We start from the raw sequence: 144179 nt of genomic DNA on the forward strand, positions 1-144179 counted from the left end.
TTATTTATTTATTTGAGAGCGACAGACACAGAGAGAAAGACAGATAAAGGGAGAGAGAGAGAATGGGTGCGTCAGGGCCTCCAGCCACTGCAAACGAACTCCAGATGCGTGCACCCCCTTGTACATCTGGCTAACGTGGGACCTGGGGAACCGAGCCTCGAACCGGGGTCCTTAGGCTTCACAGGCAAGCGCTTAACCGCCAAGCCATCTCTCCAGCCCTACACTTAGTTTTTGACAATGTAATTTTGTATCTTCAGAGAGCATTCTCCTGTCCTTCCTTTGATTACTCATATTTGCTACCCAAATTAACAAAACCTTGCCTCCATACTATTTCCCAGTATGATCAGCACTAAACTAATGTGACTTTTTATAGGTGCAGGTAAAGGAGCTTACGACAGGGCATTCTCCTGGGAACCAACAACAGTTGTTATATATATATCAGTGTGGGCTAATCTTATGACTTCAAGGGTGCTCGCTTTTGGATAATGGAACTAGCAGGACATATGAATTTAAGTAATTTAAGAATAAGCAATTAAACAATAGCTAATCCAAGACATCTTTTTCCACAATGAACCGTACAGCCTTGAGAAGACTGATTAGGATCTCTGAAATCTCCACAGACTCACAAAAATTTCTGTAACCAATACAATAATGATACTTCCCATTTAAGGTAGTATGATGACCAGATATACTAAATGTATTCCTCTATTGAGAAGAAAATAAAGCCTTTAAAAGGAGGTGTGTGGGTATAAGAACTCACAATGAAAAACAATGAAGAGAAAAACACCCACAGTTTAGGGATGTCATAAGCATCCAGGAAGTAGAAATGTGGTCCTCTAGCCTGTGCCTTATGAGTTCTAGGATTAAAGGCATTCACCCTCATACCCTGCTGTAATTTTAGAAAAAATTTAATGGAAGAACAAGTAAAGTTATACATCTTAATGGAAGAACAAGTTATACATTGTTAATGAAAAAGACGTATTTGATATTTGAGTGTTATAATGACACATTTCATTATATCAAACAGATTGAAAAACAATGTATATATAGGTGTGGACAAATCACATAGCCAGCACTATTTGGGAAGAGCCTCCAGAACATCCCCAGTTTATGTAAGGAATGACATTTATTTCAGGCTTACAGCTGTGGTGGAAGTTCCGTAATAGAGGAATAAGCTGACCCCCTTTGTCAAGTCCACAAAGAAGAAAATTACCCCCAGCACAGCCAGCAAGCACATGCTGGGAAAGCCAGGCAAAGCTCAAGCACTCTGCACACATCCAGGGTGGAATTCAAGATCCACTCCCTGTAACACCTTAGGGCTGACCCTAGGATCAACTCACAGTGACACCTCCTCCAGCCTGGTGACTGGAAAATGAAACTTACAAGCATTACTATAACATCTGAATCTGTTGGGAGACACCCATTCAAACTACCACAATATGAAAATATATGAGTTGTGATTTGTAAATCAGTGAAAATTGTACATTCTACATAAACATTATTTAGATTATGACACTTATACAAGTGCTGTGGAATATAATTTGATCCTAGGCAAGATTTTCATATGTCCATGCCTCAGTTACTTTTTCTTTCTGTGTTATATTTTTTCTTTCCTTAAGTATTAGAGATAGAGTGACAAAAGTATACATAGAGAGAATGAGAGTGAGCGAGAGAGAGAATTGGGTCACCTTGTCCATGGCTGTGTAATGTTTTTCTTCATTTAAAGGTTTTGTGAGATTCAGAAAGGCCACATAGAAAAAAAGAGAGAGAATGGGCTCACCAGAGCCTCTAGCCATTACAAACACTATTCATGTGCCACCATGTACATCAGGCTTTACAAGGGTACTGGGTAGTTGAACATGGGTCCCTAGACTTCACAGGTAAGCACCTGAACATCTAGACTATTTTCCTAGCCTTGTGTGGGTATATGTATGTGCACATGAAGGCATGTGCATGCAGAGGCTAGAGGTAGATATCGGGTACACTCCCTATAATTCTCCACCTTTTTTAGTTGTTCTTGTTTTTTTGAGATATGTCTTCACTCCAGTCCAGGCTGATCTGGAATTCACTATGTAATATCTGGCTGACCTTGAATTCACAGTGATCTTCCTACTTGTGCTTACCAACTGTTGGGGTTAAAGTCATGTTCCATCGCAACTGTCTTCTAGTTTACATTTTGGAACGGGATCTCAGTAATGCATAAGCACATAATTAGAGTGTACTGGATGGACAGCAAACCTCATGAATCCTCAAGCCTCCATCTTCCTAGTTCTGGGATGACAGGAGTGAATCACCATATTCCTCTTTGATGTGGGTGCTGGGATTCAAACTCTGGTCCTCATGCTTCAATCACATATGATTTTCCTTCTGAGCCATTTCCCCAGCCCCTCCCAACTGTTTTATTTTCCTTGACTTAGTCTCTCTCTCTCTTTCTCTCTCTCTCTCTCTCTTTCTCTCACTCTCTCCTTATGTATGTATGTATGTATGTATGTATTGCATATTGTATATATAAGATATTTTTTTAACTATGTAGTTTTATCTGGCCACAAACTCCTGGTGATCCTCCTACCTCTGTCTCCTGAGTGCTGGGATTAAAGTGTGAATATTAAGTCTCAGTTAATGTATGAATATTATATCTCAGTAGATGTATGTCTTTAGCTTAAAACTGCATTATTGTTGCTGGAAAGATGGTTTAGTGGATAGGGAACTTGGTTGCAAAGGATAAGGACCCAGGTTCCATTTACCAAGAATTACATAAGACAGGATGTACACGGTGGTCAATGAGTCTGGATTTCGTTTGCAGTGGCTGGAGGCAATGCATATTCTCTGTATATCTATCTCTCTGTTGCTCTCTCAAATACATTTTAAAAAATAAGTAAACAGTTTTTTAAGTTGAGGCTTAACTTCCAGAGATGTGTTTACTGTACATGACCCTTTGAAGGTGATGTTCTGACCCAAATGAATGTTCTATATGCCAAAGTCTGTGATATCCCATACAACAGCAAACTAAAGCCTGTCTCTCCCTTATGAAGTCACTTATGTTACATACTCCATCATTGTACTGAGAAAAGTTACTGAAATAAGTAGGAGAATAGTGAAAAATGCATTCCTTATTCCGTCTTTTCCAATAAGATATCAAAATTTCTGGATTACCTCCTACATGAGGAGCACTGATTGGGGAGCTAGATGCTACATTCTATCTGAGCTTTCCTGCCTCAAATTCATTTATTTTTTTAACAAAGTGTATTTGTTTATTCATCATTTATTTAAGAGATGAGAATGAGGCAGGTAGATAGATAGATGATGATAGATAGAGAGATAGATGACACATAGATAGAAAATGGGTGCACCAAGGCCTCCATCTACTGCAAACGAACTTCAGATTCATGTCTAACCATGTGCATCTGGCTTACATGTGTCCCGGGGAACTGAACCTTTGACCTTTGACTTTTTTTTAAAAATTCTTTTTACTTTGTTTTATTTATTTATTTGAGAGCGACAGACACAGAGAGAAAGACAGATAGAGGGAGAGAGAGAGAGAATGGGCCAGCCAGGGCTTCCAGCCTCTGCAAATGAACTCCAGACGCATGCGCCCCCTTGTGCATCTGGCTAACGTGGGACCTGGGGAACCGAGCCTCGAACCTGGGTCCTCAGGCTTCACAGGCAAGCGCTTAACCGCTACTCCATCTCTCCAGCCCCCCTTTTATTTAATTCTTTTTTTTTTTTATTCTTTGACCTTTGTCTTTAAAGGTAGGTGCCTTAACTGCTGAGCCACCTCCCTGATTCTCTACTTCCTTGTTTGTTTTTGAGGCACAATCTCACTGAAGCCCAGTATGCTCCAGAACACTCCCTGAAATCCACGTGGTCATTTTTCTTCCTCAGTCTCCAGAGTTCAAGTCATGGTCCCCATATCTGGTTTGACTATTTTAATAGGCAATATATGTATATGTATGTAATGTATATAAAAATGTTTTCTTCCTTTATTTGAAATAGAGAAAGATGGACAGAGAGAGAGAGAGAGAGAGAGCGAAGAAGGGAGAGAATGGGCATGCCAAGGCCTATAACCACTGCAAAGGAACTTCAGATGCATACACCACCTTGTGCATTCGGCTTATGTGGGTTCTGGAGAATTGAAGCTGGATCCTTGGGTTTTGTAGGCAATACCTTAACTATTTAAACCATGTTTCTCACCCTCCACTTTTTTTTGCAAGCCCAAGAGATTGGTCTTTCTTGTAAATAATTGACATGTGAGGACCTCCAAATACTGTCATGAAACTCCAAATGCATGTACCACTTTGTGGGCATGTGTCACCTTGCATGCTTGCTTCACATTGTGCTTCCTGCTTACCTGGGACCTGGAGAGCCAAACATGGGTTCATAGACTTCACAGCCATGCACCATAACCACTAAGCAATCTCTCCAGACCTGATTGTTTTCAGATAGGGTTTCTCTGTAGGCCAGAATGCCCAAGGACTACCTCTATAGATCAGGCTGGCATTAGCCTCATGCTGTGTTCCCTCAGTCTCAATAATGCTTTGTGTAAATGGAATGTTCCCCATGCCTGGTTCCACTTCTTTTCTCTTTTTAATTGACACTTTCTGTGTGTATGTTTAAGTATTTTTTATATATTTTTAATTAATTCATTTGAAACAGAGAATGGAAGAGAGAGAGAAAGAGAGAGAGAGACAGAGTGAGAGGGAAAGAATGTGCAGGCCAGGGCCTTCAGCTGCTGCAAAGAAACTCTAGATGCATTTGTCAGTATGTGTGTGTATCTGGTTGACATAGGTCCTGAGGAATTGAGTTTTGTTCCTTAGGCTGTGCAAGCAAGCACATTAATTATAAAAATATCTCTCCATCACTATGTAATGTATTTTGATCATAATTTCCTCACATTCTCATTTATTTTCCTTTCTCATTGCCCCCTCCTTCTTTGAACCTCTTCCTCTTTCCAACTATCCCCTCTTCACCTATCCTATCATTGTTTTTTCATTTTAATTTTCTGGAGTGTGTATGAGAGACCCCTGAACTTAAATAACATTGCTTGCATGACAAAGGGTAGGCTATTGTTTTCCAGAGTATATCCAACTTACCAATGGCTCTACTCATCCTCTATATTAAATGTCAATCATGCCTCAGAGAGTGATGGGGACTCTATGCACTTCTCCATCACCCTGGTGACTTGTTGATATGCCCAAGGTTTGGAAAAGATTGTGTAGAATATTTCAGTCACTGAAGTCATGACTTGCTGTTGCAAGGTGATGAGTACAGACAGCATTACACATCAGTCCTCCCACATTCCAAGTCTTATGGTCTTTTTGCTTCTTCAAGGCTCACAGACTATCTGAAATTTTAGGACCCATTATCTCTCTCATCCCATGTCTGTAAGGGTTTTAACAAATTATTCTGAGATCTTTCAAAGCACTATATCACATCAGTATTTTGTGGAATGGGTGATCTTTTCAGGATGGAAACTAAATAAATAATCTTATGTTTAATCCAGAATATAATAATATTTGCTACTAAATACATACAGAGTAATTGTCAAACTTCCAGCTAGTTTCTAAGAAAAGAAAGTTCTATTTTCCCATTTAACCAAAAGTAAAACCAAGCACCAGAAAAGAAAATTGTAGCTGGTTGTGCTGCCTCATACCTATAATCCTAGCACTAGGGAGGCTGAGGCAGGAGGATAAACTTGAGTTTGAGACCAGCCTGGAAGAGAGAATATGTTATAATTCATCTTGGGCTATAGTGAGACCCCGACCAAAAAAAAAAAAAAAAAAGAAAGAAAGAAAATTGTTAAGTAATATGGTGAACGAATTCAGTTAATATCCTAATTATTATGTAGAATCAGTGAGCCAAATTTCATAAGATTCCTCATTATTGTGCGTGGAGGAAAACAAGGATCTATTTTCATCTTTCTATACACAGATATCCAGTTTTCTCAGGACCACTTTTGAAATAGACCATTTTTTCTCCCATGAATATTTTTGTTATTTTTGTCAAAAATTACATGGCTATAGCTGCCTGCTTTTTACCTTACCTCTCTACCCCTGCCCAAGTAACTTACTTATGGTAATCTAACCCACAGGAGTAGGCTTAGGAGCATAGACGTGGCAGGAGAGAGCCTCTATCAGCCAACACCTGTTTTCGACTTTGGAAATAACCAACATTTACCTTCCTCTAGTGTATACATTTTGATGTTGGACATCAGTTTTCACTAATCTTTTTATTTATATTACATCAGAAATATAGATAGGTGTAGACTCAGAAGAAGGAATAATGGTCTTATAACTCCATTCTGTCAGTTGTTTAGCTTATTTCCAATAGTATGCTAAGACTTGAACAAATTTTCCATTAAAGATGGAGTATGTTGAAATGTGAATGTTTACACATACTTTGGTCTCTGAAATCTTATACATTTTATTCCTCAAGTGCAGTGTTCTTGTGTGTTACAGTGCTTGTTCTATATTCCACACATAGGCCAGAAGTTCTGCACTTTGAAATGCTTAATTATGGAGAGACACTATACCAAGCCTATCCTAGGTGTCACTTTTTGTTTGAATTTTGCTGTGACAGTGAAGAATTAAAAACTTAATATCTTCCCCACTCTGTAGCATTTGCCTCATTTTCCTAAAATTTTGATGGAATGAATTTTCAAAGGTAAAAATGCATTCAAAATTTTCCAAGAACCAAAACAAATAAGCTAATTACACAAGATGAATTTTAACTTTCAAAGAGGAGAAAGCATAGGCAATGAGAAATTACCATACTCATCAACTGAGACCAAGGAAACATTTCTGCTCTATATATTCTGTCAGCTGTTTCTTTGCATTGTCCAAAATTTTAATATCAAAGAGGATATCTTGGATCACACTCCCTTCAGACCAGGAAAGAATCTTTCTAACTTAAATCTTTGAGGACTCAATCCCATAGAATATCTTTTCTTTGTTATTGAGAAATATTCATGTTAAAGAGAAGAGAATATTAAGAAAATCCACCTTTACTTTAGCTTGTTTTGAAGTGTGCCAACTTCTCTGATAACGTAGAGTGCTAACATAAATAGGTGTGAAAGCTAGTGATATATTTTGACTTTTCACGCTCTAAAAGATTATTCCTGTTTTAAAGCTTTTCCCCCAAAGGCAGGCTATAGGAAGCCTTTAAGGAAACTAGAATGCATATGGTATCTAATTTCCTTTAACTGTAGTGGAAAATTCCCAGAACTGTATGTTTCCAGGGCTCTAAACACCTTTACAAGGTTGTCCATATTTTGAAAGTTGATGCTGCTACTAGAAACACAAGTGTAAAAGGAGTGCCCTTGGTTATTGAAAATTAAACTAAAAAAAAGTATAACATGTGCAATGATTTGCATTCATCCTTAAATTGTAGTGCTTGCTGTGAATTGGTAATTTTATTTTTATTTTTTAAGAGGTAATGGGGGTGTTTCAGATCTACTCCATATGTATACATGACTCCATACCTTATATTTTATTAAGTCACCATGGAATCCATTTAAAAAGTGCTCATTCCTGGAAAGAAGAACACAGATGAAAAGATTCTGTTAGCAAACACTGATATTGGTTACCAATCATGCTATCATACCACTTACTAGACTTGACTGTGAGAGGTAGATTGTTGAGGATCAAGTTTATGGATCTTGATTAAATTCATGAAATATAAAAGTCAAGCAGGGCAATGATGAAATTAAGTGTACATTCCAACAGGGTGTTTACCAAATTCCTTGGTAACAAATGCAATGATTAACAGTAGCAGTGGCTGATTTTTTCATTTCTTATCCAAAAGCCTTTCAGGAAGCTATCATTAACAAAGAACAAATGAATTTATTGTTAAATTCTTCATCACTGTTCTTAAAGATATGTGTGTATAGATGTAAGTATGTATGTATGTACTCATGGAGAAACTTTTTCTTTCAGTATTTGTATGATTAGCTTCTTATTGTACTGATTTAGCTCCCCTGTGCATCAGAAAAGTGAAGAAGATTCTGTGTTTAAAAAAAAGGAAAATGAAATTTGCAGCTAAATGGATGGATCTGGAGAGGGTTATACTAAGGGAAGTAACCCAGGTGCAGAAATCCAATTGTTACATGTTTTCTCTCTTTTGTGGATCTAGCTACAAATGTATAGACATGTGTTTGCTACAAGAAAATATCAGTAGCAGAGGCCCATAAACTATAAAATAGGTTATAAGAGAGGGAGTAGTGGGAAGTTTAGGAGATGGATATATATATATATAAAAGAACAGAATACAGGGAAGTGAAATGCATAAGCTATGTCAGGGAAAGAGATTGTGCAACAGACATGTGGGGGTGTAGGGTTAAACAAAAATCAAGATATTCTGAATAAGGCATATGCAAATCTACTTTCTTGAATAACGCACATCCATAAGCCATAGATAGTTGCTAGAAAATTTTAAGAGAAGAAAAGGGAGACCTTCCAGTGAGTTGTTGGCCAGGGACATCCTTGCTGCCTCCAAAAACAGTATAGGCTATAGCCAAGTCCCTTGGTTTCTCATGAGAAAGAGACAGTAAGTCACTATTGATGAAGACTTCACAGTGTGAGCAGAAAAGCCACTGAAAAATCAAGCTTGTTCTGAGCATCAAACCTTCTGCCTGTAGCACAGCCAGCTGCAATATGGCAAAAAAGCTGCATTGTGCAGCCTTATGGGAGACAGAAGTCATCAGTGGTGAAAGCACTGGACAGTGAAAGACTCAAGTTTGGCAGGCCAAATGAATGAATGAGTAGCATGTCTACTCTGGTGAAACATAATGATTTCTAACTGGACTGTTGGCCTGCTCTAATGGAGAGAATACATACCAGGTAATGAAAACCTAATCAAAAAGCTATGGCAGGGTAGGTCATGGGACTTTGGGTTCTTATGCCTGCTCTTATCTGTATTACTGTGAATATTACTGTCAGCAAATTGTCCTGAATGTATTAAACTTAACTTTCATAATCATATATTAATGATAATCTCACTTCTAGTTAGAGAATCTTCTCTTTTCAACTAGTGGTCACCATTGAGATGATCCAAAAGGCAACATAGTGCTGAGAAAAAGGGAAGGAGGAGTATCCAGCACAGAAATGTCTCACACTCTCTAGGGCTTAGCATGCATTGTGGAAGAGGTGGGGGAAAGAACATAAGAGACAAAGGAAGTGTGGCACTCCTTACATACAATGGTCAGAACAGAAATTCAATATCCAACCTCAATGTCCAAGACCTCACAGGGCCTAGAAATACCTATACAAGGCCCTCATAATAGGAGAAAATTACATTTAATTAAAAGAGAGACTAATGGAGAGAGGGAGGGATAAGAAGGAGAGCAGAGTTAAGAATGGCAAATTGGGGAAGGAAAAGGGAGGGAAATACCACAGTTCTTTGTCTGTAAGTATATTCGTTGTATATTTACATATGTATTTATTTACATACATCTACATATTTACATATATATATATACACACACACACACACACACACACACACACACATATATATATATGTATGTATATGTATGTATGTATCTGTGTGTGTGTGTGTGTGTGTGTGTGTAAATAAAAAAAAGAGAGGTGAAAAATACATTCTTTTCATTGAAGCTGAGCTGGTTGTGGTAGTACATGCATTTAATCCCAGCACTTAGAAGGCAGAGTTGGGAGGATTGCTTTGTGAGGCAAGCCTTGAGTTCAAGGACAGACTGAAGAGATGACTTAGTGAATTGCAGGTCAGATTCAACCAAAGGGAGACCATATGATGTAACCTTCCCCAAAAAATAATAATAAAAATAAACCATAATTGAATGTTAGCTTGCATTTGCTGATTGTCATGTCAAAGTGTATGTGGGTACCTAAGCATGTGTATATCAAAAGCTAATCCAAGAAATTCCTCTTTTATAAAATTCTTTAAAAAAGGTAAAATAAAATAAAATTCTTTCTAAAAATATTTATTTGTTTGAAAGACAGTAAAATGGACACACCAGGATATTTTTTGCAGTATAATAGTTTGTCATATTCCATATTGCTGCTGACAAGAGACAGCCGAAGGCAGGAAAAGTGTGATAATGGCTGATTGTTTCAGAGGAATACATTCCATCATACTGGGCCAGAAAATACATGCTGGTTATACTGCATTCAAGTGAGGAAACAGAGATAAATGGTGATTCTCAGTGCTCTCTCTCTCTCTCTTTCTCTTTCTGTCTCTCATTCACTCTCCCTCTTTCTCATTCCTTACATCATAGGACACCAGACTTGGGGATGGGGCCACCTATATTTAGGTTGGGTGTTTTTGCCTCAATTAACAGAACTTTGAAACCTCTTCACACATAGCTCAGAGATCTGTCTGCTACATGATTCTAGATTCAATGTTGATGACAATAAAATGATCTATCATGCAAATCCTGAAACTATGATGCCTAGGAGTTTGAAGTATTTTTCAAGAGATAATTAAGAAGTCATTTTTTTTCCCCTCAGAAACACTGAAATATCATTAACTTTTTCCATATGATAGCCAGAATACTGTTAGTGCAGAAATTAGTGCCAAGAAAAGTTCCCTGCAGCATGTTAACAATGGAGACAGAGGTTCGAAATTATATTATTTGTCCATCATACAATGTCTTTGCAATCAAAGCATATGAATGCCAAGAAAAGGGCTATTGTTCAAGACATAAATATTATTAATTTGCTAAAATACCGTCCAAGGACATTTTACGGTTTTCTTTATGATGAAATAAAATGAGGGGTATTTATACAATTCTAGTATTACACATAAAAAGATTAATGCTTTTTCCAAGTAAAAGAGAATAAACACCAGTGATTGCATCATGTCATGCATAGCAGCTACCATTTTTTGGAAAAAGAAATGAAATGCTGTTCATAGTAACTTACTATTCAGCATTTAACCCAATTTTTTTTTTTTCTGAAAAAAATCTTAACATGTTGTTTTATGGAAATCAACTGATATTATTTCTTCCAAACATAACATTCAGACTTTAAGCACACAATATTTATAGAAATTTTATATCTGCCACCATGGGCTAAATCCTCACTCAAAAGTTAACTTGCTTTTTAATAAAATCAATGGTGATTTAAGTGTGAGAACTCTTTTTATCATGCATAATTAAATGTATGACTCTTTAACCATGTATGTAATACACTGTAATGTTATTTTCAGGAATCATGCAATTCTAGGCACAAGAGATTTTGGAATGAGTAGGTCAGACCCATGTTTCCCTGCTCCTCCAAATTTCCTGTTTAGTGTCCCTTGAATTGGAAGGTGTTAAGGAAGGCATGAGAGTGTGCAATTCATAGGCCAGATCCATGTTTTCCTGCTCCTCCCAGCACCTGCATCTGGGTTCCCTGCACCATATTGTTCAGGATACAACCTGGAGTGAGTAGATAAAACTCCATCTTCTTTGCTCCTCTTTGCTTGCTGGTCCAGATACCTTGAGAGAGAGTGTGTAGAGGCAGGCAGGGCAAGGTGTGAGTAGGCCAGATCCTTGTTTGCTGGCTCCTCCTAATTCCCTGCCTTTCATGGTGTGTCTTTTGTCCATGTGGGCTCTTTAATCAGGGTTTTTGCTCTGGTATCCTGACTGGCCACTGGATTCCAACATCCCTGTTCACCTGAATCAGAGGGTAAGTGGGTCAAACACAGGTGCACCACAATTTATAAAACAAAATCTACTTGACAATAAAACAAAAATAAACACCAAAATGATCATAATCAAGGATATCAATACCCTGCTATCATCAATAGACAGATCATCCAAGAAGAAAACAAGAGGGAAAAATTAGAACTCAACAAAATCATAGATCAACGATACCTAAAGGATATATAGAGAACTTTCCACACCAAGACTAAAGTCTACACATTCTCAGCAGGCGACAGAACCCTCTCTAAAATTGAGCATATAGTAGGCCATAAAACATGCCTACATAAAGTCAGGAAAATTGAAGTAACATCCTGTATTATGTCACTAAATCACAAAGTTTTGAACAATAAATGGGTCATGGTGGAAATGAAACATATGTAAAATTCCTCGGGTTGAATGATAATGTAAACACTACCAAACTACCAAAATCTATGGGGCACAATTAAGGAAGTCCTGTGGGGAAAAGTTATACTGCTAAATGCTTTCATTACAAAGAAACAAAGATTCAAAATTAAAAATGAAATTGGCCAGTTAAAGGCAAAGGAAAAACAAGGAGAATCCAACTAAAGAGCTTCACAAAGATTTAAATAATGAAGATTAGAGCAGAAATTCATGAATCAGAAACTAAGATAACATGTTTTTGTTTTTTTTTAAATGGATGAAATGAAGAACTGGTTCTGTAAAAATAAATAACTAAAAATAAACAATATTGGCCACCCCTAGGCCAATTTGATAAACAAACAAGCAAAAAGTCTGGAATTAACAAAATAAGAAATGAAAAAGGAGAGGTCACAACAAATAACAATGAAATTGGAAGAATAATCAGGGAACAATTCCAAAAACTGTACTGTACAAAATTGAATAACCTGGAACAAACTGAATTCCTAGTTACATACCACCTTTCAAAACTAAATCCAATGTAGATTCACTTACTAAACAATCCTATAACAGCCATGGTTATTGAAAAGGTAATCCAGACGCTGACTTGCGCAGGCCTCCGGTGCAGCTGACCATGGTGGAGCTGGGTGAAGCTGAGGAGGCGAAGTTGCAGCGCCTGTTGGCCACTGAGCAGCAGAAGGTACAATTCATGGCTCAGGTGCATGGCTTCATGGAACTGTGTTGGGATAAGTGTGCGGAAAAGTCAGGAAATGGTCTAGATTCTCACACTGAAAACTGTCTCTCTAGTTGTGTGGACTGCTTCATTGACACTACTCTAGCCATCACCAGTCGGTTTGCCCAAATTGTACAGAAAGGACAGTAGGTCCCTTCAGAGAGTGACAGAAGGACTTACTAAGCAGGAAAAAAATTGTTAACCCATTTTAAAGTTAACATCAGGTGGTTGCCAAGAGTGTTCTAAAAAGCAATAGATCAAATGGTGAAAAAGTGAAATTCATTTATTTGGAATTCAGTGATTCCAGTTTGTATCATACCAGTTATTCAATAAATGTAGAGTCTCCATAAAAAAAAAAAAAGTAATCCAAAACCTACTCATAAAATGAATAAGGAATATGTGGCATATATACATAAAAGAAATGTATTAAGCTGTAGGTAAATATGATACAATGAAATTTGTAGAAAAAATGGTCAACTGTGGAACAGAACGTAATAAGTTAACTCACACAATCACAGAAAGACGATCATTGCATGCTCTCACAAGTCTGTTTTTCCTAACATGGATCACCTTGTGACTTGGACCATAGGGAGGCTTGAAGAAAGTGAAGGGGGGGGGGGGGGGGAGGAACACAACTATCAGGAAGGAGAGGCAAGTAATTGAGGGCTCACTGCGACTTTTTTGCAGTGCAAACTAGTAGATTGCCAGTGGGCAGGTGTGGAGGGGCCAAAGCAGGAATTTGCTGATTCCCATGCTCTTGGGTAATCTACCAGTACCACAAATCCCCAAGTAGCTGTCTTAGCCAGAGTCCCAGCCTCTGTTAGAAATAATTGCAGGTAAGGAGACCCAGGCCAGTAGTTTCATCTGCAGTCAAGCACAGGCAATGGCCAGGACAAACAACCACCTTCTGTACACATATGTCATCAGAACACCGTCACCCTTCCCACTTGGGTCCCTCACTGGTGCCTTCTTACCACTCCATTCTACACCCCTCTCCCTGATTTTGACCCACTCACCTGCCCTACCCTCCTGTGAATTCCTTTGGACACGCCCTGTTTGGACCCGGCCCACATGATTCTAACCCGCCATCCTCTGCTTTGCTCCTGCCCCCAGAACTACAGACAAGGTCTACTATACCCGCTCTGTCTCCATGGGACTTCCCATCTGCTCCACTGTGTACTCCCCCTACATAACTTCCCACCTGCTCCTCTCTTTTCCATCCACACCCTGCACAACTTCAGACCTACTCTGCTGCACCCCACCGCCCCATTGCAGCTTCTGTCTGGCTCCATACTGCACTGCCCCAACATACCCCATGTGACTTCCAACCCACTCCAGTCTTTTCTGCCCGGACCCTGCCAGACTTGAGACTTGCACTGCTTCATCCCTTTCTGCCCCCATGGGACATTCAGCCCACACCAACCTGCTGCACCCTCGCCCTGACCCCACATGATCTCCCACCCACTCTGACCATCATTGAAGTGAAAGTCTAAAAAGAACCTGAAGAAAAACAGCACATCACATTAAAAGGTAACCCCATCAGAATCACTTCAAACTTCTGAGTGGAAAATCTTAAAGACAGAACGTCCTGGAATGGAATGCTGAAAAATCTAAGAACCTATGGCTTCCCACCCCAAGTATTCTACCCAGCAAAAGTATTCCTCCTAATAGGTGGTTTAACAAAAATTTTCCATAACAAAACTCAGCTTTGTAACTATATGAACACAAGACCAAACCTACAGTAGAAAGAGAATTTCAGGAATTCTCCACACAGAAGAATCAAATATCAACCTCAAGTGCCTACAAATAGCAGATCAAAATAACCTAAGAGAATGCACATAAACTTCTAAGTGCATGAAGACTTGAACCAAATAAACTGAAACAAGATGGGAGGCATCAAATCAAACTTCACAGCCCTTACCCTAAATGTGAATGGCCTTAATTGATGCACCAAAAGACGCAAGATAACAGGGTGGATCAGAAAATTTGACCCCTCAATCTGTTTTCTTCACGAAACCCACTCAGCACCTCCTCGGGGTGAAAGGGTGGAAAGTGATATTCCAACCAAATGGGAATGAGAAACAAGCAGGCATAACCATAGTAATATCACATAAAATAGACCTCAAACCAAAAATAATAAAAAAGAAGGCCAGTACCTACTGATCAAGGGAATTATCCAGCAGGAGGATGTCACAATCATCATCTTTATGCAACAAACACAGGTGCATCACAATTTATACAACAAAGCTTGCTTGACAATGAAAGAGAAAAAATCAACACCACCATCATAGATGGGGTCTTCAATACAACATTATCACAATAGATAGATCATGGAAACAGAAAGTCTACAGGGAAATGAGAAAGCTCAACAAATCGTACAACATTCAGATCTAATGGACATCTATAGAACATTCCAACCCAAAGTCACAGACAGCACATTCTTCTCAGCAGCCCATGGAACATTCTCTGAAATAGATAATACACTGGGTCATAAGTACTACCTCAACGTAATAAGGAAGAATGACATAATCCCCTGCATGCTATCAGATCACAATTCTATATTGCTACAAAATAACAACAATACACCAAAAATTCCATCAGATGTTATGAGACACAGTGAAGGCAGTTGTCAGAGGAAAATTCATAGGATGAAATGCCATCATAACAAAGACAGAGAGATCGCAAATCAGTAACAAAAACAATCCACCTAAAGGCACTAGAAAGCAAGAGAATCTCATCCATAAAACTCCAGATGGAAAGAAACAGCTAAAATCAGAGCAGAAAGTAATGAATTGGAAAGAAACAGCAAATTAAGAAAATTGATGAAACAAAGAAATTGTTGTTTGAGAAAATAAACCAGATTGACAAACCATTGGCCAATTTGATCAGGCAAAAAAAGGGGGGGAGTACTTCAAATTAAAAAAAAAAAAAGTAGAAATAGAAATGGAGAAATCCCAACAGACATAGGTAAAATTGGGAGAAATTTCAGGTCTTACTCAAAAGGCTCTATTCAACAAAACTGGAAAATGTAGAGTCAGTGGAGAGATCCCTAGACATATACAAAGTACATAACCTAAATTCAGAGCACATTAATCTCCTAAACAAACCTATCACACTCATAGAAATTGAAAAGGTCATTAAAAAACTTTCCAAAAAGTAGAGTCCAGGACCAGATGGAACTCTATCATACCTTCACGGAAGAACTATAACTAATCTTTCTCAATCTGTGCTACAAAATTTGAGAGCTCAGAAAGTTCCCCAATTCCTTCTGTGAAGCTGCTATCACCATAACACCAAAAACCAGCCAGAAATGCCAAAAACTTTAAATCTACAGCCCTATTTCACTGATGGTCATAGACACAAAGATCCTGAACAAAATCCTTGCAAAACCAATCAACAAAAGATCAAAGCCATTATCCACCTTTACCAAGTGGGCTTCATCCAAACAAGACAGGGGTGTTTCAACATATGTAAATATGTCAGTGTAGTACACCACTAAACAAGACTAAAAACAAAAGAAAACAAAAACCTACCTAGTCATTTAGATAGATGCAGAAAATGCCTTTGACAAAATACAACATCACTTCATGATGAAAACATTGAAAAAACTGGCATGATTCCTTATACCTTAACACAATAAAGGCTATATGCAAAGCTTCTAAAGCCACAACAATGCTTAATGGAGAGAGACTGCAGGAATTCCCACTGAGATATGGAACAAGACAGGTGTGCCCACTCACACCTGTACAATTCAATATAGTACTGGATTCTTTAATTAATTATAATAATTTAATTAATTATCCCATTTTCAATAGCAACAAAAATAAGTAAATAAACAAAGTACACTGGAATGACATTAATCAAAGAAGTGAAAGATCTATACAGTGGAAACATGAAAACACTCAATGAAGAAATTGAAGAGAGAATGTAATAAAGGAGCAAGCTTATGTAACTTCAGTTTGCTTCAAAGAAGGATGTATCCATACATCCTAACAGAATCATGAAGGCATGTGTCATTATACATTAGTCCTGTAGGCCTTTTTTAAGGGAGCTAAAGTAGTTTTTTCTAAAATAGTCACTGAATAATTATAAGAAAGATGGAATTAGTTAAATGTATCTGTTGCAGTCTGGGTCGCATTGCTGGTAGAAATCACCCAACCAAGAGCAGCTTCTGGGAAAAAGAGGTTTATTTGGCTTACAGGCTTGAGGGGAAGCTCCACGATGGCAGGGGGGAAACGATGGCATGAGGAGAGGGTGGACATCACCCCCTGGCCAACATCAGGTGGATCACAGCAACAGGAGGGTGTGCCAAACACTGGCATGGGGAAACTGGCTATAAAGCCCATAAGCCCGCCCCCAACAATACACTCCCTCCAGGAGGCATTAATTCCTAAATATCCATCAGCTGGGAACCTAGCATTCAGAACACCTAAGTTTATGGGGGACACCTGAATCAAACCACCACATTCCGCCCCTGGCCCCCATAAACTGATATCCATACATGATGTAAAATACAATGCATTCAGTCTGACTTTAAAAGTCCCATAGTTTTTATCAATCCCAATGATGTTCATACATCCCCATAGTTCAAGATCTTTTAACTGAGCCATAATACCAAAAAATAACCTCAAAAAACCCATAATGGCACAGAACAAATATTCACACTGCAGTAGATGGCATTGGGCATAGCAAAGAAACATTCAACCAATACAAGATTTAAAACAACCAGGGAAAACATCAAACTCTGTAGCTTCAAGTGCAGCAACTCTAGCCAGTGACAAATCTTCAAGTCTGATAATTCTAACCAGCAACCAGTCTCTGCCATTCCAATTCTGCCCCTCCAGCTAGGCTAGTCACAGTCCTGGAAAACTTCATAGGGCCGGCAGCTCCTCGGCAGCCATCTCATTGTCCCGGCATCTCCACTGGGTCTCCACTGCAATCCACGGTTCATCCTCATGGCCCCATGGGGTCTCTATGCAGGCAACCAGCAAACCCGCTTCACACTGCCCATGGCCATTTCCAAAACACAAGTCAGTGTTGCAAACTCAGTGACCCTCTTTCCAGCATTTCTTATACTCCACGATACCAGGTAGGGTGCCAATTTGTTAATCCAGGGGGGAATAAAGCAGACTTTGAAGAACAGGACACCTAGAGCACTCAGGCCCCATCAAAAGAATCTACATTCTTCTTGTTGCCCCAGCGTAGGTCAGCTAGCCCAGTCTCATAGGTTGTAATCTCTCAGTTGCAGCTGAACGGGCAACAGTTCACCCAAAGATTTTTCTTTCTGTGCCATATCCCTCTGCTCACACCAGTTCATTTCTACGCAAAGCAACCCTGCACAACTTCTCAGGACATGGGCACAAGAGCAAGCTTCTCACACAAACTGCTAGCCCAGTCCAGGCAAAGCTCTTTCTCACCCTCATAAGCCAAACCTCACAGTCCATAGTTCTTACTGCCTTCAGGTCTTTCAGCTCTGACCAGGATAGACCATCAAGCTGTACTTACAGCACTGCAAGGCATCTCTTAGGCCAAGGTTTCAATTCCTTCCATATTCCTCTTGAAAATCAGCTCCAAAAGGCCAAAGCTACACAGTCAGGTGTCTAGCAGCAATCCCACTCCTCGTTACCACTTTACTGTTGCAGTCTGGGTTGCATTGCTGGTAGAAATCACCCAACCAAGAGCAGCTTCTGGGAAAAAGAGGTTTATTTGGCTTACAGGCTTTAGGGGAAGCTCCATGATGGCAGGGGAAAATGATGGCATGAGCAGAGGGTGGGCCTCACCCCCTGGCCAACATAAGGTGGATCACAGCAACAGGAGGGTGTGCCAAACACTGGCATGGGGAAACTGGCTATAAAGCCCATAAGCCCGCCCCCAACAATACACTCCCTCCAAGAGGCATTAATTCCCAAATATCCATCAGCTGGGAACCTAGCATTCAGAACACCTAAGTTTATGGGGGACACCTGAATCAAACCACCACAGTATCTTCATCTCAACATAAGTCCAGGTATAATCATATTAAATGTACTATATAGGAGATACAAAAAATGGCATAACATGTTTAGTTCTGGAACTTAGTGGCTAGAGGTTGGAGAACCAGGAGTTCAAGTTCAATTTCAAGTTCATCTTTGGCTACATCCATGCTGATTTCAAGGCCAGCCTGGACTACATGAACCATGTACCAATGAAACTGTTTTACATAAAATGTCAGAAAAAAAATTCATGAATATGATAGTAATTAAGCTCAAAGAAACCAGAGAGAAATGAAGGGAATCAAACATCAAACACAACTGTAGTGGAAGACATCAATACCCCAATGTCATCACTTGGTGGGTCATCCTGGGAAAAAATACAGAGCCATCTGAATTAAATGATGCCATGTAAAAAAAAAGGAACCTAACATAAATCTACAGAGAATTTCATGCAAATACTGCAAAAAAATACATTTTCTCAGCAGCACATGGAACATTTTCCAAAATAGAACATATATTAGGATACATAGCAACTCTCCACAATTACAGGAAAATTGAAATAATCCCTAGTACTCTATCTGAACACAATGGGATTAATTCCAAATAAGCAACAGTGAAAGCTACAGAGCATACAGAAATTCATGGATTCTAAACAACAGTATTGAGTGATCAATGGTTCATTGACAAATCAAAAAGTAAATCAATAAACTCATAGAATAAAATTAGGATGATAATAACAACATACCAAAACCTTTGGGGAAAAATGAAGCCAGCCCTAAGAGGGAAATTTATAAATCTTAGTGCCTATATTAAGAAATTTGAGAGTTCACAAGTAACAATTTAATGCTTCACCTTCAGGCCTTGGAAAATGAAGAAGAAGGCAAACCAAAATTAGGTAGATGGGGAGAAATAATAAACATTAGGGCTGGGACTGAGGATCCCCTCAGCTGCTTTCCGTGCTGCCATGCTGCTGTGTCCGCCTCCCCCGTCCCTGTGAGCGGTGGGCAGCACCAACCCTGGTTGCTTGCAGTGTGCAGAGGAGCCCGGAAGCCGGGACATGAAGATACATGGTAGAGATACTCAATGTGAGTCAAGAAGAGTCTCAGCAAGAGTATGAAAATTTCTACTCTAGTAAAACCTTGTGAATGCACTATGTGTGGAAAAGGCTTCCAGTGTCATTCATCCTTTAATAGACACAGCCTACGTCACACTGAATACAAACCATCTGAACATCAGGAGTATAGTAAAAAGCAGCATACATATAAACAGTGTGGTAACGCCTTTACAAGTCCCAATAAACTCCAATCACATGAAATTACTCATACAAAAGAAAACCCTTATGAATTGAAACAATATGGTAAAACCCTTGGTTCTTCCAGTTCCCTTCAGTTGCACCAAAAAACTCATAATGCAGAAAAACCCTATGAATGTACACAGTGTGGTAAAGCTTTCAAATGTCACTGTTACCTTCAAGTACATGAAAGAGGTCATGCTGGAGAAGAGCCGTATGAATGTAAACAATGTGGTAATGCCTTCAGAAGTTGCAATTACCTTCGCATCCATGAAGGAACTCATGAAAAACTCTACCAGTGTAAACAGACTGGTAAAAGTCTCAGTTGTTCCAGTTCCCTTCCGTTACATAAAATAATACATACTGGAGAAAAACCTTATACATGTAAACAGTGTGGTAAAGCCTTCAGGGGTTTCAGTCATTTTTGTGTACATGAAACGTCTCATAGTGAAGTAAAATTATATGATTGTAAACAATGTGACTCAGTTCCTCAAGTTCTCTTCCACTGCATGAAAGAACTCATACTGGAGAAAAGTCTTATACATGTAAACAATGTGGCAAAGCCTTCAGAAGTCTCAGCCATTTTAGAAGACATGAAATAACTCATACTATCAAAAAACCTCATCAATGTAAACAATGTGGTAAAGCCTTCAGATATCCCAGTAAACTTAGAATACATGAAACAATCCATACTGGTGAGAAACCTTATGAATGTAAACAATGTGGTAAAGTCTTCAATTATCTTAGTAAACTTCAAGGACATGAAAGAGCACATAGTGATGTTGATGATTGTAAACATTGTGGTAAAACTCTCAGTTCTTCCATTTGCCTGCAACTACATGAAAGAACTCATACTGGAGGAAAAAACCTCATGAATGTAAACAATGCGGTAAAGCCTTTGGACATGTCAGTACTCTTCTAGGACATGAAAAAACTCATGCTGAAAGAAAACTCTATGAATGTAAACAATGTGACAAAGCCTTCAGAAGTCACAGTAATCATAGAGTACATGAAAAAACTCACACTGAAGGAAAACCCTATGTGTGTAAGCAGTGTGGTAAAGCCTTCGGGGCTTTCAGTTATTTTAGAGCACATGAAAGAACTAATGCAGAAGGAAAACCCTATGAATGTAAACAATGTGGTAAGCCTTTTATCTACTGCTGTTTGCTTCAAATGCATGAAAGGTCTCACACTGGAGAGAAACCCTATAAATGTAAGATTTCTAGGAAAGCCTTTACTTGTATTTCCTTCCTTTGAAGACATGAAAGTACTCATACTGGTGGAAACCTTATGAATGTAAACAGCGTGGTAAAACCTTTAGGATTCTCTGTTACCTGAAAACACATGAAAAAGAATTCATACTCAGGAAAAAAACCTATGAATGTAAACAATGTGATAAAACCTTCAGAAGTCTCAGTTATTTTCTACATGAAAAAACGCATTGTGATTTCTATAAGTGTAAACAGTGTGGTAAGATTCTTAGCTGTTCCAGTTTCCTGCAACTACATGAAAGAACTCACACTGGAGTAAAACCCTATGAATGTAAACAGTGTGGTAAGTCCTTTACTTATCTATGTATTCTTCAGAGGCATGAAAGGTCTCATACTGGAGAAAAACTCCATAAATGTAATACATGTAGTAAAGATTTTCTTTATTCCAATTCACTTCAAATCCATGAAAGAATTCATACTGGTGAAATGCCTTATGAATGTAAACACTGTGATAAAGTCTTCAGACTTAACAGTTCCCTTCGAATGCATGAAAAATATCATGTTCAAGGGAGAATCCTATGAATGTAAACAATGTATAGGAATATTTAAACTTTGTTTTCTTTCAAATGTATGGGCATACTCCTCTGAGGAAAATCTAATAAGGCAAATATGAGGTATTTTTTTAATCATGAGAAATTCAAAAATGGAGGAGATGTGTTAAGACTCATTTGATTTCATGACACAACTCATTCTGTCAGGAAACCCTGTGAAGGAGTGGGATGCGGGGATACCCTCATGTCTAACACATCCATTTAAAGACACATGGTAATGCAAACATATATGAATGAGCACTTGAAACCCTAGCAGTTTGGAGTTTAACAACTATACTACATTTTTGTGAGAAATTCCAATGTAAGGAAATCCTTTAATTTAAATATGTTGAAATCCTCATACAAATTAATTAAATAATGTTCACAATATCATATCATGAATGAAATGTTGCACAAGATTTATGTGTTTACTGGTTATAAGTTACATGTTTACTGCTTCTTGGTATATTTCAAAGGCCTTGGCGGGGCCTGATGGTATCAGTCTATAATTCCAATTATTTGGGGGGTTGAAGCACAAGGATCTTGAGCTCAGTGAATGCCTTGGCAGCTTAGTGAAATAAAAGTACAAGAGGCTTAAGTATAACTCATTGCTAATCACTGGCCTGCCATTCATCCCCAGGTTCAACCCACAGTATTACCATTAAAGGAAAAAATGAAAAGATTTCTAGACTATTAGTTTCAATGTCTTTTGCAGAGAAACATTGAGGTGAAAATTCTACATGGAGAGCCATGTCTCTTAACTGTGGATATACTTGGTTATATATTCATTTTTATTAATTTCATTACTATGTGTAGATTGAAATGTTTGGTAACAGTAAAAGTAGATATTTGATGATTATAAACTTTAACTGTTGATCAGCCCTGAAAAACCTTGTTTTTTTTTCTATCCTGCATTATCAAATATTCACTTGTTTAAATTCTTTCTGTTAAAATAAGCATATACATTAACATGCAAATTTTCTTTATCTTTAATAAATGGTGAAAGTATATGTTTACCAAAAAAAAAAAAAACACACACACACACACACACACACATTAGGGCTGAAATTAATGAAATATAATCCAAAAAGTTCAAAGAAACAAAAATTTCATTCTTTGAAAGGATAAACAAGATTGGTAAACCACACTTTGACTACAATAAAGACAGAAGAGACAAAACTCAATGAAATTAGACATGAAAGAGGCACCTTTCCAAAAGAATCAAAAGAACTTCAGACAATTATAAGGACAGTCTTTAGAATATATACATATGTGTATATTTGAAAATCTGAAAGAAATGGTAGATTTCCTTGATGCATATGAGTGACCAAAATCAAATCAAGATGAGATAATCCATTTAAATACACTTAGAAAAAGAACAGAACTCCAAGCCGTTATATAATACTCACAACTTTAAAAAAAGGCCCAAAATGGATCCACACATGAATTTTATAAGACATTAATGGAAAACTAACAATACTGCTTGTGAAATATTTCCATAATATAGAAAAGGTTGGATTTTTGCTGAACTCCTTCTAGGAGTCCAGCATCAACATATTACCAAAAGAGACAAAGATATAACAAAAATAAACAAATAAATAAGTAAATCATAAACAAATAAAATCACTGACCCTAAAAATTCTAACAACAAACTGTTAGGGCTGGTAAACACTTTTATCAAAGTAACAGCATACAAATTAAATACACTAAAATCAATAGCTTTCCCATATTACGTCAAGAACTATGTTGACGATGAAATCAGGGAAACTCTAATATTCAAAATTGCCTTAAAAGTAAATAACTAAGTTACTTTGGAATAAAGTTAACCAAGGAGGGAAAGGATATCTACAATGAGAACTTTAAAACACAAGACACTGGAAAGGGTATGATGAAGACTAACATTAATCATCTTCTACAGCTTTTCTCTCTCTCTTCTCTCTCTCTCTCTCTCTGTCTCTCTCTCTGTTTTTGTCTCTCTCTCTCTCTCTTTCTCCCTCTCTCTCTCTCTATTCTCTCTATCTCTTTTATATTAGTTACTTTTTTCTTCCTTTTCTTAGTGGGCACTGACATGTAACTCCCAGTACCAGCATGGGGCTATCATCCACAATGAGCTTTTGATCAGAGAGACCTACAGGTTTTCTAAAAGAAAGACAGATTCTTTTTTTTTTTTTAATATATTTATTTATTTGAGAGTGACAGACAGAGAGAAAGAGGCAGATAGAGAGAGAGAGAGAGAGAGAGAGAGAATGGGCGCGCCAGGGCCTCCAGCCTCTGCAAAGGAACTCCAGACTTGTGCGCCCCCTTGTGCATCTGGCTAACATGGGTCCTGGTGAATCGTGGGGTCCTTAGGCTTCACAGGCAAGGATTTAACCGCCAAGCCATCTCTCCAGCCCAGAAAGACAGATTCTTGTCAGAGTACTTGATGACCCACCAAAGGTTAGTGGTAAGACCCTACTGCTAAAGACACCATATGCAGTTGACACATAAAATGGAATGGCATGGCTGAAAGCTGGAAGAAAATCAGTCCCCAGTCAGCATTGTCTAGTGCCATAGGTTCTATGTGGGTGACTAGGGGAAAATGACCAATATCTGTCCAAGCAACTCATGGTCTAACCTACTTAGCAGCAAATAACCTGTTGTGATGCCCACACAAGTGCAATAGTGGCTCACAGCCATGGTGGGGAACCAACTGCTCTTGATTCGGCTAACTGATCCCCTCAGTGGTATGGGAACCATAGCTGGAGCTGGGAAACAAGTCAGAACCACACCCAAACATAAGCCCACTCTCCAATATCAAGCTACCACAAATCGTGGGCTACAAGAGGGCCTACACTGATTAAATTCTCTATTTAAAAAGTAAGAGTTATTACATTTGTCTGGTAATAACTTACTCTCCATTGGAGAACCTGCTTCTCTTTTTCAGATAGATGTAGGTCCGAAGGAGAGAGCCGCCCCATCATACCTCAAAAGGGCCCTGGCTAAAACTAAGGAAAATGGGCGAAACAAGGAAGGGTGCTGTTTTCCTGATGAACTGGATACCACCACAAGGGGAAGGAGATCAACACAAAGAAAAATCAACTCCTACCAAATCAGAGAACCAGAGCCCCAGAGGCCCCAACACCTCATCACTGAAGCAGACCAAAAATTAACCCAACAGGGAAATTTTGCAGAAGCGGGGTCAGAACGAATGTCAGAGCCACATGTTGGGTCATGATATTCAGACATTTATCCTACCCATAACTGTGGGATAACTCTAGAATGCATGACCCATATACCTCAACAAGAAGGGGAAAAGGGGAGGGGTATGTAATGGATGAGCCTAATAGTGGCACCAAATTGACAGTATTCACTGAGTACAAAGGTTTTTAATAAAAAAGCAAATAATAAACCAAATATATAGGCAAAAATAACAACAATATGTGTATCTCAAGTAGGGATTTTAGACATAAATAAGTTTTCAAATATCTTAGAATGAGGGGTATACAGTAAAGTAATATTGCTTTTAATCACTTTTATAACTGAATTCTTAACATTTTTTTTGGATAACACCAAAATTGTATTGATTATAATAATGAACTTAAACAACAATATAAGAAGCAAAGATATAAATGATAATATGAAAGGAACACCTCATGTATTTTGCAGAAATGTACTAATCCCAATTCTCTGTGCTTTTCTAATTACTTATAATACAGATATTATAAGTAATCTCAGTGAACTACTATATATTCTTCAGTTTATACATATAAACTTCCATTATGTTTGGCATCAATATACTTAATTTTACAAATTTAAGCTTTAAATTTGGTATTTCCTATTTGTTATTATCACCAATAAAAACAAACTGTTAAAAAAATTGCCTTACAAATAAATAAATAAATTACATTGCAATAAGCTTAACCGAGGAAGCAAAGGATATCTACAATGAGAACTTTAAAAACACTCAGGAGAGAAATTGCAGAAGACATAGTAAAATGAAAATATATCCCACAATCTTCAAGTGGAAGAATCAATATTGGGGAAATGTCAATGTTACCAAAAGAAAAATATACATTTATTGCAATCCCCATTAAATTCCAATGGCATTCTTCACAGGAATAGAAAAAACATACCCAAAATTCATTTGGAAGCACATAAAATCTCAAATACCCAAACAATTTTAAGCAACGAAAATGCCACATTATAAAACCATAGTCACATGGAACTTAATATCAGACCTCAAGCTCTGAATCTGGTAGAGGAAAAGGTAGGGGAAACCCTTCAACACATTTGCATATTGACTTTTTGAATAAGCCCCATTTGGACCAAAAATAAAGCAACTAATCAACTAATGGAATCTCAAGACATTACAAAGCTGTTGTACAACATAGGATACCTTGAATATAGCAAAGAGAAAACCAACAGAATGGGAGAAAATCTTTTCCAGTATGTATCTGACAGTGGATTAATATCCAGAATGTACAATGATTTAAAAAAACAGAACAATAAGGAATCAAACAACCTAATTAAAAATGGGCTGTGGAACTACATAGAGATTTCTTGTCAGTAGAAATACATATGACCTATAAACACCTAGAGAAGTATGCTACATCCTTAGCCTTCAGGAAAATGCATATTTAAACTACCTTAGGAATCCATCTGTCTCCCATCAAAATGGTTACCATCAAGAAAACAAATGACCACAAATGTTAGTAAGGATGTGGTAAAGGGGGAATTATTTTATAATGTTGGTAGAAATTTAATCTGGTACAGACATTGTGAAAATAAGTTTGGAGGTTCTTGAGACAGCTAAAAATAGATTTTCTATATGCTCCAGTTATAGCAATCCTAGACATATATGCCTGTGATTCATTACTTAGGGATACTTGCACAACCATGCTTATTGTTGCTCTATTAAAAATAGCTAGGAAATGGAACCAGCATAGATGTCCATACACAGATGAATGGATAATAAAGCTGTGGTACATCTACAAAATGGAGTTCTATTCAGTGGTAAAGGAAAATGAAATTTTCAGGGATATGAATGGATCTGGAAAGGATTATACTACATGAAGTAATGCAATGCAGATAACCAAATGTTGCAAGTTCTATGTCATATGTGGACAAATGTATGACCTAGAAAGAAAAACAAAACAAAATAAAAAAATAAATAAAAATAAAAATAAAAAAAAAAACAGTAGTAGAGGCTGAAAATCTAGAAAAAGGCTATAAGGGAGGGAGGACATACAAGCAAAATTCAATATATTCTGAATACACATGTAAAAGTCTACTTTTTGAATACTGTCACAGTCAGAAACCATAGTTTGTTTCTAGAAATTTTTCAGTGCCATTCATGGGATGCCTTCCAGTGAGTTGTTGGCCAGGGAGGTCCCTGTTGCCTCCCAAACATTATTGGCTTTTGCAAAGGCCCTTGGCTTTTTTTGATAAGTAGATGGTAAGACCCTGTTACTGAAGAATTCACATGCTTTAGAGGCAGAGTCATGGTAAACAAGGTAGTGCTGAGCAGAAAATATTCTCCCTTTAGGCCAGCTAACTGAGTGCTAGAAAAGACTGTAGTATATGCAGCCTGTTGGGAAAATGATGTCATCAGTAGTGAAAACAGTGGACACTGGAAGCATCAAGATTGGCTCGATAAGCCAAATGAATGAATGAGTGCAGTAGTGTCATGTATGCTCTGGTGGAAACCAACTGCTCTCTAATTGTACTGAAGGCCCACTATATGGGAGAAAATACATGGCTGGTATTTGCCGTCCCTCCCATATAGGTTGAAGCCTGGTGCTGTCTGGATAAATTCATATATGACTCTAACCAAATAGCCTAAAAGCATATACTTATGTTCATATTCACTGATAAATTCTAGTCTTACTTCTGGTTAGAGAATCTTCTCTTTTCAGATGGTGAGCACCACCAGGATGATCCAAAAGGAAATATACCCCTGAGAAAAAAGGATGGAGCAATGTCCAGCACTGAAACATCTCACATCCTCCAAGGCTCAAGGTCAGTTTGGGAAAAGCTGGCAGAATGAATGTAAGAGCCAAAGGAAAGGTAGCACTCTTTAGATGCAACTGTCCAGACAGAATTTGGCTTCCATATCTAAGACTCTGCACTGTATAGCGATACCTACACAAGACGCTCAGGGTAGGAGAAAAAGGTGATGACATTATGTTAAGAGACTAATGGAGAAAAGCAGGTGATATGACAGAGAGCAGAGTTATGATGGGAAAAGTGGAGGAGGGTAGAAATACTAAAATTTGTTGTCTGTAAGTGTAGAAGTTGACAACAAAATATATATTAAAAATAAGCAGAGGGCTGGAGAGATGGCTTAGCAGGTAAGCCCTTTCCTGTGAAGCCTAAGGACACTGGTTCAAGGCTCAGTTCCCCAGGACCCACATTATCCAGATGCACAAGGGGCTGCATGAGTCTGGACTTCATTTGCATGGCTGGAAGCCCTGGCATGCCCTCTCTCACTCTCTCTTGCTCTCCCTTTTCTCCCTCCTTCTCTCTCTCTCTGTCACTCTCAAATAAATAAATAAAAATAAACTGAAAATTATTTAAATAACTAGAGACTTCATAATTTCTCATGAACATTTTATATTTTCTAGGCTTATTTCTATTATTTTTGAAACAATGTGTCATAGATTCTAGACGGATAATCTTGAGATTCTCCTCCTTTTTTTAATGTATTGATTACTGGAAATAAAAGCATGCACAATTACACTTTCATATGAAATGGTATGGATCACACCCATGGCATTGTGAATGCTAGGCCAGCAACCTACCAAGTTAGCTACATTTCAGTCTGTTCTTTTTATTTTGCAATATAGGGCCTTACTCTATACCCAGGTTGTTCTTGAAAACACACCTGCCCTATTGCCTCAGGATTCCAGTGAGATCCAGGGATTCTTGTTTCTAATTCCTGTGTTCAGTCATCATGCTGGGATCACACATATGCTCTAAAATATCTGGCTTTATTTGGTGTGGTGGAATCACATCTTAATTACTAGGCTTTACATCAAAAGCATTTGTATTTTGGGCCAATGTCCTCAGTTTCACTAGCAACTATGTTTTCCAGTGGGAATGTGGAGAGATAAATGCAAAATTATTATCCTATCTTGAAACTATTCTGGCAGCAAGATGTCCACATAAGAATGCAGCACTTTGCTAAGTAAATGCCATCATCATCTCAAAGTCTTTGCATGAATCAATGCATTGATCATAAAAGGTTTGTTTTTGTTTTTGTTTTGGTGATGCACCAACACAACACACTACAAAAATCACATTGCCATAATTGCTTAAAATCATTTAGTCCTTGTTTTTCAGAGTAAAGAAATGCAGTACTTGTTTCAACCTATCTTTCCAGTCTACTCTAGCCAGATCCTTTATGAAAACACCCCATCCAGCTACAGTTGTAATTTAACTACTAAATGCTAGTTCATTAGAGTTTAAGGCCATAATTTAGGATATATACTGAAAAAGTACATATCCCAAGGTTTAATTTGGCATCATAATCTGAAAGAAAATTGGATCCAAAATGTTTTATGCCCAGTTCAGTCTACTTCCCATATTATGACACTGTAAAATAGAATCCAAACACTTACTTGGAAACAATGTTCAGTTACTGTCCATATCCACCTATGAATACAAAATTTCCACATTAACATGCAATGCCAAATGAAATTTACTCCATTCTCAATGCATACTCAACATAGATTACTGTTTTTTATGCTATACAGTGTAACACCATTAAAAAAAATTAGTGAAAGAATGCCACTTAAAGTAAAAGGAAAATTGTTCTTTACCTATAAAGCTTTTGAGACAGTAACATAGAAGCATCGTCGGGCCATGAATTCTTCTTTTTTTTTTTTTTAATTTTTTTTATTTTCTCTTTTTTTTGTTAATTTAATTTATTAGTTTTCTTTTCAGTAAATACAGGCAGTTTGGTACCATTATTTAGGCTCATCTGTGATCTACCCCTTCCCATTAGACCCTCCTTGTTAATGAAAATGGGTTGTGCATTGTGGCGTTAGGCCCCAGTTATTGGTACGATAAATGTCTCTGCAAATCATGACCCAACATGTGACTCTGACATTCTTTCCGCCCCCTCTTCCACAAAATTTCCCTGAGCCATGTTGGGTTCATTTTTGGTCTGCTTCAGTGCTGAGGAGTTGGGGGCCTCTGAGGCTCTGGCTCTATGATTTGGTAGGAGTTGATTTTTCTCTGTGTTGATCTCCTTCCCCTTTGTGCTGGTATCCAGTTCACAGGAAAACATCACCCTTGCTTATTTCACCAGTTGTCCTTACTTTCAGTTGGGCCCCTTTTGAGGTATGTTGGGGAAGCTCTCTTCTTAGGATCTGCATCTATCTGGAAAAGAGAAGCAGATTCTCCAACGGAGAGTAAGTTAGCACCCGGAAAATTGAGATAAGACTTACTTTTTTGATAGACAGTATGGTAGGTTTAGGCCCTCTTATACCCCGTGATTGATGGTAGCTTGATATTGTAGAGTGGGCTTGTGTTTGGGTATGGTTCTGACTTGTATCCCAGCTCCAGCTATGGGTCTAGTACCACTGAATGGATCAGTTAGCCAAATCAAGAGCAATTGGTTCCTCACCATGGCTGTGTACCACTATTGCACTTGTGTGGGCATCACATCCGGTTATTTGCTGCTAATTAGGTTAAACAACGTGTTGCTTGGATAGATATTGGTCATTTCCCCCAGTCGCCTATGTAGCGCCTTCTGGCACTAGGCATGCTGTCTGGGGACTGACTCTCTCCAGGCTTCCAGCCATGTCATTCCATTTTACGCATCAGCTGTGTATGGAGTCTTCAGCAATAGGGTCTTATCACTGGCCTTTGGTGGTCATCAAGTACTCTGACAGAAGTCTGTCATTGTTTTGGGAAACCTTGTACGTTTCTCTGATCAAAAGCCCATGTGGATGGTAGGCCCAAGCTGGAAGTGGGGGTTACAGGAGAGAGATAGAGAGCACAGGGGGAGAGGGAGGGAGGGAAGATGTAGAAGATTTAGGTTAGACTTGATCCCACCCTCTCCAGTGTCTAGTGGTTCAGGTGTTTCCTGTAAGGGTCTAGTGAAGGTTCAGCCATTTGGTCTGTCTTTTAGGAAGTAGAATTTTATGGTACCATTGCCGTTTGTGTCTGCATTACTGTTTTCCACCCTTTGATTCCCTCCCCGCCCTCCCATCAATCTTATTGTCTAGTCCATGAGGTGCTTGCTGGGTATGTATGGCATGTTGGGCAGATTCAGGTTAGGTGTTGCAGATGAGTGAGACTATGTGTTGATTTTTTTTCTGTGGTTGGGTAAGTTCACTGAGAATGATCTGTTCCAGGTTCAACCATTTTTCCTCAAATTTCTTTATGTCATTTTTTCTTACTGCTGTATAGAATTCCATTGTGTAGATATACCACATCTTTGTTATCCATTCTTCTAATGATGGACATCTGGGTTGATTCCAGCTTTTAGCTATTATGAATTGAGCTGCTACAAACATAGTTGAGCAAATCTCTCTGGCTTTTGGTTTGAAGGTTTTAGGGTAGATGCCCAGTAATGGTATAACAGGGTCTGTTGGTATTTCTATAGCCAGCTTTTTCAGGATTCTCCATATTGCTTTCCAAAGTGGTTGTACCATCCTGCATTCCCACCAACAGGGAATGAGTGTCCCTACTTCTCCACATCCTCGCCAGCATTTAATTTCATTTGATCTTTTGATGTTGGCTATCCTTATTGGGGTAAGGTGGAATCTCATAGTTGTTTTAGTTTGCATTTCTCTGATGATTAGGGATGATGAGCATTTTCTTAGGTGTGTGTTTTCCATTTGTATCTCTTCCTCTGTGAATTGCCTGTTTAACTCTGTGCCCCATTTTGTGAGTGGGGTATTTGTCTTCTTATTGTTTAGACTTTTGAGTTCTTTGTAAATTCTAGAGATAAGGCCTCTATCAGTTGGATAACCTGCAAATATTTTCTCCCATTCTGTGGGTTTTCTATTGGCTTTGCTTATTATATGCTTGTCTGTAAAGAAACTCTTCAGCTTCATATGATCCAAATGGTTGAGTGACTGTTTAAGTACTTGAGCCACTGGGGTTTTATTCAGGAAGTATTTTTCCATTCCTATATCATGGAAAGTACTTCCTAAATTTTCTTCCAGTAGTTTTAGAGTTTCTGGTCTTATTTTGAGGTCTTTGATCCATTTGGATTTGAGTGTTGTGCATAGTGATATGTGTGGATCAAGTTTTAGTTTCCTGCATGTGGTTATCCAGTTTGTCCAGCACCATTAGTTGAAAATGCTACCTTTTTTCCAGTCTATATTGTTTGGGCCTTTGTCAAATATCAAGTAGCTATAGTTTCTTGGCCCAAAATCCGGGTCCTCAAGTCTATCTATTCCATTGGTCTATACTCCTATTTTTATGCCAATTCCATGCTGTTTTTATTACTATGGCTTTGTAATATAGCTTTATATTGGGTATGGTGATGCCACCAGAGGCATTTCTTTTGCTGAGGATATGTTTGGATATGCGAGGCCTTCTGGCTTTCCATATGAATTTTGAGATCATTTTTTCTATCTCTGTGAAGAACACTGTAGGGATTTTAATTGGAATGGCGTTAAATCTATATATTGCCTTTGGTAGGATTGTCATCTTCACAATGTTAATTCTGCCTATCCAGGAGCATGGGAGGTCTTTCCATCTTTTCAAGTCCTCCTCAATTTCTTTTTTGAGAGTTTTTATATTTTCGTTGTATAGATCTTTTATTTCCTTGGTTAACGTTATTCCAAGGTATTTTTTTGTTGTTGTTGGTATTGAAAATGGGACTATGTCCTTTATTTCTTTTTCTGTGTCTTTGTCATTTGCATACAGAAATGCTACCGATTTTTGTGCATTGCTTTTGTATCCTGCTACTTTGCTATAGGAGTTAATCACCTTCAGGAGTTTTGGGATGGAGTCTCTCGGGTCTCTTACATATACAATCATGTCATCAGCGAATAGAGCTAACTTAATTTCTTCCTTTCCAAATTGTATCCCTTTTGTTTCCTTCTCCTGCCTATTGCTTGGGCTAGGACTTCCAGAACGATATTGAAAAGCAGAGGTGAGAGAGGACATCCCTGTCTTGTTCCTGATCTTAATGGGAATTCCTCCAGTCTCTCTCCATTAAGTATTATTTGGGCCTTTGGAGCTTTGTATATTGCCTTTATTATGTTAAGATGTGAACCTGTCATGCCTATTCTCTCCATTGTTTTGATCATGAAGTGATGTTGTATCTTGTCAAAGGCCTTTTCTGCATCTATCGAAATGATCATGTGATTTTTATGTTTAAGCTTGTTTATATAGTGTATTACATTGACAGATTTTCGTATGTTGAACCACCCTTGTTTTCCTGGGATAAATCCCACTTGGTCAAGGTGGATAATGCTTTTGATGTGTTGTTGGATTCGGTTTGTGAGTATTTTGTTGAGGATCTTTGCGTCTATGTTCATTAGGGAAATAGGCCAATAGTTTTCTTTTCTTGTGGTATCTCTGCCTGGTTTTGGGATTAGGGTGATACTAGCTTCATAGAAGGAGTTGGGTAGCTTTCCCTGTTCTTCATTTGTGTGGCACAGTTTTAGGAAGATTTGTTTGAGTTCTTCCATGAAGATTTGATAAAATTCAGCTGGGAATCCATCTGGCCCTGGACTCTCGTTTTTTTTTTTTTTGGGGGGGGGGGGGGTTTTTTTTACTTTTTCAATCTCCATGAGTGTGATGGGTTCATTGAGGTGATTGATCTGCTCTGAGTTTAGCTTTGGTAGATGATCTGCATCCAGGAATTTATCCAGTTCCTCCACATTTTCCAGTTTTGTGGAGTAGAGGTTTTTGAAATAAGTCCTGATGATTCTGCTGATTTCACTGATGTCTGTTGTGATCTCTCCTTTTTTATTTTGAATTTTGTTAATTTGGAGTCTCTCCTTCTTTTGCTTGATCAAATTGGCCAGAGGTTTGTCAATCTTGTTTATTTTTTCAAAGAACCAGCTCTTTGTTTCGTCAATTGCCTTAATTGTTTCCTTGGTTTCCAATTCATTAATTTCTGCTCTGATTTTAATTATTTCTTTCCTTCTGGAGCTCTTTCAGGAGGATTTTTCTTGTTTTTCCAATGCCTTTAGGTGGATGGTTAGGCTATTGATTTGGGATCTTTCTGTCTTTTTTATGAAGGCATTGAGTGCTATGAATTTTCCCCTGAGGAGTGCCTTCATTGTGTCCCATAAGTTTTGGTATGATGTGCTCTCATTGTCATTCAATTCCAGGAATTTTGCAATTTCATTTTTTATTTCATCCACTATCCATTTATTGTTTAAGAGTGTGCTATTCAGTTTCCAGTTGCCGTTGGGGTTCTTGTTGGTTTTTTTGTTGTTGTTATTTTCTAGGAATGTAGCATTATGATCTGATATCATGCAGGGAATTATGTCAATTTTCCTAAATATGTGGAGGCTATCTTTGTGACCCAGTATATGGTCTACTTTAGCGAATGTTCCATGGGCTGCTGAGAAGAATGTGTAGTCTGTGGATTTGGGATGGAAAGTTCTGTAGATGTCTGTTAGGTCTAAGTGTTCTATGGTTTTGTTGAGCTCTCTTACTTCCCTGTTGAGGTCTGTTTGGATGATCTGTCTATTACTGATAATGGTGTGTTGAAGTCCCCAGATATGATGGTGTTGGTGGTTATTTCTGTTTTATTGTCAAGTAGGTTTTGTTTTATGAACTGTGGTGTCCCTATGTTTGGTGCATACAGATTTATAATTGTAATATCCTCTTGATGGATTGTTCCCTTTATAAGTAGGAAGTAGCCTTCTTTGTCTTTTTTGATTGTTTTTGGTTTGAAGTCAACTTTATCTGATATTAATATAGCTACACCTACTTGTTTCTTATTCCCATTTGCCTGGAATATTGTTTTCCACTCTTTCACCCTGAGGAGGTTTCTGTCTTTAGTGTTGAGGTGGGTTTCTTGAAGGCAGCAGATTGAGGGGTCTAATTTTTTGATCCACCCTGCTAGCCTGTGTCTCTTGATGGGTGAATTAAGGCCATTGATGTTTAGGGTGATGACTGTGAGATTTGATTTGATCCCTGTCATGTTGTGGTGTTAGAGGTGTGTTGGCATTTCCATGGAATTTATTTATTTATTTTTTTCTATCTACTCTGGGTTTGGTTGCTGTGATTTGCTTCTTGTAGGCATTTGTGTTTGCTTATTTGTTTCTTCTCTGTGGAGAATTTCCTGGAGTACTTTCTGTATGTTTGGTTTTGTGTTCATATAATTGTAAAGCTGAGTTTTGTCATGGAAAGTTTTCCTTTCACCATCTATTATAAGGGAGACTTTTGCCGGGTAGAGTAGCTTGGTTTGGAAGCCATAGTTTCTTAAAGTTTGGAGAGTTTCTTTCCAGGCCTTTCTAGCTTTCAAGGTTTCCATTGAGAAGTCTGAAGTAATTCTGATCGGGTTTCCTTTGAAAATGGTGTGCTGCTTTTAGGATTTTTTCCTTGGTGTCAATGTTTAGAGTCTTAATGATAATATGTTTTGGGGAGTTTCTCCTTTGGTCTAGTCGGTTAGGAGTTCTGTTTGCTTCTTGAATCTTGATTGGCCTATCTTTTAAGAGACGGGGGAAGTTTTCTTCAATTATTGTGTTAAATAGGTTCTCCATGCCTTTGGTCTGAAATTCTTCTCCTTATGGTATTCCAATGATTTTGATATTAGGACGTTTAAGTGTATCCCACAGTTCTCTCATGTTCTGTTCACAGGAACTTTTGAACTTACTGTAATTTTTGGACTCTTGAACTGTTTCTTCCATCCTGTCTTCCAAATCAGAATTTCTATCTTCCACTTCGCTGACTCTATTCTTGAGAGCCTCTAGTGAGTTTTGGACTTGTTCAATTAAGTTTGCATTTTCTAATCGGGCCATGAATTCTTGATCCTTCTACCTCAGCTTCCCAACTGATAAAATTTCAGGTATATGCTAACATGCCTGGCTTTGTTCTTCCCCCCCCCCCCACAGGTCTGTAGTATGTGTATGAGGTTTATGTACACATGATATGCCCTGTGCTCATGTGTGCAGATTATGGAGAATTTTTGTTGTCTTCTATTCAGCTGCATGTCTTCTCTAGATGGAGTCTCATAGAAACTGAAGCTGCCATTTTTAGTCTAGCTGGCTGACAACTGAGGCTGACCAATTCTTCAGTCTACACTCCACAAAGGGACTGGTATCATACCTGTAGGTGGACATACCCACCTGTTTATGTGGATGCTGGGGTACAGAACTCAAGGAAAATCAGACCCTTAGGTCTTATGTAAGAACATTCTTACCCAATGAGCCATTCCCCCAGGCCTCTGTACAAGCCTTTTGGAATCTCATTTAGTGAATTCATTGTTTTGGAAAATAAAAATACATTAAAAAGGAGATGTTTAAAGATAATCCTCTATTCACTCAAAATTTAGCTCAAGTAATAATAAAAACTGAAAGGGAACGTGGATGTTGAAGTAACATTAGAAAGTAAGTTTTAGGGGCTCAAGAGCTGACTGATATAGGTACTTCCTGGATAGACATGAAATCCAAGACAAGAGGTTGAAACTGCCCATTACAGTCCCTAGCATCCATAGAGACCACCTAGTTGTGGTCATGTGCACTTGCAGCCACAGTAATACCAGGGGAGCAGAGACCATGAAATGGCCTTGCTTCCTGAAATATAGCATGTTTGATTGGAGCAAGGTACCAACATTCTGCTGTGGCCAACACAGTGAAACAGTGTAGAAGCATTTTGCGTCTGTGTTACTTACTATTTTTCCATGGCAGAGTCTTTGGAACTTGCTTGCCTGAAGGCAGATTACTTTTATGTTCCATACCTGTGTTGCTTGCAGGACTACATAAAGAAGCAAGCAAAGAAGAATAATACCACTAGGTCAGCATATCCATATTTTTCTTGAAGGCCCACAATACTTCTCAGAATGTGACTTTAATCTCAGTTTAAGACCACCTATTTTAATCTAAAATGCAAATACATTTCCAGCAACTTGAATTGTATTTTCACTTCCCTGGGATGTCCCCTATTTGCATACTCATTAGGATGGGACCAAAAATTTTCATTTGCTACAAATTGTAGTTAACAATAATGACATCCACTGCCATGCTGAATGACAAAATCATTAACTCAACATATATGAAAATATCACACCATTACATTAAAAATGCCAAGCCAGCCGGGCATGGTGGCGCATGCCTTTAATCCCAGCACTCGGGAGGCAGAGGTAGGAGGATCACCGTGAGTTCAAGGCCACCCTGAGATGACAGAGTTAATTCCAGGTCAGCCTGGACCAGAGTGAGACCCTAACTCAAAAAACAAAAAAAAAAAAAAAAAAAAAAAAAAAAAAAAAGCCAAGCCTCAGGGCTGGAGAGAAACTTTAGTGATTAGGGTTCTCAGAAGTGTAAGGACTCATATTTGAATCCGCAGTGCCCTCTATCACCAGATGAACATGATCATACATTGATTCAGAATTCATTTTCAGTGGATGGAGGGCCAGCCATGCCCATGTATATTTACTTTCTCTTGCCCTCACTGTATTTGTATGTTCCCATTATATTAGCATCTGGTGGTATAAGCTTCATATACTGAGGCAAATTTACATTTGTAATTGGTTGAATTCATCTTTCAGTTTTTCTATATTTATCCTTATATAATAGCATGCCCATAAATTATCAACAAAGCTAGGCATGGTGGCAGATGCCTTTAATCATAGAACTCTGAAGGCAGCAGAAGAATAATCAGCAAGAGTTTAAGGTCACCCTGAGATTCCATAGTTAATTCCAGGTCAGCCTGTGCTAGAACAAGAACTTACCTCAAAATACATGAAAAAATAAATAATGATAAGCAAAATAAAATAATCAACTGACTTCAGTTACCCTGAAACAAAAATTTAGCATTTCATGTTCAGGAACATAAAATACAAAGAACACATGGTAGCACACGACATAAATCCCAGCACTGGGAAGGCAGGGTTGTGTGGATTACCATGGTTTAGGTCATAGTGTACTACATCAGAGTACAAGGACAGAGTGAGACTGTGCTTCACAAAATAAAAAGAAATAAAGTTGATAAAAATCTAGGGTCTATCCAGGCATTGTGGTACATGTCTTCAATCCCAGCACTCAGTAGTTAGAGAGAGGAGGATTTCTCTGAGTTCAAGAACAATGAGGAACTATTCTTTTCAGGTCATCCTGTACAGAGTGAGACTGTAAGCAGAAAAACAAAAGAAAACAAGCAAACACACAGGAAAATGAAAAAAAAAAAAAAGAAAGAAAATTTTATTCTATTGTTCTCAAGTCCATAAATAGTCTTAGTTTTTTTGGAACTATTCTTTTCTGTTTAAAGTTGGGAAATGAGAAACCTGAGGTTTCAATGGCTTATAAAAACTAAGTATGAAGAGGGGAGTTCCAGGTCATCTTGGGGTGAAATAAGAACTTACTAAAGAAAAATGAAATGTGAAACAAACCAAACATAAATAATGAAAATGCAACCATAAAAATCACAAATTGCATCTGTGGATATTTGGTATGGTAGGACTTGAGGCTCCCAAAACTTCATCACTGAAGCAGATGTAAAATTCATCCAACATGACTAAGGGAAATTTGAGTATGAGGGCTCTGAAGGAATGTTAGAGCCACACGTTGGGTCACATGCACAGAGACATTGCCTCCTACCCATAACTGATGGCTGACCTCAAAATACATGACCCATAGTCCCCAATGTGGAGAGTCCCTGCAGAAGGGAAGGAGAGGGAGCAGGCTATAAATATTGTAAATATAACTATATACACACTGTGTATATAACTAATTCAAAGATAATTCTCAATGATAATTTTTAAAATATTCTCTGGCTATCATTGAAAGGTAATAATCCCAGCAGAATCAGCAGTCATGTTGGAGAAGCTTCAGGTACTGTTTGACTGGATAGTATTTTTTACCTTTACTTTTATTATCTTTACTGATAACCTTTACTATATGATAAATTTAAATTAAGCCACATTCCCTTTTCTTTTCAAGACATGATAATTAGGATAATTTAAGTTCTCTAGCTACTCTTACTACAACGTCCAACCAGCAAGACAACATTGGAATGGCCACTGGTGTGCCACTATGTCCACTTTGGCGCTCTGCCCTTGCAAACACTCCTCAACCCAACTACTCCAGAGCAAGTTGAGGATAATTATGCCTTCCTATTATGAGGAATTGATGACATGAACAAACTTGATATGCAAATCTCTGTATCAGTTATGTTCTATAACAGATAAGAAATATTAGTACATAGATTTTTTTGACTTTCTGTTTTAATTTACTCCTATGAGTATTTCTGGTTACTCTAGGTGACTCATAAGTGATCCCATTCCTTTTATCAAATAGGTAAGTTTCCTTTCTTATTTTGGACTATAGAGGGGAAAAAGTTCTTTTATCACTACCAAAAACACTAAAAGAGAAGAAATAATCTGCATAAATAATGAGCATAAAATAAAGTAAAACAAAACAAAAGACAGAACCTCCGGAGTCTAAAGCAACATCAGACAGACAGAACTGATGTGTGGTGGGGGAAGGGGAAAGAGGCACTAACGTATAGCATATTATTGATCTAGATAAGCTTACCAGGCTGAACCCCACAACTTAAACTTTTTGAGGAGCAGTAAATTAAATGGTTAAACACATCTCTGTGAAGAGAGGTAGCAACTTAGTAAAATGCTCCTGCCACCTTTCATAGGCAAGGATAAAATTAAGATAAACAATTCATATTTGATAGGAAGTATATAAACCAGGAACCTGAAATGGGGGGCAGAACTCAGTGTGGAAATGAAAAAGATAGGTTTGCTAGAATAGTGTTAAGCATGGAATTAACTGCTAGCCAGGATCCTGGTGCAAATAATCAAGGAAGTGACTTGAAGACCAGAATGCATAGGAAGTCCTAGATATTTGGCAAGCTTATGATTCTAGCCAAACTCTTATTTTGCTAAATATTTTATTTATTATTTTATTTATTTGAGAGAGAGTGAGAGGGGCAGATAAAAGGATAGAATGGGTGTGCCAAAGCCTTTAGCCATTGCAAGAAAACTCCAGATTATGTGCCCCCATGTGCATCTGACCTACTGTGTCCAGGAAAATTGACCCAAGATCATTAGGCTTCTCAGGCAAATGCCTTCACTGGTATTCCATTTCACCAGCCCACCAAACTCTTCTTAACCAGTAATCTTTTCTATTTTCATAGTATTAGAATACACAGGGAGCATTTACTGATCACATTCTTTTAAGTTTACATTCACTTAATACCTCCCATTACTAATAAATGTTATACATGTCAGCACCAGGTACACTGGACAAAACTCATGGATCACATACTTTATATGTAACTGTCCATATATGGGGCATATGTCAGAGAAGTAGCAGAAAGCTTTATTGCTTGGTTATTGTTAATTTAGTTACTCTAATCTCCTTTTTACATTAAAAACTTACCACTTGATGGATGTCTGGCCAAGATGGGGACTGCCTAGCTGTGCTGCAAATCAGGGGAAAAAGAAAGGCAAGACATTAAGGTTACAGTGGGGCATTTAGGGGAGAGAAATCGCCAACAGATTGTCAGTGAGGGAGCATAGAGTGGGGAAAACAGGGAATCGCTGATCCCCTTGTAGGTGGGTAGCCCACCCCATCCCCCAAATAGCTGCCGGTTCCCCAGCTGCCATCCCTGCACGCTGATTGATCCCTGTGTGCTTTGGGCACTGTGTGTTCAGTGAATTCTGGCAACAACAGGGAATCCCTGACTCCCTTAGGAGCGGGTATCCCACACTTCCCCATATCCACATCACAGATTGATCCCTGCATGTGGAAGTTTAGACTGTTCTGCCCACTCTCTCACATATTACTCCTGCTTCTGCAAGCTCAGCAAGCCCAGCCCACAGTAACTACCACCAGCTCAGGTGCCACCCCTTACCTGTCTGCCATTCCATCCATCTGCCATTGTCCTGTGGTGGGAGAGCACAAACTGCTTCCAGGTCCAGTGTCCCCAGCCAGAGTATGGGCTGCTTCAGTGCTTGGTACCTCAGTGTCCTAGCCTCAATGCAGGCAGCTTTGGCACATTATGGCTTGAGAATTCAGGCAACTTTGGCACCCCATCCAGGCAGTAGATAGGTGACTTTGGCAAGTGACAACCAAAGCCCAGGCTGCCTGGCAACTGACCCATGCTGCCTCAGATTCTCATTGCACTTGAGTCCAGGATGATCCACCCAACTATGTGCCCATACACTGTCATGGGCAGACCACAGCACAAAAGAAATAACAAGAAAAATCAAATGCAAGAAAATCCAGTTAGATCACCCAGCCATACAATGACTATCTAACCAAAACATAGAAGAGTCATTAGGATCAGAACATCAAATTGAAGCTATGAGCAATGCAATCCTGACCAACCTACTGTAGAACTAGCAGGAAAGCAACAAAAGAACAATAATTGTGTGGATGCTTCCGTCACTACACTAGAACTAATAGATAAGAAACTGGAAGGAGTTCAAAGAGAGTTAAGAGCTTTGATGGAGAATGAAACAAAAGAAGACCTTAAAAATCAGCTGGCCATACTAAATGAACACATAAAGGAAGGCAAGGATGAATTGCAAGAATAATCAAGAAAATCAGAAAATGATGTGAAAAGGGAGCTTGACAGAGGGATGGAAATTATACATAAACAAGTAGTAGAAAATGTAAACTTAATTGACCAAGTCCAAAAACCTCTAGAAGTTTTCAAGAATAGTGAATAGTGAAGGATAGAAACTCTGATCTGGAAGGCAAGATGGAAGAAACAGTTCGAGAGTTCAAAAATTTCAGTAAATTCACAAGTTCTTGTGAACAGAACATGAGGGAATTGTGGGATACACTTAAACATACTAATATCAGGATCATTGGAATACCAGAAGGAGTAGAAATTCAGACCAAAGGCATGGAGACCTTATTTAATAAACCAATTGAAGAAAATTTCCCAAGTCTCTTAAAATAAAGGCCCATCAAGATTCAAGAAGCCAAAAGAACTCCCAACAGACTGGACGAAAGGAGAAACTCTCCAAGACATATTGTCATTAAGATTCTAAACATTGACACCAAACAGAAAATCCTAAAAGCAGCTAGAGAAAAACAGCACACCATTTTCAATTGTAACCCCATCAGAATTACTTCAGACTTTTCAAAGGAAACCCTGAAAGCTAGAACAGCCTGGAAAGAAACACTGCAAAGTCTAAGAACCTATGGATTCCAACCCAAACTTCTCTACTCAGCAAAAGCATCAGTCATAATAGATGGTGAAAGAAAAACTTTCCATGACAAAACTCAGCTTTATAATAATATGAGCAGAAAACCAAACTACAGAGAGTATTTCAGGAAATTCTCCATAGAGAAGAAACAAATAATCAAACTCAAATGCCTACAGGAAGAAGATCTCAATAGCCAAACTCAGAGTAGGCACAGAAAATTTCAAAGTCCATGAAAATATCAACACACAGCTACCATCACAATATGGCAGGGATCAAATCAAATTTCACAGACATTACCCTATGTATTAATGGCCTTAATTCACCCATAAGTGAAACAAGCTAATCTGCTTCTCTTTTCCAGATAGATGCAGATCCTAAGAAGAGAGCTGCCCCAACATACCTCAAAAGGGGCCCAACTGAAACTAAGGACAACTGGTGAAATAAGCAAGGGTGATGTTTTCCTGTGAACTGGATACCAGCACAAAGGGGAAGGAGATCAACACAGAGAAAAATCAACTCCTACCAAATCGGAGAGCCAAAGCCTCAGAGGTCCCCAACACCTCAGCACTGAAGCAGACCAAAAATGAACCCAACATGGCTCAGGGAAATCTTGCGGAAGAGGGGGCGGAAAGAATGTCAGAGTTACATGTTGGGTCATGATTTGCAGAGACATTTATCATACCAATAACTGGAGGCTAACTCCACAATGCATGACCCATTTTCATTAACAAGGAGGGTCTAATGGGAGGGGGTAGATCACAGATGAGCCTAAATAATGGTACCAAACTGCCTGTATTCACTGAAATGAAAACTAATAAATTAAATTTAAAAAAAAAATTAGATGGCTGAATCTGTTGCCTTCAAGAAACCCATCTCACCACTAAAGACAGACACATCCTCAGGGTGAAAGGGTGGAAAACAATATTCCAAGAAAATGGGAATAAGAAACAAGCTGGCATAGCTATATTAATATTGGATAAAATAGGCTTCAAACCAAAAATTATCAAAAAAGACAAAGAAGGCCGCTTCCTACTTATGAAGAGAACAATCCATCAAGAGGATATTATAAACATAAATCTGTATGCACCAAACACAGGGGCACCACAGTTTATAAAACAAAACCTACTTGACAATAAAATAGAAATAACCACCAACACCATCAAAGCTGGGGACTTTGATACACCATTATCAGCAATAGACAGATCATCCAAACAGAAACTCAACAGGGAAGTAAGAGAGCTCAATAAAACCATAGATCACTTAGGCCTAATGTACCTCTACAGAACTTTCCTCCCAAATCCACAGACTACACATTCTTCTCAGCAGTCCATGGAACATTCTCTAAAATATACTGAGTCACAAAGACTGCCTCCACATATTTAGGAAGATTGACATAATTCCTTGTATGATTTCAGATCACAATGTTATATTGCTAGAAATCAACACCAAAAGACCCACCAAGAATCCCAACAGCACCTGGAAACAGAACAGCACACTTTTGAACAGTAAATGGATAGTGGATGAAATTAAAAAAAAAAAAATGAAATTGCAAAATTTCTGGAATTGAATGACAATGAGAACACTTCATACCAAAACTTATGAAACACCATGAAGGCAGTCCTCAGGGGAAAATTCATAGCACTCAATGCCTTCGTGAAAAAGAAATATCCCAAATTAATAACCTAAATATCCACCTAAATGCACTTGAAAGACAATAAAAACCAACCCTAAGAGCTCCAGAAGGAAAGAAATAATTAAAATCAGAGAAGAAATTAATGAATTGGAAACCAAGGAAACAATTAAGAAAATTGACAAAACAAAGAGCTGGTTCTTTGAAAAAAATAAACAAGATTGACAAACCCCTGGCCAATTTGATCAGGGAAAAAAAGAAAAAGCTTCAAATTAACAAAACTCGAAATGAAAAAAGACAGATCACAACAGACATAAGTGAACTTGGGATAATCATCAGGACTTATTTCAAAAAACTTTACTCCACAGAACTGGATAATGTGGAGGACATGGATAAATTCCTGGATGCATACGATCTATCAATGCTAAACTCAGAGCAGGCTAATCACCTCAGTGAACCCATAACACTCATGGAGATTGAAAAAGTAATGAAAAACCTCTGCACAAAGAAGAGTCTAGGACCAGATGCCTTCTCTGCTGAATTCTATCTAACCTTCATTGAAGAACTCAAACCAATCTTCCTCAAACTGTGCCATACAATGGGAAAACAGGAAAAGTTACCCAGCTCCTTTCATGAAGTTAGTATCACCCTAGTTCCAAAACCAGGCAGAGATGCCAAAAGGAAAGAAAACTACCTGCCTATTTCCCTGATGAACTTAGATGCAAAGATCCTGAACAAAAACCTTGAAAACCGAATCCAACAACATCAAAAGCATTATCCACCTTGACCAAGTGGGATTCATCCCAGGAACACAGGGGTGATACGGAAATTGGTCTATGTAATACACCACATAAAGAAGGTTAAACATAAATACCACATGATCATTTCAATAGATGCAGAGAAGGCCTTTGACAAGATACAATATCAGTTCATGATCAAAACATTGGAAGGAATTGGCATACTTGGTGCATATCTTAACATAATAAAGGCAATATAAAAAGCTCTGAAGGCCCAATAGTTCTTAATGGAGACAGACTGCAGGAATTTCCATTAAGGTCAGGAACAAGACAGGTTTGTCCACTCTCACCTCTATTCAATATAGTACTGGAAGTCCTAGTTCAAACAATAAGAGAGGAGAAGGAAATAGAAGGGATACAATTTGGTAAGGAAGAAGTTACGTTAGCTCTATTCGCTGACGAATGATTGTATATGTAAGAGATCCAAGAGACTCCATCCCAAAACTCCTGAAGATGACTAACTCCTATAGCAAAGTTGCAGGATAAAAAGTCAATGCACAAAACTCAGTATCCTTTCTATATGCAAATGACAAAGATACAGAGAAAGAAATAAGGAACATAGTTCCATTTTCAATATCAACAACAACAAAAAATACCTGGGAATAACGTTAATCAAGAAAGTGAATGATCTCTACAACGAAAACATAAAAACACTCAGAAAACAAATTGAGGAGGACTTGAGAAAATGGAAAGACCCCTCATGCTCCTGGATAGGCAGAATTACCATTGTGAAGACGACAAACCTACCAAAGGCAATATACAGATTTAATGCAATTCCAATTATAATCTCGATGGTGTTCTTCACAGAGAAGGAAGAAGTGATTTAAAATTTCATATGGAAAGGCAGAAGGCCTCATATATCCAACCATATCTTCAGTGAAAGAAATACCTCTGGAGGCATCACCACACCTGATATAAAGCTATATTACAAAGGCATAGTTATAAAAACAGCATGGAACTGACATAAAAACAGGAGTATAGACCAATGGAATAGACTTGAGGACCCAGACCTTGGGCCAAGCAAGTATAGCTACTTGATATTCAACAAAGGCCTGAACAATATATGCTGTAAAAAAGATAGCATCTGGACAAACTGGATAACCACATGCAGGAAACTGAAACTGGATCCACACATTTCACCATCCACTACACTCAAATCCAAATGGATCAGAGACCTCAACATAAGACCAGAAACTTGAATACTACTGGAAGAATTTAGGATGTACTTTCCATGATATAGAAATGGAAAAAGACTTCCTGAACAAAACCCTAATAGCTCACAAACTTAAACAGTCACTCAACCAATGGGATCACATGAAGCTGAAGAGTTTCTTTACAGGCAAGCATACAATAAGCAAAGCCAATAGATGACCCACAGAATGGGGAAAATATTTGCGGGTTATTCAATTGATAGATTCCTAATCTCTAGAATCTACAAAGAACTCAGAAATCTAAACATTGAGAAGTCAAACACCCGACTCACAAAATGGGGCAAAAAGCTGAGCAGGCAGTTCACAGAGGACGAAATACAAATGGCAAAACACAGTTAAGAAGATGTTCATCATCCTTAATCATCCGAGAAATGCAAATTAAGACAACTATGAGATTCCACCATAATTCAAGAAGAATAGCATATGTCAAAAAATCAAATGTAAATAAATACTGGTTCATCCACTCTTGGTGGGAATGTAGGATGGTACAACCACTTTGGAAAGCAATATTGAGACTCCTGAAAAAGCTGACTATAGAGATTCAAACAGAGCCAGATTTTCCCTTACAGGGCATCTGCCTTAAACTCTTAAAGCCACATGCCAGAGAGATTTGCTCAATCGTGTTTGTAGCAGCTCAATTCATAATAGCTAAGAGCTGAAGTCAAACCAGATGTGCATTTCTAGAAGCATGAATAACGAAAGGTGGGATATCTACACAATGTAATTCTATACAGCAGTAAGAAAAAAATGACACAAGGAAATTTGAGGAAAAATGGTTGAAACTGGAACAGACCATTCTCAATGAACTTACCCAATCTCAGAAAAAAAATTGCCACATAATCTCACTCAACTACAGCACCTAAACTGAATCTACCCAAGATACCTTACATATCCAGCAGGTATCTCATGGACTAGACACTAGAATGGATGGGGAGGGGGGGAAAGGCATGAGAGGGGTGGGAAACACAAATCGAGACCCAAATGGCAATGATACCATAAAATTCTATGTCCTTAAAGGCAGACCAAATGGCTGAACTTTCACCAGTCCCTTATAGGGAACACCTGAACCACAAGATGCTGGAGAGGGTATGATCAAGGTTAACTCTAATCTTCTACATCTTCCTTCCCTCCTCCTCCCTTTCTCTTCTGTCTAACTGTTGTATATTATTTATCTTTTTCCTCATTTACTGAGTGGGTACTGACCTGTAACTCCCAGTACCAGCATGGGGCTATCATCCACATTGAGCTTTTGATCAGAGAGACTTACAAGTTCCCCTAAAGACAGACAGATTTCTGTCAGAGTACTTGATGACCCACCAAAGTTTAGTGGTAAGACCCTACTGCTGAAGACACCAATGCAGTTGACAAGTAAAATGGAATGTCATGACTGCAAGCTAGAAAAGAGTCAGTTCCCAGACAGTCAGCATGTCTACTGCCAGAAGGTGTAACATGAGCGACTGGGGGAAAATATACAATATCTGTCCAAGCAATTCATGGTCTAAACTACTTAGCAGCATATAACCTGTTGTGATGCTCACACAAGTACGATAGTGGAACACAGCCATGGTGGGGAACCAACTACTCTTGATTTGGCTAACTGATCCCCTCAGTGGTATGGGACACATAGCTGGAGCTGGGAAACAAGTCAGAACCATATCCAAACATTAGACCATTCTCCAATATCAAGCTACCATCAATAATGGAGTACAAGAGAGCCTACATGTATTAAACTGTCTATAAAAAAGTAAGGGTTGTTTCATTTGTCCTGGTGCTAACTTAATCTCCATTGGAGAATCTGCTTCTCTTTTTCAGATAGAGGCAGATCCTAAGGAGAGAGCCACCCCATCATTCCTCAAAAGGGCTCTGGCTGAACTAAGGAAAACTGGTGAAACAAGCAAGGGTGCTATTTTCCTGATGAACCAGATACCCACACAAGGGCAAAGGAGAGCAACACAGAGAAAAATCAACTCCTACCAAATCAACAGCCAGAGCCTCAGATGCCCTCAACACCTCATCACTGAAGCAGACCAAAAATGAACCCAACATGGCTCAGGGAAATTTTGTGGGAGAGGGGGAGGAAAGAATGTCAGAGCCACATGTTGGGTCAGAGACATTTATCCTACCCATAACCCTGGGATGACTCCAGAATGCAGTACCCATATACCTCAACTATGAGGGGCCAATTGGGAGTGAGTAGGTCATGGATGAGCCTAATAATGGTACCAAACTGACTGTATTTGACGAATACAAAAGTACTTAATAAAAAAAAACCCCTAACCCTTATTTAGTTGCTAGGAATCAAGGCTAGGGCCTTGAACAGGCTAGGGAAACTTTCTACAACAAAGTTAAGTCCAGTCCCTTACACAAGTATATTTTATAAGCTGAGAACTGTGGTATATGAATGAATATGTTCCTATTTCCAAGGTATATACTATTATGGTCCCTCTCCTCCACTTCATTCCACTCATTCCCCTCCTCAGTAGGGTTACCAGCCTGCATGTACAAGTTTCCTCCCCTCTTCGCTCTCTCTCCCTCTGATTGTGTGTCTATGTGTATGTGTGTATGCTTGTGTGTGTAGGTGTGTATAGACAACATCACAAAATATACGTCCTAGAGTATGGCTATTATATACTTTTTTATTAAGCAGCTTTCTTACAAATGTTTTTATTTATTTGCAAGGCAGTAGAAAGAGTGACACAGAGAGAAGCCCCTGCAAACCAACTCCAGATGCATGCTTTGTGCATCCAGCTTTACACTGGTACTGGGTCATCAAACCTGCATCATTAGGCTTTGCAGGCAGGTGCCTTAACTTCTGAGCCATGTCTCCAGTCCAAAGTTTTTTGTGGTGTATTTGTGTGTGGGTGTGTGTGTGTGTCTTTTTTTAATTTTTATTTTTTATCTTTACACAATTTTTCTTAACATTTTCTATGATTATAAAAAAAAAATCCCATGTTAATGCCCTCCCTCCGCCACCCCACACTTTCCCCTTTGAAATTCCATTCTCCATCAAATTACATCCCAATATCAATCATACTATTTACTTATATACAATGCCAACCTATTAAGTACTCTCCTCCCTCCCTTCCTCTTCTCTTTATATCTCCTTTTTAACTTACTGGCCTCTCCTACTAAGTATTTTCCTTCTCATGCAGAAGCCCAATCATCTGTTTCTAGGATCCACATATGAGGGAGAACATGTGGTGGTTGGCTTCCTGGGCCTGGGTTACCTCACTTAGTATAATCCTTTCCAGATCCATCCATATTTCTGCAAATTTCATAACTTCATTTTTCTTTTCTGCTGAGTAGAACTCCATTGTATAAATGTGCCATATCATCATTATCCACTCATCAGTTGAGGGACATCTAGCTGGTTCAATTTCCCAGATATTATAAATTGAGCAGTATAAACATGGCTGAGCATGTACTTCTAAGGAAATGAGATGAGTCCCTAGGATATATGCCTAGGAGTGCTATAGTTGGGTCATATGGTAGATCGATCTTTAGCTGTTTTAGAAACCTCCACACTGATTTCCACAATGGCTGGACAAGATTGCATTCCCACCACAGTGTAGGAGGTTTCCTCTTTTTCAACATCCCGATGAACATTTATGATCATTTGTTTTCATGATGGTGGCCAATCTGACAGGAGTGAGATGGAATCTCAATGTATTTTAATCTGCATTTCCCTAATGACTATTGATGTAGAACATCTTTTTAGATGCTTATATGCCATTTGTGTTTCCTCCCTTGAGAATGCTCTGTTTAGCCCCATGGCCCATTTTTTGATTGGCTTGTTTGATTCCTTATTATTTAACTTTTTGTGTTCTTTGCATATCCTAGATATTAATCCTCTATCAGATATATAGCTGGCAAAGATTTTTCCCATTAAGTAGATTGGCACTTTGCTTTTTTCACTGTGTCTTTTGCAGTGCAAAATCTTTGTAATTTCATGAGGTCCCAGTGATTAATCAGTGGTTTTATTGGCTGAGCAATTGGGGTTGTATTCACAAAGACTTTGCCAAGACCAATATGTTGAAGATTTCCTCTACTTTTTTCTCTAGCAGTTTCAGAGTTTGAGGTCTGATGTTAAGGTCCATAATCCATTTGGACTTAATTTTTTGTGCATGGAGAGAGAAGAATTTATTTTCATCCTTCTACAGATATATATATCCACTTTTCCCAACACCATTTGCTGAAGAGGCTGTCTTTTCTCCAATGAGTATTTTTGGCATTTTTATTGAATATCAGGTGGCTGTAGCTACTTGGGCTTACATCTGGATCCTCTATTCTGTTCCACTGATCTACATGTCTGTTTTTGTTTCAGTACCACACTGTTTTTGTCACTATGGCTCTGTAGTATAGGTTAAAATCAGGTATGGTGATACCACCAGCCTTATTTATGTTGCTCAGTATTATTTTAGATATTCGAGGTTGTTTGTGATTCCAAATGAATTTTTGGATTGTTTTTTATATTTCCATGAAGCATACTTTTGGAATTTTGATAGGGATTGCATTAAATGTGTAGATTGCTTTGGGTAAGATTGCCATTTTCACACTATTGATTCTTCCAATCCAGGATCAAGGGATGTTTCTCCACTTTCTAGTGTCTTCTGCAAGTTCTCGCTTGAGTGTTTTAAAGTCCTCATTGTAGAGGTTCTTTACTTCCTTGGTTAGGTTTATTCCAAGGTACTTTATTTTTTTGATGCAGTTGTGAATGGGAGTGATTCTCTGATTTCATCCTCTGTGTGTTTGTTATTAGCATATATGAAGGCTACTGATTTCTGTGTATTTATTTTGTATCCTGCTACATGGCTGTACGTGTTTTTCAGCTCTTAACAGTTTGCTAGTAAGGTCTTTATAGTCCTTTATATGTAGAATCAAGTCATCTGCAAATAATGATAATTTGATTGCTTCCTTTCCAGTTTGTATCCCTTTTATGTGTGTCTTTTGCCTTATTGCTATGGCTAAGCCTTCTGAGACTATATTAAATAAAGTTGGGTATACTGGACACACTTGTCTTGTTTCTGATTTTAGTTGGAAAAGCTTCCAGTTTTTCCTCATTTAGTAATATGTTGGCTGTAGGCTTGTCATAAACAGCCTTTATTATATTGAGATATGTTCCTTCTATTCCCAGTTATTGTAGGACTTTTATCATGAAGGGATGTTGGATTTTGTCAAATTCTATCTCTGTGTCTAATGAATTATGTTATTTTTGTACTCCTTCCCATTTATATAATGTATTACCTTTATTAATTTTATTAATTTGTGTTTCTTCTCTTTCCTTTGGTCAGATTTGTTAAGGGTTTATGAATCTTGTTTATCCATTCAAAGAACCAACTCTTCATGTCATTAATACTTTGGATTGTTTCTTTTTTGTTTGTTTGTTTGTTTCTATTTCATTAATTTCTGCCCTAATCTTTATTATTTCTTCCCATCTACTGACTTTTGTTTTGCCTTGCTCTTCTTTTTCCAACGCTTTAATGTGAAGCATTAGGTCATTTATTTGAGACCTTTCTAATTTCTTAATATAGGCACTTAAACCTATAAATTTACCTCTTATAACTGCCTTCTTGGTGTCCCAGAGATTTTGGTATGTTGTGTTCTCTTTATCATTTAACTATATTTTTTTTTTTGATTTCCTTCTTCATTTCTTCATTGCCCCATTCATCATTTAGTAGTGGGTTTTTTAATTTCCATGATTTTGTGTATGTTCTATAGCCTTTCTTGCTATTGATTTGTAGTTTAATTCCATTGTGGTCAGATAGAATGCAAGGAATTATTTCAATTTTCCTGAATTTGCTAAGATTTGCTTTGTGTCCTAATATGTGATCTATTTTAGAAAATGTTTCATGTGCTGCTGAAAAGAATGTACATTGTGCAGCATTTGGATGAAATGTCCTGTGCATATCTGTTAGGTCCATTCCTTCTATGACCTCATTTAGTCCAGATGCCAATCTATTTTTTTCCTGGGATGACCTGTCAGTTGATGAAAGTGGGGTGTAAAGTCACCCACCACCACTGTGTTTGGTGTTATCTGTGACCTTAGTTCTAAAAGTGTTTGTTTGATGAATTTGGGATCCCCCATGTTAGGTGCATATATGTTTAGGATTGTATTGTCCTCCTGTTGGAGGGTGACCTTAATCAATATAAAGTGATCTTCCTTATCTTTCTTGACTAATGTTGGACTGAAGTCTACCTTGTCAGATATTAGGATAGCAACCCCTGCTTGTTTTCTAGGCCCATTTGCTTGAAACAACATTTTCCAAACTTTCTTCCTAAGATAATGTCTATCCTTTATAGAAAGGTGAGTTTCTTGGAGACAACAAATTTTAGGATCCTGCTCTTTAACCCAGTCTGCAAACCTATGTCTTTTGGTTGGGGCATTCAGGCAGTTCATATTAAGAGATATTATTGAAAGGTATGTATTTATGTTTGCCTTTTCTTTGTGTGTGGTTCTGGTTCTACCTTTGCTCTCTTGTGTTAACTAGTATTTGAGTATTGTTTGTTTTTCCTAGGTTCCTTATATGTGTACTTTTCCTTTTCTTCAGCATGGAGGCTTCTTTCACGTATTTTCCGTAGAGCTAGTTTTGTCTTCAAATACTACTTTGTTCCTGCTTGGGTCCCACTGTCAGTTCAAGTTGGCTGGCCAGGACCCAGGACCACTGCTCTGTTCACTGGAGCTGGGCATTGGTGGTGTGGGAGGGGAGAGAGCCAATGCTGCTCTAGTTCTCTTGCTGTTCCATGTGTTCTTCTACCTTGTGATCTGCTCCTTTGTTGTTCACTGTTGCTCTCCCTTCACATTTCTTGAGTTGCGGAGAGCTGTGGTGTGAGTGGAAGCTCCCCTCACCTGGCTTTTCCTGCTGCCCTAGCAGAGCCTGGTGGCTTTCTGGTGCACCTCTGCTGCCGCTGCTGTGGTCGGCAGACTTTTTGGGACTGCTTTTGCTGGCCTGTGCAGGCTCTGGATGCTCTGGAACTCTTCTTTTTCTCCATTGCAGTTTTAATTTCCTATACACCTTGCTTTTTAGTAAAAGTGTGTATTTTGCTGAGTTCTTTGGTCCTTTTCCCCCCTAGGCTGCTTTGGTGTGATACCTATGCTGCCATCTTATCCGGAAGTTGCTATTGTATTCTTTTAACTCCTCTTCTAGAATGAATGTTCCCTGAGACTTGGGAGGCACTTGGTTAGTCTTTTTAGGATAAGCATTTAGCAATCCACTTTACTGGCTTCAAAGATTTTTTTCATTGTTGTTCTTGTTTTACTTAGACCTAGACTGTATGATATAGCCTGGAACTCACAGTCATCATCCTTCACTGGCCTCCTGAGTGCAAAGTTTAACAGGAAAAACAGAGACAGAATGTGCATGGCAGGTATTCAAGCCACTGCAAATGAGCTCTAGAAATTAACTCTGCTCAGTGCCTCTGATATGTTTGGGTACTAGGGAACTGAATGTGGGTCCTTAGTTTTAAAATCAGCTGCTTGTACTGCTAAACCATCTCATGAACCTTGCTTGAACCTGCGAATTCTGAGTCACTTCAGTATCTACCACCATAAACCTGGAAGCAATTATCAGTATAGCAGTGAGAGTAGTACTCATATTTAATCTGCAGGTAACCCTGTAATATTGACTTCTTTATTTTGTTTTGTTTTTGCTTTTCAAACAGAACCTTGACATGTTCCTCAACCTGCCTTCAAATTTCCAATCCTCTTTCCTCAGTCTCCTCAGAGTTTGGTGTATATGATACAATACCACACCTGCCCCTCATTCCTCTTTAATGACTTAAGTTTCACATACCTTTTATCTGATGAAATTAACCATGAATAAAGGGTGGTGTCATATGTTATGGTATACAATAACATATATTATTTCATATTTGATCACTTATATACATGAACACCATGCAGACCTTATCTTCCAATGCAGTTCAGAGAGACACTTGAACTTTTCATAACAAACAGCAAATAAAACAGACATCAAAGTACATGTAAACAATGTATATGTTTAAAATCAGTAACATATACTGTAATTACCTTCAATACTGACAGCAACATACTCACAGCAAACTCTAGGGAAGGAGAAAGCACAATTTCAATGGATTAGCAATGAAATGTAACAAAAGATAGCCATAGCAACTTTAGTATATTGTTGAATTAAGACACACAAGTAAATTAAAATAAATCCTTAGTGATTTCCAAAAGAACATTTTCCCTTATTATATCACTGTTTGCACTTTTGAACCATTTTATCATCCACTCATAGTTCATACAACTGTAATGAAATCTAGGCCTACCAATAGTTAATTCATGTATATTTGCTAGACTCAGTGACATCTGTTTAGTCTAATTTAAGGGTTATTGCAACCACCTGTTTTTGTCCTAGTATTAAGTGATACTATTTAACAGTAGAGAAGGCAAGTAAAGCCATGACAATTGTACTCTTTAAATGTTTGGATGAACAATACAAGGTATTAAGCTCTACTTTCAAGTTCTTAACAAATTACAGAGAGGGCAGGCCACTCTTGTTTCTCTCTGATCTAACACTGATAGATGCTGATGTCTGACATAAGATTTAACCTGTCCAAAAGGTTCAGATATATTCTAGTTTGTTTACCAAATCCATGACTTTCAAAAATTCATTTCCAAAGGCTAAAGTGATGTCTAAGTAGTTAAGGTGCCTGTTAGCTAAACTTAAGGACTGAGGATGGATTCCTCAGTATTCATTTCATTCAGATGCACAAGATGGCACATGTATCTGGAGTTTGCTTGCTTTAGTTAGAGTTTATTATGGGCCCACTCATAATCAGTCATTATGGCTGCCTCTTTCTCTCTGCCAAATACTTCAATAATTAAAAAATATTTTTAGAAATTATCATATAAAAGCACTTTTTGATATGTTTGGGATTAAATGCATTCAATCCCAGCTCTTGGGAGGCAGTGGTAGGAGGATCATTATGAGTTCAAAGCCATCTTTAGACTCTTGAATAATGTCCAGGTCAGCTTGGGTAGTGTAGAATCCTACTTCAAAAAAAAAAAAATACCTCTAAACACACAGAGATAATGATAATATGGGTACAATGGATTCTTGCCACTACTAATGATCTCCACAAACATGCTAAACTTTGTATATGTAGTTTCACAGCTGTAGTGGGAAATGAGCAAAAGAAATCAGGCTTTGCAAGCAAGTATAACTATTGAATCTTTCCTTAGGGGAATTTACATTCTCTAGCACTTCCTTGGCATTCCTGGGTTGACAGGCATTCAGTCATCAGCTCACCTTTTTGTTAGCATCTGTCTTTTCAGACATCACAACTAAACAATTACCAAACACTGGATTAGGTGTGTCTTGACATGCATCTGGAGTTCATTTGCAGTGGCTGGAGGCCGTGGCATGCCCATTCTCTCTCACTCTCTCTCTCTCTCTTCTTCCCTCGCTCTATCCCTCATTCTCTCTGTCTGACTCTCTCAACTAAATAAATAAAAATAAAACGAATAATTAGAAAAAGAAACTGAGGCAGTCAGAGGAGTCTTTCTTTCATGGTGGCTGCAAGGATGATACATTTTCTTGCTCATGGGATCACAGTGTTTTACAGTTACTGCTCCACGGAGAGAACCGAAGACACTGAGACTTCAGTGCTCCCTAACCCTAATGGAACCATATGTTTTGTTCCCAAACTGCTTAGGGAAACAGGTATCACCTTGGAGTCATGGCAGAGCCAGGTGGGTGGCACACACTCTACCTTTAGCAGTTGGGCACTGGACAACGCAGAACCAGGAAATTCAGACCAACCTGGATCCACAGGACCCTGTCTGAAAAGACAGATGCTGACAAAAAAGGTGAGCTGATGACTGAATGCCTGTCAACCCAGGTATGCCAAGGAAGTGCTAGAGAATGTAAATTCCCCTAAGGAAGAAAGGAATGGGGCCTCAAATGACCTTCAATGGCATCAAGGTGAGAAGGGACTTATGCTATTCTGAGCATAAGCACAGACAAGAAAAATGACAACACTCCAGGTGTCATACTGTCTGGTGATAATGTCTTTTGTAAAGATGGGGAGATAAATTTGAACTTCAAACCTGTTCAAGAAGTTCAGGAGATGACTCTAGGCGATGACATATGGGCATTTCTGACAAGATTAACATCTTGATCCTGTATTCTGTTTCAGTGATCTACATGTCTGTCTTTGTGCAAAACCATTCTGCTTTTGCTACTACGGCTCTTTTATATAGCCTAAAATCAGGTATGGTGATACCACCAGCTACTTTTGTTGCTCAAAATCATTTGGGCTATTTGAGGATTTTATGCTTACAAGTGAATTTTAGGATTAATTTTTTTCTATTTCTGTGATAAATGCCTTTGGAATTTTAAGGGGGAGTTTATTAAGTGTGGAGGTTGCTTTTGGTAAGATTGATATTTTCACAATATTGATTCTGCAAATCTTTGAACACCAGGCATATTTTCCTTTCTTTGCATCTTCTGCAGTTTCTTGATTATTTTAAAGTAATCTTTGTAGGCATCCTTCACTTCCTTGGTTAAGTTTCTTCAAACATTATTTATTAATTGATTTTTTGAGCCAATTGTTAATTGAAGAAATTCCCTGATTTCATCATCTGCATGTTTGTTGTTAGTATATTGGAAAGCCCCTGATTTCTGTGTATTTATTTTGTATCCTGCTATGTTGCTTAAAGTGTTTATCAGCTCTAACAGTTTGATGTTAGAGTTTTTAAGTGTTTTTTTTTATGTATGAAATCATATCATAGGCAAATAGTGATAATTTGATTTCTTCCTTTCCAATTTGTTTCCATTTTATGAGGGTCTCTTGCCTTACTGCTATAGTTAAGACTTCAAGTACTATGGTCAATAATGGTGGAGGCAGTCGACACCCTTGTTGTGTTCTGGAATTTAGTGGAAATGCTTCAAACTTTTCAACAGTGTTATGTTGGCTGTAGGTTTGTCATAGTAGCTTTTATGATGTTGAGATATGTTCTCCTATTCCCAGTTTCTGTAATACTTTTACAGTGAAAGGATGTTAGATTTTGTCCAATGCCTTTTCCACATCTATTGAAATGATCATGTGATTTCTTTGTCCTGCAGATCATTTATGTTATGTATTACATCTATTAATTTGCATATGTCGTACCATCCCTGCATCCCTGGGATAAAGCCAACTTGCTAAGGGTTGATAACCTTTTGATGTATACTTGTATTCTGTTTGCCAATATTTTGTTCAGAATTTTTGCATTTATGTTCTTGAGATAGATTAGACTGTAATCTAATTTTTTTTATGTCCTTTGTTGACAAGTTTGTGAGGCTGGCTTCATAAAAGGAGTTGGGTATGATTCCTTCCTTTTCTATCTTATAGAAAAGTTTAAGAAGCACTGGTGTTAGCTCTTCCATGAATGTCTGGTAAAACCGACCATGAATCCATGTTGGCCTTTTTTGTTTGTTTGTTTTGTACTTGTAGGTCTACTTAATGGTTTATTTCATCTTGATTTAAGTTTGGTAGTTCATTTCCATCAAGGAAATCACCCATTTCTTTCAGATTTTCAAATTTAGAGGCTCATATATTCCTAAAGTAATGGTCTGAATTTCTTTGTCTTCTTTCTAATTTCAGTTTTTTCATCTCTAGTTTTTATTGATTTTTGTTATGTCTCTCTTTATTCTGTTCAAATTTGCTAAGGTTCTGTCTATCTTGCTTATCCTTTCAAAGAAGCAACACTTTGTTTCATTAATTCTTATTGTTTTTCTCTCTTTCCTCTTTCTTTTCTTTTTCTTTGGTTTCTATTTCATTAATTTCTACCCTAATCTTTATTATTTCTTCTTGTCCACTGATTTTTGGTTTGCTTTGTTTGTTTTCCAGTGCCTTAAGAAGATGCATTAAATTATTTGTGAACTCTGTAATTTCTTATATAGACACACAGAACTTTAAATCTAACTCTTAGCACTGACTTCATTTTGTCCCAAAGTTTTTTGTATACTGTATTATCATCATTTGACTCTATGAATTTATTGATTTCCTTTTAGGTTTCTTCAATGACCCATTTATCTTTCAAGAGTGAATTATTTAGTCTCCATAAATTTCTGTGTGCTGTGTAGGTTTAATGTTGTTGATATTGGGTTTAATCCCATTGTGGGCAGATAGAGTATAATGGATTATTTCAATTTTCCTATATTTATAGAGATTTTCTTTGTGTCCTAATATACGTTCTATTTTAGAGATTGTTCCACATGGTGCTGAGAAAAATGTACACTGTGCAGCAATGCATAGATACATGTTTTATATATGTAGATATATGTTACATCCATGACATCACTTAATTCAGATGTCTCTCTGTTTATTTTTTGCTGCGATGACCTCTCATATGATGAGAGTGGAGTACTTAAATATCAAACTATAATTGTGTTTGAGGTTATCTGTGACCTTAAGTCTAACAGTGTTTGTTTGATGAAACTGGAAGCCCTGATGTTAGATGCATATTTAAGGTTGTAATGTCCTCCTGTTGGAGTGTTCATTTAATCAGTGTAAAATGACCTTGGTGTGAAGTCATTCCTGTAAGATATTAGGATAGCAACCTCTGAGTGTTTCCTAGGTCTATTTGTTTGAAATAATGTTTCCTATCCTAAGGTACCCTAAGGTACTGTTTACCTTTTGCTGAGAGATGAGTATCCTGGAGGAAGCAAATGGCAGGATGCTGCCTTTTGATCCAGTCTGCAAGCCTTTGTCTTTGGGCTGGTGGATTGAGGCCACTGACATTGAGTTATTATTGAAAGCTATATATGTATTCTTGCCATCCTTATTGTGTTCCACTGTTTCCAATTTTTCCCTTTACTCATTTGTTTTAACTGTTCTTTGAGCATAATTTATTTTTTCCTATTTCCTCCTGTGTGTATTTTGCTTTCTCTTCAGCATGAAGAATTCCTTCAAGTATTTTCCATATAGCTGGTCCTAAACTCCTTCAGCAGGATGTTGTTATGGAATATCCCTATCCTCCATCAATTTGGATAGGCAGTTTGCCTGACAAAGTAATATTGGTTGACATTTGTTTTATTTCAGAACTTGCAATATATCATTTCATGCCCATCTATCTTTTAAAGTTTGTGTTAAATAATGTGTAGTTACTATGATGGGCTTGACTTTGTAGGTGATTTGTGCTTTATTTCAAAATGAATTCAATATATTTTCTTTGGTTTGCATGTGTTTAGTAGTTTAGTTATAACATGGTGAGGCGAGGTTCTTTCCAGGGTTTGTCTGGTGCTCTTGTACCTGCCTAGGCATTCCTTTCTCAATTAGCAAAACATTTTTTTTTCTTTTTTCTGTAACATTGTTGAAAACATCTACTAAGTCTCTGGAATGAAGTTCTTATGTTATATACTGAATTCTTATGATTGATATTTTGTATTATCCTGGATATCTTGAAATTCCCATTCATACTTTGCTATTAACTTGTTCTTCTCTTTGTTGGACTGTCTTAGAAATGCCACCTCAGTTTCTAGTTTAGGAGTACTAAACTAGATCCATTCTACTGTCAAACTTTTGACAGATTTTTGTTGTTGTTGTTTTATAGTTTAACTGACTGTGTTCTTTAGACCTAGGATGCCAACCTGGTTATTCTTCAATATTTGGATTTCCTTACTCATGTCTTGTAATGAACTCATTATTTCATTAAGGTGCTTTCCTGTGTTCTTTTTCATTATTTTGTTTTCTTCTTTAATTCCTTTGTTTTCTTCTTGGCTTCACTGATTTCCTTCATTTACTCCCTGGTTTCTTTGACCATAAATACCCAACTTAGCATGAAATCTTTGTCAGGCATTTCATCTAAAACAGTTTCATTGGTGATCATTTCTGATGGATTTGGAGTTCTTGGTGGAACTGCATTGCCTTGATTCTTTTAGTTTCTTGTATTATATTTTAGTGACTTTTGCATCCTGAATTGATTTGATGATTTGATGATGATTCTACCTATCTGTAATGATTCCAACACACCAAGCCACATCTATATACATTCATGTTATGAATTCATGGTTCCAGGTGTAGGTCTTGTCCCCCAGACAAGCCACAGAACTAATCCTAGTTATTGAGTTTGCTTGCTAAGCATGTATGTTAGTGGAGTGGGTGGAATAATTCACTGGCAAGTTCTAACTTCAACTGAGTAATATACACAATCAATAAAAACTAGCCACAAAGTATCCAACTGTGATTATTAAAACAAACATACAGTCTTATAAAGACAATTTCTATAAGATATGTGTTGTTCTACACACTAAATCCTGTCAGCTGGAGTGTAAAGATTTCTTTCCTGAATTGGATACCAGGACACCCTGGATCTGCATCAGACCCTGCCCCAAATAATGACAAAAGCAAAAAAACAAGGGCCCTATAAATGTGAAAGCATTGGAGGCAAAAATATTTAACCCCCAAATACAGGTTATTACAAAATGGTTAATACAATGAAAAATATATAAACCATAAACTGCTGTGACAAGGAAAGAAATTCGCTACTCCCATGTAGGTAGGCCTATGTATTTTTTTTTTTTTTGTCAGTCAGCCTCATTAACTGTTAGGGTAGCTTCCAATCTCACAAATGCTGATTGCCCTCATCTCTGCCCTCATGTTGTGATGTAAAGCTGGAGTTCTGATTAGCTCTGCTGGCTTCACTGCCACTGGGGACTGAATGCCACAGGTTCACAGTTTGGATACTGGGGGATGCAAGAGTTCAGCATTCATTTTGTTAGAGGTTAAAGTAAAAGTATTTTAGCAGCTTACCCTAAAGCACTATGCTGAGTGCTACACTTGGTTTCATATATGTTTTCAGTAGTGTTTTGATTCAGGTGTCCCTCATAAACACTGGTGATCTGAATGCTATGTTCCCAGCTTATGAACACTTGGGAATTAAATCCTCTTGGAGGTAGTTTATTGTTAGGGGTAGGATTATGGGTAATATAGCCAGTTTGCTTTTTCTAGCATATGACACAGTTTGTATTGATATTGTCCGTCTTATATCAGGCAGCAGTGATGTCTACGTTCTGCTCATGCTATAGTTTTCCCCTCCTATCATAGAACTTCCCTTCAAATCTTTAGGCAAATAAACCATTTTAATGCCCAAAGCTAATCTTGGTTGGGTGATTTCTGCAAGCAATGTGAAAGTAACTATAGCAGCTGTTATGAAGGGAGAGTCTTTGCTTTTACTAAGATTGCGTTTCTTTGCAAAGAGACTTGGTATGCCATTGAAGTTTCCAGATATTCCCACCAAGAATGAATAGATGTAAGGGGTGAATGATGTTGAACTCTCCTGGAAACTGTACCTGTGGTACACATTGCCTTTCAATGACTTTTACCTGAAAGACAGATCAGTAGGTGCCGTTTTAGCCTCATGGGCAAAATAGTTGCAACCACAACAATTACCATGTTATTGTGGTCTTTTAAATTGTTCTGATTTTCAATTTACATGAAGATTCAATATAGTCATAAAATTAGGTAAGAAAATTTTTTCAATTATTATGTAGTTAATCAGGGTCGGAGATTCCAGTATTTACACTTGCTACAAACAAATGCCCATCAAGATTTAGATGGCTAGCTGGGGAATTGAACATGGTAGGCCCTTGTGCTGGCCTGCAGTACAAAGATTGAAATGGGCCTTGAAGGAGGGAGTGGGAATGAACCTGAGACAAGAACACAAGGAATGGAGCCAAGACAAGTTCTGATCAAGGCTCAGCTTTATTCAGGCAAACATTGCTTATATATAGAAGATAGAACTTTTTGACAATGCTTACATGCCTAAGGTCAGTTTTGCCAGGGTTAATCCAGGATAATCCCTCTATCAGGCGCCCACTCCACCTAGGCTGTATGCTAAACAATGCTTAGGATCAGGTGCTTACTCTACCTGGGCTGTATACTAAACAATGGTTAGGATTAGGAGATTAGAGATCACCCTTAGCTCCCAAGGTTAAAGAGCAGCTGCAGATCACTAGATCTCCTTTGTAAGAGATAAGAGAACACACTTAGCTTTCAAGGTCAAAAGAGCAGCTGTGGCTCCCAACATCTCCTCCCTAAAGAGGGGAAGACCCGCTATTCAGTGGTGGGCTTTTAACCAACTGGGGGAGTAGTTACCTGATTCCTCCCGTGGGCTGTCATTTTTTTTTTTTTTTTTTTTTGTCCCACAATCTTGGCCCTTGGTACCTTTTGGGGAGGGGAGGCAGGGCCTATGTGATCATAATAGGTGTGGTACCAACCTCCATGCAAGTCAGGTTTTACTCTCAGGGAATTCAGAAGCAGTCAGAAAGTGACCTTCCCTTACAGTGGTTTGCCTCACACCCATGTTGGTGCCCATATCATACTCACTTTATTGTGAGTTGATATGCATAGGTCTGAATCCTATGCAGCTCCTAAAGGATGGGTGTCAAGGATGTGTTCTATAATGCATACCTCTTTTTCTCCCCCTTCTTAATTTATTAAAAGAACCAATTGTGCCTGTCTTAGGTTGTCAGAGGCAGAAGGAAATCCTTACCTGTCTCTGACTACCAGTCAGATAAATTCAGGGAGGATTAGGACAAAGTCTGATGTAGCCAAGGACGTGCTCTATAGCGCATACCTCAGACCTCTGCGTGAACATTCACAATAGACTTCATTAGACACTTGAAGAAAATAGGCAATAGGCATAAGAGAAGCAGAAGACAAACTCCCACAGCTGCAAAGCTGCCTATCCAGGAACTTAGAGAGTTCCAACCAGGCAACACAGACTTAATTGCAGCAGATAAATCAGCAGCAGCCTTAGTGGCATCAAAATCAAGATGACTGTTTTATATAGCTAGAATTTCTGAATGTAAATTAACCAAATTTAACGAAATGTTATCATGGTGCCAAATTCCTTCTAAATGCATTTTGACTTTTACTCAATCTTCATAACTAGCATTGTAAGTTTCAGAGGTGCTGCAGATCCATTGGTAATCTGCATGGCATTCCAATCGAACTCTAATCTTCATACCTTGAATTTGCTCTCCTAAATAAGTCACTACATCAAACAAAGCATCTATTTTTTTTCTTTTCTAACTTCTTATCTATGGCTACTTGAGTTCCTAAAGCAACAGAAACATTTTTAGCTAGATTATTAACAAAGTGTGCAGAATGAACTTCTTGTGTAAGAGCAACAGCAGAAGTAGTAATAGAAGCTAATAATGTAATAAATGCAACAATCACAGCAATAATTAAACCTACAACTCTCTCTTGTCTATTTAAACTATTTTTAACCTCCTCTAGAATTTGAATACCCTTGTCAGAATACCAAGGCTTTGAAAGATTAACAGGAATCATAACAAATGCAGGTTGTTTGACAATCATTACAGTTCCAGAATTATGAGAAACACAATTGGATAGACTACAGTTATCACAGGTAACATTAAACATTCCTTCAGACCCATGATATCAAGTAATTTTGTTTTCATTTCTTAACATCAGGGCACAAGGTGGTGTAACATAGGCCATAACAGTTCCCTTCAGAAGACTTTGCATTATTGCTGTCAGATGTAAACTTGGCACCTCCCATAGCAGCAGCAATTTTCCACACGTATATTTGCTGATGTCCATTGTCTGACCACCATAATCCTGAGAATAGTCCAGTGGCCCAATCATTAACCCATACAGTTTTATTCCCTATGGAACCTGCTGAACCTGACCAACCCTTAACATATCTAGTGGATCCAGAAACATTATACCTGATAAATTTTTCTTTACACATTTGCTCCAATATATAGATTTATTGAACCAAGGTGTATTTCCTTCACAGGGAATAAAGTCCTCTGGTGGGCTATCCTCTGTAACTTGATTTCCATAGGGAAGCCAAATAGAATTTCTACTCATTTGAACCTGCTTTATCTTCTTCGTACCTTGTACATGCTCTTGTACATGCTTTACAGTAATGTTTCTTTCCTTTAATTCAAAACATCCCACTATGCTGGTCTTAGAAAAGCATAGTGGAATGCCTAGACCATGCCCTGAATATGAACTCATAATTACTTGATGTAATTTTATATTTTAACTAGATGGTGTGCTTAGCAACTGAGTGTTATTGATTAGAAAACTATGGTTTCTTTTTTTCTCCCAGGTCACCTGCTATAATATAGGAGGGTCAGGATCATAGGTACAGTAGAGCTCACTGTAAGTGAGATGTAGATGACTCCATATGATCAGGATCAGCAGTGTCCTCTTGTTTGATCTCGTGGCCTGCATACCAGACCAAGCGTTCTGGCAACCATATGGCTCCATTTTCTTTCTGTAAAAAAAATACAAGCAGATCCTCATCCCCATATTAATACAGGGTCAGGTCCACTCTATTTGTTAGTCAATGGATCTTTCCACATTACTTTAGCATAATTAGTCTTGGTTTGTGCATGCCAAAAGCGGTCAGTGGCAGAAAACCCTTTTGCATCCAAAAATAAAATAAATTAAAATAAATAAAGTATGATTTAACCATTTTGTTACTGATCCCTGTGTCATTTCCCCCTTTTTAGTTTTTTATAACCAGATTTTTAATGTTACATTTGCTCGTTCAATGATACCTTGGCCTTGGGTGTTATAAGGTATTCCAGTAACATGCTCAATATTAAAAGAAGAACAAAAATGTTTAAATCCTGCACTTGTACATCCTGGGCCATTATCTGTTTTCAGTTGTTTAGGTGATCCTTAAATATTAAAAGCATGAAGACAATGAGCAATAACATGTTTAGCAGCTTCTCCCAGTTGAGCAGAAGCACAGATGAAACCAGAATAAGCGTCAATAGAAACATGTACAAATTTCATTTTTCCAAACTCAGGAACATGAGTTATATCCATTTGCCATAAATGGCCAGGAGTCAAATCTCATGGACTGATGCAATGATGTGGCACAGGTAAAGATGTGAGACGTTGTTGACAGTTTTTAACAATCTGTCATGCTTGTTCATATATAATTGTATATTTAAGATGTAGAGTATCAGCATTAAGATGACGAAGCTTATGAGCATTAATAGCTTCTTCCACAAAAAAATTTAAAAAAAATTCTAGTATCCTCATCTGTAATAGCATTTCCTGGAGCTAAGGGTCTGGGGAGGCCAGAGTGAGCATGAAGATGTCCTACATAGAAAGGTGCTGAGCATTGGAGAACAGCTACAACCTCCACAATTACAATGTTATTGTGGTCTTTTAAATTGTTCTGGCTTTCAAATCACATGAAGATTCAGAATATGCATACAATTAGGTGAGACCATTTTTTTTCACTTATTATTTAGTTAATCAGGGTGGGAGACTCCAGTATCTACACTTGCTGCAAACAAGTGCCCATCTGTATTTAGATGGGTGGCTGAGGACTTGAACCTAGGATGGTAGGCTCTGACAGAAAACATCTTTATTCCCTCACCCATTTCTCCAGCCATTTCATTTGGTTCTTGATGCATGGCCTTATGTAGTACAAGTCCAAGGTGGCCTTGAAGTCAACATAGAAAGAGCAAAGGGTGAACTTGAAGTCTGGGTTCTCCCACCTCCAGCCACTAAGTTCTAGAACTACAGATGTAAATCACCTCTCTATCTCCTGTATAATACATTTTAAGGTAGTAATCCTGGAATTACTTAGAGATGGAGATATTTTTAATAAATATCATCTTCCTCGTAATAATTCAGTGACCAGAATAAGAAAAACTACCTTGGTTCCTTAAAAAAAGTCATATAGCAACAATATATAACCACTCATTCCTTCAGGATTCTCTTAGGATGCAAGTATATGTCCTTTTGTGAAGCAAACTGAAGATATTTTAGCTTGCCGCTTTATCACAATCCCAACTGATAGTTTTTGTTTTGTTGGGTGAGTGGTTTTTCAAGGTAGTGTCTCACTCTAGCTCAGGCTGACCTGAATTCCTTATGTAGTCTCAGGGTGGCCTGTAACTCACAGTGATCCTCTTATAGCTGCCTCCCAAGGGCTGGGATTAATGGAATGTGTTGCCATGCCTGATTCCACTTGATATTGTGGCTCTAGCAGTACTATTATCTCTTATCAGACTAGGTCCCATGTATTCTAGGGTGGCCTTGAACCTGCTGTGAATGGGATGATGACTGGGAAATCCTAATCATGTACTTCAAGTACCCTTAGGAAGAGAATGTAGGCATTCACTATATACATATCTATTTGCTTGCTGGTCTTATGAAACAGGGTTTCACAGTGGAGTCATCTAAACTTGTTGGCTTATAATTACAATCATGATACATTTGAATTAGTGCAAATACAGATGCAGCACTACAGTCAAACACACTATTATATATGACTGCAGCAGACTTTTCACTGAATGAGACATTTTTCTTTTATGTGATATTTCTAGTACTACAAACATTTACATACTTCTGAAGTGATATAAAAATTGAATTAAAAGGTGGTTTAGATTTAGGAAGGATAATACCTGATACAAGATGTATCTCTAGATATCTGACATTTGTCCAGCTGATTTGTGTTTGTATTTACCTTACTTACAAGCTGTTTTAAGCAAGGTACTGTTGTATACACCTGTATTCCCAGCACTTGGAAGTAGTACGAGGAGGGTTAGGAACTCAGGGCTATCATTTACTACATATCAAGTTTGAGGTCATCCTAGACTATGCCATATGGTCTCAAAAAATCAGTACAGGGCTAGGGAGATAGCTCAGTGTGTAAAGCAAAGCATTTGCTGGACAAGGCTAACAATCAGTCCAGATCCCAAAAACCCACACAAAACTGGATATGCAAGATGAACATGTATAATCTAACATGGTTATGCTGAGAAACAAGGAAGGGACAAAAATATCATGAAATGCACAGGCCATCTCACCTTGCAAACACAGCAGCAAACAAGAAAACCTGTCTCTAATGGAGGTGTAAAGTGAAGACCAGCAGTCAAGGTTGTAATGAGCCACACTATGCCCATGTCTGCATCTAAACACAGCAAAGCATATCAACACAAGTTCAGAAAAAGAAAAAATGGCCTATTGTGGTGGCACATGATGAACCCAGGATGTGGAGGAAGAAGGATTGCCATGACTAGCATACAAGCCTCAGACTAAAGGGTTCTTGGTTAGCCTGGAGTACAGTGAAACCCTTCCTTAACCACCTCTACATTAAAAAATGTATACATAAAGCTGGGTGTGGAGGCACACATCTTTAATCCCAGAACTCAGGAAGCAGAAAGTCTTCACCTGCTAGTTTGGAAGGGGGCTTTATTCTATTTTCCTTTCTTTTCCTGAATTGCAGATCTGCAAACAATTAGTCTGTTTACTTTAAGAAATTCTTGAAAAATAAACATTGAGCCATGTGTCATACATGAGGTAGAGTTTAGAGGATCTGTGTGAGTTTGAAGTATGCCTCAGATGATACAGTGAATTTGAGATCAGGCTGGAGTAGAGCAAGGCATTAACTTGAAAGACAAAAAAGAAAAGAAAATAATAAAGAAAGAAAAAGAAGCATAGATATGATTCCTGCATTGATCTTAACTTGTGACATTTCAAGTAGTCCTGAAAGAAAACTCAGAAACTATTTAATTCTGAGCTACATGTAAAGAAACAAACTGTGTTCAAGTGTGAAACATGACTTTATAATGGAAAGAATATAATAAATCAAATTTCTACATAATTATTATGCAAAAGGAGTAATTGGAGGTATAGGATGAGGAACAAGCATGACATGTTAGCAATAGTCTCTATTTAATATGCTAGGTGACAAGATTCATGGGAGTCCAGGCATTGCTGTTTTCAGGTGCCAGGGATTAAACCCAATGCCCTTCTACTTTGATAGTTTGAATGTAAGCTCTCCCCACAATCATGTGCTTGACTCCCCAGTTCATGTTGCTGTTTGGGAATGTGGTGTGACTTAGTAGAGAAGAAGAGACACTAGGGCAAGACCTGAGGCATAAAGTCCTGCCTTACTTGCCACTCTCCCTCTCACTATGTCCTCACTGCTGATGAAGTGGCATCAGCCCTTGTTTCCTGCCCTGTTTCTCCACCATGATAAAATTTGGCTCAGAATGGTAAGCCGAAATAAATCCTATTCCTTCCTTCACCTGTTTCTATTCAGGTTTGTGAATTTTGGGGTTATTTGTTTGTTTGTTTGTTTGTTTTATTTGGTTTATTCCAAGTAGAGACCTACTCTAGCCTAGACTGGCCAGAAAATCACTGTAGGCCTTAACTGACCAAGAATTCTGTGGTTCCATTTAACTCTTTTTCTCCAATGCTGAGAATAAAGATATGCATCAGGACACATAGCCAGATATATGATTTATACTCTGAGACATTCTATCCTGTTTAGCTCTTTCAGATTTACCTGGTTACTGTTGAAACACTTTTATTATTTTCAGAAAGATGCTGAGCCACATGCCTAGGACCCTAGAAACCAAGATACTGAGGAAAGATATCCATGGGAATATAAGAAAAGGCTACCTGGCATAATCTCATACCTAAGCAGCTGGGAGTTACATGTATACCTGTAGTCATAGTCCCATGTGGAAGCAGAGACCAGAGAATCACAGGAGTTAGATAGAACACAAACAAACAGCAACCTCTGGAAACATTGAGACTTTCACTGAAACAATGGGCAGAAGAACAATGTAGCAAGACATAGCATTCTGTTCAGGCCAACACATGAGTGTATACAAAGCCACAGGCATTGCCTGAGGCACCTTTGGGCACATCAATACAACACACATGCACACACACAAATGCAGGCTCATCAAAATGCATCCCTCCTGCTTGTAAAGCATTTATCTTATCTCAAAAATAGATGGCCCTTCCCTGGTAAGTACATCTGAGTAATCTGCACACTGTAACCTTTGCACTGCCCACCAGATGCCCCCAAAATGTAGTGGCTTTTTACAATAATTAACAACATTCTCACAGTGATGTATGTCAGGAAATGAGGAGTGGCTTAGATGAGTCATCTTGGCATGGGCCCTTTTCTATGGCTGTAGTCAAGTGTCATACATAGATGCAGTCCTTTGAAGAATTTACTAAACTGGTTAAAATATTCTGGCATGTGGCAGGGCATATGGTAGGGCAGTTGTTGGTACAAGTCCTTAATTTTTCCCCACATGGCACTCTGCACTGCTTCTTCTGAGCAGCCACACACAGGTCAATTGATTACTGCCCTCCCCCATGCCAGAGTGCATTATAGTAACAAGGTGAAATGAAAGGCACTGTGGCACGTGCCTTTAACCCAGTATTTTCAGCTTGTGGCAGGAGAGTCACAATGAATCTTAAGCTAGCCTGAGATACAGAGTAAGATCCTATGATAATATGAGGCCCATTGTGGAGAACTGAGGTAACCACTCTTTACTGTGACTAGGTGTGGCTTTGACACATAATACACAAATTTCAGTACTTTAGTCACCTGCATATCCTGGAGGTGGGGGTCTGGGTAAGAGCAGAGTGAAAAATGCCCTGAGTTAGTTAGTATGTATTTTGTGTCAGAGTTTCCTTCTCTCACAGGGAACTGCACTATGAGTGGTACTATTACTACACATGGTTAGTTGCTGTGAAGCAGTGTCTACTAAGTGCCAAGCTACTACAAACATCCTCTGTTTATACAACCATTAGGCTATGTTTTGGGTATGGTTTGAACTCAAAGACTGGTAACTTATTTCACAGTGAAGAGGGAGGTGAAGCACCCTTTATGCAATGAGGTCTAATACATAGTAAGTCATTGGGAGGGGGCTTACACTCACAAATTGAATAATATTAGCTTTGTACAGTGGTTTATGTATTGCTGGAGCAGGTTGATATAAGCAATGTTAAGTCATGTGATTGCCACCTTGTGTAACCTTGAACTTCCCTTTCTTCTTTTCTTCCACACTGATGCATAATCACATTTTCCTTGCATCACACTAGGAATAGATGACGGAGAACTAGTTAAATAGATTTATGGCTTAATCTCTTTAAATAATACTAATCCTTATGGCTTAAAGGATTTTTTTTGAGGATCTTTTACGTGCTCTTTCTCACAGAAACTTGTTGAAATCAGGAGTTGTGAGGTATCTACTTGGGCTTACCAAAAGGTCACTGACCATGATAACTTTTGTTCTTAACAAACTCACAGATTCTTCATGTGGTCTTAAACATATGTAGATCTCAGTAGTAGACATCATTACATTTAAATTCAGTAAACAACTAAGATAGAGATAAAAGATTATAATTGAGATTTTATATATTATTTGCACTGACTAAAGGAAACTTCCTAATTTCTTGATATCTTAAATTCATCTCTTTTTCCCTGCAAAGGGTTAGTGTATACTTGTTACAAGTGTGGTGTTCATTCATGTCCTGCATGGTACATTACAGAGGCAGACAGACACTCAGTATTCTGAGTGTTTTGATGAACCTGATACTTAGCTTTTCTCCCCTGGAAAAATATATTTTTTTATATCTGCCAAATCAAAATTGTCATTTCATATTATCCTTATTGTTGTTGCTCATACTTTTGTTAATTGAAATTGAATATATAATGTAAAATACTTTATCGTTATTTTTCCAAGAACATAAACATTTATAAACATTCAGATAATGCATAATATAACAAATGTTTTTTATGCTATATGACATGTCAACTATTTAAATTTCCTGGGGATTGTATATAAGAAACTTTCCTTCAAATGTGGATAATGGAAGGTTACAGATTTTTTTAAAACCCTAAAAATTAAGTCCTAAATAATAGGTCTTCAAAAATGGTCCAAGTATAAGTTCTCATGTGATTGTTGCATCCCCTTCCACCCTGCCCTCAAATATAGGGTCTTTCCCTAGCCTAGGCTGAACTGAAATTTACTTTGTAGCTTCAGGCTGGCTTTGAACCCACCTATAGTTCCTACCTTTGCCTGCCATATACTGGTATTAAAGCTGTGTGCCACCATATCAGGCTTAAGTTGCGATTAAAATGTACTTCTTTATGTTCGGTGAGATTGTGTGCTTAAGTGGGGGAGGCAAGCAATCCTTCACATTAAGGTAACATCCATATTCTTCCTGTAGATGATTTATATAGTCCACTTCTTCTAGACTTTACATATAAAAATATGTTGAGTTTTATGTGGGAAGGAAAAGTACTTCCAGGATTTTCTGACAGAAGTCAGTTGATGTCTCAGCCATCAGAGTTAACTGGTAACTATTGTTCTGCTTTTCTTCATTTAATTTTTTTGTTTATTTGTTTCCCTAAGTTACTTCTCATTGGGGTTATGGAATTCCCAATGGGGTCATCACAAAATTTTTTTCTACTTTTTTATGTGAGAGTGAGACAGAAAGAGAGAGATGGAGGGAGAGATATTGGGAAAGAGGCAGGTAGAAATTGAGCACACCAGTGACTTCAGCTAATGCAAAGGAACTCCAGACACATATGCTACCTGTGCATATGGCTTATGTGGGTCCTCAGGAATCAAACCTGTGTCCTTTAGCTTTGCAAGCATGTACATTAACAACTGATCCATCTCTCCATTTCACAGCAGTTTTTATAACCTTAATTGAACTAAACTTTAAGTAAAAATATCATTTGACCTCTGACTCTTTTTTTTTAATATATCTACATATTTTTCTGTCCAACCAAATATTGATTAGCAACTGACCAAATTTATTCAGTTAACTTTTACTGGTTTTCCCTCTCTTTCTTCTTCTGTCCCTCTCTCCTCCCATCCATCCTTTCTTTTAAAAACGTATTGATTGATTAGCAAAGAGACAGGGGGAGAGAGATAATGGGAATGTTAGGACCTCTTGTTGCTCCAACAATGTTCAGACACATGTACCATTTGTGTATTTGGCTTTATGTGCATAATGAATAATCAAACCCAGACCATCAGGTTTTGCAAGCAAGTGCTTAACTGCTGAGACATCTCTTTAGCCTCAGACTTGAGGAAAGGAGGGAGAAAGAATGGATGCTACAGGGCCACCAGCCACTGAAAACAAACTCCAGATCCATACACAATCTTGTGCATCTGGCTTAAGCAGGTACTGGGGAACTGAACCTGCATCTTTAGACTTTGCAAGCAAGTGTCTTAACCAGTATGGTATCTCTCCATCCCTGTTTTTTATATCAGGGATCTGAAGAAAAGCAAAGTCCAATTCCACACAACCAAAGGTAAAGTTACAAATTCAATTGGAAGTCTCACCTCTGAGTGGTTCAGTAATGACTTCGTGTATCACATAGGAATAAGTTCACAGTGGCAAGGGAGATGGATCAGACATTAGATGTACTTGCTTGATTGCTTGCAGAGCCTGACAGCCCAGGTTCAATTCCCCAGCACCATATAAAGACAGAGGCACAAACTGGCACATGTTTCTGAAGTTTGCTTACAGAGGCAAGAAACCCTGGAGCATGCACTCTTCCCTACACTCTTCATATTTTCTTAAAGCAATAAGTCTTTAGAGAGCAGATCCAGAACTGAATGGTTTAGTACCTGAACACAGGATAGATGATAGTGTAATCTCTCTGCTACCCTATGGGTGTTGGCTATTGTTATTGTTGTTGCTGCTTATGAGGTAGGGTCTTACTACAGCCCAGACTTACCTGGAAATCAGTATGTGGCTTCACATTGCCTCACACAGGAATCCTCTTACATCTGCCTCCTGAGTGCTGGGATTAAAGGCATGGGCCATGAGTGCTCCATAATGACCCTCTTATCAGTGGGAAATGGAGACCACAGAGAGTCCATCAGTATACACTATTACTCCTTATGTCCTGGTTCTCCTGTGGCTAAAGCTGGACCCTGTGGTGACAAACTGTCAGCTAGTAGTATGTCCATACAAAGGGTGTTCAGCAAACCTCTTCACTACAAGAGAATATGCATCTGGATGTCATCCTTCCTTAACCTGATATCTGTGGATCTAAGGACACAGGATCAGAAGAAATGCTGGCACTGTGGGAGAGTTTCTGTCTATGTGCTTGAAATACCCCTTTGGGGGCCTGAGGGTCTCCCTTTTGGTGGGTTGGGGAGGCTAGGCCAGAAATGTCCCTAGGAAACAGGGCCAGAGCTTCCCTTCTCCTTCCCTCAAGGATCTCCACATTTATATATGGTGATAACCTGTCCTCAGCAGAGGGGTCCATGACCATGGGATAGCAGAAGGTCTAGCTTACCTGTGTTTTCATTCAGAACCGCAGGGTTGACATAAAGACCTTTTAAGTTCACCATTAGAGGTGTGGCCTGTAGGGGCTCACAACTCACTGTCCATAATAAAGCATGTGAACCCAGAGAGACCAGTGAAATCCCACTGTCTCCTATCAAGCTGCAGGGGCAGGAATCACAGCCTACCCCTCCCCAGTGTTACACTTCTTGCACATTCACGGCTTCTCCTTAATGGTCTTAGAACACTGGTCCTTCCAAATCACACTTCAGTGCTGGTCAACCCACATTCAATGATATTCATTGCTTGTCAGTGACTACAGGGCTTTCCTGTGCCACTCAGTGCTATTCACTACTAAACACAAGTTGCAGCACTCTCCTCCTACACTCATAGACATTACCCCACCATAGACTATAAGTGCCCCCCTCTAATATTCCCTGCCATCAATCGAATACAAAATCTAAGCTTTCATCTTCAGCATTAACTACCACCATCCTCCTCACCCCACATGTATCTAGAGTTCAATTTCAGTGGCTGAATCACTGGCATGCCAAACCTCCCTCTCTCTCTGTCTCTGTCTCTCTGTTTCTTTCTCTTTTTCTCTCTCTGAAATAAATTTAAAAAATCCCATACATCAACAGCCTTCCCTGTATAAAATTCATGTATGCCCCACCTCATTCTTGGTTGCCTGGTTCCCATGCATGGCTTGGGCTGGCTGAATGTGCCTGGTACCCAAGCAATATTTACATCATCCTAAGCTGTTTGATGTTTTAGGACTATTTGCTTCCAGAAGAATTCCTGACAACTGAAAGATTTTGTCAGTAAAAGTAAGCACAAGCAAAGTCTGCACTCCAAATTCCAGCAGTAGATGGAGAACTAAATGTGCTTTTAATATAAGCATGATCTAGTGAGGGCAACCCTCACAGTGATATTCCATTCACATCACAGTGAGTAAAAGGAGTTGTAATGAGCTATCTCACCACTTACGTATGAGGAAGATGCATGCCTACATGTTTCTATTTATTCATCATTTGCATGTAGGCTTTCTTGCACCCACCCCCAATAACTAATTATTTGAGTTGAAATAAAAGCAAACATTTTCTTTGTCAAATGGATCAAATGACAGCCCATGTGTTTTCTTCCAAGGGTGCACATAATGAGAACAATTTGATCAACATAGCTTTGCACAGGTTGAAAGAAAGTGTTTACCAAACACCACACTTCCCAGGTAAATGCTTTAGATGAGAACATGTCATTTCTGCATCAATAGAAATATTATGTGTTTTCTGTGAACTACTTTCAGATCTCTGAAAATAACAAAAGAAAGAATAAAGACAGGAAAGGGTGGATAGCTGCATGGGGAGAGGGAGGACATTACCACAATAAGGAAAAAATCAGAGAGAATTAGCCATAGTAGCACCAGAAAACCATCTGAATATATCCGTTCAAGTCTAACTATGTACCAGATACCTGAAAATTATATAAGCTGAACAACAACAGCAACAAAACGTCATGATGTCTGTTGATCTTGTGTCTGGATAAGAGACAAAATCTAAAATCAAACAAGTGATTTAAGTGGGATATACTTGAATATGATAAATCCTGTGTGACAAACATGGTTTTATGCTAAAGAGTTTATTTTTTTTTATGAGCCATTGTGCATCTTCTCTCTAATTGCTTTTTGTGAGTTCTCTATTACTAACAGAAATACTTGGAAAACGATCCAGTCCTAGTGGTGCACACCTATAATCTACGCATTCAAGAGGCAGAGGTAGGAGGATTATGAATTTGAGACCACCACAAGCTGAAATCTATCCTAAGCTGTAAAAGACACCCTATCTCAAAAATCACAAATGAACAACAAAAGAAAGACAACAGCAAGGGCTAGAGAGATTCCTCAGTGGCTAAGTTTTTACCTCAGAAGCTAAAGGACCCACGTTTTACTCTTCAGAACTCAAGTGAGCCAGAAAGCCAGCACTACAAGGTGGCACATGTGCACAGCTTGGTGCACATGCCTGGAGTTCATTTGAAGTGGCTAAGTAATTCCAATCCTATCTCTAACTCAAAATTAAAAAAGAAAAGAAAAATAAAATAAATTCGCCTGCCATTTTGCAAACATATGGATATTTTTATTTACAAAAGAGATAGAAGTAGAGGAAAAAGAGATAGAAAATGGGCACACTGGCATCTCAACCACTGCAAATGAACTCCAGACACGTGCGATCTTGTGCATCTGGTTTTACATGAGGAATGGAGAATTGTACCCAGTCTTTTTTGTAGGATTTGCAGAGAAGGGCCTCAAACCACCTCTCAAATGCATCGTTGCTATTTTTGCCTACTATTTTAGCTATTTTGGTCTCCATAATGTGTGACTATACAGAAATATTAAAGTGATAATTTTGTACCATTAAAGGAATTTTTCTGTGTTTGAAAGGTATCATATAATCCAATCTGAAAAATTAAAATAGTATGTTAAAAATTTAAATCTCACATAGATGTCCTTTTTTTAAAAAAAAAAGGAAGTTAAAAATGCAAAAATGAGATCCACAATGATCTAGCAATATTTGCTTTGGATGCCAACTGAAATAAGAGAGTGACCACACTCAAAAAAATAAGTATCCGCTGGGTGTAGTGGCATATGCCTTTAATGCCAGCACTCAAGAAGCAGAGGTAGAGAGATCACCATGAGTTCCAGGCCACCCTGAGACTACATAGCGAATTCCAGGTCAGGTCCCACCCCCTGCTGAACAAATGTCTACACTGAGAAATACAGAAAGAGGCAGATAGAGACAGAAAATGGACACCCTGGGGTCTCTCAGCTGCTGCAAACAAACTCCAGATGCTTTTACTTAAAAGTAGATAGGGTCGGAGAGATGGCTTAGCAGTTAAGCTGCTTGCCATCAGTGCCAAAGGAATAGGTTTGATTCCCAAGGACCCATGTTAGGCTGATGCACAAGGTGGCACAAGCATCAAATCAACTCAAAATACATAATATCAACATTGTAACACAAGAAACAGAGAATCAAAACAATACAATCTGACCAAAAATTATAAAATTATAAATCCATTAGGCACAGTCCTCAATGAGACTGCTTAAGATGAAATACCTGAAAATATTTCAAACAATATTTTATCTATACTCAAAGTAATGAAAGAAGAGAACAAAGGAATTAGAAAATAAATCAAACTCCAGAAGGGAATCAAACAGAACATAGGAAAGCAGCTTAATGAAATAAGGAAACAATTAACAAGACTTGAGTAATAACATAAAACTACTGGAGAAAAACCAGAAGGGAATTATAGCTCTAAGAAGCACAGTCAGTTAAATTTTTTTAAAGGCATATTGAAAGTCCCATCCATAGAATGGATGAAGGAGATAACAGAATAATTGAACTAGAAGGTCAGGTGACAGACCTAATACTATCCAACAAATAGAAAGTCAAGCAAATGGGAAGGTATGAATGGTAACTTAAAGATATTTGGAACACTATGAAAATATGAAGCATAAGAGTTCAGGTTAGAGTAGAAGGAGTAGAATTACAATCCAGAAGATTAATAGGTGTTTTCATCAAAATCGTATAAGAAAAAATTCCCCAAATTGAGAAAGAAATGTCAATGCAGGTACAGTAAACTTTTAGAATACAAAACAGACAAAATGCAGAAAGAACCTTTCCTTGCCATATTGTGATTAAACGACTATACATGCAAACCAAAGAAAATAGATTGAGGGCAGTGAGAGAGAAAAAGAAAGTCACATATAAAGGCAAATCCATGAGGCTTACAGCAGATTACTGAACATAAACCAAGACACTTGTTTTCCCAGGAGTAAAAGATGGTGAGTCTCTATTTCTGAAGGCTCCACATGCATGCTCAGCAAGATCATTCAAAACCCAAGCTGGTGCTGAGCTGAAAACCTCTTATCTGTACAGCCTGTTGAATGCTTTAACAACAACAACAACAAAAGTGCAGTGCATGCTGTCCTACATGAGACAGAAGTCATCGGCATTGAAAATAGTGGACAATGGAAGCCTCCTGTTTGGAAAGACAGGACAAATGCCAGATTGAGGGCAACAGTGGCATGTCTGCTCTGGGGGAACCCAACTGTTCTCTGATTGGACTGAAGGCCAACACTATGGGAGGGAATTGAAAGCCTGATATTGAAAAGTCCATCAAAACCCATGGCAGGGAGGACAGGTGCCTTAGAGGTAGTAAATCCTACTCTTGTCTGCCAAGTACATGTATTATTCTCACAAAACTACAATGAAAGTAATACACTTAATGTTCATATATTAATGCTACTCTCATTTTGGCTTTGAGAAGCTTGTCCTTTCAGATGGCAGTGACCACTGGGATCACTCAAAAGCCAACACAGTGCTGGGAAGATGTGAAGGAGGACTTTCAACACTGAAACTTCTTTATCTCAGCCCCCAAGATACAGGTCCATTGTGAAAGAGATGGTGAAAGAATGTAAAAACCAAAGGATGGGCACCACTCCCTACAAGGTAAATGCTCAGGCAGAAATTTGTCTTGATATTCATGACCTTGCAGTGCCTAGCAATACCTATACAACACTCTAGTAATAGGAGAAAAACAAGTGACATCAAAATAAATGAGAGGCCAATGTACAGAGGGAGCAGGTACAATGGAGAGCAGATTTGTGAAGGGGAAAGAGGGAGAGGGGACAGAAGCTTTATGGTTTATGGTCTGGAAATAATACATAATAATGATTGTGCAGACCCACAAAATACCAAGAGGCTCAATAGACAATTGAAAGATATTGAAAGAAAATCTTGACCAACTATATCTCTGACAGAGGTCTAATATTTAGAAACTAAAAAGAACTCAAACAAGTCTAAACAACAAAAACAAAATAAGCCAATAAAATTGAGGCAGACAAGTGAACACAGAATAATCAAAGGAAGGAATTCCAATAGCCAATACACATATAGTGGATTCTAGGTCAGGATCAACTAGTAGAAAACTCTAAGAACAACGAACAAATTAAAAGTTAAATACAAAAATTATCTAGAGTAAGACAAGGATAAAGGAGAAATAGGGAGGGAGAAATGATAGGAAACAATTCTCTATTTCCTATCTGAAGGAACTTAATAGCCAGTAGTGTTAATGGAAATGTAGTGGCTACAAAGGGTGGGATAGGGAATTACAAATACCTGAAGACAGCATGAATCAGTTCCACCAAAGCCCTCCTTCTGCATAGTGCTCAGTAAGATCAAACCACACATAAAGGGGGTGGGGCAGAGGTTGTCCAGACAGTGAGTTAACCACCACAGTGAGATGTTGGCCAGGGAAACACATAAGGATCCTAAACAATGCAGGCCATCTCCATAATGCTTGGTTACATAGCAGAGCTTAACGGTCAGAAATACCGTATAGCTGAAGACACTTCGTGTCTTCAGGTCATCAAAACATCAAACTGTAACTGACATAGAAACCAGTCTTTTCTCAACTAGCACTTAAAATGTTGGAAAAGACTGCGGGGACTGATGGTTAACAATGGTCACTATTGGAGTAAATAAGCAGAGGTCCCTGTAAGCTACAAATTCAGCCAGCAAAACAAGAAATACACACTTCTGTAATAGTGGCACACAACTATTGCAAGTAACAAACTGGTCTCTGCTTGGAGATGAAGACAATCATTAGGATCAGAAACCCATGGGTAGGAAACTCATAGACTCCATCAAGAAGACACCATGACTCTTGGAACATCAGGAGTGTGGTTACATACCAAAAACACTCAAATAACTATGCACACACCCTCTAACCCAACCAGTTATCGCTCTTGATAGAAGAAACTGTTTTATGTTATAAATGGTAGAGAAAACTCAGAATGCAAGACCTATCACTACAGCAAGAAAAGGTAGTCAACTGCCTGCCGTAAGATGAGCCACCTTTACTACTTCTGCTGGGAACCTAGAGGCACTGCAGAGGAAGCAGTAACATGAGTATTGCTCGCATTATTAGTCCGACAACCACCTGACAGGTAAGGCAAGACACACTGACCAATAAAAACACATTGAATTAGAAACCTAGTACCAATAGAGCAATGAATATTAACACAGATGGGTAACAGACCTCCCAAGGATTATAGCGTATCATAGAACATGGGAGGAAAGATTTGAACAGCAACATGGTGGGTAAAAATATCCTAAGGCACAGTCGTGGCCACCACAATTCCACCAAAGACTGACGGTAATCTTATTTACTCAACAGTGAACTCTAATGAGGATAGTCCTTAGGGAAAGAGGAAGTGGAGCTGGGAGAGAAAAGTTGGAAAATCATAATCTCTGTAAAAAATTATAATAAAATTTGAGAAAATATCTGTTGCCAAATTGATCAAGTCAGGAATCAAATAAGCCAGATTCATGAGGGCATTTCTGGGAAGGACTAGCAGGCAAAAGTTCCATGCTCCATCCAAACTGCACAGCCTTTCCTGTGGTAGGCAATATATGCATATGTATATATAGAGAGAGATGTATATACATATATATATAGATATATATGTGGAGGGGAGGAGGGAGAGAGAGGTGCCAGAGAAGAATAACAATTGTCCCTTTTCCGACTGCTCTTGGCACTTGGTGTTGGTACATCTACACTGTTCATTCAGTACTTCATGGACTTCAGAAGCCAACTTCATTATTTCACATGGACTGAAGACCTGCAATTCTCCAGGAATCTTCCACAACTGCGGTGCCTAACTGGACCTCCTGAGGCATCCAGCCTCAAGGACTGAGTAGTTACTGGATGCTCTGACTCTCCATGTTGCAGGCCAACATGAGTGGATTTCTCAGTCTTGTAAACTAATCCCGTGGATCTCTTTTGTATACTTATTCACTGACTCATTTCTGTTCACCCATGAAACCCTGACTAACACAGAAAGGAGATGACCAATGTCATTATAATGGATGTGTTTCCCAGGTAACTGAGTAGAATCCAGCTCCTCTAGGAAGAAGGATGATGGTGGCAATAAGACTGTCTTCAAAAGTGTTTGGTCAAAACTTCTCTTGGAAAATGGATTTTATTTAAAAATGATGTAACCACTTTTTAATGTTTATATTGATATCATAATTTGAAAAACATACATATGCAAAGTTGATTATTTTATATGTAATTCTATTTTAAAATGAATGTAAGCAGGAAGCACACATAAAGGTAGTAATCAGAATACTACACATATTACTATTAAGTTTTCTTTGGCATGTCAAGCCTAGCCTAACTAGCCAGATGTCAGCTGGTGAGGCTTTCTGGGAATTATGAGGCTAAATACAAGACACTTGACTCTGCAGACAACGGGAGTTTGTACCACTAGCCACTCTTCAAGCAACCAGTCACATGTAATCAAAATGGAGACAAGTTAATGTGGAAAGTTAAACTAGGGAGTGATTGTTCAGTTTACTGGATTAAAGCAAGCATTTATTTGAAAGGTAGCTTACAGGTAAAGTTTTTTAACAACGCTTTACTTTTTCTACACATGTTAATTTCAGTATATATTTATATTTGCATCCTAGTTTTAAATAAGAGAATCTCAGAAATTGATTGGGTAACTTGAATTCTCTCCATCCAAAATCCTCCAGTAACAAACAGTTGTGTGCTTTTTTTTTTTTTAATCCTGTTTGACAGAAACAGAACACAAGGTGAGGATATATTATGTGTTTAACAACAAAGAAATTTAAAATTCACATTGGATCTGACCCACAATAGTATTTGGCCTCAAAAATAAATAGGAAAGCAACTCTTTATGACATTAGCAGGATTTTTCTAACTTTGCAAGATAAGAAATTAAGGCATTCCCCATGGTCCATAATTTCAATACATCGTACTGAAATCAAACACCAATGCCCCACTTGGTGAGAAATTTTAACAGCATTTGTTTTTCATGTGCATATGCATGCAAATCTGTATTAATATGTAGGTGGCCATGAGTGTGTGCAGATGTGTATACTATTGGAGATGAGAGGTTAATATCAGGTGTCTTTCTCAATCTCTACCTTATTTTTTGAGATAGTCACTGAACCTAGGTCAACTAGGCTAGGCTATCCAGGTAGCAAGTCCCAGTGATCCCCCTGCCTCCACTTCTGGGATTATGGGAGCATATTACCTGTGCCAGCTGTGATAGGCATTTTTGGAATCTGAAACCCAAGCACTTATACAGCAAGTATTTTACCCACTGACCCTTTTCCCCAGCCCTAATGTTAAATCTTTAAAGACAATATCAAAGTTTACTTTCAGTGCTTGCATGTCTGAACAATTGGAGAGGCTAAATCCCACAAAATACCTCTAAATTAACTAACTCTATACACTTTAAGATATGCTAATCTGTCTCTCAACAGGATAATTTCTTTAATAAGGCCATAAGAACCAAAGACAAGCAAATCTATGTACAAGACAAGACATGACAGATGATTTTTATCAGGATATGAACCATACCCCAAAGAGGAAATGGTGAGATGAGCAAGAGTGCTTCCACAGAGAGTCTGATAACCTGCACAAGGTTATGGAGACAGACAGGGAGGAAACTAAAAATGCTCCAAAGCAGAAACACAGAAGCTGCTGAGAGCTCACCAGAAAAACACACCCATGAATGCTCAGGATATTTCACAGAGGAGGGGATAGGAAGAATGTAGAACCACAGGGTGGGATGAAATATCCAGTGATATTCCCCAATTCACAATGAGTGACTGCTGACCTCATAACCTGCAAGCCCAAAGCGAAATACTAGCAACCCCACTGAGGATAGTCTGCAGTACACTGGAAATGATGGCAAAACACACTATGTGTCTACGCAAAGCTACTACTTAGAAAGAAAAAAAGACAGACAGAAAGAAAGAAAAAAAGAAAGGATGGAAGGAAGGAAGAAAAAATAAAATAAAACTGGAGAGCTGGCTTAGGGGTTAAGCTGCTTGACTGTGAAGGCTGAGAACCACTGTTTGATTTCCTCAGGACCCATGTAAGGGAGCTTCACAAGGTGACACAAGCATCTGGAGATTGATGGCAGTGGTTGGAGGCCCTGGTGTTACCAATGTCTCTCTTTATTTGCCTCTCGAGCTCTCTCCCTATACATATATAAATAAATAAATGATTTTTTTTTTGAAAAAAAGAATTCTAAGTGAACAAGGCATAAATGGTTGAATTATATTTCAAAAGTATAAAATATTGCAAATAGGTTAACTATGAACAACATTGGAGAAGGAATGGGGTCATTTCTCAATAGAATCACTGCACATTCATGGTAGGAAGTTTTCTGTTTGGAGGTTTCACTCCCACAGCATTTGTAAACATGAAACAAAGGCAAGTGAGAACATCATCTGCATTGTGAGTAATCTGACAAGGTCTTCTATTTTATGTTTCTGACTTTTAAAACTTTGTTGAAAGGCCAGCAGTTATGGCGCTTACATGTGAACCCTAAGGACACATGTTCTATTCCCCAGGACACATGTAAAAGTTAGTTGCACAACTTGACACAGGAGTCTGGTGTTAATCTGTATTGTCTAGAGATCCTGGCAAGCCCATTCTCTCTATCTGCCCCCAGCCCACCTTAATCTCTATGAAGTAAATAAAAATTATGGAAATTTATTGTAAAGCTTATAGCCATGTATCAGGCATGTTGATCATATTCCCTCCCATTCACTTCTCTGATTTTCCTCCCAATCTCATCCAACCTCTTCCTCCCAACAAGACCGCTTCCACGCCTATTACTATAGTTGTGACCCACTGACTTTCTCAGAGGTTGTTTGCATGATCAGCCTAGGGGTTAAGTTACTGAAGTATGGAGAACAGAACCAGTGTCTACACTACTGAAGTAGCTTCTGCCCCTCCCCAGCAAACACTTACTGGATAAATCTGCAGGGTGGGATATGGCCAAAGAGCTCTTCCCCACTCTGTGATGGAAAGGTGATGGCCTAATTTTGTACTGTAAACCACTGTGCTGTGAGTTTATGAGGGTAATGACCCAGTCATGACCAGAGGGCCATGTTTCCCAGCACCTCATCTAACAGCTCTCATTTTTTTACTTATTTTATTTTTCTCAATTTCTTAAAACATTTTCCATGTATACCCTCCCATGGAGTGAGCCTTCAATCCAATTGGAGGGCAGTTGGTTTCCACCATGACAGATGTACCACTATCATACCTGTTGACTCATTTGGCCTGGCTGGCCAATTATAAGGCTTGCAGTGCCCACTGTTGAGATTCTTCACTGGTGGTATCTCCTTCTCCCATTGCACTGCATGTAAAATGGCTTCTTCCAATTTTCTGTCAGCTTGTCTACATGGAGGAGGTTATCAGCTAAGTTCCAGAAGGATTTCATAGGGGCCTTGCAGTCCATGTATGTGGGGTCTTCAGCAATAGGGTTTTACCATTGATTCCTGGTGGGAAACCAAGGGCCTCAGCAATAGTCTATAATGTTTTGGGGGCATAAAGGACCTCCCTGACCAACAACTAGAGAGGAAGGTATCCCATCTCTGTCACTGAAATTTTCTAGCAACAATTTATGGTTCCTGAGGGTTCCATTGTCAAAAATCAAGAACTCCATATGATTTATTTATATCCTATTAGATTTTCACTAGCAGTCCCTCCACTTTCCTTTACTCAATCTCCTCCCCTAACCTCACTTTGACACTTTTTACCCCAGTTAATCTATACTTCCTACATATATACAATATCAATCTATTAAGTACCCTCCTCCCTTCCTTTCTCTTCACTTCATATCTCTTTTTTACGGACCTCGGCTGCTGATTTTCCCAATCATCTGTAGCTAGGATCCACATATGAGGGAGAAAATATGGCACTTGGCTTTCTGGGCCTGTGTTACCTCACTTAGTATAATCCCTTCCAGATCCATCCATTTTACTGCAAATTTCATAACTTTATCTTTCTTTACCGCTGAGCAGAACACCAATGTATAAATGTGCCACATTTCATTATCCACTCATCAGTTGAGGCACGCCTAGGCTGGTTCCATTTCACAGCTATTATAAATTGAGCAGCAATAAACATGGTTGAGCACATATTTCTAAGGAAATGAGATGAGCCCTTGGGATATATTCCCAGGAGTGGTCTAGCTGGGTCATATGGTAGATCAATCTTTAGCTGATTTAGGAACCTCCACACTGTTTTCCACAATGGCTGGACCAGATTACATTCCCACCAGCAGTGTAGAAGGGTTCCTCTTTTTCCACATCCCTGCCAACATTTATTATCATTTGTTTTCATGATGGTGGCCAGTCTTACAGGAGTGAGATGGAATATCAATGTAGTTTTAATATGCATTTCCCTGATGACTAGGGATGTAGAACATTTTCTTAGATGTTTATATGCCATCTCTATTTCTTCCTTTGAGAACTCTCTATTTAGCTCCATAGCCCATGCTTTTTAAAATTTGCTCGTTTGACTTCTTATTATTTAACTTTTTGAGTTTTTTCTATATCAGAGATCAATATCCTCTATCAGATATATATCTGGCAAAGACTTTTTCCCATTCTGTAGGTTGCCTCTTTGCTTTATTCACAGTGTCCTTTGAAGTACAAAATCTTTGTAATTTCTAGCAGTTAATCTGTGTTTTTTTTTTTTTTTTTTAACTGAACAATAGGGATTATATTCAGAAAGTCTTTGCCAAGACCAATATGCTGAATGGTTTCCTGTTGAATGGTTTCCTCTACTTTTTCCTATAGAAGTTTCAGAGTTTCAGGTCTGATGTTAAGGTCTTTAATCCATTTGGACTTAATTCTTGTTCATGGAGAGAGAGAAGAATCTATTTTCCTCCTTCTACAGATACATATCCAGTTTTCCCAACACCATTTGCTGAAGAGGCTGTCTTTTCTCCAATGAGTATTTTTGGCATTTTGATCAAGTATCAGGTGACTATAGCTACCTTGACTTGCATCTGTGTCCTTTATTATGTTCCATTAATCTATGTGTCTGCTTTTATGCCAGTACCATGCTATTTTTGTTACTTTGGCTCTGTACTATAGGTTAAAATCAGGGATGGTGAAACCACCAGCCTTAGTTATGTTGCTCAGTATTATTTTAGAGATTCAAGGTTTTTTGTGATTCCAAATGAATGTTTGGATTTTTTTGTTCTCTTTCCATAGAGAATGTTTTTGGAATTTTGATGGGGATTTCATTAAATGTGTAGATTGCTTTTGGTAAGATTGACACTTTCACAGTATTAATTCTTCTAATCCAGGGGAAAAAAAAAAAGGAATGTTTTTTCCATTTCCTAATGTCTTCTGCAATTTCTCACTTGAGTGTTTTAGAGTTTTCATACTATAGATTCATTACTTCCTTGGTTAGATTTATTCCAAGCTACTTTATTTTCTTTGATGAAATCGTGAATGGGAGTGATTCTTTGATTTTTACCTCTGTGTGTTTGTTGTTAGCATATAGGAAGGCTACTTACTTTTGTGTATTTATTTTCTATACTGCTACATGGCTGTAGGTGTTTACCAGATCTAACAGTTTACTAGTAGATTCTTTCGGGTCCTTTATAAATAGAATCATGTCATCTGCAAGTAATGAAAACTTCAACTCTTTCTTTCCAAGTTGTATTCCTTTTATATGTTTCTCATGCCATATTGCTATCGCTAAGGTTTCTAATACTATATTAAATATAGGTGGGGATGTGGACACCCTTGTCTTGTTCCTGATATTCGTGGGAAAGCTTCCAGTTTTTCCCCATTTAGTAATATGTTGGCTGTAGGCTGGTCATAAATAGCCTTTATTAGATTGAGATATGTTCATTCTATTTCCAGTCTCTGTAGGACTTTTATCATGAAGGGATGTTGGATTTTGTCAAATGCTTATTCTGTGTCTAATGATATGATCATGTGATTTTTGTCCTTCAGTCCACTTATATAATGTATTACATTTATTGATTTGTATATATTGAACTATCCCTGCAACTCTGGAATAAAGTCTACTTGGTCATGGGGAATGATCTTTCTGATGTATTCTTTTATTCAGTTTGCCAATATTTTGTTGAGAATTTTTGCATCAATGTTCATGAGGGAGATTGGTCTATAATTTTCTTTCTTTCTTTTTTCTTTTTTTTTTTTTTTTGCTATCTTTGCCTGCTTTTGGTATCAGGGTGATGCTGGCTTCATAGAAAGAGTTTAGTAGAATTCTTCCTTTTTCTATTTTATGAAAAAGCTTAAGAAGCAATAGTCTTAGCTTTTCCTTGAAGGTCTGGTAAAATTCAGCAGTGAATCCATCTGGTCCTGGGTCTTTTTTTAGTTTGGATCTCCATGCTTGTCATAGGTCTATTTAAGTGATTCATCTCATCTTGATTTAATTTAGGTAGGTCATATAAATCAAGGAAATCATCCATTTCTTTCAGAATTTGATACATTGTGGAGTATTTGCTTTTATAGTATGTCCCTATGATTTTTTGAATTTCTTTGGCATCTGTTGTGATGGTGACTTTTTCACTACAAATTTTATTAATTTGTGTCACTTCTCACTTTCTTTTGGTCAGATTTGCTAAGGGTTTATCAATCTTATTTATCCTTTCAAAGAACCAACTCTTTGTATCATTGATTTTGTTTGTTTGTTTGTTTCTATTTCATTACTTTCTTCCCTAATCTTTATTATTTCTTCCCGTCTGCTGATTTGGGGTTTGCCTTGTTCTTCTTTTTCCAGGGCTTTAAGGTGAAGCATTAGGTCATTTATTTGTAACCTTTCTAATTTTTTAATAAAGGCACTAAATCTATAAGTTTACCTCTTAGGACTGCCTTCATTGTGTCACAGAGATTTTGTTATGTTATGTTCTATTATAGTTTGACTCTGTAAATTTTTTGGTTCCTCTCTTGATTTCATCATTCACCCATTCATCATTTTGTAGGGTGTTATTATATTTCCATGATTTTGTGGATGCTCTATAGCCTTTGTTGCTATTGATTTGTAGCTTGATTTCATTGTGGACACATAGAATGCAAGGCATTACTTCAATTTTCCTGTATTTGTTAAGATTTGCTTTGTGTTCTAATATATGGTCTATTTTAGAGAATATTCCATGTGCTGATGAAAAGAATGTGAGCATTTGGATAAAATGTCCTGTAGATATCTGTTAGGTCCATTAATGATCTTAATTAGTTCAGATGCATCCTTGTTCTTTTTTATTCTGGGATGGCCTGTCAATTGATGAGAGTGGGGTCTTGAAGTCATCCACTATCACTGTGATTGGTGTTATCTGTGACTTTAGTTCTAATAACATTTGCTTGATGTATTTTGGGGCCCCCATGTTGGGTGCATATATGTTTAGGATTGTAATGTCCTCCTGTTGGAGGGTGCCTTTAATCAATATAAAGTGATCTTCTTTATCTTTCTTAAGTAATGTGGGACTGAATTCTACCTTATCAGATATTAGGATAACAACACCTGCTTGTTTTCTAGGTCCATTTGCTTGAAACACTGTTTTCCAAACTTTCACCCTAAGATAGTGTCCATCCTTTGTAGAAAGGTTGGTTTCTTGGAAGCACCAAATTGAAAGATCCTGCTTTTTAACCCAGTCTGAAAACCTATGTCTTTTGGTTGGGGCATTGAGGTCATAGATATTAAGAGGTATTTTGAAATTTGTGTATTCATTTTTACCATTTTCTGTGTAGTTCTTCCAGTTTTACCTCTGCTGTCTTTCGTTAACTAGTAGTTGAGTATTGTTTGTTATTTTCCTGGTTCCTTATATGCGTGCTTTCCTTTTTCTTCAGCATGGAGGATTCTTTCAAGTATTTTTTGTAGATCTGGTTTTGTCTTTAGTCCTTTAGCCTGCTTTTGTCATGGAAGTCCTTATTTCTCTGTCTATTTGAGTGGATATCTTTGCAGGATAAAGTAACCTTGGTTGACAGTTGTTATCTTTCAGAACTTGGAATACAACACTCCATGCCCTTCTGGCTTTTAAAGTTTGTGTTGAGTAATCTGCTGTAATCCTGATAGGTTTGCCTTTGTAGGTAACTTGATTTTTCTCTCTGACTGCTTTCAATATTTTTTCTTTGGTTTGTGTGTTTGGTAGTTTAATATGGCGAGGAGAGGTTCTGTCCAGGTGTTGTCTGGCTGGGGTTCTAAAGGCTTCCGGTATCTGCACCGGCACTCTTTCCCAATTTGTGGGAAGTTTTCATCTATGATTTTGTTAACGACACCAACTATGCCTTTGGAGTGAAATTCTTCTCTTTGTCATATGCCCTGAATTCTTATATTTGATCTTTTCATAGTGTCCCAAATATCTTGAAATTCCCACTCATACTTTTCCTTATGTTTGTCTTTCTCTTTGTTGGATTGTATTAGATCTGCCACCTGGTCTTTTGGTTTAGATATTCTGTCCTCTCCTTCATCCATCCTACTGGTGAGATTTTCTACAGAGTTTTTTTTTTAATTTAATTAGCTTTGTTCGTTATTGCTATTAATTCTAACTGGTTTTTCTTTATTATTTCTATTACCTTATTTATGCCTAGTATTGATCTCTTCGTTTCATTAAATTGTCATCCTCTGTCTTCTTTGCTTCCTTTTATTTCTTCTTTTGAGTTCTTTGAACATATTTGTAGTAATTCTTTTGAACTCTTTCTCAGGCTTTTCCTCTACCTTGTTCTCACAGGAGGTCATTTCTGATGCATTAATACTTTGTGATAAATTTATATTGTCTTGATTTTTGGTGTTTCTTGTGTTACAATGTATATATTTTTGCATCTTGGCTTGTTTAACGATTGGATTTTCTAGTTAGCTTTATATTATGAGATGTATCAATATACCTGATGTTATATATCTTTTGGGTAGGAGCTTAAGGTGCTAGTTGTGACTCTGAAGTTACTTCAGGTGTCGGGGTGCCTGCTATGAGAGTATTCAAGTAGTCTAAGTGGAACAAAATATAGACAGATTCTAAAATTTAACTATACAATGTACACATTCAGTGCACAACAGCACATTGTATATATCCAAGAGTTGGTATTATGACAACCAGATCCTCTGTCTGTCCCTTAGGCTGTGTGGTGCCTCACTCACTCCCTTAATCCTGACAACAAGGCAGTTAAGGTTTTTGGTCTGTAGAGGGTTCCAAGTCAGCTTGTGTCCAGGTGAGACCCTTTCTTACTGTATAACAGAAGAGTAAAAAACAAAGCCACTATAATTCAACAACTAACAAATAACAATCCCAAAATACAGCTTATTTAAGAATTCCAAATCTGACCAATCATCCTATTTAACATATAATTTATCTTGATATGGAAGGTGCAATTAGCACTTCTGTTTCAGACATATATACCAGGTTAGTTAGGTGGGTACTGACCTGGTGTAATCCAGTTACCTTTTGGGATGATTTTGGTGTCAGTTGCACTCTTGATTGGGTCCCTCTTTGGTGCTCTGTCAGTTCATGTAGGAGGGCCCAGGTCCCTGAACCTCTGCTTTGTTCCTGGGGGTTGGGCACTGGTGGTGGGGAAGGGAAGGGAGCCCATGCTGCTCTAGTTCGCCTGCTGTTCCACATATTTTTCTACCTTGTGGTCTGCCCCTTCCTTGTTCACTGCCCTTCTCCTTTCATGTTTCTAAGTTTGCAGAGGGCTCTGGTGAGAGTGGAAAATCCCCTGCCTGGCTTTTCCTGCTGCTCAAGGTAAGTGCCACCACTGTGGTCTGGCACACAGACCTGCCCTGCAGGAGGCAGTTCTGCTGGCCTGTTTGGGCTCTGGATGCTCTGTATATCTTCTACCTCTCCACTGCTGTTTCAATTTCCTATACATCTCACTTTTTAGTAAAAGTATGTATTTGGCTGGGGTTGTTTTTGGCTTTTTCCTCCCTAGGCTGCTTTGGCATGGTCCCTACCTCGCCATCTTAACTGGGAGTCTCTGATGATTTATCCTCCAGCTCTTAACATTCTTTCTACTCATCTTCTGTGATTCTCTGAGCCTTAGAAGGGGAGATAGAGAAGTGCTACTTAGGGGCGAACACTCCACTGTCACTTCTTCTCAGCAATTCTTTTTTAGCTCTGGAAAGGATCCCTTAATTTGCATATGATTTGTATATTAAGCTGCATTTGAATGCTGCCCTTTCTGCTGTGTTCCTGGATCAAGGACTGTGTTCTCACTGACTAGCATCCTTGTTCTCTCTACACTGTACATCACAACTTTCTTCAGATGTCACCAAGAACCAACTGAGCCTTTTTTTCTTGAGAGACTTCAATCCCTGTCCAAAGGGTACAGAAATGAGGAAGTGTTGCATAACAAGGGATTAGAGAAGCATGCTTTCAATTCTGCTACGCATTGAACATAATCTAAATAGAATTCAGTGCTGAATAAATACGGGTAGAATCCTTCAGAAGTAGAATGTACCCTTAATTACACTCTGAACAGACAATTGTAGAAAATTAGTATGCTGATTATTTTCATTGTTTCCTTATATTGTCCAGGACAATCTAGTGAGTGTAATGGCAATGCTGGGTAGTAGCATAACTCAATTAGAATTATAGATTCACTACAAGATTCTTGCTTGGATTTTCTAATATTCTGTGGTCATGTTGGTTTTGAAAGTCCAACTTTATGTGCCAGCAGAGTAGTAGCTCTTGTACTCCAATCTGACCACCAAAGTAATCATAGATGTTGAGCTCTCCTGCTACTGAAGTATTCCAGTGGGCTGCATGCAGCATTTTAGTGGCAATTTCTAAAGTTCCACTGAGCAATATGCAAAATGAAGTGTGGGGACTGAAAGAAACATGTACCATTATAAAGTCCTAATCTCTAAGTGTGTGTATTGCTCTACACCATGAAGCCTATCAGCTGGGAGGTTGAGATTACTCTGTTGAAATGAGTTCCAGCTCAGACTGGGACTGATTCAGACCCTGCCTTATAAATCAAAGGGGAAAAAATTAAAAAAAAAAAATAAAAACTTAAAGGCCACAAGAGTCTGGAAGCATTAAAGGCAATAACAGTAAACCAGAAAATATATCTTCATTGAGAATGTTAAGCCAAACAAGAATATGTTACCCATGCCCGGCCCTGACATAAAGAGTTAAGCATTTCCAGTACAGGCCTATGTGTCTGCATTTTTGCCATTCAGCCTTTGGGGGTGGCTTCCAGTCTTACCAATGACGAGTGCCCAGATCCCTCCATTTTGTGCTGTGAATCTTGTGCTCTGATCAGCTGTGCTGGATGCCCTGTTGCCAGAAGCTGAATGCCTCCGCTGGAGGTTAAAGGTTCTGTCAGTTGGAGGAAAGGAGAGGACAGGAAGCCTCAAATTGTAGTGTAACTGCTCAGCCTCTTCTGATGCTGTCTCTCCTTCAGATTTCATGACTTTGCAAGGAGGCTGATGAGGTTGTAAAATCCCCTTGTTTAGTCTGTGGTCCTGCAGCTGAATGCTGAGCTGGCACAAGGATCCACATGGTTTCAGCCACATGGCTTCACCAGCTCCTAGATGGAATTCTGGCCATTTTCTTGTTTTCTGATAGATCTTATTGCCTTCTGCTTCTCTGCTGTGACAGAAAAAAAGTCCTATATGTAATGTATATGTATTCAGGAGTGACCAACATCATGGACACAACCCTAAGGCAAAGTTGGAAGCTTTTATTCCGTGAAACATAAACTGCCATGACTGAGTCTCAGAGCTGAGCACAGCAAACATGAAATTCCAGGTAGTATGCTGTATAGGCTTCTTCAGGTGGGGGAAGAGGAAGAGGGGAAAAGTTATAGAAAAAGTGTCTTTAGGAGAGATCTAAGATAGCCAGTGTGTGAGACCAGAACAGTGACCACAACATAAGGGAACAGAAAACCTAGATCTGGGGCATTGTTAGGCAAGGAAGGAATAATGGCTATGCAGTTTCTTCTGGAATGTGGATGGCCCACTTCCTTATGTCTGTTGCCATCCTGCTGCCTTTGATGACCCCAGTTTGTCCTGATCTAACACTATACACCCTCAGTTTTCATTCAGAGTGTACTTTGTTTGCTGTGGTTTTGCTCAAGTCCCTACCTAGAGTGCATTAGTGTGACTCCTGTGCAGCCATTTTACCCCAACAGCCTCCCATGCAGTCATTTATCACTATCAGCCGCCTTCCCCCTTTTTTGAGAAAGAAAGACAGTTGAACTCCAGTTGCTTGTGCCACCTAATTGGCATCAGCAACCTTGTGCTTGGCTCATGTTTGTGTGTCTGGCTTATGTGGGATCTAGAGAGTTGAGCACGTATCCTTATTACATATATGTGTGTGTATTGTGTGTGTATGTATATATGTATTATTTTTAATTTATTTGAGAGAGACAAATGTAGAATAAATATATGGGTAAAACAGGGCCAATTGACTGTGCAATTATGCTCCAGATTCTGGTGCCATTTTGGATTTGTATATATATGGGCTCTGGGTGATAGAACCTGCACTGAGAGGATTTAAAGGCAGTGTCATTAACCTCAGAGCTATCTCTGTGTTTATTTGTGTCACAGCATCTCTCACTGGGCTTCGAGCTCATGAACTCTGCTAGACTAGCTAGCCAGCCAGCCCCAAGGAGCCTCCTGTCTCCACCTCCTCAGTACTCTGGATACAGGTGCACACTGCTCTTCATGGCTTTTTAAAACATGCGTTTTAGGAATCCAAAATCTGGTCCTTATACCTGCGTAATATGCAAGTTCCTGACTGAACCAGCACTCTATCTCCAGCATCTAGATTTTTAATGGTATAAAATGCAGAGTAAAGGGCTGGAGAAATGGCTCAGTGTTTACAGGCACTTGTTAACAAAGCCTAATAGCCTGCATTCAATTACCCATAGAAAGCCAGATGTGAAAAGTGGCATGTGCATATGACTTTAAGTTGCAGTAGCAAGAAATGATGCCATGCCCATTCTTGCATTCTCTGTCTCTCTCTTTCTCTCTCTCCTTGTCTGTTTCTATCTTCCTCTCTTAATCTATTTTTCCCTCACACTAACATTCCCATTCTCACACTTGCCCTCAAATACATAATTAAACAAACGAAAAACACATTTATAAGAAAGTGTAGATAGAGTTCAAGAGATGGCTTAGCAGTTAATGTGCTTTCCAACAATGGCAGGTGAATCAGCTTTCATTCCCCAGGACCCATGCAAGGCAGAGGTACAAGGTAGCACAAGTGTCTTCGGTTTGTTTACAGCAGCTGGAGGCACTAGTGTGCCCTTTCTTCTCTACCTGCCTTTTTTTCTCTCTCTTGCAAATAAATATTCTTTAAAGAGCAGACATTTTTTTTTTTTTTTTTTGAGTGTGGTCACTGTTTTATTCTACTGGCATCCAACCCAAATATTATTAGCTCACTGTGGTTTTCTTTTTTCTTTTTAAATTTCTTTAGAAGTGTATCTTTTTCAGATTAATTTTTTAATATTGGGGATGTCAGGTGACCTAGGAGTATTTAAGCCTACTCTTGTCTGGCTAAATACTTATATTAGTCCCCCAAATCTACCCGAAAAGCACTGCACTAAATGTTCATCTTCATATGTTAATGCTACTCTCATTTTGTTCCTTTTAGATGACAGTGACAAATGGGATGAACCAAAAGGCAACATAGTGCTGGGAAGTTGTGATGGAGAACAGAAGCATGTCAATCACTCCCTCCATGACCAGGTTACATTGTGAAAGATGAGGTGGAAGGGAAGTAAGAGGCAAAGAAAGGGCACCACACCTTACAATGCAACTGCTCACTGTCTGGCAGTACATACACAAGATCCGTACGATAGGAGAAAAAGATGATGACATCAAATAAAAGAGTGCCTAATACAGAGAGGGAGTTCATATGATTGAGAGCAGAATTGTGAAATGGAGAAAGGGAGAGGAGAGGGAAATATTAAGGTTTGTTCTATGTAAGTATAGAATTTGTCAATATAAAATAAAATGCTATGGACAACACTGCACAATACACAATATAATTGTAGGGAAATGCTTCCTAAAAAAAAAAACCCACACTACCACAGGAAAATAGACAGGAATTCAAGTGGGACTTCAAAAAACTAAATGGTGATTGAACAGACATACATAATATCAACAAACTCACGAGACAACCCAAAGAATAGGAGAAAGTATGGAGCAACTATACCTCTGACAGAGGCATAATATCTTGAAAGTACAAAGAACTAAAAAAAAAAAAAAAAAAAAAATCTAAACAACAAAATCCATATAACCAAACAAAATCGAGGCAAACAATTTAACAGAGAATCATCAAAGGAAGAAATTCAAATTGACAATACACACTTAGATGTTCAACATGTTTAGTCATCAGAGAAATTCAAACCACATCAACCTTGATGTTCCATCTCACACCAGTCATGATGGCATTCATAAAAAAAAAAGAAAGAAAGAAAGAAAGGCAATATATGCTGGTGATCCTGTGCATCTGGCGGGTGGGCAAGATCATCCTTACCCACTACTGTTGGCAGTGCAAAGTGGTACAACCTACCATTTGAATCATCTGTACCGCTCCAAGACAAATAACATAAAATTCACACTGTTTATTAGAGAGCTATATGCTGAGCTAAGTTTGAAGGTGTTATATTCAAAAAAATTGGGAATAAACGAATAAATTGATAATGAAAATGTGGTGCATTTATGCAATAGAATCCTCCATAGCTGTAAGTAAAAATAAAATAAAAATAAATGCAGGAAAATGAATAGTGTTTGAAAAACTATCATCCTAAATGAAGCCACAAAGCACAGAAAGACACATGCTGGATGTTCTTTCTCATATGTGGGACCTAAACGAGATCAGCCAGTGATAAATATAAATGGGAGAAAGCATCAGCAATATGGACCTACGACCAGAATGAAGCTGGGCAGAGGTAGGAGGATTGTTGTCAACTTGAGGCCAGCCAGAGAGCACATAGTGAGTTCCACGTCAGGCTAGGCCAGCACAAAACCTTAATGACAACAACAACAAAAACAAAAATATTATAAAATCAAAAACAAAATTAAAGCCCGACATGTTGGTGCATGCCTTTAATCCCAGCAATTGGTAGGCATAAGTAGGAGGATCGCTGTGTGTTCAAGCCCATCCTGAGATTACATAGTAAATTCCAAGTCAGCCTGGGCTAGAGTGAGACCCTACCTCAAAAAAACAAAAAGATAAGTAAGTGCATGAATAAATAAATAAAATAAAATAAAATAAATAATAATCTTACCAATATGAAAACAAATGATCATAAATGTTGGTGGGGATGTGGAAAAAGAGGAACCCTTCCACACTGCTGGTGGGAATGCAATCTGGCCCAGCCATTGTGGAAATCAGTGTGGAACTTCCTAAAACAGATAAAGATTGACCTACCATATGACCCAGCTATAGCACTCCTAGGCATATATCCTAAGAACTCATCTCATTTCCTTAGAAGTACATGCTCAACCATGTTTATTGCTGTTCAATCTATAATAGCTGGGAAATGGATCCAGCCTAGATGTTCCTTAACTGATGAGTGGATAATGAAGATGTGGCACCTTTATACAATGGAGTGCTAGTCAGCAGTAAAGAAAAATGAAGTTATGAAATTTGCAGAAAAAATGGATGGATCTGGAAAGGATTATACTAAGTGAGGTAACCCAGGCTCAGAAAGCCAAGCGCCAAATGTTCTCCCTCATATGTGGATCTTAGCTACAGATGATTGGGCTTCTGTGTGAGAAGGAAAATATTTAGTAGCAGAGGCCAGTAAGTTAAAAAGGAGATGTAAAGGGAAGAGAAAGGAAGGGAGGAGGGTATGTAATAGGTTGGTATAGTATATATGTAAGTACAATGATTGAGATGGGGAGGTAATATGATGGAAAATGGAATTTCAAAGAGGAAAGTTCTGGGGAGAGGGGGGAGCAGGGAGGAAATTACCATGGGATGTTTTTTATAATCATGAAAATGTTAATAAAAATTGTGAAAACAAAAAAAAAAAAGCCCAGGAAAAGAAGGAATGGGGAGATGAAGCATAAGAGAAAATTCTCCATTTGCTAAGTGAAAGAATATAATTGAGAATATGGTTAATGGAAAGGCAGTTGGCGTAAAGGGTGGAGTAGGTAGTTATACATAACTGAAGACAACATGAATCAGTTCCATAGAAGTCCTCCTTCTGGATACCATTCATCAAGATAAAACCACCAATAAAGGGGGTGAGAGGTAGGTACCGACAGAAGTGTCTCATAGAAGTAGAAAGCCCTAACCCTAAAACCACAGCTCCAGCTTGGTAATCCCAGGACTGGAAGTCAGTTAACCACCACAGTGAGATGTTGGCCAGGGGAATCATGAGGTCCCATAAATGAAGCAGGCCTTCTCCATAACACCTGATTACCTGCCAGAGCTAAAAGGTAATTGCTGTTACTGAAGATACCTCAGGGTGCTGGTCACAGGTCATCTAAATACCAATCTGTAACTGAGAACAAAACTACTTCACTCCAAACTAGCCCTTATACTATTCTAAATTACTTCGGTGACTGCTGAGTGACAAGGGTTGCTACCAGAGTAAATAAACAAGGGACCCTGCAAGCTACAAGTTCAGTCTGAAAAGCAGAAAATATATACTTGTGCAATAGTGACACACAGCTTTTGCAGGTAACCAACTCTTCTCTGCTTGCAATAGAACCCACTAAGTAGGAGAAAACATATCTAGTACTAGAAACCAAATCATAATCCCATGGCTAGGAAACTCATAGACACCATAGAGAAGACCTGTGACTCTCTGAACATTACGATTGTGCATACAAACGAAAAATACTCAAAAAACTGTGAAAACACTGTTTAACTAACCTGTTCTCACCCTTGTGTTTTGTTCCACATGGTAGAGAAAACTCAGAGATTCAAGACCCATAAGTAAAACAAGAAAAGGTAGTCAACTGCCTGGAATAAAGTGGGCCATCTTTACTACATCTGCAGGGACACAAGAGAAATTGCTCAGGAATCAGCCACATGAGTATTGCTACCACTATTAGCCTAACAACCACCTGGAGGGCAAGGCAGCAGACATAGTGGGCAATGTAAACACACTGAATCAGAAACCAAGTGGCAAGAGAGAACTGAGTATTAAACCAGACAGGTAGCAGACATACCAAGGATTAGGGACCACTGCAGAAGATGTGTGTGGAAGACTTGAAGAGCCAGGGTGGGGAGAAATATCCTGAGTCACAGCCATGGCCACCACACCTGCACCAAAGTCTGATTGAGAACTTTTTTACTCAACAGTTAACACAAATATCTCTGTTGAGAAGAACCCTAAGGGGAAGTAGGCATGGAACTGGGAGAGAGGAGTTATAAAACCACTACCTCTTTTTAAAATAATAATAAAGCTTTAAAAGAATCTATTGCCAACTTGATCTAACCAGGAAACAAATAAGCAATGTGTTCTTGGGCAGATCCATGAGGGCATTTCTGGGAAGGACAAGCAGGGAAACCTCCCAAGCTCCAGACTGAGCAGCCCTTCCTGGGCTAGCCTACATACAAAGAGCTTTGAGAGAAAAAACAGCAAATGACTATCTTCTGGCTGCTCTTGGTAAGTGTTGATGAGTGCATCTACACTATACCTGCCTTCCTTCATGAACATTAAAATCCAATTTCCTCATCCTTCCAAGAACGAAGGCAGAACCGTGGTTTGCCAGGAATCCTCCATACCTTCAGTGCCTGACTGGAACTCCAGAGGCAACCATCCTTGAGGTCTTAGCAGTTACTGGATGCTCTGACTCTCCATCGTGCAGACCAACATGAATGGACTTCCCAGCCAGCGTCTCCTAAACTAATCCAATGGATCACTTTTGTACACATATTCATTGACTCAATTCAGTTACCCTAGCAAACCCTGACTAACACAGAAATGGGATGATCCAATGTCATTATAATAGATGTGTTTCCCAGGTAACTAAGTAGAATACAGCTAGTCTAGGTAGAAGCATAGTGGTGGACATAAGACTATCTCTGAAAGGCTCGAGTCAAAACTTGACTATGAAAATGAATTTTACATTAAAATTAAGTAACCACTTTTGAATGTGGGTACATGTGTATTACTATAATAATTTGAAAAACACAAATATGTAAGGTTGATTATTGTATGTGCAACTTTTTCAAAAGGCGTATAAGTGGAAAGCACACATACAGTCATTAATGTGAAGACTACAAATATTTCTATTAAATTTTCTTTGGTGTGGCTGTATGTCAAACCTAGCAAACTAGCCAGATTTCCACAGCTGAGGCTGTCTGAGAATTTTGTCAATAAACAGAAAACACTTGTCTGTGAAGGAAATGGAAGACTTGACCAGTAACCCCTAGCAAATGATAATACTCAAGGTTCTTAACATAAAGTGATATCACAGTTGAAAAGAGTATTGCAGTGTTAACATTCATCTTCAGTGTAGACACGGGAAAGCCAAAAGAAAACCAGTCATTTGCCTCTTCAAGACTCCAGCAAAACAACAACTTTCATGTAATCAAAATGGATACAATTTAACATGGAAAATTAAAACAGGGAGTTATTGTTCCATTACTGGATTAAAGGAAACACTAACTTGAAAGGAAACTTACAAGCAAAGCTCTTTAGGAACACTTTCCTTTTTCTAGCACATTAATTTCAGTATATATTTATATTTGCAGCCAAGTTTTAAGTTGAAAAATCTCAGATAAAAATTTTGCAACTTGAGTCCTCTCTGTGCAAAAATCCATGGAAAAACAAAGGTGTTTTTCTTTAAAAAATCCTGTTTGAATTGACAGAGAAAGAGTATATGAAGTGAGAATATTGTATATTTCACAACAAAGCAGTTTAAAAAAAAAACACACACACACATTGGATCTGACTCACCATTGCATTTCATTTCAAAACAACTAGGAGATGAACTATCTATAACCATTATATTTTTCTTAAGTTTGAAAAATAAGAAATGAATGCATTTTCTCCATGCTCCATGAATTCAATACATCATACTTAGTTCAAATACCAATTCCTTACTTGGTAACAATTTTTAAAAGCATTTGTTTTTCATGTACATATGCATGTGGTGTGCATATCTGTATTAATATGTAGGTGGACATGACTGTGTGCAGAAGTGGACTCAACTGAGGAGAAGAGGTCAACATCAGCTCTCTCTCTCAATCACTCTCTACCTTCTTTATCGAGAGAGTCACTGAAGCTGGATCAATTAGGCTAGACTATCCCAGTAATGAGTCCCAGCCATGCTCCTGTCTCCACTTCTGGGAATACAGGAGCAAATTACCTCTCCCAGCTTTGAGGGGTAGTTTGGGAATCTGAAATCCAAGCCATTGTGCTTATGTGCCAAGATTTTACCCATTGACATTTCCCCTCAGCCCTTTAAAAAGCAATTTCAAATTTTTTTCAGTGTTCGCATGTCAGAACCACTGGAGAGGCTACATCCCTCAAAGTATTTCTAAGTTAACTATGCCTATCTCCTTTAAGTTATGATATGATGATCACACTCTAAGTGGGAGAATGTTTTTCTTTTAAATAATGTCATGAGATTGAAGGACACGCAAAATCTATCTGTAAGACAAGGCAGCTGATTCATATCAGGATATGAGCAACCCCCACAGAGGAAATAGTGAGATGAGCAAGATTGCTGTCCCACTCAAAATGCATTAAGTTCTGCTCTCGTAACTCACAACCTCAAGGAGAAATAGTAGCAACCCCAATGAGTAGAGCCCGCGGTGGAATGAGAGCAGGAGGAATAAAATGATGGTAGGAACATACGTGTCCATGCAAAGTTACTACTTGAAAAAATTTTCAAGCAGGAGATCTGTCTTAGGGGTTAGGATAAGCAGCTTAACTATGAAGGCTAATTGTTGGGCCTTGAGAGGCCTGGATGTGAGGCCTAGTGGAACATCCTGAGCCTAGCTAAAGTTTGGAGAACTGCCTCCAGCCAGCTATGACTCAGAAGGGGCCAAATGACCTCTGGCCTGCTACTTCCACACAGGAAGTTAGAGTTAGAACCAATCATCTCAGAGGTCAGGGTATGCTATTGACCCTTACACCTCACCCCATCAAAATCCCTGCCTTTGTTCTCAACGTTATATAAGCAACTGCCTGTAACAATAAAGTGAGTTCCTGGTTTGACAGACTCCTGGCTGGGTGGTTTTGTTCCTGGCTGTCTACACCCACCCTACTCCTCAACCTCTTGGGAGGAACCACAATAAAGATTTTGTTTGAACAAAGAATTCTATGCGAACAATGCACAAATTCTTCATCAGATTTCAAAAACGTAAACTATTGTGTTAATAATGAACAGTAGGGCAGAAGGCATGAGACCATTTCTCAGTAGAATCATTCCATATTCATGTTTGGAGGTTTCCTGGTTGGAGATCTCACTCCTTTGTTCAAGTGTGAACATCATCTACAGTGTGAGTCATCTGAGACCATCTGCTATTTTATGTTTATCACTTTATAAACTTTATTGAGAGACTGGAGAGATGGTTTAGCAGTTAAGGCACTTACCTGTGAAACCTAAGGACCCAAGTTCTCTTCCTCAATGCCCATGTAAAGCTAGATGCACAAGGTGGCACATGATTCTGGAGTTCAAATGCACTATGTAGAGGGCCTGGCAAGTCCATTCTGTCTATCTGCACTCCCACCTCTATCTCTATGAAATAAATAAAAATTATGAAAATTTATTGAAATGTTTATAGGTGTACATAATGCATGTTGATCATATTCACCTCCCATTAGCTTCTCTGATTGCACTCCCATTCCCACCCCACCTCTTCTTGCCAACAAGTCCCCCTTCCACTCCTATGACTTTTGTTGTGACTCACTGATTTTATCAGAGGTTGTTGCAAGACCATGTTTTGATGTTAAGTTACTGCAGTATGGACAACTTACCAAATGGCTACATTACTGAAGAAGTGACCGGTCCCTCACCAGAATCCACTCACTGAACAAATCCTCAGGGTGTGGCATGGCCTCATAACCTTCTCCCCACTCCTTGATAGAAAGTTCATGGTCCCAGTCTTGTACTGGTAACTACAGTGCTGTAATTTTATGAGGGTCATGACCCTGTCATGACCAAAGGGCTGTGTATCCCAGCACTCACCTTCATCCTGAAGATCACTACATTCTTTCTAATTCTTCTCCCAAGGTTCTCTGAGCCTTGGAGGGGGAGATAGAGATGTCCTACTCAGGGGTGATCACTACACTGTCATGTATTCCAGCACTTTTCTCTTAGCTCTGGAATGGATCTCTTAATTTGAATATCATTTGCATATCAGTCTGCGTTTGAATGCTATCTTTTCCACTCTGTTGCTGAGTCAAGGACTGTGTTCTCACTGACTTGAATTCTTGTTCTGCCTACATTCAGTTGGAAAATTTTATTTAGACAGCACCAAGAACACACTGATCCTCCTTTCTCTGAGAGATATCAAAACCTGCCCAAGTGATATGGGGAAGAAGGTTGTGTTGGACACTAAGGGAGTAGAGAATTGAGTTTTCATTTCTGCTACACACTGAACATAATCTAAAGAGAATTCAATGCAGAAAAAATATTGGAAGAATCTGTCAGAAATAGGAGACCCTTTTAATAACACTCTGTGCATATGATTACAGAAATTTAGTGTGCTTTCATTTTCATGTTTTCCTTACATTGTTCAGGATAAACTGTTGAGGGTAACAGCAGTGGATGGAACGATCATTTACATAGAATATGGTTACATTTACAACATTCCCTGTTGTTGTAATTGTAAAATGTGTTCCTCTGCATCTGCCCCAATTTCCTTTGGAAAAGGTTGTGAATACTAAGTGCACAGCTTTAAAATCGTTTTTAGAATTAGACTTTCATTTTGCACTATTATGAATTGAAAAATGCTGATATTAAAGATGTTTTATAAGCTGTAAAGGGTTACTTATGGAATGGTGTGATTTGAACAAAATCCCAAAATGTATACACTAAATTATTCTTCTTTTAGAATTTAATGATGCTATCTCTTTTATATTTTCAATATTTCTGTAGAGGATGGAAGTACAGATTCATTATTCTCACTGGCAAACTACACTGATTGCCCCACTTTTACAATTTAGTTTGCAGAACTATAAAACATCCTGTGTTTTTTGAGATGTGAAAGTAATGGTAGCTTGGAATTTTAATTCTTTAGCTATATTTTCACAGGTTTCAAAGCAACATTAAATATGATGCTCTTGTGTTTTTTTGATCATACACAGGATGCTATAAGCAGCATTGTGGACCAGGACTTTGGGTCAGTTCACTACAGCTGCTTGATATTTGTCAAAGACCATAACAACATAGACTGGAAAAAAAGACAGCATCTTCAATAATTGGTGCTGGACAAATTATATATCTGTACGGTGGAAACTCACACTTGTCACCATGCACAACAGTCAAGTCAAAATGGTTCAAATATTCAGTCAATATCAGACTGAAAAAACTTGGTCATTACTGAAAAATAAAAATAGAACAAACTTTCCATGCTATAGGAATGGGAAAAAAAAAAACTTTCTAAACTAAACATCAGCAGCAAAGGATCTAAAACATTTACTCAACCATTAGGATCTCAGGAAGTGGGAAAGTTTCTTCATGGACATACAATCAGGACAGCCAATATATTACACACATGATGGAAGAAAACTTGCAGGTTATCCAACTGACTGATGCCTAATTTCTAGAATCTGCAAAGAATTCAAAAACCTAAATGACAAAAAGTCAAATAACCCACTCACAAAATGGGTCAATAACTTGAAAGGCAGTTTTCAGAGGAACAAACACAAATGGCAAATACAAACATAAGAAAATGTTCATTATCCCTCATGATCAGGGAATTGAAATTAAATCAACCATGAAATTTCACCTTACCCCAAATGGAAATAAATGCTGGTGACGATGCAGAGCAATAAGAACCCTCATGCACCATTGGTGGGAATGTAAGATGGTGCCACCATTTGGGAAAGCAATATGGAGACTACTTAAATGTTTGACTATAGAAAAACTAACAGACCCACTTGTTCCCTTACTGGGCATTTATCCTAAAAACTCCACACCTCAGTTCAGAGAGATTTGCTCAACAATGCTTATAGCTGCTCAATTTGTAATAGCTAGGAACGGGAATCAACACAGTTGTCTATTATTCCTACATTGGATAAGCAAGATGTTGTATTTCCAAACGACAGAATTCTACACAACATCAAGCAAAACAATACACAGAAATTTGAAGAAAAATGCTTAAATATGGATCAGGTCATTTTCAGTTAACTCATCCAATCACACAAAGATAATCATAGTATAATCTCACTCATCTTCTGCTCCTAACAGGAATCTACTCAAGATGTTTATATACCTAATAAGCATCTTGGGGCCTTGACAGTAGGTTGGGTAGGGCAGGAGGGTAGCTAAAGACCTCCCTCTCCAATCAGGGACACAAAACTGGACCCAAATGGTAATGGTACCATAAAATCAATATTCTAAAAGACACACTAAATGTTTAAGCCTTCATCAGGCCCTTAGAGAGAAAAGCTGAATCACAAGTCCCTGGAGAGTGTATGATGAAGACTGACCTTAATCTTCTCCTGCTTCTCTATCTCTCTCTTGCTCATTCCCTCTTCTATCTCTTTTATATCGTGTATCCTTTTTCTTCCTTCTCTTTTTGGCAGCTGACTATAACTCCCATACTAGCATTTGGCTATGGTTTCCCAAGAGAGGATACTTTGCTGTGAGAGTACATGATGACCCACCAAGGGTTAGCAGTAAGACGCTACTGCTAAAGACAACATATGTTGTTGACATGTAACTCGGAGTGACACGGATGGAATCTAGAAGAGAGTCAGGCTCCAGACAGTTAGCTCATCTAGTGCCAGAAGGTGCTACATGAGTGACTGTGGGAAAATTACCAACATCTGTCCCAACAATTTATGATCTAAGCTACCCCTAAGGAAAAAAAAAAAAATCCCAAAAACAAAAACAAAACAAACAAACAAACAAACAAAAAAAAACTTGACATGATGGTCATACAAGTGAAACACTGGTACATAGCCATGGTGGGAACAATTTCTCTTTATTTGACATAGTGCCTTGTTCAGTAGAACAAACTCCATAGCTAGAGGTGGGAAACAAGTCAGATCCCTATCCAAAAATGAGACTGCTCATCATTATCAATCCTTCACAAATCATGGGTTATAAGAGGCCTACACATATTAAATTCCCTCTAAGAGAAACAAAGGTTATTCCACATTTCTGGAAATGACACTCTGTTTGAGAATTTGCTTCTCTTTATCAGATGGATGCAGTTTATAATGAGAGAACCAGCCCATCAGTCCTCAAAAGAGCCCCAGCTGAAAGTAGAGTATTTGGGGAAATGAGCAAGAGTGCTGCTTCCTTGGCGAACCTGGTACCAGCACTAGGGTGAAGGAGATGAACACAGAGAATACTCAGCTCCCACCATATTGGATATCCAGAGACAGAGAGGATCGCAAGAGTGATCAATGAAGCATACTTAAAATGAACCCCACATGAATCAGGGAAATTTGTGGAAGAGGGGCTGGAACGACTGTTATATCCACATATTGGGTCATTATGCAGAGAGACATTGCCCTTACCACACAATAAACAACCAGCATTCCCCAAAAGAGGGTTTCTACACAAGGAGCATGACAGGGAGGAATATAGAAATGATACCATCGTACTGTATACATGTGTACAAAACTAACAACAACAACAAAAAACCCAAAAACCTAATATCAAGTGCTGGTCAACTTGCTTAAAACATGTGGCAGGAGATTATCCTAAGGCAAAGTTGAATAACTGGAAGATGTGTATAAAATTAATGATTTTAGAGATGGAGAGTTGGCTTAGCAGTTAAGGCATTTGCCTGTGAAACTAAACACCCAGGTTGGATTCCCCCATCCCCATAGTAAGCAGGTTCAAAAAGTGGTCCATGCATGGAGAGCATCTTTGCAGTGGCCGGAGGCCCTGTCATGCCCATCTTGCCCTCCTTTCTCTTTGGGTACTGTGATGAAATCAAATGGCCATAAATTCTGATTACAATGCATAAAAAGAGGAACACTTCTACACTGTTGGTGAGAATGCAATCTAGTCAAGCCATTGTGGAAATCAGTGTGGAGGTTCCTTTGACACCTAAAAACAGATCTAGTATATGACCTAGCTAGCCCACTCCTAGGCATATATCCTAAGGACTCATGTTAGTACCTTAGAGAAACTTGCTCAACTATGTTTGTTACCACTCTATTAACTTTAGCTAGTAGTCCTGCAACTGATGTGTGCATAATGACGATGTGGCACATTTACTCAAGGAAGTTCTATTCCATAGTAAACAAAAATGAAGTTATCAAAGTTGCTGCAGGTAGAACAATTTTTAAGATGTTTATATGCCATCTATATTTCTTCCAGTGAGAAACCTCTTTTTAGTTCCATAGCCTATTTTTTCATTGGGTTGTACAACTTCTTATTTTGTGTTTATTTAGATTTTTATATTCTGGAAACTAATCCTCTGTCAGATATGTAGCTAGCAAAGATTTTCTCCTATTCAGTACAGTATCTCTTTGCTCTATTCAGTGTCCTTTGCTGTAAACTAGCCTGGCGGTTTCACATCCCAGTTGTTGATTAGCACTTTTTTTTTTCTTTTTTTTTTAAATATCGAGAGCGACAGACACAGAGAGAAAGACAGATAGAGGGAGAGAGAGAGAGAATGGGTGCGCCAGGGCTTCCAGCCACTGCAAACAAACTCTAGACAGGTGCGCCCCCTTGTGCATCTGGCTAACGTGGACCTGGGGAACCGAGCCTCAAACCGGGGTCCTCAGGCTTCACAGGCCAGCGCTTAACCGCTAAGACATCTCTCCAGCCCAATTAGCAGTATTATTTCCCCAGCAATTGGGTTATATTCACAAAGTCATTGCCTATGCCAGTATGTTGAAGGTTCCCACCCACTTTCCTCTAGCAATTTCAGAGTTTCAGGTCTTATATAAGGTCTCTGATACTCTTGGATTTGATTCTTTTACATGGAGAAAGATAAGGATTATTTTAATCCTTCTACATACACACACACACACACACACACACACACACACACACACACACGTATATGGCATCCACTTTTCCCAGCAACATTTGTTAAAGAGGTCATCTTTTCCCCGGTGAATATTTTTGCATTTTGGTCAAAACTCATGTGGCTACAGCTGCCTAAATTAACACCTGGGTCCTCCATTCTGTTTCACTGGTTTACATGACTGTTCTTGTGACATAGGCCTGTTGTTTTTGTTTCTAGGGATTTGTAAAATGGCTTAAAATTTGGTCTTTTGACACTACCAGCCTTATTTTTGTTGCTCAAAATTGTTTTGGCTATTAAAATTTTTTTTTTCCTTATGGAGGGCCTTCAAAATGAATTTTGTGATTTATTTTTATTATTTCTGTGAAGAATGCCATTGGGATTTTAATAGGGATTGCATTAAAGTTGTAGATTGTTTTTGGTAAGATTGATATTTCCACAAAATTGATTCTCCCCATCCAAGAACATGAGCTATCTTTCCAGGTTCTTTTTTCTTCTGCAATTTATTTCTTTTTGTCAGTTTTCTTTTTCATGTTCAGGTCTCAGTCTATCTGAAGCTGACCTGGAATTCACTATGGAGTCTCAGATTGCCTACAAAATCTCAGTGATCATCCAACCTCTGTGTCCCAAGTGCTTGGGTTAAAGTGTGCACGCCCACACTCCGCTTTCTGCAATTTCTCTCTTGACTGTTTCAAATGTCTCATTGTAGATATACTTCACTTCCTTGGTCACATTAAATCCAAAGCACATTTTTTGAGATAATTGTGTATCTGAGAGATTCTCTGATTTCATCAACTTCATGTTTATTTATTTACTTATTTTAGTATATAGGAAAATTACTGTTTTGTGCATGTTGTTTTGTATCCTGCTACATTGCTAAAAGTGTTTAGTAGTGCTTACGCATTGCTGGTAGATTTTTTTTAATCAATTTATTTCTTATTAACAACTCCCATGATTTTAAACAATATCCCCTGTTAATGTCCTTGCTCTCCCCACCATCCCCTTTGAAACTCCATTCTCCCTCATATCCCCTCCTCCTCTCAGTTAGTCTCTTTTTTGTCTTGATGTCATGATCTTTTACCTCCTATTATGATGCTCTTGTGTAGGTAGCGACAGGCCCTGTGAGGTCAGGGATATTCAGGCAATTTGTATCTGGAGGAGCGCTTTATATGGAGTCCTACCCTTCTTTTGTCTCCTATATTCATTTTGTCAGCACTTTGGCAATGGACCCTGAATCTTGGAAGGTTGGATAGAGGTATTGTAGTGCTGATCACTCCTCTGTCACTTCTTCCCTGCAACTGATGCCTTCTGAATCATCCCATCATCACTGCCATATGAAAAGAGAAGGTTCTCTTGCTGGTAGATTCTACAGGGTCCCTTATGTATAGAAGCATAACATCTGCAAATAATGAAAAATTGATTTATTTCCTTACAATTTACATCACACTTGTGAGTGTATTTTGCTCTACTCCTATAGGTAGACATCCAGTGCTATATTACATAGAAGGGGAGACAGGATAAAGCCTTGTCTTATTCTTTTTCTTCCAATTTTTATTAGCATCTTCTGTGATTATGAAAAATATCCCATGGTAGTACCCTCCCTCCCCCGACTTTCCCCTTTGAAATTCCATTCTCCATCAAATCCCCTCCCCATCTCAATCAGTCTCTCTTTTATTTTGATGTGATGGTCTTTTCCTCCTCTTATGATGGTCTTGTGTAGGTAGTGCCAGGCACTGTAAGGTCATGGATGTCCTGGCCATTTCATGTCTGGAGGGAGCACAATATAAGGAGTTCTACCCTTCCTGGGTCTCTTACACTATTTCTGATAACTCTTCCACAATAGGCCCCAGCCATAGCAGGTGTAATCAAGATATTACTGAGTACTCCAGTCACTTCTTTCCAGCACCATAATACCTTTGGAGTTGTTATAAAGTCACTGCCGTCTGAACAGACAAGATTATCTACCCAAAGTGAGAGTAACATTAATATAAGGGTATGAACACTAAGAGAAGTGTTAGTGGGAAGTTTCATAAGCATATTATATATATACATTTATACAGACATCAGCAGATGTTATATCCCTACGGGTCATGACTACCCCTGTTCTAATTTTCAGTATCAGGGATGTATGTATACTTCCCATGGAGTGGTCCTCCAGTCTAATTAGAAAGCAGTTGATTTCCATGACAGAGGTGCCACGCTGCACCCATTGTCTCATTTGGCCTGACTGGCCAATTATAAAGCTTACAGTGTCCACTGTTGAGCATCTTCACTGGTGGTTTCTCTTTCTCCCATTGACCTGCAGGTAGAATGGCTTTTTCCAACTTTCTATCAGCTGGTGTACATGGCAGAGGTTATCAGCTCAGTTCCAGCAGGATTTCTAATTGGCCTTGAAACCCAAGTATGTGGAGTCTTCAGCAATAAGGTCTTATCAACTATTCCTGGTGGTAAATCAAGGGCCTTGGAAATGGCCTTTAATGTCTTGGGGGAACTAGGGACTTCCCTAGCCAACAACTCACTGCAAGGTATCCCATCCCTGGCACTGAAAATTTTCTATCAACAATCTATGGCTCCTGAGTGTTCCATTGTCCAAAACTGGAGGATTCCATATGATTTATTTATATCCTCTCAGATTTTTATTAGCTCTCCCTCCACCTTTCCTTTGCTCAATCACTTCCCTTAACCTCACTCTGGGCCTTTTCACCCCTGTTAATCTATTCTTCTACTTACATTTATGCAATGCCATCCAATTAAGTACCCTCCTCCCTTCCTTTCTCTTCCCTTTATATCTCTTTTATAGCTTACTGGTCTCTGTTACTGAGGTTTTTCCTTCCTACACGGAAGCCCAATCATCTGTAGTTATGATTCACATTTGAAAGAGAACATGCTGTTCTTGGATTTCTGGGCCTGGGTTACTTCACTTATTATAATCCTTTTCAGATGCATTCCTTTTCCTTCAAATTTCATAACTTCATTTTTCTTTACTGCTGACTAGAACTCCATTGTATAAATGTGCCACATCTTCATTATCGACTCATCAGTTGAGGGACATGTAGCCTGGTTCCATTTCCCAGCTATTGTGAATTGAGCAGCAATAAACATGATTTTTTTTTTCCCCTCAGACATCATATATGATGTATTATATTTACCAAAATTCATATGTTCAACCATTCTTGCCTGGCTGGAAAAAAGCAAACTTGATGAGAGTGAATTATAATTCTTATATATCCTTGTGTTTTGATTAGAATTTTTGCATGTATGTTCATGAGGGAGACTCGCCTGTAATTTTCTGTTTTTCGTTTTGTGTTTCTCTGGTTTGAGTATCAGGGTGATGCTGACTTCTTGGAAGGAGTTCAGTAGAAATCATTTCTTTTCTATTTTATTGAAAAGTTTGAGAAGCAATGCTGTTAGTCCTTCCATGAATGACTGGTAAAATTCACCAGTGGTTCCATCTGGGCTGAACATCTTCTCATTGGGAGACTTTTTATAACTGCTTTTATCTCTGTACTTGTAATAAGTCTATTTAATTAGATTATCACATCTTGATTAAAATGTGGTAGGCCATATGAATCAAGGAAATCATTCATTTATTTCAGATACTTAAACTTAGAAGCTTAAATAATCTTAAACTATATCTTTATAATTTTATTGATATCTGTTGTAATGGTGTGTTTTCATATCTAATTTTCATCTCAATTTCTCCTAGTCAGATTTGATAAGGGTTTATCAATATTGGTTATCCAGTCAAAGAACTATACACACATGGTTATCTGTTTTTTTATTATTATTTTTATTTTATTGTTTTCTTATTGCAGGGTCTCTCTAAAGCTCATTTGGACCTGGAATTCACTATATAGTCTCTGGGTGGCCTTGAACACATGATGATCCTCCTACTTCTGCCTTCCAACTGGTGGGATTAAAACCATGTGACTGTGTTCTTCAGGATGAGGATTACAGCCTAATTTTTTTTCCTAGTATTTCTGTTTCTTTACTTATGTTTGTAATAACCTTATCTTTTTAAGCTGCTTTCCTCTGTTCTCTTTAATGGGTTTGTTTTGTTCTTTAATGTTTTGTTTGTTTTCTTCTTTGATTCCTTTGAATATACATATAATCATTCTTGTGAAATATTTGTCAGGTATTTCATTCAAAGCAGTCTCATAGGTGATCATTTTTGATGGATTTTTTATTTTTGGTGGGACTGGACTGTATTGATTCTTTGTGTTTCTCGTATTATAAAAAATCAACTTTTCATCCTGAAACCATCCTTGGATTTTCTACTTATTTGCAGTGTTCTTACATGTGGCAATCCATCTTACTATACTTTTAGAAAAGAAGCTTCAGGTGTCAAATGTAGCTCTTCTACACCAATCTTATAAATCAAAATCATTAAAGTTGTGTGTTGTTCTACACCCATAATGTTGTCAGTTGTGAGGTAGATATTTCTGTTCTGAATTGTGTTCCAGGTCATCCTAGATTTGAATCAGACTGTGAACTCAAAAATTACAGTAGCCAAAGAAAAAGGCTCTATGAATAAGAAAGCATCAAAGACAACAATATCCAATCCCCAAATATAGCTTATTAAAACATGGTAAAGCCAACCAAGGATATACCACCCATGACCAGCCCTGACATGAAAAGGGAGACTAGCTCTTGAATGCAGCCCTATGTTCCTGTTTTATTTCTTGTCAGTTAGCCTCATTACCTTTTGAGGTGGCTTCTGATCAGACTAAATGAGTGCCCACCACAATCCCTCCATGCCATGCTGTAGAGCTGGTGCTGCGATATGCTGTGCTGGCTGAGATGCCACTGGGGGCTGAATATGGAGTTTGCAGTTCTTATGGTTGGTGGATGGGAGAGTGCAGACTCCTGTAACTGCTCTAGTGGTTCTGCCTGTGTCACTTTCAGTGGTACCTTACATGATCTCAACTGTCTTTCTTTCTGATTTCCTAACTTTACAAGAAGGGTTATGATGTTGAATCAGAAGGAATATTAGTATCTTCCATTTCACGGTGAATTATATGCTAAATCTGATGGATGGTCAGAATTGCCATTCAAAATAAGCTACATTTTGGGCTTGCCATTTGTTGCTTTCTGATTTACAATGTCTTTGTCTCCTCGTTTGTCATTCACTGGGCAGGATCTCACTTAGTCACAAGCTGACTTGGAACCCTCTGCCGACCAATAATGTTACCCTCCACATGAAAGGAATAAGGGTGTGGGCAAACAAACCTCCGTGGGGAGTTCGACTTTACTAGAGGATCTGGTTTTCACAATACCTACTCTTGTATGAATGCTCTGTGCTGGTTTTCAATGAATGTGTATGTTGTTTAGTTACATTTTACATTTTAGAATATGCCTCTGTTTTCTTCCACTTGTTCTACTGAGTGCTCTCATCACAGGCTAACCTAACTCCAAGGGTTATTTTTGTGGTTACTCTGCAATTCACAGGAGCCACTTCTAGCACCTTAAGCTTTTACCCTGAAGATATATAACATCAGATTGATTGATACATCTAATAATACACCTAAGAATCAGAGAGTCAAAGCATTAAATTAAACCAAGATGCAAAAACTGCTACTTCATAATTCAAGAAACAGAAAAAGTCAGAACAGGATAAATCCCCCCAAAGTACCAATGCTTCCAAAATGTGACTAATTTTAGTGGAAATGCCCAAAAAAGGTTTCAAAAGAATGATTACAAATATATACAAATATATCAAAACTAGCAAGGGTCATTTCCTAATATCTGTCAAAGTAAACTTCAGTCCAACATTAGTTAGGAGAGATGATGAATGAGGTCACTTTATATTGATTAAATCAGCACTACTACAAAAGGACATTGCAATCTAAAAATTATACACACACACACACACACACACACACACACATATATATATATATATTTGCACACACAAACACACACACACACACACACACACACACACATCTAACATGCTGTATGCCACCGTCACAAACAAACTCTATTAGAACTAAATTCATAAACAGCCGAAAACGCAATTGTAGTGCGTGTCTTCAACACCCCACTCTCATCAATTGACAGGTCATCCCAGAACAACAAAAACAGAGATATATCTGTAGTAGATGATATCTGCAGGGCATCTCACCCAAATGCTGGCACATGGAATGTTCTCTAAAATAGCCCAATATTAAGACACAAAGAAAACCTTAACAAATATAGGAAAATTGAATAATTCCGTATACTCTGTCTGATCACAATGGGATCAAAATACAAACTAATAGCAAGAAGATCTATACAGCATAACAAAATCATAGAAACTAAACAAGACACAACTAAATTAAATAATTAGAAAACTCACAAGTAAACAACTTAATGCTTCACCCTAAAGCAGTTGGAAAGAAGAAGAAGGAAGTCTGGAAACTAGTACGTAGGAAGAAATAATACAGATTAGGGCAGAAATTAATGAAATAGAAATCAAAAATTCAATCCAAAGATTGAAAGAAACAGAGTTAATTCTTTGAAAGTATACACAGGTTTGATAAACCTTTAGCAAAGCTGACCAAAAGAAAGAGAGAAGAGTCACAAATTAATAAAAATAGGGAGGAAAAGGCACCCTCACAGTAGATACCAGAGAATTTGAGAAGTCATAGGGTTATACTATGGGAGCATAGATTCCACTAAGTTGTAATACTGGAAATAAATAATTTCCTTGATTTATATTACCTTCCTAAAATTAAATCAAGATAAAATTAACCATTGAAAGAGACCAATAACCATGGAGATCAAAACAGTTATCAAACATCTCCCAACTGAAAAAAAGTCCAGGCCCACATGGATCCACTGAATTTGACCAGACCATCATAGAATTAACACCAATGTTTCTTAGAGTTTTCCATGAAATAGAAAAAGAAAATCCTACCAAATTCCTTCTATGAAGCCAGCATCACCCTGATACCAAAACTGACAAAGATATAACAAAAATTAAATTACAGGCCAATCTCCCTCATGAACATTGATGCAAAAATTATCAACAAGATATTGCCAAACAGAATACAAGAATATATATGAAATACCATTCACCCTGAACAAGTAGGCTTTATCCCAGAGATGTAGACATTATTTAACATATGTAAAGTAATATATTATATAAATGGACTGAAGAACAGATATCACCAGATCATCTCCTTTGATGCACAAAAAGCATTTGAAAAAGTCCAATATTCCTCAATGATAAAAGTTCTAAAGAATCTGGGAATATGAGGAACATATCTCAACAAAATAAATGCTATTTATGACAAACCTACAGCCAATGTAATACAACATGGAGAAACCTTGAGGCTTTTCCACTAAAGCAGGGAAAAAGAAAAGGGTGTCACTGTTCCCACCTCTATTTAATATGGTACTAGAAGTCTTCACCATAGCATTAAGGCAAGAGATACACATGAAAGGGATGCAAATTGGGAAGAAAGAGATCAACTTATCTTTACTTGCCGTTTACATGATTCAATACATCAAGGGCATGAAAGACTCTACCAGTAAAACGTTAAAGGTGATAAACACCTACAGGATACAAAAAAAATACATACACAAATTAGTAGCCTTCCTATATGCTAACAACAAACACACACAGGATGAAATCAGAGAATCACTCATATTCACAACTGTGCCATTGTGTCCAAAAGGTTACTGTATGTTGTATTATCATCATTACTTGATTCTATAAATTTATTGAGTGCCTTTTTGGTTTCTTCATTGACCCATTCATCATTCAGTAGTGAATTGTTAAATTTTCATGATTTTGTGCATACTTTGTAGCTTTCCTTCCCATTGATTATTAGTTTGATCCCATTGTGATCAGAAAATTGTTTTAATTTTTCTTTGCTTTTGAATATTTGCATTGTGTCCCAACATGTGGTCCATTTTATGCAGTGTTCCATGTGTTGCTGAAAAGAATGTGTATTCTGCAGCATTTGGATGAAATGTCCTGTATATATCTCTTTGGTCCATTTGTTCTATGACCTCATTTAATCCAGATGCATCTCTATTTATTTTTTAATGAGATGCATTGTCAATTGATGAGAGTGGAATGCTGCACTCACCCATTACAACTGGGTTTGTTGTTGTCTGTGAACTTAGTGCTAATAGCATTTGTTTGATGAAATTAGGAGCCCTCATGTATATACATTTAGGGCTACTATGTCCTCCTGTTGGAGTGTTCCATTAATCAATATAAAGTGACTTTCCTTATCTTTCCATACTGACCTTGGTCTGCAGTCTACCCAGATAAACTGGATGCACATGGTGATGCATCCATCTCAAGTTCATTTTCAGTGGCTGGAGGCTCCACTGCACACTTTCTGCCACCCCTACCCTCCTCTCACTCATGGCCTCTACCTGATAAATGTATAAATAATAAATAAAAAGGAAATAAAATGTTTTAAAATTATATTTTGTGAAAAATACTAAAGCACTCCAGATTTATTTACATCCTTGTTAGAAAAGCAAGTCATGTGCACAATGCTTAAAACAGTCATGGCTAGAGTTCCATGCCTCAGGACCTGAACTTATCAGCTGCAGTGACCATGCTGTCCTCCCAAGGCAGCCATGGAGACTTTCAGTACTCTTGTCATCATAAGGGTGGACCACATGGCTGTTTGACTGACAAACCTGCCACCCTAGGGGTCGGAGCAGCAAGTGTGACTTCAGTAGCTGTCACCTTGGAAAGTCATTGCCCCATCCTATGAAGTCTTTGCTTACTTATAGAAAAATGAATGCCAGGGCTTGAGGAAATGGCTTAGCAGTAAAGGTGCTTGCCTGCGGAGCCAAAGGACCCAAGTTCGATTTCGCAGGAACACATATGACAGATGCACAAGGTAGCCGATACATCTGGAGTTTGTTTGCAGTAAATGGAGACCCTTAATGCCCATTCTTCCTATTTCTTTTTGGTACTTTCTCTTTCTCTCTCTTCCTATCTCTCTCTCTCTTTTCCTGCCTCTCTCCCTTCCTCTTCCCTTTCTTCTTCTCCCTCTTTCTCTCTGTCAAAATAGATGAAAATACATTATAAACAATAACACGAGAAGGGTACTTATAAATAGAAATTGAAGAACACATCATTGACATTGTGTTTTGAATACTTCATTTATTTATTTGAGAGAATGAGACAGATTGATAGGCAAGTCCTTGATTATACCTCATTCTGCTTCCTTGAGGTGGAATTTTTCAAAGGTAAACATTAAACCCATTTGTCACATACTCATAATGATAATGTAAGTGGTGAGTGTAAAATCTTTTGTTTTATGAAGATGAGCAAAAATAGTGGGATCATATTTTTAAAAGCCCAGTCATAAGACTGGATAGATGGCTCAGCAGGTATGGTGTTTGCCTGGAGAACCTCTGACCAGGGTTTGATTCTCCAGTACCTGTGGGAAACCAGATGCATAAAGTAGTACATGAATTTAGATTTCTTATGCATTGGCTATACTCCCCAGCATGCCCATTCTCTGTTTCTCATGCTCTCTCTCACTCTTTCTATCCCTCCCATCCTCTTACACTTTCTTTCCCCCCCTCTGTCATTTGCAAGTAAATATATAAAACTACTTTATAAAAAGGAAAGAAAATTCACGTATGTCGGGTTTACTCACTGAGTTCAACTATTACCTCAATGTCATAGTTATATAATGTGTTAAATTTACTTAATACACACACACACACACACACACACACACACACACACACACAAACACACATGCATAGTTTCTTTAATAATGGATGGGAATTTATCTCTCTAGATAAAAGAAATTACAAGACAAGCATGAATGTGTGACTTCAGTCTCTCAGAAAGCATGAAAAAGCTGGACACTGTAGCAGACACCTAGAATCCCAGCACATCTAAGCTGAAAATGAAAGCAGAGACAGGAGGAATCTTCCAGAAGCTTTGTCAAGTAGTTTGACAAAGGATGGCCAGAACCAAGACATGAAAGTTGTTCTCTGACCTCCACATGGGAGCCATGACCAGAGTGCACCAGCTCATGCATGAATAGACACATCACAGTGCTCAAACACTAACACACACAGACACACACACACAAACCAAAATTATTTTAAATTTATTACTATGATGTTCTAATTTCCCATCAGAGACTTCATGACAAGTTTTAATTTGTAGTAAATTATAGAACAAATGCAAACACATAAGTACAGGTAGATATCAATATGCCACTATTTTCACATATATCGGTGGCTATTATTAAAGCTTTGAAAGTAATCATTTCCCTACATTCATTGTTGTACTTTATTTGAAGCCATGTAATCTAAATATTTGTGATTTATATAATTAAGTACTCTAATCCAGAACATTATCTATCTCTGTAAGTTCAGGGATTGTTTTACAATAAACATTTTCTTTGTGTCTTGAGCATAAATTCTCAACTTTTTTATTAGACTTGTCTTTATTGGGTAATCAGCTTCACCAATTTTATGTATGTCTACATGGTTTGCATGTTTTATGGGTGTATTATAACTGCAGATAAAATACTATTTATCTGTATATTAAGTATATTGATGTGTTTAATTCACTGTTAAGATTCACATACCTTCTAGCTGATTTTCACTATTCTACAAGTATTCTGTAAACGGCAATAATTCTATGTTTATATTAACATAATTACATCTTCTTTTTAGGCTCCAACAATTTAAAAAAATCTTAGTAATAGTTATGAAAATCAGCATCATATTTTATAATTAGTTACATAAAAATTCAGAATCTTAATACTAAGTTCATGATATTTGTGAGTAATGCATATTTGTCATGGTTAAGTACTGTCTATTGCTCCCTTCTTCTTGCTCATCCTGCTCTACTTCTTCTCTAAACTGGGGTTGGAACCTAGGTCTGGTATATGTTAGGCCCACACTGTCCCACTGAGTTATAGCCGTACAACTTTCTATTGAGTCACTTTATCTCCATTTCACTTTTAATTATAAAACCTGTTTTATTCACCAAAAATTATATTGAATCCATTGACATAGGTAGTTTAATAATTTGGTAATTAAATATAGTGATATAATTCTTAATGATTAGAGTTTTCATTTATCTTCTGTGTATATTTGAATTCCAGTCATGTTGCATGTGGCTTAATGTGGGTGCTAGGGAATTATGCCTAGGCCAGCAGGCTTTGCAAACAAGCACCTTTAAACATTCAGCTATCTCTCCAGCCCCCTTTTTTATTCTTTGAAATTTGCAGAAGATATCATCACATTTATTTAGAACATTTTGTATATATATATATATATGACATCGTTCTTTTAAATATAGAATGTAATAGCAAAAGGATAGATACCACTCCTTACACTCAAAGTAATAAAATTTTGTTCCCTTTTTAGATGTAAGGTATTTACAATAAAATGAAAGAAGAAAAAATATCTGAGCAAATTACTGCTGAACTAGCATAAATATGTGAAAATAATATTTATGTTACAGGACAGGGATTGTATTCTTTGATTTGTAAATATGGAATTAGCTATATTACATAAGGTTTTCTGCTAGAATATCAAAGCTCATCTTGGTCAAAGAATGATTATGTTATAAGGAAACCTAATTCCTGTCCTTATTTAGTTAAAGAAATAACAATAAATAAGCAAACATGTGGGATTTTAAACAGAATGTACATTCCTACTTTCTAGATTTGCTGTGGCCATAGCTTGGACTTAGATCTTAGTTATAAGAAAAGAATGTCCTATTACTTAGGAAGCTTGCAATGCTCCTCTACTTTTTTAATGTCTCTGCATGCATATTACATACATGTTAATTAATATAAACATCCAATGGCACTTCTGTAAATTTTTCCTTGTCATATAATGAGAGAGATTATGTGATGTTTGGCTTCTGAGTCTGGGTTACCTCACTTAGTAGACCCCTTTCCAGATCCATCCTTTTCCCTGCAAAATTCATAATTTCATTTTTCTTTACCACTGAATAGAACTGTATTGTGTAAATGCACCACATCATTATTATCCGTTGATCTGTGGATGGGCATGTAGGCTGGTTCTATTTCCTAGATATTGTAAATAGAGCAGCAATAAACATGGTTGTACAAGTATATCTAAGGTAGTAGTGAGATGAATCATTAGGATTTATGCCTAGGAGTGCTATAGCTGGATCATATGGTACATCTCTTTTTAGTTGTTCCAAGAACCTCCACACTAATTACAACAATGGTGGTACCAGATTATATAACCACAAAAATAGCGGGATATTGGCACAAAGACTGACATGTAGATTAATGGGAGAGAACAGAGGACCCAGATGTTAAGCCAGGCAGCTACAGTCAACTAATTTTTGAAAAAAAAATGCCAAAAATATTCATTGGAGAAAAGACAGCCTCTTCACAAAGTGAAGAGGAAATCTAGGAAAACTGGGTATCTATATATAGAAAGATAAAAATAGATCCTTGTCTTCCTCTATACACAAGAATGAGAGGAATCTTATGAAATTTGGCTCACTGTTTCTACATAATATTTAGGACACTATCTGAGTTCTTTCACCATGTTACTTAACAACTTTCTATATATCTGTCAGGGTCTCACTATAGCCTGAAATTAAGTGTAATATACTGTATTCCAGGCTAGTCTCAAGCTCAAGGTCATCCTTCTGCCTCATCCTCCCTAGTTGTAGAATTATAGGTATGAGGGAAAGCAACCAGCTACCATTTTCTTTTCTGGTGCCTGGTTTTACTTTTGTTTCAATAAATGTAGAATTAAATTTTCATTTGTTAGTAACTAGCAGGAAGGTTGTCAATTACTCTGTATGTATTTATTAACAAATGCTATTACATTCTGGATTAAAGATAAGATTATTTACTTAGTTTCCATCCTGACAAGATCACTCATTTCACAAAATACTGATTGATGTAATACTTTCAAAGATCTCAGAATAGTTTGTTAAAGCCCTTACAGCCATGGGATGAAAGAGCTAATGGGTCCTTTAATCTCAGATAGTCCCTGAAGCTTGAAGAAGCAGAAAGACCATAAAAGTTGGAAATTGGGGAGGACTGATGTGTAATGCTGTCTGTATTCATCACCTCGCAACAGCACGTTATGACTTCAGTGACTGAAATATTCTGCCCCAATTTTTCCAAGCTTTGGGCACATCCACAAGTCACCAGGGTGATGGAGAAGTGCATAGAGTCCCCATCACTCTCTGAGGCATAATTGACATTTAAGGTAAGTGAAGGAAGAGTAGATCCATTAGTAAGTTGGATATGCTCTGGAAAATAATAGCCTAACCATGCTCATACAAGCAATAGTATTTATGTTCAATGTGTCTCTCATACACACACCAGAAAATTAAAAAAAATATAAAGTGACAGGATAGCTGAAGATGGACTAGTTGGAAAGAGGAAGAGGTTCAGTGAAATAGGGACAAAAAGAAAGGAAGATAAGTGATAATGTGAAGGAATTATGAACAAAATGCATTATATACTGCTAGAGAGATGGTTTTACCATTAAGGTGCTTGCCTGCACAGCCTAAGGACCAAAATTCAATTCTACAGCACCCATGTAAGCCAGATGCACACACACAGTTACTCATATATAGAGAGTTTCTTTGCAGCAGCTGAGGGTCCTGGTCTGCATATTCCTTCTCTCTGTCTCTCTCTTTCTTTCTTCCTGTTTCAAATGAATGAATAAAAATAAACTTTTTTATAATTAGTTTTGTACACAGCGAATACAGTCAATTTGGTACCATTGTTAGGCTCATACTTTTTCTACCCCCTCCCTCCAGGCCCTCCTTTTTTTTTTTTAAACTTTATTTATTTATTTATTTGAGAACGACAGACACAGAGAGAAAGACAGATAGAGGAAAAGAGAGAGAATGGCGCGCCAGGGCTTCCAGCCTCTGCAAGTGAACTCCAGACGCGTGTGCCCCCTTGTGCATCTGACTAACATGGGACCTGGGGAACCGAGCCTCGAACCGGGGTCCTTAGGCTTCACAGGCAAGCGCTTAACCGCTAAGCCATCTCTCCAGGCCCGGGCCCTCCTTGTTGAGTTATATGGGTCACATTCTGGAGTTAGCCCACAGTTATGGGTAGGAAAAATGTCTCTGGATATCATGACCCAGCATGTGGCTAGGACATTTTTTCCACCCCGTCTTCTGCAAAATTTCCTTGAGCCATTTTGGGTTCATTTTTGGTCTTTTTCAGTGAGGAGGTGTTGGGGCCTCTGTATCTCTGGATGTCTGATTTGGTAGGAGTTGATTTTTCTCTGTGTTGATCTCCTTCACCCTTGTGCTGGTATCTGGTTCATCAGGAAAACAGCACCCTTGCTTGTTTTGCCAGTTCTACTTAGGTTCAGCTGGGGCCCTTTTGAGGTATGATGGTGCGGGGCTCCTTCCCGCACAGGTAGTGCCGAGGGAAGGACCAGGCCTGCTGGTTCCTCCCTAGGGGTTGAGGGGATGATGAGCGTCGGACGACTCAGAAACCTCTCCTGGCCACCGGAGAAAAACCACACTGAGTCGGGAGTCTTTGCAATGCAGGAACAACTCGCTTTATTACTCTGAGAAGTTGCCTATATCATGTTGGGGATGAAGGCGGTGATTTTAGGGTGGGAGAAGAGGTAAGGGCCAATAGTAAACTTTAACTATTGAAATGGTAATTACATTTACCACGAGGAAGTAGCAGGCCAGAAGCCCTTAGGCATCCTGCTGAGTCATAGCTGGCCAGAGACAGGTCGCCAAACTTTAGCTAGGCTCAGGAAGTTCCACTAGGCCTCACGCCTGGGCCTTTCAGGGCCCAACATCTCCCCTTTTGTTTTTGTAAGAGCATTAGTCACCGTGGCCCCTGTCTTAGGTTGTCCCCCTCTGGGGATCTTACCCGTCATTGAGTACCAGGTGTTTAGCTCACTGAGCCACTCCACGGCCTGTCTTAGGTTGTCCTCCTCTGGGGATCTTACCTGTCATTAGTCACATGGAGGGCAGGGGAGGTGGCAGTGGGTCATCTGAGGAACTTAATTTCTGAGTTGTCAGCCTGTGATATCTCGACCTGATGAGGTTTTATTACCTCTAGCCACTGGTGAATAAATTGTGTAATTTTGTTAATTACACAAGGCCCGACAGTGAGGATAAGGAGGAGGGGAAGGAGAAGAAGGAGAAGGAGAAGAAGGAGAAGAAGAAGGAGGAGAAGGATGGGGTGGGGTTCAGGTAGAGGGAGGATGTAAGGTAAGAAGTCATGTAAGCCCGTCTGTAGCAGGTTGTCTTGGGGGTCCCGTCGCCTCCTCTCCATGTCTTCCTGGAGCCTCTTAATCTTGTCCTGGATGATTCCTGATTTACTGGCATAAAAGCAGCATTTTTCCTGTAAAAACAAACATATGCCTCTCTTTTCGGCTGTTAGTAGGTCTAGTCCTCTCCTGTTTTGCAGGATACCTTAGCCAAGGAATCTAGCTTCCAGGAATGATATCTACATCTGGGATTAAGGTGGCTGGGGCACAAGGGCCCATCCAATTGCTGGGCAGAAAGTTACAGGCCATTTTGCCTCCACAAACATAAGTCATTCCAGAAGGCGGGCAGCGTTGAGCACTGGGCTCAGTTTTGTTAAAATTACAGAAGGAAATATGAATGTATCTCACATCTATACTGGAATTATTAGGAGAAGGAAGGGACCAAATGCCCAGAGGAATCATTGGGAAAAGCTGGAAGGGGATGGGGAAGGTGGCTGAACAGCTTTTTAAGGTCATATGGACAACTGTACTGCAAGCAGCCAGAGAGGCCCAGATTGGAGGCAAAGCCAGCAATCCTCCACAAGGGAGGGAGTTATTTAATTTAGCAGGGGAAAGGACCATTTTAGGAACAGTCCTCAGGGGTGGGACACTCCCTAGAGAAGTGATTGTCAGTGTCCCCTTGTTCAGACAAATATTTTAGGTCCCTCGCTGGTACTCAAATGGGTCTTTTTTCATCTTGAGGGAAGACACATCCAAACCCTCTCCCTGCTGTGAGGAGCGGATCAGGCCCTCTCCAGGCCCCAGTCAATGGGTCCCTCCATCTTACCCAGATAGAACTGTAGGTAACAGATGAGGACCAATGTTTTTGAAAAGGGGATAATTGTTTATTTTCTTTAGAAAAGTTTAAAATGTTTAGGGTAAATAATGCTTTTTTTAGTTGGTCATGAGGGGGTAAGGATTTTTGTAATTGAGACTTGAGAGTTTGATTATATCTTTCAACTATAGCTTGGCCCTGGGGGTTGTATTGGATGCCTGTGGAATGTGAAATTTTCCAGGTCTGGAGAAAATCTATGAAGGCCTTGCTTATGAAGCAGGGGCCATTATCTGTTTTTATTTGATCAGGTAGCCCAAGAGTGGCAAAACATTGAAGCATATGACTAATGGCATGTTTAGATTTTTCCCCGGCATGTGCTGATGCCCAGCAGGCACGGGAGAAGGTATCGACTGAAAGAAAGATATATTTAAGCTTTCCAAATGGAGAATAGTGTGTGACATCAATTTGCCAAAGATGATTAGGGCAGAGCCCTCGAGGATTGCTTCTTGTATTTTGAAGGGGGGGTATTTGGAGGAAAGGCTGACAGGACTTACAAGTCCGGACAAATTTTTTAAGGTTCTTGACTGGTACCTGTGGAAACCTGTGCTTGAGACCTCTCCAGTTGACATGGGTCAATAAGTGGAAGCGTGTAGCTTCGGTAATAGTATTACATTGAGGCATAGAAGCCATTTTATCAGCCAAATTGTTTCCTTGAGAGAGAAATCCCGGTAAGTTTTGATGACCCCTGAGATGTTGAAGAAAAATGGGATTGATTCTTTGTTTGAGTAGGGAATGAGCTTGAATCATCAAAGGAGATATAGGGTTGGAGTCCAATCTAATATGGGCCTCAACCAGGTTGGGTAATAAATTAACAACATAAAGGCTGTCAGAAAATAAGTTAAATGGCTCTTGAATAGTGTCTAAAGCTAGAATGACAGCAAATAGTTCTTTGAATTGTACTGACCCCTCAACCTCATGGGAGAGTGACTTTATGGAGTTAGGCTCTTTTTTCTGTTTTAAAGGAGGGTAAATGACTAGGGAAGCCCCCAGGCGCCCTCCATTGGTAAACACAGTAAGAAAGTCAGGGTTAGGTTGAGACAGAAAAAGCCTGGGGGGCTTCCATTCTAACCTGGAGATAGAACTCATCTATTTGTGGGGGCCACAATGGCAATCAATTTTACCTAGAAACCCCTCAAGAGCCATAGCAACTCTGTTATTATTTCTCTGAAGCCAGGTGAAATCAGTTATCCCAAGAGCTTCTGGAGTTGAGGCAAGGTGTAAGAATCCTGAATATAAAGTTGTGGTTTAACAGGTGAAACTGTATCTAGAGTAAGGGTCGAGCCCAAGATCTTAAAGGGAGGCACAGTTTGAACTTTTTCAGGAGCTACTTTAAAGCTGTGAGTATGAAGGATAGTTAGACATTGATGGGTAAGGTCCTGGAGTGTGGAGGAATCTAGGCACCCAAGAATAATATCATCCATGTAGATATAAAACAGGGTATTGGGGAGATTGAAAAGAGAAGAGAAAATGGATGACAGGTAATATTGACAAATGGGTGGGCTATTAGCCATGCCCTGAGGTAAGACAGTCCATTCAAATCTCCTATCTGTGCCACAAAAGTTAATAGCAGGTACAGAGAATGCAAATTTTTCCATGTCTCCTGGATGGAGAGGGATAGAGAAGAAGCAATCTTTAATGTCAATGATAGTAATATGGTATATATTGGGAATAGCTGGGATCCATGGGAGTCCCCTCTGTGGGGTTCCGAGGGGGATCATGTAAAAATCTCCAGGACCCATTAGGCTTTTTTATGACAAAGACAGGAGAGTTCCAGGGACTAGTGGAGGGACGGATATGTCCGGCCTCCAACTGTTGATCAATAAGTATGTGGAGTTGGTATAACTTAGAAGAAGGGAGAAGCCACTGCTCAACCCATATAGGGTCCCCCAGTCTCCACTGGATTTTAAATGGGGGGGCTGGGCAGTGGCCCTTAGAATTGGGGGTGTTCATTGGAGTAATTAGGATGACATTCCCTCCCTTCCTTAAACCATTGTTGATATTTTTTTTTATTTAACAAATCATTATAAAAGGCCTTATGGTCAGTAGTGATGAAAACCTCGGCATCTTCAAGGTTTTCTTAGCGGTGAGCCCAGTCACCATGAGAGCGTGGACTTTTTCCTTGTCTCCACCTGGGTCAGTCCAAGGGAGCCACGTGGCAGTCTCCCAGGAGGTGGATTGTCTGCCAATTTGCAGTAGGGGAGGGCTGGGCACAAGCTGCCGGGGGGGGGGGCACTTCCTCCTTTCTCAGGACTGTTCAGTCCGCCCCAGTGTCGATGAGAAGTTTGAAATTTTTATTGCCGATATTTAAAATAATTTTGGGTCTAAGGCCAGGAACCAGGGGGACAGTCCAATGGGCTTTGATAGATTCTTTCCTCTTATTTAATGGGGCTGGGGGGAGCCCTGGAAGAAGTTTAAAGGCTTTCCCTGTATGTCAAATTTCGATTGGCAGTCCCTAGCCCAATGAAACCCCTTACTGCATTTAGGGCAGTGGGTGCAAGGGGCGTTAGTCATCCCCCTAGAGGGCAGGGGAGGCTTTGTCTTGTTGGGGCACTCCTTTTTAAAGTGACCCATGTCCCCACACCCGAAACATGTTGAGTTTTTAGGACTTAATTGTAATGCGCAGGTCTTATCAGTTAAATCTCCCTGTTTATTTTCCTGAAGGGCAGCAGCCATGGCCCTAGCCTGATGGGAGATAGTGCCAATGTCCTTGGTGGCTACAATCAATCTACTCATGGAGTTGTCCTTGAGACCTGCACAGGCGAGGCGGTGATCAGCCGTCATCCCTTCCCAGACCAACATTTTAGTACATTGATCTCGTAATGCCTCTGGGGGAAATTTTCTTGGGAGACTTTTTTCCACCCTATCAATAAATGTGGCCAAGTCCTCAGATGGTTTTTGAGTAATACTCACAACGGGGGTTTCAGAGGGTCTCTCATCAAGCTTTTTCCATGCCGCCAAGCCCAGTGCCCTGACCTGGTCCCTATATGGGTCAGGTATAGCCGCCTGTTGAGTGCCTGTAGCATATTGATCAGAGATACCAGAGAGCATTCCAAAAGTTATTGGCACAGGGGGCTCTTGATTTTGGTTTCATTCTGCCTGTGCATGGCACTCATCTTTAAAATAGGCACACCACTTAAGGTATAGAGGACCCGACAAGACAGCCCTGACTAGATTTTTCCAATCTTGGGTTGTACAAGGTTGATGGGCAAGTCCCTGTAATAGGGTCTCAGCCCAAGGAGAGTTGGGTCCATTCTCCGAGACTGCCTTTTTAAGCTCCTTAAGGTCCTGAGCTTCCCACGGATACCAAGCAGCAGGGCGATTGCCCCCAGGATTTAGATTGACAGGAAATAAAAAGGTAGCTTTATTTTCTGGCGGCTTGGCAGCTGAATATGAAGGAGGAGTTGAGGGGGTCATAGCGGCTGAATATGAAGGAGGGGCCGAGGGGGTCCAGAAAGGGTTAGTTGATGGAGGAGGTCCCTCAGAAGGCCAGGGAGCACTCTCAAAGGGATTGAGTGAGGAACATAAAGATGTATCCTCTTTCGGGGTTTTTATAGCAGTATCTCCAGGAGGAGTAACCAGATCAGGCTGTATATTATCTTTTCCTTCTCTTTTGTTTATGTTTGGTTAGTCTTGGATGGAAGCAGTCCTTGAGGGCCAAGATCATAGGGAGGACCCCTGAGGGGAGTATTTGACCCTTCTCCACATGTGCCCGACAAACAAGGGTCTCTACCCTATCCCACGTGTCCCAGTCAAAAAGATGTCCTTCTGGCAGCCATGGCGCCAGCTTGAAAAGGCAATCCCAGGTCTGTCGAGCCTGATTATCAGTCAAATTAAGTCCTCTACTCTTTAGGAGTGCCCTGAGAGATTCTAAGGCAGGATTGGATTTAGAGGAAGACTGTCCCATATTATAAAGTTGAGAGAGAGATATCCATAAAACTAGGGCAATAGCAACCCACACACACACGAGTATAACACAACCGCAAGGATCCAAAAGATAGGTAAACATGTACAAAAGCCACAGATGCAGCTTGTGTGCTAAATGAAAGAGAAAGGAAAGAGAAAGAGAATGAAGAGATGTCGACAAGTAAGTACAGGTTGTAGAAGCAAAGTTTAGTGCAGTAAATAAAAGACTACCTCATAACTTATGAGAGTACGCTCACCCGCAAACACCAATTACCTCCTCAACGACTGCCTCTCACGGGGTGCACTAGTCTGTCGGGGTCCCAGAGCCCCACGTTGGGTGCCAGATGCGGGGCTCCTTCCCGCACAGGTAGTGCCGAGGGAAGGACCAGGCCTGCTGGTTCCTCCCTAGGGGTTGAGGGGATGATGAGCGTCGGACGACTCAGAAACCTCTCCTGGCCACTGGAGAAAAACCACATTGAGTTGGGAGTCTTTGCAATGCAGGAACAACTCGCTTTATTACTCTGAGCAGTTGCCTATATCATGTTGGGGATGAAGGCGGTGATTTTAGGGTGGGAGAAGAGGTAAGGGCCAATAGTAAACTTTAACTATTGAAATGGTAATTACATTTACCACGAGGAAGTAGCAGGCCAGAAGCCCTTAGGCATCCTGCTGAGTCATAGCTGGCCAGAGACAGGTCGCCAAACTTTAGCTAGGCTCAGGAAGTTCCACTAGGCCTCACGCCTGGGCCTTTCAGGGCCCAACATGATGGGGTGGCCCTCTCCTTATGATCTAGTCTATCTGAAAAGGGGAAGCAGATTCTCCAATGGAGAATAAGTTAGCACAGAAAAATGAGATAACCCTTACTTTTTTACAGAGAATTTAATAGGTGTAGGCCCTCTTGTAGCCCAGGATTGGTGGTAGCTTGTTAATGGAGAGTGGGCTTATGTTTGGGTATGGTTCTGACTTGTTTCCCAGCTCCAGCTATGGGTCCCATACCACTGAGAGGATCAGTTAGCCAAATCAAGAGGAGTTAGTTTCCCACCATGGCTGTGCACTTGTGTGAGCACCGCGACACATTATTAGCTACTAAGTAGGTTAGACCATGAGTTGCTTGGACAGATATTGGTCATTTCCCCCAGTTGCCCATGTAGCATCTTCTGGCACTAGACACACTGACTGTCAGGGGACTGACTCTCTTCCAGCTTCCAGCCATGCCATTCCATTTTATGTGTCAACCGCTTAAGGTGTCTTCAGCAGTAGGGTCTTTCCACTAACCTTTAGTGGATCATCAAGTAGTCTTACAGAAATTGTCTTTCTTTTAGCAAACCTTGTAGGTCTCTCTGATCAAAAGCTCACTTGGATGAAAGCCACATGCTGGTACTGAGAGTTACTGCTCAGTCTCCAGTAAGAAAAGGAATTTAAAGATAACTATTATAAAAGACTTAGACAAGAGAGAGTGAGAGAAAGAGAGAGAGAGAGAGAGAGAAAGAAGAAGAAGAAGAAGAAGAAGAAGAAGAAGAAGAAGAAGAAGAAGAAGAAGGAGAAGGAGAAGGAGAAGGAGAAGGAGAAGGAGAAGGAGAAGGAGAAGGAGAAGGAAAAGAAGAAGAGGAAGAAGGAGGAGGAGAGAGAAAGAGAGGGAGATTGAGAAGCTGTAGAAGATTAATATTAGTCTTCATCACATCCACTCCCATGTCTTGTGGCTCAGGTGTTCCCTAAGGGAACTAGTGAACATTCAGCCCTTTTGTGTGCCTTTAAGTATGAAGAATTTTATGGTACCATTACCATTATGGTCTAGATTTGTGTTTCCTGCTCCTCCCTTTCCTTCTCCTCCCTGGCCACCCATCCTATATTGTCTAGTCCATGCTTGCTGGGTATGTAAGGTATCTTGGGTAGATTCAGGATAGGTGCTGTAGATGAGTGAGACTATGTGGCAATTTTCTTTCTGTGGTTGGGTAAGTTCACTGAAAATGATCTGTTCCTGGTTCAACCATTTTTCCTCATATTTCATTGTGTCATTTTTTTCTAACTGCTGTTTGGAATTCATTTATGTAGATATACCACATCTTTGTTATCTATTATTCTAGTGATGGACATCTGGGTTGATTCCAGTTCTTAGCTATTACAAATTGAGCCCCTACAAACATGGTTGAGCAAATCTCTCTGGCCTGTGGTTTGAAGGTTTTAGGATAGATGCCCAGTAAGGGAATAATTGGGTCTGTTGGTATCTCTATCATCAGCATTTTCAAGAGTCTCCATATTGATTCCAAAGTGGCTGTACCATCCTTCATTCCCACCACCAGGGAATGAGTGTTCCTACTCCTCCACATCCTAGCCAGCATTTATTTTCATTTGATTTTTTTGATGTTTGCTGTTCTTATTGGGATAAGGTGAAATCTCATAGTTGTTTTAATTGGCATTTCTGTGATGAATAGGGATGATGAACATTTTCTTAAGTGTGTGTTTGCCATTTGTATTTCTTCCTCTGTAAACTTCCTGTTCAGCTCTTTGCCCCATTTTGTGAGTGGGGTGTGTGACTTCTTACTGTTTAGATTTTTGAGTTCTTTGTAGATTCTAGAGATTAGGCATTTATCAGTTAGATAACCTGCAGATATTTTCTCCCACTATCTGGCTAATCTATTGGCTTTGCTTATTGTATGCTTGTCTGTAAAGAAACTCTTTATCTTCATGTGATCCCATTGGTTAAATGACTATTTAAAATTGTGAGCTACTGTGGTTTTGTTCAGGAAGTCATTTTCTATTCCTATATCATGGAAAGAACTTCCTTATTTTCTTCCAGTAGTAGTAGAGTTTCTGTTCTTATATTGAGGTCTTTGATCCATTTGGACTTGAGTGCAGTGCATGGAGAAATGCGTGGATCAAGTTTCAATTTCCTGCATATGATTATCCAGTTTGTCCAGCACCATTTGTTGAAGATGCTGTCTTTTTTTTTTTTACAGCCTTTATTATTACTGCCTTTGTCAAATATCAAGTAGCTATAGTTGCTTGACCCAAAGTCTGAGTCCTCTTGTTTTTATGCCAATAGCATGCTGTTTTTATTACTATGGCTTTGTAATATAACTTTATATCAGGTATGGTGATGCCTCCAGAGGTATTACTTTTGCTGAGGATATGTTTAGGTATGTGAGGCCTTCTGCCTTTCCATATGAAATTTGAGATCATTTTTTCTATCTCTGTGAAGAACACTGTAGGAATTTTAATTGGAATTGCACTAAATCTGTATATTACCTTTGGTAGGATTGCCATCTTTGCAATGTTAATTCTGCCTATCCAGGAGCATGGGAGTTCTTTCCATTTTCTCAAGTTCCCCTCAATTTCTTTTTTGCATGTTTTTATTTTTTCATTGTACAGATCTTTCTCTTCCATGGTTAATGTTATTCCAAGGTATTTTTGTTGTTGTTGTTGCTATTGAAAATGGGACCATGTCTCTTATTTCTTTCTCTGTATCTGTGTCATTTGCCTATAAAGAAGCTACTGATTTGAGGCATTGATTTTGTATACTGCTACTTTGCTATAGGAGTTATTCACCTTCAGGAATTTTGGGATGGAGACTCTTGGGTCTCTTACATATACAATTATGTCATCAGCAAATAGCACTAACTGAACTTCTTTCTTTCCAAGCTGTATCCCTTTTATTTCCTTCTCCTGTCTTATTGCTTGAGCTAGGACTTCCAGTACTATATTGAAGAGCAGACATGAGAGAAGACAACCCTGTCTTGTTCCTGATCTCAATGGGAATTCCTCCTGTCTCTCTCAATTATGTATTATTTGGGTCTTAGAAGCTTGAGTATTTCTTTTATTATGTTAAAATATGAACCAACCATACCAATTCTCTCCATTTTTTTTTTAAGGGAGGACAAAAGTAGACTTTATTAAACCAAGTATAGAAAAAGACTCCTGAGAGAGTGGAAGTGTTCCTGCATAGAAAGAGAGAAGGAGATGCTCTCTCAGGGACTTGGAGGCGGGAATATAAAAGTGGAAAATCCTCATCATTCCAGGGAAAGCATATTTAGGAATTCTACCGGCATTCACAGAAGGGGAAGAAAGAGAAAAAGTTACTCTTTTTGAGTTAGAACTCAGAAAAATCAACAGGCTGTTCAGTGAGGGTCTGTGAGCAACTCCACTGAAAGCAGGGTTACTTGAGGATATAAGTCATTGTCTCATTAGGCGCATAAATATGCCGACCATCTCCTTAGCATGTTGGCAGATGAGGGTTGGCCACTTGACCAGTGAGTAATAGATAGTCCTCCAGGACCAGTAGGAAACAGAACTTGTGAAGAGTCTTTTGAGAGAAACCGAATGTTTCTTGGTGCTTGGTTAGGCTATAACCAGAGTTCAGGTGCTGGAAAACTCAGCAGTCATACAAAACTTCAACTAATCATCAGTTTCTATATTCTTTTTTTTTCTTCTTCTTTTTTTTTAGACTTAAAAAAAATTATTAGCATTTTCCATGATTATAAAAAAATCCTGTGTTAATTCCCTCCCACCCCCACTTTCTCTTTTGAAATTCCATTACCTCCTCATAACAATTATTGTACATACATATATACAATATCAACCTATTAAGTACCCTCCTCCCTTCCTTTCCCTTCCCTTTATGTCTCCTTTTTAACTTACTGGCCTCTGCTACTAAGTATTTTCATTCTCATGCATAAGCCCAGTCATCTGTAGCTCGGATCCACATATGAGAGAGAACATGTGGCATTTGGCTTTCTGGGCCTGGGAAACCTCACTTAGTAAAATCCTTTCCAGGTCCATCCATTTTTCTGCAAATTTCATATCTTCATTTTTCTTTACCGCTGAGTAGAACTCCATTGTATAAATGTGCCACATCTTCATTATCCACTCATCAGTTGAGGGACATCTAGGCTGCTTCCATTTCCCACCTATTATAAATTGAGCAGCAATAAACATGGTTGAGCACATATTTCTAAGGAAATGAAATAAGTACTTAGGATATATGCCTAGGAGTGCTATAGCTGGGTCATATGGTAGATCAATCTTTAGCTGTTTTAGGAACATCCACACTGATTTCTACAATGGCAGGGCCAGATTGCATTCCCACCAGCAGTGCAGAGGGTTCCTCTTTTTCCACATCCTCCACCAACTTTATGATCATTTGTTTTCATGATGGTGGCCAATCTTACAGGAGTGAGATGGAATCTCAATGTAGTTTTAATCTGCATTTCCCTGATGACTAGTAACAGAACATTTTTTTAGATGCTTATATGCCATTCTTATTTCTTCCTTTGAGAATGCTCTATTTAGCTCCATAGCCCATTTTTTGATTGGCTTCTTTGATTCCTTATTATTTAACTTTTTGAGTTTTTTTGTATATCCTAGATATTAATCCTCTATCAGATATATACCTGGCGAAGATTTTTTCCCATTCTGTAGGTTGCGTCTTTGCTTTTTTCACTGTGTCCTTTGCAGAGCAAAATCTTTGTAATTTCATGAGGTCCCAGTGATTAATCTGTGGTTTTATTGCCTGAGCAATTGGGGTTGTATTCGGAAAGTCTTTGCCAAGACCAAGATGTTGGAGGGTTTCCCCTACTTTTTCCTCTAGTAGTTTCAGAGTTTCAGGTCTGATGTTAAGGTCTTTAATCCATTTGGACTTAATTCTTGTGCTTGGTGAGAGAGAAGAATCTATTTTCATCCTTCTGCAGAGATATATCCAGTTTTCCCAACACCATTTGCTGAAGAGGCTGTCTCTTCTCCAATGAGTATTTCTGGCATTTTTATCGAATATCAGGTGGCTATAACTACTTGGGCTTACACCTGGGTCCTCTATTCTGTTCCACTGATCTACATGTCTGTTTTTGTGCCAGTACCACACTGTTTTTGTTACTATGACTCTGTAGTATAGGTTAAAATCAGGTATGGTGATACCACCAGCCTCATTTTTGTTGCTCAGTATTATTTTAGATATTTGAGGTTTTTTTGTGATTCCAAATGAATTTTTGGAATGTTTTTTCTATTTCCATGAAGAAAGCCTTTGGAATTTTGATAGGGATTGCAGTAATGTATAGATTGATTTAGGTAAGATTGCAGAAATTAATGAAATAGAAACAAAAAGAACAATCCAAAGAATTAATGAAACAAAGAATTGGTTCTTTCAAAGGATAAACAAGATTGATAAACCCTTAGCAAATCTGACCAAAAGAAAGAGAGAAGAGACACAAATTAATAAAATCAGAGATGAACAAGTTAACATCACAACAGATTCCAGAGAAATTCAAAAAATCATGGGGACATCATATAAAAGCATATACTCCACAAAGTATGAAAACTGAAAGAAATGGATGATTTCCTTGACCTACTAAATTAAATCTAAATGAGATTAATCATTTAAATCGACCCATAAGAAACATGGAGATCCAAACAATTATCAATTATCTCCCAACTAAAAAAACCCAGGCCCAGATGGATTGACTTCTGAATTTTACCAGACATTTTTTTTTTATTTTTATTAACATTTTCCATGATTATAAAATATATCCCATGGTAATTCCCTCCCTCCCCACCCTCACACTTTCCCGTTTGAAATTCCATTCTCCATCATATTACCTCCCCATTACAATCATTGTAATTACAAATATACAATATCAACCTATTAAGTATCCTCCTCCCTTCCTTTCTCCACCCTTTATGTCTCCTTTTCAACTTACTGGCCTCTGCTACTAAGTATTTTCATTCTCACGCAGAAGCCCAGTCATCTGTAGCTAGGATCCACATATGAGAGAGAACATGTGGCGCTTGGCTTTCTGGGCCTGGGTTACCTGACAAAGTTTCCGGTCTGATGTTAAGGTCTTTAATCCATTGGGACTTAATTCTTGTGCATGGCGAGAGAGAAGAATCTATTTTCATCCTTCTGCAGATATTTATCCAGTTTTCAAAACACCATTTGTTGAAGAGGCTGTCTCTTCTCCATGAGTATTTTTGGCATTTTTATCGAATATCAGGTGGCTATAGCTACTTGGGCTTACATCTGGGTCCTCTATTCTGTTCCACTGATCTACGTGTCTGTTTTTGTGCCAGTATCATGCTGTTTTTGTTACTATGGCTCTGTAGTATAGGGTAAAATCAGGTATGGTGATACCACCAGCCTCTTTTTTGTTGCTCAGTATTATTTTAGATATTCGAGGTTTTTTGTGATTCCAAATGAATTTTTGGATTGTTTTCTCTATTTCCATGAAGAAAGCCTTTGGAATTTTGATAGGGATTGCATTAAATGTGTAGATTGCTTTAGGTAAGATTGCCATTTTCACGATATTGATTCTTCCATTCCAGGAACAAGGGATGTTTCTCCACTTTCTAGTGTCTTCTGCAATTTCTCACTTGAGTGTTTTAAAGTTCTCATTGTATAGATTCTTTACTTCCTTGGTTAGGTTTATTACAAGGTATTTTTTTTTTTTTTGATGCAATTGTGAATGGGAGTGATTCTCTGATTTCATCCTCTGTGTGTTTGTTGTTAGAATATATGAAGGCTACTGATTTCTGTGTATTTATTTTGTATCCTGCTACATTGCTGTAGGTTTTGATCAGCTCTAACAGCTTGCTAGTAGACTCTTTAGGGTCCTTTATGTATAGAATCATGTCATCTGCAAATAATGATAATTTGATTTCTTCCTTTCCAATTTGTATCCCCTTTATGTGTGTCTCTTGCCTTATTGCTATGGCTAAGACTTCCAAAACTATATTAAATAGAAGTGGGGACAGTGGACACCCTTGACTTGTTCCTGATTTTAGTAGAAAAGCTTCCAGTTTTTCCCCATTTAGTAATATGTTGGCTGTAGGCTTGTCATAAATAGCCTTTATTATATTGAGATATGTTCCCTCTATTCCCAGTCTCTGTAGGACTTTTATCATGAAGGGATGATGGATTTTGTCAAATGTTTTCTCTGCATCCTTGAGATGATCATGTGATTTTTGTCCTTCAATCCGTTTATGTAATGTATTACATTTATAGATTTGCATATGTTGAACCATCGCTGCATCTCTGGGATAAAGCCTACTTGGTCAGGGTGAATGATCTTTTTGATATACTCTTGTATTCTGTTTGCCAATATTTTGTTGAGAATTTTTGCATCTATGTTCATGAGGGAGATTGGTCTGTAATTTTCTTTTTTTGTTCTATGTTTGCCTGGTTTTGGTATCAGAGTGATGCTGGCCTCATAGAAGGAGTTTGGTAGAATTCCTTCTTTTTCTATTTCCTGGAAAAGCTTAAGAAGCAATGGTGTTAGCTCTTCCTTAAAAGTCTGGTAAAATTCAGCAGTGAATCCATCCGGGCCTGGGCTTTTTTTAGTTGGGAGATTATTGATAACTGTTCGGATCTCCATGTTTGTTATAGGTCTATTTAAGTGATTAATCTCATTTTGATTTAATTTAGGTAGGTCATATACATCAAGGAAATCATCCATTTCTTTCAGATATTCATACTTTGTGGAGTATATGCTTTTATAGTATGTCCCTATAATTTTTTGAATATATCTGTAATCTATTGTGATGTTACCTTGTTCATCTCTGATTTTATTAATTTGTGTCTCTTCTCTCTTTCTTTTGGTCAGATTTGCTAAGGGTTTATCAATCTTGTTTATCCTTTCAAAAACCAACTCTTTGTTTCATTAATACTTTGGATTGTTATTTTTTGTTTGTTTGTTTGTTTCTATTTCATTAATTTCTGCCCTAATCTCTATTATTTCTTCCCACCTACTGATTTTTGTTTGCCTTGTTCTTCTTTATCCAAGGCTTTGAGGCGAAGCATTAGGTCGTTTACTTGCGACCTTTCTAATTTCTTAATATAGGCACTTAAGGCTATAAATTTACCTCTTAGAACTGCCTTCATTGTGTCCCAGAGATTTTGGTATGTTGTGTTCTCATTATCACTTGACTCTATACATTTTTTGATTTCCTTTTTGATTTCTTCATTGACCCACTCATCATTTAGTAGTGTATTGTTTAGTTTCCATGATTTTGTGTATGCTCTATAGCCTTTCTTGCTACTGATTTGTAGTTTAATTCCATTGTGGTCAGATAGAATGCAAGGAATTATTTCAATTTTCCTGAATTTGTTAAGATTTGCTTTGTGTCCTAATATATGGTCTATTTTAGAGAATGTTCCATGTGCTGCTGAAAAGAATGTATATTCTGCAGCCTTTGGATGAAATGTCCTGTATATATCTGTTAGGTCCATTCCTTCTATGACCTCATTTAGTCCAGATGCCTCTCTGTTTATTCTTTCCCTGGATGACCTGTCAATTGATGAGAGTGGGGTGTTAAAGTCACCGACCACCACTGTGTTTGGTGTTATCTGTGACCTTAGTTCTAATAGTGTTTGTTTGACGAATTTGGGAGCCCCCATGTTAGGTGCATATATGTTTAGGATTGTAATGTCCTCCTGTTGGAGTGTGCCCTTAATCAATGGAAAGTGACCTTCCTTATCTTTCTTGACTAACGTCGGACTAAAGTCTACCCTGTCTGATATTAGGATAGCAACCCCTGCTTGTTTTCTAGGCCCATTTGCTTGAAACACCATATTCCAACCTTTCACCCTAAGATAATGTCTATCCTTTGTAGAAAGGTGAGTTTCTTGGAGACAACAAATTGTAGGATCCTGCTTTTTAACCCAGTCTGCAAATCTATCTCTTTTTGTGGGGGCATTCAGACCGTTGATATTAAGAGATATTATTGAAAGGTGTGTATTTATGTTTGCCATTTGTGTGTGTGTGTGTGTGTGTGTGTGTGTGTGTGTGTGTGTGTGTGTGTTACTGGTTCTACCTGTGCTCTCTTCTGTTAACTGGTATTTGAGTATAGCTTGTTTTTTCTAGGTTCCTTATATGTGTGCTTTTCCTTTTGTTCAGCATGGAGGATTCTATCAAGTATTTTCTGTAGAGCTGGTTTTGTCTTCAAATACTCCTTTAACCTGCTTTTGTCATGGAATGTCTTTATTTCTCCATCTATTTGAATGGAAACTTTGCAGGATAAAGTAACCTTGGTTGACAGTTGTTATCTTTCAGAACTTGGAATATATCACTCCAAGCCCTTCTGGCTTTAAAAGTTTGTGTTGAATAATCTGCTGTAATCTTGATGGGCTTGCTTTTGTAGGTAACTTGATTTTTCTCTCTAACTGCTTTCAATATTTTTTCTTTGGTGTGTGTGTTTGGAAGTTTGATTATAAAATGGCGAGGAGAGGTTCTTTCTGGGTTTTGTCTGGCTGGGGTTCTAAAGGCTTCCTGTATCTGTATTGGCACCTCTTTCCCAATTTGGGGGAAATTTTCCTCTATGTTTTTGTTGAAGAAGCCTACTATGCCTCTGGAGTGGAGTTCTTCTCCTTCTACTATGCCCTGAATTCTTATATTGGATCTTTTCATAGTGTCCCGAATATCTTGAAATTCCCACTCATACTTTTCTATAAGTTTTTCTTTCTCTTTGTTGGACTGCATTAGGTCTGCCATCTGGTCTTCTAGCTTAGATATTCTGTCCTCTCCCTCATCCATCCTACTGGTGAGATTTTCTACAGAGTTTTTTATTTCATTAACTGTGTTCTTCATTGCTAGTAATTCTGACTGGTTTTTTTTTTAATTATTTCTATTTCCCTATTTATGTCTTGTATTGCCTTCTTTATTTCATTAAATTGGTGTCCTGCCTCTTCTTTGATTCCTTTGATTTCCTCTTTGATTTCCTCTTTGATTTCCTCTTTGATTTCTTCTTTGATTGTTTTCATGTGTTCTTTGACCTCTTTGAACATATTTATAATTATTCTTTTGAACACTTTCTCAGGCATTTCCTGTAACTCTTTCTCACTGGGGGACATTTCTGATGCATTAATACATTTAGGTGGATTTATATCGTCTTGCTTTTTAGTGTTTCTTGTGTTATAATGTATATATTTTTGCATCTTGGATTAAGTTAATGCTTGGATTTTCTAGCTAGCTGTGTATTCTTAGCTGTATCAATTGATTTGATGTAATATATTTTCAGGGTAGGACCTTATGGTATTAGGTGTGGCTCTTAAGACTCTCAGAGTATCTACAAAGATGTTCTAGGGGCTGAGTTTCCCTGCTATAGGAGTATTCAAGCAGGCTGAGTGGAATAAAATACAGGTAGATTCTAAAATTTAACTAAAGACTGTACACATTCAATCAAAAACAGCCCCGAGTATGTATGCAAGAGTAGTTATTATAATGACCAGATCCTCTATCAACAAAGAGGTTTAGATTTCTGGTCTGTTGAGGGATCCAAGTCTTCTTGTGACTTAGTGAGACCCTTCCCTGGTGCAATTCCAGTTACCTTGGGTGATTTTGGTCTCAGTCAAGTTGCTGCCTGGGTTGTCGGGCTGCTGTTCTGATTTCTGGAGCTGGGCACTTGCTTTTCCTACGGGGCAAACCGAGCCGCTGCTGCTGCCTCTGCTGCTGCCATAGCTGCCACCACCAGAGCCACCACCGCTGCTGAAGCTGCCGCTGCCGTGTCCACCGCCGCTGCTCCCCCCAAAGCCGCTGCTGCGGGATCTGCCGCCGCTGCTGCTCCTGGGTCCGCTGCTGCTATGGCCGCTGGTACCGGTGCTGGAGCCGCTGAAGTTGCTGCCGAACTCTGCTCCTGCTTGGGTCCCGCTGTCAGCCCAAGTTGGCGTGGCTGGGTCCCGGGCTGCTGCTGTGTTCGCTGGAGCTGGGTTCAGGCGGTGGGGGAGGGGAGGGAGCCACGGCTGCTCTGGTTGTCTCACTGTTCCACGTGTTCTTCTACTTTGCGGTCTTCTCCTCCGCTGCTCGCTGCCGCTCTCCCCTCACGTTTCCCGAGTTGCAGAGAGCGCAGTGTGAGGGGAAAATCCCGCACCTGGCTTTTCCTGCGGCTCGAGCCGAGAGTCTGGCGGCTTTCTGCTGCGCCGCGGCTGCGGCGGAAGGCCGAGCTGCCGGAGCCACTTTTCCCGCCTGTGCAGGCTCTGGATGCTCTATAACTCTTCTACTTCTCCGCTGCCGCCTCAATTTCCTATACACCTCACTTTTTAGTAAAAGTGTGTATTTTGCTGAGTTTTTTTGGTCTTTTTCCCCCCCTAGGCTGCTTTGGCATGGTACCTACGCTGCCATCTTAACCGGCGGGGTTTTACCAGACTTTTAAGGAAGAGCTAACACCATTGCTTCTTAAGCTTTTCCATGAAATACAAAAAGAAGGAATTCTACCAAACTCTTTCTATGAGGCCAGCATCACCCTGATACCAAAACCAGGCAAAGATAGAACAACAAAAGGAAATTACAGACCAATCTCCCTCATGAACATAGATGCAAAAATTCTCAACAAAATATTGGCAAACAGAATACAAGAGTATATCAAAAAGATCATTCACCCTGACCAAGTAGGCTTTATCCCAGAGATGCAAGGATGGTGTCCACTGTCCACACTTTTATTTAATATAGTTTTGGAAGTCTTATCCATAGCAATAAGGCAAGAGATACACATAAAAGTGATACAAATTGGAAAGGAAGTGATCAAGTTATCATTGTTTGCAGATGACATGATTCTATACATAAAGGACCCTAAAGACTCTACTAGCAAACTGTTAGAGCTGATCCAAACCTACAGCAATGTAGCAGGATACAAAATAAATACACAGAAATCAGTAGCCTTCATATATGCTAATAACAAACACACAGAGGATGAAATCAGAGAATCACTCCCATTCACAACTGCATCAAAAAAATAAAGTACCTTGGAATAAGCCTAACCAAGGAAGTAAAGAATCTCTACAATGAGAACTTTAAAACACTCATGCAAGAAATTGCAGAAGACACTAGAAAGTGGAGAAACATCCCTTGTTCCTGTATTGGAAGAATCAATATTGAGAATTCTTTTGGAAGAATCAATATTGAGAATTCTTTTTTTTTTTTTTTAATTTCTTCAATGACCTATTGATCATTCAAGAGTGTACTGTTTAGTCTTCATGAATTTGTTTATGCTCTGTACCTTTTATTGTTGCTTATTTGGAGTTTAATCCCACTGTGATCAGATAGTGTACAAGTGACTATTTCAATTTTTCTGTATTTCTAAAGACTTTCTATGTGTCCTAATATACATTCTATTTTAGAGAATTGTCCATGTGCTGCTGAGAAAAATGTATTTTTTGCAGAATTTGGATGGAATGCTCTATAGATATATTTTAGATCCATTTGTTCCATGACATCATATAATTCTGATGTCTCAACTTATATATACATATTTTTTTTTCTTTGGTTTGTGTGTTTTGTAGTTTAGTTGTAGCCTGGCAAGGATAGATTCTTTCCCATTTTTTTTCTGTTTGGTGCTCTAAAAGTTTCTTGTGTCTGCATTGGCATTCCTTTCCCAACTGGGGGAAATTTTTCTTCTACAACTTTGTTGAAAACACCTATTAAGCATCTGGATTGAAATTTTTCTCCTTTTATTATACCCTGAATTCTTATGAGTAATCTTTTCATAGTTTCCAGGATACATTGAAATTCCCATTCATAACTTGCTATTAACTTGACTTTCTCTTTGTTGGACTACATTAGATCTGCCTCCTTGTCTTCTAGCTTAGGTATTCTGCTATCTCCTTCCTTCATCATTCTACTGGTGAGACTTTCCACAGAGGTCTCTCTCCCTCCCCACTACCCCCTCCTCCAGAATGTATTCTTCAGAGCTAGGGTTTCAACTTGTTTTTTCTTCAGGATTTCTATTTCTTTATTCATGTCTTCTAATAAGCTCTCTATTTCATTAGGCTGGTTTCCTGTGTTCTCTTTCAGAAGTTTGGTTTCTTCTTTAATTATTTTGTTTTCTTCTTTGATACCCTTCATTTTTTCTCTGCTATCTTTGACTATATATACCATCATTTTCATGAAATCTTTGTCAAGCATTTAATTTAAAACAGTTTCATTGGTGATCTTTTCTGATGGATTTATAATTTTTGCTGGGACTATATTGTCTTGATTCTTTGAGTTTCTTATATTATATTGTAGTGACTAATCCTGAATTATTTGATTCTTGGCTTTTCTACTTATCTGAGGTGTTTTCAGGCATGGCAAGCCACTTCTACATACCCTCATGTTATGAGTTCAATGTGCAAGGTGTAGGGCTTGTCCCCCAGTCAAGCCACGGAAGTAATCCTAGGTGTTGACTTTGCTTGCTAAACAAGTATTCTAGTGGATTGGGTGGTATAATTTACTGGCAAATTCTAAGCTTCAACTGAGTGACATAAACATTCAATAAAAACCAGCACAAACTATGCAATTTTGGTGATTAAAACACACAGATAGTCTTATAAGGCCAAATTTCCTAAGATGTGTGTTGTTTTACACCCTTAGTTTTATCAGCTGGATTGTAGAGATTTCTGTTCTGAGTTGGGTTCTAGGTCAGCCTGGATCTGGATCAGACCCTGCCCCAAATAATGACAGAAACAAAAGACAAAGGCCCTGTAAATATGAAAGCATCAAAGGAAACACTATCCAACCACCAAATACATGTTATTTGAAAATGGTAAAGCCAGCAAAGAATATATAACCCGTAACCTGTTCTGGCAAGGAATAAAACATTAGCTCCTTCAATGCAGACAAACATATATACATTTGGGGGGGGCAGGCAGTCAGCCTCATTACCTTTTGGGGTGGCTTCCAGTCTTACAAATGCTAAGTGCCCATCTCAGTCTCCCTGTGTTATTTGGAGATGAATTTCTGATTAGCTCTCCTGACTGCACTTCCAATGGGGCTGGATGCCAAAGGTTCATGGTTCTGATAGTGGGGGATGGAATAGTTCAGCCTTCATTTGGGTAAAGGTTAAGTAGAAGTATTTTATCAGCTTACCTAAAGCATGACCCTGAGTCCTGCACTTGGTTTCAGAAAAGGTTTCTGTGGTAGTTTGATTCAAGTGTCCCTCATAAATGAGGTTTTCAATGCTAAATTCTCAGCTGATGCTTTCATTTCAGAATTAACAACTCTTACAGAAAGTGTATTATTGGGGGTAGGATTATCAGTGTTTTACCTAATATTCCCTTGCCAATGTTTGGCACACTTTCCTGGTGATATTGTCCATCTTAAGTTGGCCAGGGGATGATGTCTACCCTCTGCTCATGCTATAGATTCTCACTGCTATCATAGACTTCCCCTCAAATCTGTAAACAAAAATAAACTCTTTTTTATTCCCAAAGATACTCTTGGTTGGGCAATTCTGTCCTTAGGATCTGCATCTTTCTGAAAAAGAAAAGTAGATTCTCCAATGCTGAGTAAATTTTGCACTAAGTAAATGTGATAACCATTGTTTTTTAGTGGGTTTAATGGGGAATGAGACCATTTTTTGGATATGGTTCTGATTTGTTTCCCAGCTCCATCTATGGGTTCTTTTCTATTGAGCAAATCAGTTAGCCAAATTGAGAGCAATTTGTTTCCCACTATGGCTATGGGCCACTATTGCACTTGTGTGAGCATCTCATCAGATTGTTTGTTGCTAAGTAGATAGACTATGCATTGGTTGGGCAGATATTGGCCACTATTCCCCATTAACTCATGTAGCACCCTTCAGCACTAGACATGCTAACTAACTGGGGATTGGCTCACTCCCACCTTCCAGCCATGTTGCATCAGGATATATACCAACAGTGCATGGTGTCATCAGCAGTAGGGAATTACCACTAAACTGTAGGGTCCTCAAGCACTCAGATGTAAATCTGTCTTCTTTGGGAGACCTTGTAGGTCTCTGCGATCAAATAACGATCTGCTGGCTGGTACCAGGAGTTACATATCAGTGTCCATGAAGAGAAGGAAGAACATGATAAGTGATAAAAAGAGATAGAAGAGAGAGAAAAGGGCAAGAGAGAGGAGGAGAGAGAAAGAGCAAAAGAAAGAGAGAGGGGGGGAGAAAGAAAGAAAGGAAGGAAGGAAGGAAGGAAGGAAGGAAGGAAGGAAGGAAGGAAGGAAGGAAGGAAGGAAGGAAGGAAGAAGCAGAAGTAGGAGATAATGGACAGTTTTCATTGTACCCTCCCCAGGGCCTTGTAAATTCAATGTTTCCTCTAAGGGCAGAGTGGAGTTTCAACCATTTGTTTTGTCTTTGAGGATGTACAGTTTCATGGTACCATTACCTTTTGTGTCCAGTTTTGTGTTCTTTGCCCTTCCCTCTTTCCCCACACTCCCTATTGTCTGGTCTTCTAGATTTTTCCTATGTATGTCAGCAAGTTGAGTTGGGAGTGGGGTGAGGACAAAGCAGATTGGTGGGGGGTGGTTGTCCCATGAAGGTTAGAGTGAGATGTTCCAGATCAGGTCTGAAGTCTTCTGGGGCGGGGCAGATTGGAGTCGGTGCTAAGTCAGGTGAGGGTGGGTTGGGGCAATACAAATTGGAGCTGGATGGAAGGTGCATAGAGTCGGAATGGGGTGCAACACAGCAGGTATGAAGTTGCATGGAGCATGGTTCGAGAAGAGAGGAGTGGGTGGGAAGTCATGTGGTGCAGCGCTGCCTGAGCACAGTGGAGCGATGGAAAGTCACTTGAAGGTGTTGAGTGTAGTAGAGGTGGTCTGAAGTTGTGCAAGATGTGAGTGGAACATATCATTGTGGATCAGAAGTTGTGTGGCCCTGGGCCAAGCAGGTCAGGTCCAAAGGAAGTCGCAAGAGAGTAGGGCCACTTGGAGTGGGCTGTAGTAAGGGGTGCGGTTTGCAGAGAGTGACTGAAGTGCGGAGTATGAAGGTTGTCTGATAACACAAGTGTGTGTGTGTGGGGGGGGGGTATGTGAATGAGCAGAAGGGGGTTGTGTATCCTGGCAATTGCCGGTTGGAGCAGATGGAACTACTGGCCTGAGTCACCTTGCCTGCAGTTACTTGTGAGAGGCTGGGACCCTGGCTAAGATGGCTGCTTGGGGACTTGGGAGACTGGTGGTTTACCTTAGAGTATGGGAATTAGCCAACTTTTTTTTTTTCCCTTCCACACCCTCCCTCTGGTGATCTATTAGAGATTGCTCTCCCCTAAAATTCAGAGTGACCTCTTAATTCCTTGCCTCTCCTTCCTGCTAATTTGGCTCCAAACCCCACTCTTTCACTATTGTCAAATTTCCCTATTGTCCAAGTCTCAAGCTAATACGTGCTAGAAAGGACAGATGTGTGATTCCATGCAACGGTTGTCTTTTTGTGATTGTGTGAGTTTGCTTAGCATGATCCATTCTACAGTTGATCAATTTTCTACTCATTTCATTGTCATTTTCCCATATAGCTTAATAGATATTTTTGTGTAGATATACCACAAATTCATTATTCATTTGTCTAATGATGGGCATCAGGGTTGATTCTAGCACTTGGCTATTATTAACTAAGTAGCTATAAACACTGTTGAGCAAATCTCTCTGAACTGAGGTGTGGTGCTTTTAATGTTAATTCTCAGTAAGGGAATAAAAGGGTCTGTTGGATGCTGGGCATGATGACACACACCTTTAATCCCAGCACTTGGCAGGCAGAGGTAGGAGGATCACCCTGAGTTCAAGGCCACCCTGAGACTACATAGTGAATTCCAGATCAGCCTGGACCACAGAGAGACCCTACCTTAAAAAAAATAAAGGTTCTGTTTGTAACTCTATATTCATACCTTGCTAGAATCTCTGTGTTGATTTCCATACTGTTTGTACCAGCCTACTTTCCTCCAGCAGTGAATGAGTGGTCAGCTTTCTCCACATCCTTGCCAACATATTTTTTAATATTTGCTACCCCTACTGTGATGATCTAGAATCTCACATTTGTTTTAATTTGCATTTCCCTGATGGCTAAGAATATTGAACTTTTCTTCAAAGTGTGTTAGTCATTGGCAATTCTTCCTCTGAGAACTCCCTACTCAGTTCTCCATTTTTGCAGTGGATTGTTTGATTTATTATTTTTGTGGTTTTGGGTCCTTATAGATTCTAGATATTAGACTTCTGTTAGTGGTATAGCTGGTAAAGATTTTCCCCCATTCAGTGGACAATCTATTGTCTCTGCTTACCATATGTTTTCTGTGCAAAATATTTTCAGCTTCATGAAATCCCATTGGTGGAGTGAATGTTTATATTTTTAGGCTACTAGAGTTTTATACAGGAAATCTTTTCCAACTCATATATCATGGAGCATGGCTTCTATTTTTTCTTACAGTAGTTCAAGTGTTTCAGGTCTTATATTGAAGTCTTTAATCCACTTGGATTTGATTTTTGGGTGTGAAGAAATGAGTGGATCTAATTTCATATTCTGACATAAAGTCATCAAATTTGTCTAACAATATTTGTTTCTACAGTCCACATTATTAGCAATTCTATCAAAGACCAGGCAGCTGTAGTTACTTGACCTAAGGTTTAGGTCTTCATTTCTGTTTCATTGGTCAATGTTTCTGTTTGTACTCCAATACCATTCTGCTTTAGTTACTATGTCTTTGTAATATGGCTGCAAATCTGGCATGATTATACTCCAGAGGTGGTTTCCTTT

General features: G+C 38.7%; 2 protein-coding genes across 2 annotated transcripts; both read left to right on the forward strand.

Annotated features, from left to right (window-relative positions):
- Nucleotides 1-12668: 12668 nt before the first annotated feature.
- LOC123457071 (mitochondrial import inner membrane translocase subunit Tim8 B-like) lies at nt 12669-12917 on the forward strand. The gene has a single exon (XM_045141159.1). It carries the CDS (start codon nt 12669-12671, stop codon nt 12915-12917), a length of 249 nt encoding a protein of 82 aa, XP_044997094.1.
- Nucleotides 12918-20147: 7230 nt separating this feature from the next.
- Nucleotides 20148-93396, forward strand: LOC123457061 (zinc finger protein 844-like). Its single transcript, XM_045141155.1, has 4 exons — nt 20148-20342; nt 20953-21171; nt 21488-21584; nt 93290-93396. Exons 1-4 carry the CDS (start codon nt 20148-20150, stop codon nt 93394-93396), a joined length of 618 nt encoding a protein of 205 aa, XP_044997090.1.
- The last annotated feature ends 50783 nt before the right edge of the window (nt 93397-144179 follow it).

This window comes from Jaculus jaculus, chromosome Y (genome assembly GCF_020740685.1).
Source record: "Jaculus jaculus isolate mJacJac1 chromosome Y, mJacJac1.mat.Y.cur, whole genome shotgun sequence".
Classification (NCBI taxonomy): Eukaryota; Metazoa; Chordata; class Mammalia; order Rodentia; family Dipodidae; genus Jaculus; species Jaculus jaculus.

Coding starts and splice junctions, on each gene's coding strand:
- LOC123457071 (XM_045141159.1), top strand. CDS start 12,669: ATGGTGGAGCTGGGTGAAGCTGAGGAGGCGAAGTTGCAGCGCCTGTTG.
- LOC123457061 (XM_045141155.1), top strand. CDS start 20,148: ATGCAGAAAAACCCTATGAATGTACACAGTGTGGTAAAGCTTTCAAAT. Junction 21,172..21,487: donor CTATGAATGTAAACAATGTG/GTAAGCCTTTTA, acceptor GATTTCTATAAG/TGTAAACAGTGTGGTAAGAT. Junction 21,585..93,289: donor CTATGAATGTAAACAGTGTG/GTAAGTCCTTTA, acceptor TGTTCCTTTTAG/ATGACAGTGACAAATGGGAT.